Here is a 144179-nt window from a genome sequence, read left to right on the forward strand (position 1 = left end):
CATTTGTGGTAAGATTGATAGGAAGTTGGCACAGGCTGTTTCCACTTTTACTAAGAAAGGCTGCACTACTAAGCACGCGTCCCTGCTTTTGTCTTGTAGAAGGGTTGTTTACGAGCGTCCTTTTCCGTGCGGTCACCTCTATATGGGCCAAACTGGTCGCTGCCTGCACATTACATTGCCACAGCTTAGGCGCTCGCATAGTGGGTAACGCCTACTCCCATGTCGCGCGGCGTTTCACTGAACGTGGGTGCGCTCCAATCCATGGAGATACCACAATTATTTCTGCGCATAGCAGTCAATCTACGACGCAAATTATTGAGGTCTACCATATCGTGAAAAAATAAAGGAACGCGTTATGTAAGCGTGCCTTCGTTAACTTTGGATGAGAGTGAATTTGCATTTTTAAACAGCTTCACCGTATAACATTAGATTACAGGGTTTTGCTGTTTCATTGTGCACTGATATTGACACCATCGATGGGAGCACGTGGGTATAAGTGGTGGTACTCAGATGTGTGTATGCTTTCCAATGAAGTTAGTTGCGAGTTCAGCGCTGTCCTGCGTCTTTTCTGCTTTTTTGTCTTAGCCGTCTTGCGTTGCCCCTTCAAGATCTCCAAATCATCGTGAACCAGCTCAGGGTGCAAACGTCGGTGATGTCGTTTTTTGGGCTCCCTTTATGTGTCGTAAGTCAAGCATGCTCTAGTTAAGTCGAATCATCTTTAACAGCCAAAATATGCTCTATTTAAATGCACTTCAACCTCGGTCAAAGGGTTTCGCTAGCTAAAACACCATGTAACTAAAACACGTTATGATATTACCGCTTATATCTTTGCAATCGTACTAACCACATGCCTTACTTTGGTGTCGTTGTGAGAGGAAAGGAACCATTTCTCGATCATACATGTGACGCATGCAGAGATGGTGCCATTATCGGGCCATGCATGACGCAATTGTAGCTAAATTTAGCTTCTCTCTCGGCATTGAGAGAGGTACAGCTCGGCAGTACGCTTGTCGATGCGAACGGGAGTTGTGGTGTTTGAGAGAGCGGACTCGGCCATAGTAGATGAAATCTGTGAAGCTTGCGCTCATCAGTATTTATGATGCCTATATGTGCGCAGTCCTTTTACAGAAATTTCCCGCTTGTTCGGTTATGCCTCCCCCACCCGCCCGTTCTACACGTAGGGTGCAGAAATTGAGAGAAGAGAACCGGGCAGTAAGAAAGAGGGACGCCTATTCGCGCCCAACACATTTGACCCAGGCGGACTCATTACGAATTGTGAGCGAGCATGAGTGCGAAGTTATACCGCAGGACCTTCGCTAGCTGTTGCATGTAAGCTTTCTATTGCGTCAATAAATGCCATGCGCTTTACTGTGGTATCAATTAATGTTGCTATGCAGGCTCGTTGGTATCGCACCTCGGAGTACTACTGTAGCTCATATATATGACGAGGACGTAAGAGGGCGCATGAAAGACACAGACACGGCGCCAAGTGTTTATTTCATAGCCCCGTGTCTGTGTCTTTTATGCACCTTCTTGCGTCCTCGTCTGTATGCGCGACAACAGTATTCAAAGATTACTTTGGTATGGCTGTGTATAGGATAGAAGCCATTACTCGATCTTGTATGTGTCTCATGCGCAGATGTCGCCGGTGTAGCGCCACGCATGACCCAACCGGAGCTATATTTAGCCTCGCGAGCGGCCTTCAGAGAGGCGTAACTTGGCAGTACGTTTGTCCATCCAAGCAGGAATGGTCGCGGTTGAGAGCTCACTATTGTTGTGATCGACCGCTCGCCCCACGACAACCTCCGATCACGGCTAGCGCGATTATGGGGAACGGGCCGACGGCCTTGTCAAAATAGTTCTCAGAACGGATGACTTATAGCAGAGTCCTTCCATTTTTTTTTTTTTTTCTGGTCACGAAACTGCCGCCTCAGTTTCATATAGAGCCAGCGCCCGCCGCTAGAGGCGCAACCGTGCATGAGAGGGCATGCGAACGCCGCCCGCTGGGGTTGTGTGTGGGGCAGCCTCGGTATTCTAGCTTTCTCAACTTCCTCAACCGTCGGTTTAGTTTCACGTAACTATTTTTAACATTGAATATGTTTAAATTACTGCCTGAGCGCCTCTTCTGCCATTATATGAGCGCACGGGACGAAAAAAAAGCCGCTCATAACATGGAGCTTGCGGCGGCCTAAGACCAAAAAATAATTTTAAAAATCGGGGATGTTAAGAGCCAGAACCGCGATACGATGGTGAGGCACGCCGTAGTGGGGGCCTCAGGATTAATTTTGACCACCTGGGATCCTTTAAAATGCACCTAAATTTAAATAAATATCAATAAATATCTGAGATTTAGGTAGGATTATTGCAAGACAAACTTCGCTACTAAATGCCTTTAAATGCACCTAAAGGTGTGCAAAGCGATGCCATTTCTGAATGAGATTTAGGTAGGATTAATGCAAGATAAACTTCGGTACTAAATGTATTTAAAATGCACCTAAATTTAAATAAACGGGTGTTCTGCATTTCGCCCCCGTCGAAATGCGTCCGCTGTACACGGCCGGGCGGTCTCCGTCCAGATTTCTTCATCATCGCCGTTCGCCTCAACACTTCGGTGGGCTCCGCTTTTTAATATTAGCCTGAAATTAAACATCGCGCACCCGCCGTGGTTGCTCAGTGGCTATGGTGTTGGGCTGCTGAGCACGAGGTCGCGGGATCGAATCCCGGCCACGGCGGCCGTATTTTGATGGGGGCGAAATGCAAAAACACCCGTGTACTTAGATTTAGGTGCACGTTAAAGAATCCCAGGTGGTCAAAATTTTTGGAGTCCTCCACTACGGCGTGCCTCATAATCAGAAAGTGGTTTTGGCACGTAAAACCCCATAATTTCATTTAAACACCGCGCATTCGCAACAAAGCGCCAGTGGTCCCACTTATCACCAGATGCAAACATATGGGCTGTTGCACCCCCGCTTACCCGTAAGTAAGCGCCAACTCTCCGTTGCGCGTAGCGCCAGATTGTTCGCCGAGCACAGCTGTTCACTTTCTGTTAAACTGTGGCAGAGAAGGACTCTGACTGTGGGCAGCATCTTATAAGGAGATCGAAAGAATGAAATTATTATTGCAAAGGGCTGCTGCCGTAGAATACTTAATGACAAAGAAAAGGAAATTGAGCTGCTCCGTGCCCTTAAGATTTCTCTGCGAAGCGATGCCATTTCTGAATGAGATTCAGGTAGGATTAATGCAAGACAAACTTCGCTACTGAATGTCTTCGGTGCGCCTTTTAGCAACGGATTAAGGCGAACGTGAAGTGTTAGGACTTGCACAGTTGAAACTAGCTGTATTGTAATTAGGCAATTGCCGTAGCAAGCAGTCGTTTAGAAGAGTCAGGAAGCCCAGCACTTATTCACGCCGCTCGTGGTTCCGACGCAGAAACGACGAGACTAGGTATTTTGGTTCTTAATGGGCAACTTTTTACAATATGCTAAAAACTTTATAATCCGATTAAGAAAAGAAATAGAACGTGTTGGTGCAAAAACAACATACAAGCACGATAATTTATTTATCATGTAAATAAGCGGAGCGAAATACAGACAGCACGTCGGGTTACGAATGGTCCACCATTCACAATGCAAGAAGTTGGTCAAAAGCATGACACTGATATAATAAGCATAAAGAAATAACATCAAACATGAGATATATGCATTGGGGGGGGGGGCAGGAAACAAACACCAGCAAACGAATGGCAATAAATACAGAATGCATAATCGATTGTTTCTATAAACAAGAAAGTGTAAAGCATAAGCATTTCATAACACATGGCAAAACAACTCTCAAACGAACGCAAGTAGCCACATCACAAATACAGCAATTTTTTTTTAAAATGGCTTGTTAGAGATACCACCATTCTACTTCTTCAGCTGTTACCTGCAACACGTGTTCGGCTTCGTTGTCCCACCCCTCAACTTCAACTAAACAGCCCAGCACTCGAAAAATAGCGCAGCACATGCACAGAACGCACCCGAACACTCAGCTCGCCTCGCACTGCGCACGCGTTTCGGTACGCGAACGATGCCCTCTGTGGCACAGTGGCGCCGCGTCGCGGCACCTTTGGGCAGCATATGAACCTCTCCCATAGCGTGACGGCCGAGTTTCGTGACCAGAAAAACATGGAAGGACTCTGCTTATAGCCAGCACGGGAGCACCTCGGTCAGGAGAGGTTTGAGCAAATAGTGCAAGTCAATGGACAAGCGGAGTCAGTGGATAAGCGGAGTCAATGGACAAGCGGAGCCAGTGTACGATCGATCCCAATTCCCCTGTTTGTGCTCAGTGATGTGCATGCATTTCCGACAAAGCACCTTACGGAGGGAAAAGGCAACAGACTTCCGGATTGGTGGGGCCTGATGTCATCGGTCTCCTGACGCCGGATTGGGGGAATTGACTCAACAATGATCACGCAAGGCATGAAAGGAGTGGCGGACGCCTGCAGTGATGGGCTGCTACAACTTCATCATGAACTTTTTTGTAGTACTTGGAATTTCCCTGTAAATACGTAAATATAAACGTGTTTTTAAAACGTCCTGAATATCGAGCCTAGCCCCACGTTCCCTTATTCCTCCACGAGCAAAGTACATTCCACGTCTTCGGACCCCCAGTCGCAACACTATGCTGTCAGAGCGTAGCCAGAGTGCGCGCTTTATGCACTAGCGCTTGAGCGCCGCGTGGTAGGTTTTTCGGAAGCTGGTACATAGTCATTCGTCGGAGTCTGCACCGCCATATAGCACTCCTCCTCTTCTGTTTGACCTCGCTGACGCGTTCGGCCGCATCTGGGTCGTTCGGTGCGGGTAGGAGATGGATCGATGGCCGGGAATTCAGGAGCTATCTATTGCCTGATTCTCCCTCGCCAGCACGTGCGCGCCCTTGTTATCGATGCTGCCCGCGTATACCAGCACCCAGTCCACCCACACTTACAAATTATGGTTCCTGTGGAGTCTGCTGCCACGGATCTTCCAGTCCCTGAGTGTGGTCCCGACTCTCTGGATGCCCGCTAGTCGCTTCAGGGTGTCCCAAGCTGTTTCCGTGAAAGTGATCGCTTGGTCTCCTGGTTTCTGTATGCCCTTTAAGTCCTCTTCGCGAATCTTGTGGATAGCGGCAAGGACACTGCACAGTTCGAGCAGACTGCAGCTGGACGTTATTTGATCTTGCCGTAAAGTGCGGGAGTTGGCCGACGTTCAGATGGACTTTGAGAAGCGAAGGTTTATTTACATTATGTACAGGACTTAGAAACAAGTAAAATTTCAGTGAAAAGTAATCGACGGCCGGCAGCGAATCGTACGCTGCGGCCTGTGGCACGTCTCTCCCTTTCCGATGGTTCTCTGGCTTATAATCCCTTCAGTACGTCGGGGTCACGTCACTTTCAGCCAATCTCCGAACCCGTGCAGATGGCGTCATTTTCGTCCGTTAGGCGAACCCGCACAGGTGTCGTCATTTTCATCCAATCGTAAGGCCCGTGCAAGTGGCGTCATGTTCGGCCAATGTGGACACTCTCTGAACTCTACCCTCCGATGGCCGCATCTATCTGGCGTTGCCTCCTCGCCTGGTCGTCCTTGAATGACCTTCCTGTGCTTTACTTTTCTCGACACTAAGGTCAACTATACCTCGATACGCGTGTCGACCTCCATGCACACTTTCCGGAAGCGTCACATGGGAGAAGGAGGAGGATGAGGAGGGGGGGAGAGACAAAAGCTCCACGCGCTACACCCGAAGGCGGGTTAGCCATCCTGTCTGGCGGTTCCTGTAGATCGGTCGACGCGCACCGGCGCACCATAATTGGAAAGCGTCGGCAAAGGGTTGCGCTCGGAGAACTTGACCGATACTGATTAATGGTCCGTATCTAACAGCGTGTGGCCGACGCTGGGACATATACGAGTACATTCCTTACACTATTCACTTTTGTTTTCATTTTCACATCACGAGAAGCCTTACTCGTGGACACTAATTCCCTTCCCAACGCACGAAGTGGTAGCGCCTGCAATCCCCCCTTCTGTCATCGCTTCTGTCCATTTGCCTGCTACGGTTTTGTTGACTCGTCCGCCCCTCCCTTATTTCCTGGGTGATAGTAGGCTATTATATATACAAATCAGATGAATTAATAGAATGATTACTCGAATATGTTTCATCCTGTGCGACCGGCCCCAGCGACCCGACACAGTTTCGCGGCGAGCGTTGAGATGCGCAGTCTTCTGATAGGTTTAGTGTAAAAGAAAAATATATTAATTCTAGGTTCTTTCATAGCATACAAGTATAGAACACTTAACTTTTATACGCTCGTAATGCGGTGATTAATTATGAAAATTGCGGCCGGCCACATAGATAAGACAGCAATAATGTAGGAGGTCTTCCTAAACGGGGTCGTGACTGGCAAAAGGACAGGCAAGCGTTGACAGCGTGAAGCCAGTTTAATTGTGATACGACAAAGGATAATGAACGCTTTTTTCCCGCTAAACGCACATGTTTTTGTTGGCTTACCATGCAGATTTATCAGGTCTCTTGAGATACAGGATAGTATCTAAAGAAATCATCATATGTTGACACAAATACTGACATCGATTATTTATTTGTCTGCGTTTGGTACAGATACATTTTACATTTGTGATGCTCGTGATAAGTATCCGTATCTTCACATGTATCTTCAGTTCTGCAGCGCCCTATTAAGTGACACGAGGGTATCAGAAAGTGTCACCTGCCAGTATATCCTTCTTCGCGCGTTCGTACAGTGCCTACTAGCTGGGGGAGATTTGTCAGGGAGATTTGTGTTGTTCGCTCTTGCCTGAGCTAACAACACCGTCACAAACGCATGTTTCGCTTTTGCCCTTCAGGCAAGAGCGAACCATGCACTTCCTTTCTTTTTTTCACACATTATCATTTCAACTATACTAATAACGGACTCTCCTAGTCTCTAACTTACGTAGATGCAGGCGTCTGAATAGGTGGTCTCTCCCCATTTCACCCCTCTGGCAAGGTAGGACATGTAGCTTAGAAAAAAGAAAGATAGTGAGGGGCGGGTATATGTTGGAGGGATTCTACATTGTTCCATAGGCACTAAAACAGGTCCGCTATTGGCATTCAGAAATTGTACTTTTATTAAGCACTGCCCAACTGACAGCAGCAACAGATTTATGCAGCTTCGGTGTTGCAGTTTCTGCATGAAACGGACTTACATGCTTATATGTAATTCCATATTGAGGTTGTTTTCCTACCAAATTAGGGGGAAAAAAAAAATCTGGTAAATTTGTATAGCCTCCGAGCATGGCGTGCCGCAATCTTGAAGGCTATGCTTTTTGCATACTTCAAATACCGTCAATTTTGTTTTCTTGTTTCCAGATGGGATCGCCAGCGACGACTCCCTTGTAAATCTCATAGACTGTGCTGTGATGTGTTGCAAGCGCCAGAAACGATTATATGAGCCAAAGCCCCTCATGGCAGTCATGCTCAGAATATAAGAGTATTAAAACATAAGCTGAAGATTATGATTCGTTGTACTGCTGGCACCGAAAGCATGATAAAAAGAGCGGGAGAAAACGCTTCCTACATGTTTAAATGTAACAAGAAGCAATAAGAAACGTCATCACCACCATGTAGCGTGTACAAAAATTTTACCGAAACCGGAACGACACAAATGAAAATAGCAATTAAGCCACTGTCAGCCAGATCGCCAGACGAGCCAAGATGAAGCTGCAACGCGCTGGCGGCACTGGCGGTGGTGTCTCTCATGTTCGAACCCGCCGCCGTTCCGCGTTAAACTTTGTTTGATTAGTAACAACATAGTGCGCCGTGCCCCCGAGATACTCCGTCGGTTGATCAGATATCGGGGTATCAGTAGAATTTGCGCACGCGCACCTATAACGTCGAAAATGCGTGCGCGATGCTAGGCAGTTATGCTGGGTAACGCCATGCTGTTTGACTGGCTGCTTTCATTGGGTGCCTGGCAGCTTCAGCAGCTTCAGTGCTACTCGGGAGATTGAACGAAGCGTGTCATTTACCTGCATCCCATTGAGGCTGTGGCACTGACGGACTTCATCGGCTACAAGCTGCGCTTTAGGTACCGGCATGGACGGCGCGTTACGGTCTCTACAGCAAAGAATGGGATCGGGTGAACAGGGCCGTTACCCTTGGCGCTGGAGTCTTGAACGTTTGCTACGTGGCCTCAGCACAGAGCGCGCCTGCTCAGCAGACGCGTTCGCGGAATGCTGGCTCATCGAACACATAGCCTCATGGAACCAGGCTCTGCGGCCGGCGAGGCTTGTATTGACAGAGTTCGAGCCGGGGAAGCTATGCCTGCGTTCCTACGACGACCGAGACGGCTTCGGCGCAAGGTACCGTGGCGGCAGTGGTAACGAAAATGACGGTGCTTTCCTCATGGCATGGCTGCCCAGACAACACTTCTGCATCCACGAGGTCCGGGTGCATGACCGAATGCATGTGGAACGGCTCTCCTTCGTGGCTTCTTTCATCGTTGGGCCAGCCCCCAACCTGCACCGTGTGGTGTTGCGACCGCGCTACAGGCTCGAGCCTGAGAGCGGGTTCCTTGAAGCGTTTGGCCCGCCCCAGTGTCTCAGAGACTTGGACCTCTCGAACGTTCACATCAGTGACTCCATCGCTCCCAAAGTGGCCGAAGTTCTGCGCGGAAATTCGTCAACCCTGCACAGTGTCACCTTCGTGGGAAACCAACTGTCCCCTGAAGCCGCCGGCACCCTGCTTCTTGCACTTGTCTCGTGCGAGTGGCTCAGAGACTTGAGCCTTCAAGATAGCATGGACTCCTCAGCCTGTGACGCTATGGCAGAGCTGTTCAGGAGCAACAGGGCTATTCAGAAGCTTACGTTAGTGGGGCTCGGCAAAGCTGGCATGACCTGCAAGCACCTCGGATCCCTGGACAGACGCAGGGCTTGTGTGAACTGTCTAAAAGACCTGTTTGCTGCACTGGAGGGTATTCTGTGCTTTAAGGACCTGACATTGGTGTCGACCTCGGTCAAAGCCTTAATGGGAAGGGCACTGGCACACTTTTTAAAGAGGCATCACTCACTCGTCACATTGTCACTAGAAAGCTGTACTGTTGATTCTGAAGGCGCAGCGCAAATTGCCAAAGCACTGTCTGCCAACTGCACACTGGAGCAACTCAGCTTGCCAGACTGTACTCTTGAAGGTGACGTGGTGACCAAGTTATGCTCGACTGTGGCCGCCAACACAACCCTGAGGAGTCTCGTGCTGCCCGAGGTCTTCACTTCCACCCGTACCATAGAGTGAGTATGCTAGGTCTCATTTGGTTGGGTCAGACGTCTAGGTAGTAAGAATGAAGCCCTTGAGTCACAGTTGAAGGGCTTCATTGCACTCTTCTCTGAGGCCCATCATTACAGAGGTCATGCACTTGTCACTAATGGAGAAAAGTGCAGTATTTGCACATAATCTTTGTTTATATTCTATAGATGTAATTTGCTATGCTTCCATTGCAGGAACCTTGGAATGCTTTCTTCATAGACATGCCCATTGTAATTTACGTTTTTCTTTTGTGCGGAAATGAGAACTTTAACAGTCAATACTACAGTGACCTTGCCGGAAGTGTGAAAATACTCAATTATTATACTCATTATTTCAACCTTTCATAGTCTGACACTGGAATTTGCTTCACTGTAGCCTGATGTTGCACGTGTGGATCCAAGGATCTGCATAATATGTAGATTTGTTCAAAGTGCACTAAATTTTCATTTCACGAAGGAGCTACTGCAGCTTATCTACAGGCTTCAAGATGTTAGCAGAGGCTTTAGCTTTGTGTGCATAGGGGTGGCAACCCATGAAACACACAAAGAGCTAATGAACATCTAAAACACTTCTTTATAGTATAAGTGAAACATCTAAAGGACGTATCATTTTGAACTTTGTTTGGATGTACACTTCTTGTAAGCCACCTTTAACTGTGCTAATGTCACGCTATTAGAAGCCTAAAAAACTTCTTGGAGTATTTGGGAACTTGTCTTGACCTTTATCTCTACTTGCAAGTAAATTGGACATCAATAATCGCAAATAATTTATATCTGAACTATTGACAATAGCCATGTATCTGATCATAACTGGGCGATCATACGGTAATACATTGGGCTGAAAAAAAAAAGCTCGCTACTGTACAATTTGAACTTGCTACCTCGCATTTCCGAGTCAGTTGCGTTTAACCACTCCATTACATCTGCTCCATTGACTTGGCTGAATAGTAGGAGCATATGATGCAGCTCAGCTCAAGTAAGGATCACTACATATGCAGCAGGAATCTGGCATTGCATCTACTTGTGGACATATGCGACTGCAAAAGAACAGCTGCCCGATTCCTCATAGGATGACTAGACTTTAGACTAGACTGTGATGTTCTACTAACTGAGCTATGGCGACACTTATCCCATCATTAACTTCCTTGGGTATGTGTGTACATATACTACACACATACCCTTCTAGCCTTGGAAATCTTAACCAGTGTCGCTTGTCGCCATGGTGGCATGTACAACATCCCTTCAGCCGCATGTGGCACAGTTTATACACTCTAATTAAAAACATTTAATTTCCCTAGTGCTTTCTTTGGCTTCATTGTCTGTTAGCACGTTATGGTTGAATATGGCATAACTAGACGTGGCCATGAAAACTGCTGTTCTTGTCTGCTCTGTCCTTATAGTGGTGAAGGTCAAGCGAAAACACTTTAGTGACAGTTCAGAATGAAAGAATTTGCATGCTACTGGATGAGAAGTTGTACCCACTTTTGATGCATGTTGTCTTGCCTTCCCTGTGCTAACATGGGTCATTCATGCCAAGGTGTGCAAATCTGAATTTGAGCTCTTAACATATCGCTCTATAGCTGTGCTGTTTCTTTATTGTTTTTCAAAGTTCAAACTGCGTTTAAAGAGCCAGCAGGGTGTATTTCACAACAAGCAAGGCTTCAACAACGGCTTATCCTCATTTGCACTTATACCTAAGGGCACCTCGTCCCATCTGGACCCTGCAAACTAAGCTGGGTGCACAGATAATGTGTGTTGCATACTCCAGGGTAGCGTATCGTACTGCTGCCGAGTAGTAGCGGCGCCTGCCTATCGAAGCTCGACCAACATTACTTATTGGGTAGCGTGGCATTGTCGGCGGGCTGCAGGCATCCGGTAGACCATGGCGACCAAGCAAGGGCGAGACGATTTTCTAGTGCGAAACTTACACAGTTTATTCAAAGGTAGATGAAAGAAAATGAGAAGAGCATGAAGTGATCAAAAGTACATTTCGGAGCCCCTTAAATAGGCTCTCTACAATCGTGGGCGGGATCTTGCTTCCGTCTATGTCACGTGACCGGCACGGAAAGAGGGCCCCTCCTCCTTTGCTTATGCCGAGCCTGCTGAAGGAAGAAGTCGTCCTGCCTCCCGGAATTGTAGACGCCTGTCCGCCTCTTCTGCGCTTTGCGGGTTCGTGGAAGTTCTCTTCTAGGTCCAATTCGAGGAAAGGGCCTCTCTAAACTCGCACCCACACACACACACACAAAAGAAGCTGTACACTGCGGGGCTTCCCGCAGTCAGGCACACTCGAAACGGTCATGGCGAATTAGAAAGTCACTCTTCATTTCAACGAGGCCTGGTAAAAGGTCCGGTGAGAAAAAGTTCTTTCTGCATGTGGATCAGGACGCCCACAATAGCAGGCGAAGTCACGCCTCATTTCGATGAGGCCTGGTAAAAGGTCCGGTGAGAGAAAGTTCTTTGTGCACGCTGTGCAGGACGCCAACCATCGCCGGAGAAGTCACGCCTTATTACGGCGAAGATGGTCGGATGAAATTCTTTTTTGCCACGTGGTGTCAGACGCCAACCCTAACGTGTCACAGTTGTTTGTACAAGAGTATTACAACCAATGAACACAATGAATGCAGTGCAATTTCAAGTATGAGCCCAATTCATTTCTCCTAACGCTTTGAACAGCTGTCCTTTGTGTGGTGGCTCGTGAATGCCTCAGAAGTTTGCCATTTTGTCCCCGGATATGATGTCTAGATGACAATGTGTTTCAAATCAGGATGTAAAACACTGAATGTACCTAGAAGTTAACTTGTGAACTTTTTTTAATGAAACATTAGTGTCCTCATTCCAGGCACTTTGCACTAGGTAGGTAGGTTCCTTTCTTGCATCATTTTAGGCTTCTTTAATAAAATTGTAATGCGAATTTGATGATCAGATCAATCCTCAGTATCCCAGTAGAACAGCCCAATGCTTTATCTATTAGACCACATTTGCCCTGCATACTTGTCTCGTGCCATTGCCAACTATCTCTGAGACTGGCATGTACGTCACACCACATATTAACAGGTTGCTTATCAAAGCAGGAGTGTGCCATTTTTAACCCATTAGCACCCAGCGTACTTTTAAAAGTACAGTACCGTTTTTATTTGTACATAATTGCAGACAAAACAGTGTTCCTTGGTATGCCATTTTGCTAAGAAGTTCTATGAGGTGATCTTATGTCGACCTCAAATTGGACACAAGCATCTAACACACAATTTTCTACTGAGAAAAGAAAACCCACCAACTTGTGAGAAATGCCATGAATTGCTTACAGTAAACCGCAATATTATGTCATGTCCATATGCTGAAACACAAAGGCAGAAACATTTAAAACAATTTGTATTACTTGCATATACCTTTACACCCTGCCTTAATATTGTGAGATAAACTACTTGTGCCATTCGCTGACTTGTTTGAGTTTTTAGATGAAACTGGTTATTTACATCAACTTTAAAGTAACGCAGCTTTTGCTGCCTTAACATTGGATTTTGTACTGTCCAGTGACTGGCGCAGCATGGCCTTAGTTGCATTTGCTCCATTAAACTCGAATGAAAATTTTGCTAAGAAGGGTCCTGGGTAAATGACCGCATTGTTGTTTTTTGTCAGCTGCATGATGTGTTTGATCTATTCATTGCTAAACTTGGAAAAATGCTGAACATAGCAGGTGCTGCTTTACATGCAGCTTCTTCACTTTTTTGTTAAGCATATTAAATGCTTTGCAAAACTAAAGTTCTTGGGTAAGTTTTAGAAAAGAAGGGTGTAAACAATAGATGCATCACATTCCATATACCATACATATTTATACCATCGCAAGAAAATGAATCCAGGTGTATTTGTAAAGTACGCTGGGCCTGTGTGCATGCTAAAGGGGTGTGCTTGATCTCGAAGCATGCATGATGGTTTCTTTTTTTACCTGTATTTTGTCAAAATATATTTTGATGGCTACAGGAACTTCAGAGATTGTTGCAGGAAAGAAATGTATTTAGAATTACACCAACATTGTTATTATTCCTCCTTGTTCCTTTCTTGCAGCCGCAAAGACGACAGTGATATTGTCTTCTCAGTCAATAAAATAGTGAGCAGTGTTAGAGTAAATTTAGATAAATAGAAACTATTTAGATATCATACGAAGAATCTTTAAAAAGAAGGACGATTCTTGCATCCGTTATTATAAAATTGGAAAATGAGTGGGAGGGAACAGAAAACAAAAGACTGTATATTCCTATGCCAATCGAGATGAGTTATGCAATAAAAGTAGGGCAACTCAGATTGGTGAACCAGGCGTAGATCCCATCTCTTGAAATGACAGAAAATTATAACGAAAATGACACCTAGCAATCATTCAACAGGATTGTAATGCAAGAACAGACCGTCATTGGAGGAGATGTCACCAGTCTGTTGAATGTTTCAGTTACCGCTGAACCAAATGCTGAATGCTTTAGTTTTGAATGCCTGTATTTATCGCCAATTATCGGGTCTACATCTGCATCAATAATATATTTGCAACGCATGCACGACTGACAGCAACAGCAAAGGCCTCCCATGTTACTTGATGAAGTTGTGTTACACACTTGATAAGTAAATACACCTCCATAACAAACAATATTTCCCACTAAAATGCAAATTTTGCTACCAGAAGTTTATGTGGGCTTACGTAAAATTCCTTTGACTCTTTGCTGCAAGCCTTTTTGTTTTCGGAAACTCCAAGATATAGTATATACATATTGTGACCTACATCAGGTATTGCTCCCATAAAGGCCCAGCACACTTCATGAAGTACACTATTGTAGCATTTCAAAGAATAAAGCACCACTCACAAAACTTGCACAATGTATCTACAGTGAAAAGATCGTCTGACACAAGAAAATCTACAAATTGTAACTGGTAGATTTTTCTTGGGCCTTAATGGGTTAAATACACAAATTATCTTAGGTCTTCTGTCGGTAGCATTCTGACATTGTCCCTCTGTCCCAACTCTATTGTCAAAAAAGATATGCAAAAAAGCTTAGGATGAATGAAATGTTATATGGGAAGCATTGTTGCCATGTGGTAGAGTGGATTTTGTAATTGACCTGCTCTTCATACTGTGGTACACACGTGCTCAGAAGTATTTAAGAAAGGTTTCTGGTCATCAGCAACTATGCCCAACCAGCCAAAAAACAAAGGTACTGCTGTGTCTCTTGGCACACACGTAATCCGTAATTGGGCATCTACGCCAGCTATGTGTGTAAAGAATACAAGTGCAGGAGTGAGGAAGGATGCAATGTCAGCTCACGTTCTTGTATTGTTGTTTGCTGTTCTTTTAGTATAGCAGTGCAGCATACCAACATGTTCAAATATTTACCCTTTTCAGCCCTACTTAAAAGGCTCCTCATGCTATCAGTAATTTTTGTTGTACACAGGACACTTTAATGTGTGCTCAAGGAGCATTGTAGACCAAGAATGTATGGAAAGGGCTTGGAAAAATGCAGAAGCAAGGGAAACGTTAATGCACTGGTGCCAAGTTGTGAGCTGCTTTCCACACAGCAGAGGCTGCCTCTACCAACGCTTGTAACGGACATTCTTCCTTTGCCTTCTCCCATATTGAAGCTATGGGGTCGTGACGCTTACATCACTGGCCCCCAACCTACATGATGTGAAAATGAGTCATAGGTCATGACCCATGATCTCCTGTTTCTTTTTACGCTTCCTTCTTTTGTTGCTGCACAGTGCATTTCTAGAGATGTTTCTTGCATGTTCCATTCGTGGCGATCTCCAAGTTTTCTGCTGCTGGCTAGTTGTACTAACATTTATAGAATCAAGGTCAGTTGCAAAACTCCCCGTCCCCGCCTATCTTCTCAAACAGCATGCGGACCACTTCTGGTTATAATGCGCTGGTGCTATAATGGTCTCCCGCTAGTAGACGACACAGCATGAGCAATACCTGCAGCTCCAGCACTGTGGCAAGCAGGTATTCAGGAAAATGTGGGATTGCTTACTTCATGGACTGTAATGCTACAGGGGCTTCTCTTTGAGCTACTGTCACAAGATAAATTTGAGTAATATTTAGCGATTTAGCAGCAAGGGCTGAATGTGGCAAGGCCTGAGCATTGAAATGATGGCTTTCCACAGTGTGCACAAGAAATAGCAAAAGAGAAAAATGTTAAAGTTTCTGCATTGAACTATTAGTGCTCGTAGTTTACAGCGTCATGGCGTCATGGTAGCATCAGTGCGATCGCAAGCACGTGTTCAAGAAATGCAAGGCTGTTCATATTTTGCCTGTATTGTCATGATATTGGGATTTCAAGCTGCCGTCACTACATAAGTTTAAGTAATGTATAGCAATTTAGCTGCAAGAACTGGATGTGGGGGCAAGGCATCGTCACTGAAATGATTTTTCATATTGCTTGCAATAAATGAGGATGACCAGTGGCAAAAGAGAAAAATTTTGGTATTTCAGCGTGGAGCTATTAGTTAGTGCTCTAACTGTAGAGCTTATTCTCATGGCATCATGCACCACTTCTAGATCTCAGCTGAAGGTAAGAATCATCAACAACACTTACTTCTTAATTGCTGTGGTAGCCAAGTGGCTATGGGGTAGAGATGCTGTGCTTGAGATCGTGGGTTCAATCCTGGCCATGGCAGCCACATCTTGAAGAAAGTAAAATGTACAAACATTAGTGTACTTAGATTAGGTGCACATTAAAGTACCCCAGCTGGTCGAAATTTATAAGGGGGTACCCCTCTACAGCCTGCCATATAATCATGTGGTTTTGGCATGTAGAACCTTTAGTATTTATTTCATTCTACAAAGATTCTGCAGGCGCTGCTGGCTCTCACTAGTTATTTGCAATAATTATATTCCAACATTCCTAAACAGAAAGATAATGGCAGTCTACTTTTACTTCTGCAAGTAATGTAATTTTTCAAAAGTGTGTTAATGTCACATGTATTTAGGACCTAGAGAAACCAATTGACTTGGAATATTCTGCTCTTTTTAATACAAAGACAAGCACAATACCTTGTTCTCAACCTACATGTTTATTTTTCAGTCCTACACAGTAAAAAGAATGGCTGTATAATTCTACAAAAAACGTTATTCTAATAATGTTAACGTTATTCTAATAATGTTAACATTATAATAACATTATTCTTATAAAGTTATGTGACTTAATTTTCACATTTGTGTAAATTTTGTGTGCTCAAAGATGTATGTAAATTGCAGTTTATCTAGTCTACACATTACACATAATTGCAACACACATTACATGTGCCCAATTTGTCTGACAGTTTCTTTTCAAGGAGGGAAATTGCGCTATTCCGCACTGCATGAAGATCTGAGTCATGTGGAGCCGATGCCCTATAATCACTCATGCAGCCAGGTACAACACGTTGACATTTACTGCGTTGGTGTGCAAAGAGCGTGACAACTTTTTATGGACTGCCAAACCTGCATGTGGCAATATTCCATGTCGAATGACTAGCAAGGCGTAGAAGCATGTGGAGCCTGCTGTGACAGCTGCACCACAAATGTTGCCGACGGTGGCGGCGCCATGTAACATTGCTTACTTTGGCAGTTGACCTTGGTTCTATAAGTGTTGAGTTGTACTGCAGGTAGTATGTTATGTGGAGTAAATTGCGGACGGGTAGAGTGCGTCCTTTGGAAAGGGCACATGGCCTTTCATTTGAACTTTCAGTGGCTTTTACTGTATACATTGATGTAATACTTTGCAGAGACATCACCACATTATCAACATACTATGCTTGCCTGTTTTCATTGCCCGAACCTGTTGAGGGGCCCTTCAGCACACAAGTGTATTGGCATGAACTGTGGTGTGGCCAGAGACCTTGAGTGCTGCAGCCAGTCGTGAAGCCTCCACCTAAGCTTGACTTGGAAACTATCTGCTGCTAGGGGCAGATTTGCTTAACAGAAAGTGCACACCGTATAAATTCTTACAACTACAATTGTTGAGAACAGTCAGTTGTCCATTTTCTGCCTGCAACTTGCATAGATTTCTGGGATGTTCTGCAATTTAATCATTTTTTTCTTTGAATATAATATTTATGCAGTTGAATAATTAATAACTAATTAGGTTATTAAGGGAAATGTATAGCAATTTGCTCCAAAGGACAGCAGTCAATGTTACCTTGGTTCTGTTCAGCTACGTGGCACTAGTATTTTTAAATTTTGGTGCAAGTTATGCGAGACGCATGGCATAATCAGCTGCTTATGATGTTATTCAAATGAGTGGCAATTATATGGGAAATTTTGTGTTGCATATTTAGCTTGTACTGTAGTGGTCTTATTTCTTGACCAGCAGCACTGCTCATTCAAGCTTGTTTTTGAGAGGGCTATTAGTTCGCTGATCCAAGATTATCAGTCACCCTGACATAGGCTCTAACTGGTGCAAAGATCAGGTTCACCTTTCACATGGATTCATGCACTTTGTTTTTATTCTCTTACTTTTCCTTTAGTACTTGCAGTAGAAGCAAGATTTGCACTTCTGGTGTAATCTTGCTTTTATTTTTGTTAATGAACAGTGGCAAGCGTAAAGTCCAGAGAGCTGAGAGAACGAGTGGCGTAAGACTGAACAAGTCGGATAAGGAATCAATGAGTGTTTTTCATATAAGAATAGGGTGTGGCATTAAGTATACGAATTCACACTTTGTGGGAGACTAAACACTCATAGCTGTTGAAAAAAGATGCAGCAGCACCATGTAGTGTATCTGGTTTTTCTTGGTTTGAACCCTAGAGGCATTTATTTTTTTCGTCAGTGGCTGAATAACTGGTATTTTGTGGCTGAAAATTAGTCGGGAGTTAATTTTCTGGCTGCGGCTGTGTCATTCCGATGGTTTTGTGCAAGAATGACTATGATTTTAGTGCAGTTCAGAACATTTCATGTGGTCAGTCAACTAGAGCTTTCATTATGAACATCCCTCATAGGTAGGATCTAGATTTCTGAAAATGCCCACAATAGCATAGTAGACAAGGTATCACTCACCTTATACGCCGTAGTTATTAGTGCAACTGTAGATGCAGTGGAACATCCAAGATGTCATTCTGGTTCCAATCTAGAACTGTCCACTGCAAATGACCTTGGAAATTCATTGAGAGAGCTATGGCGGCCTGAAACTAGAAGTTTAGTTATGAAATGTCTTGCAGAATATCCTTTCTGAGGCTACAGTGAGTGCCTCGTGGCTAACCCAAGCTGAGTTGGTGTCATGGGTGCCACGGGCAAGGACCATTGCATGGACAGGTTTGTGATTCTGCAAGGTAGCTCATGTATTCCATGGCTTTCTTTACTCTTGTTGATGTGGCCCATTTTTTTATGTGACACGGTAGTTCTAGCAGAATATATATTAACCGAGGCTTTTTTAGTGCACGAAAAGGGACGAAAGACAGTGGCAAGACGCAGACACATTGCTATGCGGACACAGTGATAGCGCTGTGTCTGCGTCTTGCCACTGTCTTTCGTCCCTTTTCATGCGCTAAAAAACCTCGGTTATGGAACACCAACACACCCTAACCTACACTCTTTCAAGATATATTAACCCTTTCCCTACTGCAAAAAAATTTAAGATTACCAAATGTACCAGAATTTTTTCCGCTCAATTTATAGTTCTTTTTATTTCTGAATGAAATGGCACCATTTTTTTTTTCAATGGAGTTCCTTTATAGGCCTAGTGTTTTGCAAAAAAGCATTTTGCAGGGCTCGATACACTATGAAAAAAGAGAATACAAAGAAAAAATAACCTGAACGTTGCAATAACATGCATATGAATAGTGGCTACTTCTCCGCAGCTCCTAAAGCTGTTAGTAGGCCGTCTTCATATGGTAGACTTGGAAGCAAGCCGTGGCACAGCGGCCAATTCTGCACTATTCAGACTCCTCAGATGAGAACACATCACTTTCCCTGTCTGTGTAAAACTCTACAGAGCTGTCGTCTGATGAGGAGTCGTCAAAATACTTTCTCTTACGCAGGCTTTCAGCACCTCGTTTCGAGGAGTCAGCCATGTTTTATGCAGGAGTGTCAGAGGCAGCAATATAATGAAAGGTGGGACACAAATGGCACAACATCGATAAGTGTGTCCATCTAGTCTTGGGAAGCACTAGATGCAATAGTACGAGTATAGGTATCGTAGGCTCACTGTGTGACAAATTATTCTTTATGACGACTGCAGTCGTCATTGGTACGAAATTTCATGATGACTATACTTGTCAACGGGAAGTAAAGAGTTAGCCAGTTTTGGAAAGCTAGTGTGCTGGCATAAAAGTGTGTATACTTCCTTTTTGTTTACAGAGAAGCGGGCCCTACATTCGAGATGCTGAAGCAACGGTGCCCCGGACGCGTCTACTTTCCTCTATCTGTGCCTCTTCCATCGTTTGTGTCTCCGGCCCTGGCTGAGGGCCTTTCGTGTGCTTCCAAGCTGAAGATATGCCACTGGGGTATTGTAGGTGATGTGCTGTGCTCCATGTATGCCTCGCTGTCCCTGAACAATTCACTGCGCTGCCTCCACATCGACTATATGGGCGGTGGCAGCGTAGACAGCGGTGTTGCATCGGAATCTCTCCTCAGCTCTTTGTGCACTGCTCTCACAACTTGTGCACATTTCCACACTTTCCACCTGGACCTGCACAGGTCCTTCAATGACTTTGAGGAAGCGATTCCACTGGCTGAAATCTTCACTGCTCTAGAAAACAATCCACGCCTAAGGTATGTCACACCTGTTCTCTTAAGATTATACTGTAAAAAAAAAGAATTTGTCTCTAAAGTTTCAGACACAATGATTTAACTTGTTTTGAATTGAGTTCTGGGGTTTTATGTGCCAAAACCATGATTTAGCTATGAGGCATGCCATAGTGGAGGACTCAGGATTAATTTTGGCCACCAGGGAATCGTTAATGTGCCCCCAATGCACAGTACATGAGCGTTTTTGCATTTTGCCCCCATCGAAATGCAGCTGTTGCGACAGGGATTTGATCCTGCGACCTTGTGCTTAGCAGTGCAATATCATGGCTGCTAACTCACTGTGGTGGGTAATGGTTGAACTTGTGAAACGTGGCAACCTAACACCATTTTCAGTTAAGTCGCTTGGAGAAAAGTGTACTTGTGAGCGAACACAATGGAATGTTGAAATGTTGCACCTTCTGGCACAAAGGTACCATGTCGAGCAGAAGTTTGAAAATAGTGGTTGGCTGCACAGAGTGTCTACCAGTTGGGAAAACCGGGAATTTTCAAGGATATTGAATAGTCTAGAAATACTCAGGTTAAAATCGGGAAGTTTGGCTCAGGGTACTGCCACGTACCCCATAGAGTCAATGTTTAAAAATGTTTGAAATTTCGGATGCAAGAACCCTTCGCCGTCCCATTTTCCGGTCTTTTTGCCGTGACTGCAGGGCCGAAACGGCATTAATCAAAGCCACCATCGCCTCTGTTTTGATTACCACGCCGCCTCGAACCTGCGCTCTCGCACACAGACCCGCTGGCAGCTGTAGCCACCACCGTGGCAAACACTAGGCTCTCACAGCCTAGTGTTCTCCACATTTGCTGTTAAGGTTCTTACCTATCGATGCCGCGTTTTTCACTTAAAAAATTTGCCGCTGTCAGCAAAGGCACCGACACTGACATTGTGGTCCTTGCCATTGGCTTCGAAGCTCGGAAAGCACGGCGCATTGCATAATGCTGGTTCCCAAAAGTCAGCTTCGCCTTGATACAACAATCTTTCGCGGTGAAGCATACACGAAATTATTGCGGTGAAGCATAAGTGTGGGAAGGGGCATTTGTTGCGGGACACAGTATGTATTGCTTAATTATACACGAGTCCACCCGCCATCTCCTGTCACAGTACGAGAACTGACATGCCTAATAAGTGTACGGGCAGGCCTTTTCAGATGTGCCTGTGGCGGTTTCAGCTACAGGCACAGGCAGTAAAAGACATGCATTCATTTTTTCAAACTGTCAGATTTTTCAGACGTTTTTTTTTACCCTTAGGGAGTCCGAAAAATTGGACGTAGACTGTACAACTGACCAAGAGGATGCTTCAAATTGTCCATGGGGCGAACGCGTGGTGGAAGAAGGATGAGAACAGGAAGCACTTATGCATCGAGCAATGAATGGGAAAGGAAGCGTGCCACTGCTTCTTTCTATGGCTTGGGCTCAAAAGCAAAAGTGTTGGCTGAAGCCAAGATGCAGGTGTCCCTCACTGAGGCATTGTGCGCAGGCTGAGAATATGTCAGGACAGTTAATGTTGACACACCAGCTGTTGAGAGAGAACCTCACTTGTGACAAAGTTTGGGCCTCATACCAAGGTGCTTGCTATCAGTTCATATAAATAGCTCATATCCTCTTCAGTCACGGCATCCACGTTTGTGGAGGTGACCTATTTTTGCCATTTCTGTGCAGTGGTAGCAAGGAATAGAGCACCCACATTTAACTTAGTGTAAAGTGAACCTTCTGATAACCTAAATTACTTCCCTTTTACTCCTAAGTGATCTGTATCATTACAGAGTACAACTTTGGTGAAGGCACTACAGTGTTTTTTATATGATGTTTGATGTGGGGCATGTTGGTAGCAACCTTGAAATATTTTTTTCTTTCTTGGAATGGGGGGGGGGGGTAGGGGCTTGAGGCCAATGAATAACTTGTGCATGTAATTCGAGCAGGGGATATAATCCTTTTTATGAAAAAATGTAGCATGGCTGACTTTACAATATTCAAATATTTAATTAAGGGAAAATGAGACATCCACTCAATTGTAGCACATGCTACAAAGGAAACCCATATGGGTTCCTCAAAAGAAAAGTTTCACAGTTGAAGAAAAATTCGAACCTGGTCCGGGACTCGAACCCGGGACCATCGCCTTTCCGGGGCAGCCACTCTCCCATCTGAGCTAACCAGGCGGCTAGCAGTTGGCAGGTCAAAGTCGAATTTGTCAACAACTTGAAGCAAAGGCAAGAGTTTGACATAATAGTTCTGTGGAAACCCGCAAGGTGGAGTGAAGTAATTAAAGGAAAATGAGACATCCACTCAATCGTAGCAAAATGCTACAAAGGAAACCCAAATGAGTTCCCTGAAAAAAAAAAGCCTCGTAGTTGAAGAAAAATTCATCCTGCTCCTGGACTCTAACCCGGGACGACCACCATTCCGGGGCAGCCGCTCTTCCATCTGAGCTAACCAGGCAGCTAGCTTACTTCTCTCCATCTTACGAATTTCTGCAGAACTATTACTTTAAACTGTAATTATGATGACTCATCATAAAATGCTTAGTCATTCTACCACTTTGATTTGCTTTCAGTGGAGTCTGAAGCACTGTCTATAGTTCACACAGGTATCTACAGTTGGTAATAATTCATGACTCAAGGGAATATTCAAAAAAAATTTTTTATGCATCTTCTTTTTGTATTTGAGAATGTTGGACTGGGTTTGCAATGAGTTTTACCATTTGTTTTCAATTATATTTTATTCGGCATGCATTTTTCTAACCCTCCCTTACGATTTTTTTTAATAACGTAAATGCTACTCCTTACTATTCAAACTGCATTAAGTCACTGCATTAAGTGAAAGCACCGAGCGACATGGTGTCATCCCGTCTTGACTTAAAACAGCGTCCTGTGTCACTCAGGGAATTTTGTAAAGTCACTCGGGGGAAAACCTGAAAAATTCGGGGAATTTGAAAGTATCAACTTGGTAGACAGCCTGTTATCTTCAAGAAGCTTGATTTTCCTAAGTTTGTGGGTGTGCCTGAAATTAGTTTTAGTTTACCTTACACTATACCATTGGGTATGCTATACTATGGTGGGTCGTCACTGCGTATACGCAGAACGCTAAACGACCATAATGTTTACCGTACACGCTATTTCTCAGGTTTAGCATTAGCGTCTTTGCGTAGTTTACGTAAAACATGGCGGCGGTCCCGGTTGCCCACTTTGTATTGAATTTGGCATTGCTTTTGTAAAATTCGCTTCGTTCATAGCAAATGACTGCAAACGGCTTACCCTCAGTCTCAGGCCTCTTCGATGACAGAGTATTATAGATAACCTTGTGGAGTTTTTAAGATCGCTTCACACCCGCCGTGGTTGCTCAGTGGCTATGGTGTTGGGCTGCTGAGCACGAGGTCGCGGGATCGAATCCCGGCCACGGCGGCCGCATTTCGATGGGGGCGAAATGCGAAAACACCTGCGTGCTTACATTTAGGTGCACGTTAAAGAACCCCAGGTGGTCAAAATTTCCGGAGTCCTCCACTACGGCGTGCCTCATAATCAGGAAGTGGTTTTGGCACGTAAAACCCCAAATATTAAATTATTAAAAAAAGATCGCTTCTGTTTTCGAACGAGTCGAAGCCCAACAAAAGAAGCATTCGAGATGTCAGCGCCACCTATTGGTAAAGCCGGGAGATAGCTGCGATGGCAGCATATGGCCTCTGAAATCTGAAGATCTCGCAGGACAAATAAAACTGAAACAAACGTGCACTGCTTAGCGTACATTATACTATACGGTATAGCGTACGTTATACTATAGCATATAGCATACACTGTAGTTGGGTACACTATAACTGTCTTATAGGACTTGCATATTATTGCTGAAACATTTCCCAAACATGGCTGGCGATCGCCGAGTTTCAGAAGAATACATGCATCTTCTGAAACTTTGTGCAGCTTCTCCAATGCTACATTTTATCTTTTACTCGTTATTCTACTTCTATGCTTCTTGTACGAGGGTGTCTGCTTGTGTGCTTTTTTTTTCTCGGCTTCAAAGCTTTTTTTTTTTTACCCCTGCAACACCTTAGTGGCTATGTGATTGTGCTGCTGACCTTGAGGTCGTGGGTTTGATCCCAGCTGCGGTAGCCACATTTCCATGGAGGCGAAATGCAGAAGCACTCATGTACTTAGATTGAGGTGTACATTAAAGAATCCCAGGTGGTCAAACACTGTCCGTAGTCCTCCACTATGGCATGCCTCATAATCAGATAGTGGTTTTGGCATGTAAAACCCCAAAATGTTATTTTGATTTTGAAAGTTCAGCTTCTGCTGGTATCTCTTTTTGTGCTGTCGTCTGGTAGCTGACGTTCCAACTCGTGGTACCAGGCACACATCACGTAGCATCAGTAAGGCGATTCTGCGAGAGATCAAACATGCATGTCCGCTTGATATTTTTGTTTTGTCTAGCTTTTTTATGTCATATAAAAATATTCAAACTGCACGGAATCAAAAATTTTATTCCCAAAAAGCATTTCTAGCAAGTCAGAAAAATATTTGAAGGTGGCGGCACAAGCATCCTCCTATAGCTTACCACAATACTTTCAGATTTCACGAGCGAATTAAATGCAAACTAAAATGGTTTCGCAAAACTTCTCTACTCATTTTAATATGCTTCGCAGTAAACAACTTCCATGCATTCTTTTATGCTGTCCACAAACTAATGGAACGTAACAAAATTTCACACGTGGCCGAAATCAGAAAAATTTTGCAACTCTGATTTGTCTTGGTGCGTTTCTATTTCACACAGAATCTTGAAAAAAGTGCCAAATATAGAATGTTCTCTTTCCATCATTTATGCAAAATATTGTCTTCCTAAGTGAAACACAAGTGAAGCAGAAAAGAATAGTTAAATAAACAAACTCTATAAAAAAAGGCTGGTTCCAATTTTTGAAAAATTTTTGGACGAAGCCCGCATATGTCAGGCAAAATGTAGGTGCAGTAATGTTTCCTCATTTGCTTTATTCACAAAATATAGTGGGCTAAAGTGGCACATGTTGAGCGGGCTGGCTTCAGTACCTTAGCTGGTTGTTTCAGTTTGCATTGTATGCCAAGCTAATTTTAATTTGCTTGCTGCTTCAGAACTTCACTCTAGCACCTTGTTTTCAGCAAAAATGCATTGCCACATTTTATTTGAGCCTAGCATGTGCATTGGGGGGGGGGGGGGCTGCTGCCCCCTAAAGTGCTAGTGCGTACCGAGTTTGCAGCCTACAACCTCTGTGTGCATCGCAATCGCTCCTCTATTATTCACTTGTCAACACCATGCGAGACACCGCGAGCGCAAGTTGTGGCTGACTTTGCCAAAATCTGTCTGTTGCACACAGTAATTCATCTGTGAGCGGTGTCAAGGCAGGCTAATCTGTAGTGACAGAGCACTTCCATAATCAGCAGGTGTACTTCGCTGCCTGCTCCCCATCCCCCGGGTACAATGGAAACTGCAACCTTCTTCAGCACCTCCATCTGCGACTCGCACTGGGCCTTTCTGAAAACTTGTCGGAGTCTTTCCCAAAGCGTTTATTTAATTTCCTGTTATCACATGTTTCCTGCGTCGTTCACAGATGTCTTCCTGTTTTACCTCGACATTCACCTCTGCGTTTCAGCTGACCGAAAAAGTGCAGTGTGGCATGACTGAACCAAAGGCTGCTGAAGTTGCCTAATTTATGGTATTTTGTCACCACCTTGCTGACACACTTTCCCACACCGAGACCAGCAGAGGTCACTGGTGGCACCAGGTCTACAATGTCCTTTGATAACAAACGTGGCCTACACATTTTCTCAGTGAAAAGCTTTAGATGGCCTTGTTCTAGAACATGAAATCGTGAGACATTCTGGAGGCTGTCATGACAGCGGCACAGAAAAAGCAACAGAAAGAGTGCAATGCTGTTCAGGATAAACGTTTCAAGTTGGTCTAGCTGTTCACTACACACGATGCATGTGGCTCAAAGCTCAATCTGAGTATTCTTTGCCGATTATTTACGCATGTGAAAAAAAAAAAGATTGTTAAGAAAAAAATTTCCGTTGTGTAAACGTTTTGGATCTTGCCTCCCTGCGGAAGCCATAGGCTGAGGATATTTGTGACACCGAAGAGGTCCGCCAGCACTGCTTTATGCGCCTCAAGGAAATCCTGTCTTCATTTGGTGACATGTGCATTGAAGCAGATAAGGCATTCCTTCAGGAACACGCGATTGACAACTTGAACAGGTATGTCTACCTTTCTTCTGATGTTTCACCACTGAAGCCACCGTCTTCCATTCACAAATGCAGCAGATGATCTTACGGAAAGAGGAAGTGGGCTGAGATTTACAGTGTCGTGGTGACAAAGATACGTTCAACTTTAACGCTGCATACGCAAGTGTCAGTACACCTTAACCATCCGTGACAGAATGTCCTGCATGCAATGGCTGGTTAAATAGCTTGAAGCAAGTGTACAAGGCTTCAAGGTCCTATTGAGAGTGCCTCCGTCTCATTACCATCGTGCCACCAGAAGTTGAAAACAAATGCATTTAAGAGGCAGTCTCAGCTACCGCAACGTACATGCTCAGAAAAGCCCGAAATTGACGCGAGAAGCATGGAATATGGTCATATTTTGATTCATGCATGAGGTCAAGGTTAAGCCCATCGAATGTACAAGGTGTACTCAGCTACTGTCACGAACTTGGGTGCTCTCGTCAAAGCCCGAACAAGGAGGAGGTTGTCAGTCATCACAAACGGCGAGAGAGAGTGTCTCAAAGCGGTTTGACACGTTCTATCTGTGAGACGTTGCAGATGTTCTAAACAGCTCACCCCAAAAGTGCCATCGCCCTTGGGAAAGCAGTGACTTGATCAAGAACACGTCGTCTACAACCTTTTTTGTGAAAGAGCCTGGCAAACGGGTGATCAAATGGATTCCTCACTAATACATGTGCTGCTCTCAAGCTGCGGCTATTCATGAAGCAAAGAAGGGCGAGCAGCGGGGAAGCATTGTTCTGCATTTTGATTTTGTGGAAAACTGGCCTGTCCTTCTCTCAGATGAAACACAACCGTACCATTGGCATAAGAAAAAAGTCTCCATTTTCACCTGTGTCACCGTGACAAGGAAAGCAACACTCAGCTTTGCTGTGATAAGCAACGACATGCATCACGACGTAGTGCATACCTTCTATGTCCTAGGTAGAGTGCATGAGGTGTTAGGTGAAAAAGAATCCATTTACTGTCGTGTAACACACGTCAGCGATGGTGCAGCGAGCCATTTTTAAACTAGGTACCAAATCTATGAGTTGTGCCACTCCAAGTATACATCTGCAAGGTGGACGTTTTCTGCTACCGGGCATGGGTGGAATACCTGTGACAGTGTGAGTGGACTCGTTAAGCACCAAGCTTCCCTGCACAACCTGAGGTCTAGAGGCACCACCTCCATTCAATCGGCACCTGAGAAGGTCTCCCAACTCAGCGGCAACATCAAGAATGTAGCCCTGCTTCATGTGCCTGGTGCAGCCATCGAGGAGCATTGTCTGCAGAAGTCAGTGGAGCGGAAGCCAGTGCCGCGCATGCCAGGAATTCAGTCATGGTATGTGTGGATGTGTGTCTGTGATCAGTCAAGCGCATATGCACTGTTCACTGTAAGAACTGCGGCTAGCCAGCTGACAATGGTTAAACCCATTTAAATACTACCTGCAAAGGACGTGCAATAAGTTTGTTTGAACACCACAAGTAGTGTCAAGTTTGTTCTATCTTGCATCCCAGAAAACAGAGCAAAAAACACATTCTCTGTTCTTGCCGGAATAAGAAACCCAAGTAAACTTTCCTTCAGTCGTGGTAACCATTGCCTTCTCTCTTTTTATTTGAAAGAGAGTAAATGTTAAAGGGACACTAAAGGCAAATACTAAGTCAAACTAAAGCGATAGATTAGTGCTCGAGAATCTCTAAGGTGTCAGTATTATCGCGAACAGAGCATTAATAACCGAAAAATTAAGTTAAATGCTGGACATGATTAGAGACTTCCCCGGGACATTCAAGCTCTTGCTCGATGACGAAAGCACTCCTCAGTTAAATTCTGTCACTAGTGCTCAACTACTTGCTACAAACATCCTTGTGTTGTATTATAAGATGAAATAAAATGCTACTTGTCCATTTCTATTTCATCTTCAGAAAAAGAGAATTCATTGAAATTGCCATTGACAACAACGCAGGCAGTTGAATGGTTTTGTTTGCTCTCGACACTGTGCCGCCCACGCTTTTGCGTTTCGGTACTTTCCTGATCGCGTAGTGCTGTGCTGGTTTTGCTGGCTAGCGAAACTCGCACAAACTGGAAGTAGCAGAGAATTCAACTTCCATCTGATGTTGTGGGAAGTCCGAACGGTCTACGCCGCTTGACCAAAAGGCAGCTGCAGTGGCGAATCCACTACTCTGACTTGTCTCAGTACCGCCATCTGTCGGGCGCCATTTTACTCACCAGCGGCAGGCAACAAAGGATGGTGATGCATATGCAACGTCATAACTCCCCCGTTTGGGTTGCGAGAGATTTGAATTTTAGAAAAAGGCATTCGGACCCTTCAGATGCAATTTTCTCATAAACCAAGTTTTTTCTTGGCACGAAAGAAGCGTTGCGAGGTTCCTAGGATGGTATTTAAACAGTTCACGTCTACTTAGTATTTGATTTTAGTGACCCTTTAACTCTTTCTGGGTGTTTTTTTTTTTCTCCATATGCGACCGCCCAGGGACGATTTTTTTTATTGCAGATTCCAATTCTTCTGAGGAACCTATTTCGAAAAAAATTTACTGTAATTTTTCTAGGGTGACCATAAAGTGAGAAAAATATATTTGGTTTGGTATATATGTACTCTTTAAATATGAATAACAATAAAGAAAGCAAATAAACTTAGCCGAATAAAAAGTTTGATACATTGTTATAGTTCAAGGCTTAGAATATGCACGCACGAGAATATTTCGCAAGTCTCAAATGTTCCTGCTCTTACACTAATATTTACGTCCATAGCATAATTGAATTGCGTAGGTGAGCGCACTCAAGAAAACTGTGGTTGTGTGCCCATCAAAAAAGCAAAACGTTTGACAAACTCCCGCTAATTTTCATCTTATCGCCAACCAGAGGCAATTGGATATCGCGAGTCCCCCCCCCCCCCCCCCCCACAAAAGAAGAAAAAAGAAAAAATGAAGCACATGCTCGTTGGCATCCTTCCTATGCTCGCCCCTGTGAACACTAAATGAGCGAGAAACAGGCGGCTGCCCTTTGAGCGATTAGTAACAAGATAGCCATCAGTTTTACAAGCGCAAGAAGCCAAAACCGCCGCGTGCCCGTCCTCGCGCCAATGCACGAGCGGTAGTCTATAGACACACTGGAGCAAACTAGCTCTAAAACAAACCATGCAACGAAAACCAAGAGAGGGAGGCGCGAGAAAAAGATTCCCTGTATTCCCACATAGTGGCAGCACATGCCAGGAAAGAAAAAATTAGGAAATTGGTGCGCTTTTTAAGTGCATAGACAGCGTCGTAAATATAGGGCATCAACCATTTGGGACTTGTTTGCGGTGCCGTAAATTTTAGTCATTGACCCTGAAAGGGTTGACAAACTGGAACAAGTTGTAGGGCACTAAAGCCTGCATGCTCAACTTGGGTCACTTTGGCCTGTTATATTTTGTGAATAAAGCAAATGCGGGAACATATTATCTTGCTTAAGTTTTGCGTGACATAAGTAAACTTCAATCCAAAATTTTTTTCAGAAATTGGAACCGATGTTCTTTATTTTTTGAAAACGCATTAAAGAAAAGCTAGTTTAATAACTATATTTTCTTGTCGCATTTCATGTAGGAAGATATTTTGCATGGATGTTGCAAAGAGAACGTTCTTTGTGTGCTTTGTGTGGCACTTTTTCAAGTTTGTGGAAATAGAAAACGTGCCAAGGACGCATCGGAGTTGAAAAATTTTTGATTGTGGGCATGTTTGGAATTTTTCTACCTTTTTTTTAGTTTGTGGACAGCATAAAAATAATGCGTGGAAGTAGTTTACTGTGAAGTTTATTAAAAGTTGCAGGAAAGGTATTCTACACAACGTTTTTAGTTTGCATTTAATTTGGGCTTGAAATAGGAAAATATTGTGGTAAGCAATAGGAAGGCGCTCGCGCCATCTTCAAATATTTTTTTGGCTTGCTGGAAGCACTTTTCATGAATAAAATTTTAAGTTCTGTGCAGTTAGAATATTATTATGACATTAAAGAAGAGACAAAACAAAAATATGAAGTGGACATGCATGTTTGATCTCTCGTGGAATCACCCGGCAATATGTGCTATGTAAACATGGATCTTTTCCTCGTTCCTATACTACTACTGCTACACTTATCAGACCTCATTGCAACGAAGTTGCTTCTTACACAAAAATATCTTCATTACATGTGATATTATTGTAAGCATATATTCATAATATGCAGAGACTGTCAAAAGAACGTTTAAGATTTACATTACTGTATTCAGTATATTTTTATACCCACATTCGTTGTATTGACATTCGACTGTACTGCTGCTGTAACTACTACCATGTTAAAAAAAAATTGCCACTGCAGGCTTGTGTGCATGTGTGTGTGTCACTTGCTCCCCTGTTGAAGCAGTGCATGCGTCTTCTCAGGTTATCGGAGGAGTCATCTGCACAAAGTTCATTTAGCTCATTACAGTGAAATTTAATCTTCCAACCTATCCAGGAAGTTATCGCTGACTGTTCCTCGGCTGGACTACAAAGCTGCGCAGTTGCTATCCCTCTTCGTATCCCAGTGCAAAAGGAGTTTGGTCGAGCTTCGTATCAAGAGCTGTGATGCCATTCCAGAAGCTGCCTTTGGTGCACTTTATGCTATGGTTACAAAGAACATGTTCCTGTCAAAGCTGACCCTCAGGTGAGTTGCCATTGCCACGACATAAAGAAGTGCTAGTGTTTAGAAACTGGTCACTGAAGCTCTTTTGCAGTAAAGCCTGGCTAGCTGTGTAGCTATTTGTGTTTATGCCCACTTCAATGGTCATCTAAAAACTTGCAAGACACTTTGAAGTATTATGAATTTCTAATTGTAAGAAAGTATTTGTTTGTCGGGGACAGTGTTGGAACTTATGGTCAGGAATTTAATCAGGACAAAGGCAATCTTAATGTGCAGTGTCATTGTCACAGTAACTGCTTTACATATTTGCATTCTGAAAGATTGTAGGCAGCTGTTCTATCCCAGACAGATGATATCCAAATGGCAAAGTGCCTCTTAGGAGCAATAAATCAAGAGTGTGATACGACACCACAGTGATAGTGTTTGGTTGCCAAATTTGCTTTAATTAGCCATGCTCATGTTTTGTCTGCAGTGGTGTAGTACTCAGATAGCAGCATAACTGTCTAGAAGAGGGTACTGCTACATGACAGAGCTCGATAGTCTCACTGATAGCTGCTGTTTGCGACACCTTGCACTTGGCGTATATTCAGGAGATTATATTGGCATTCTTTTCATGTGTGGTAGTTTTGGCATCTTGTCAAGGTTGACATTTGTGGCCATTCTTCTCATTCTGTTGATTTGTTTTCACCTGGGTCTACTGTAGGAACTAAGCACCCAAGAGAACCTGCTAAGCACAGGACATATGCAAGGCAATTCTAGTCATTGCCTTGCCTCACATCTCCTGCCTACCAGTGTGTCTCACATTCCCATTGTTCTCCTGGTGTAGTTATCTGAGAGCTTCCGGGTCAGACTGCAGCAGTGTGAGCCCACTCGCACATGGCTGGCATTGACGGGAATAACTTGCCTGGTTGGTTGAGGATACCTAATGATAGAACACATGCATACCAATGCTATGCGTGAATACAATTGCTGTTTGTCACTGCTTGCAAAATACCAAACATTACTTATGTTTCAGAATATGGAGCTATTTCAGAATATGGAGCCCTTAACTTGGTCTCTGATCACACCTGCAGACAAGGCATACGCAATAATATCTCGTGGGACTATTTGGATCTATCAGACCATGGCGGTAAACATTGTAGACTGCTTCCTGACAACACTTGTTGAGCTAGTAGTATTTAACCACTAATTGCAGAAATTGTGCAATCGTTTTGAATTGGAGAAAAGCTTCAGCTTGTGCTCAACATTGATGAAAATGAACTAACAGTTTTAAAATAAATTCTTAAGCTAGTGACTGATGGTCATATAATCTCTAAGGCTGTCTTGAATACTTGATAAGGAATGGGAAGAATTGCAAAAAATGGAATTTAAATGGCAGTCTTGATCTGCTATGCAATATGCTAAAAATTTGGCTTCATGTACTTCACTAAGCTGATATTCTACGAAAGTTTGGCGAGACTTGTGTATCTGCGGTAACAAGTATGGAGCAACTACTGTAACGTGTTGAACTGCAGTATACAGTTCAGCATTTCTATTTTTCACATGTGTTATTGTGGAAATTATGTACAGACGCCCAAGGTGCACTCGTGCTGTCGCTGTTGGTACAGTCGTGCTGTCACAATAGTGATGTGCACATGTGGCCCACGTGTGGAGCATTAGCGCTCCAGAGATGCGCAGTGCATTTCCCTGCAAAAGCAACGAAGCCAAGTTAATGCACCGCACGCTTCGCGTACTCGGCTGAGCAGTGACAATAGGCCAGAATGCATGTACTCCTGTTACAGCGCATTCACCTATGCATTCTTGATCTGTTATTAGCTGTAATTGGGATTTCATGTGTTGCTTCACTTGTATAGGTGAAACGAGGCTGTCGCTTGCATGTGGTTACGTATGCTGAAGTCCGAGTGAACTGTGTTGCCAGAGTGTTTGACTAATTAGTGAATTGGTTGATTTAAGTTATCACCTTATGTCTTCCTTCTGTCGCTTCATGTTTCACTTTGTGCGGCTTCATGTTCATGCCTTATTGTTATCTCTTGCCTCAACAGCAGGGTTCTCCCTACGGTGGGCAGCAGCGGAAATGCTGCCCACAGCTCAGGTTTACCGCCCACCACTCTGTTTTAACCCCAGTTTTCTGAATCTACTGCACATTCTTGGGTTCACCGGTCAAAATTCTCTATTTTCCTTTTCATGATCCTTGGGTGTTCCTTCATCACGTGGGGAAATATTAGAAAAAAAAAGTGACATAGAAGTTGAGGAAGTACCCCTTTTCTGGTGCGCTGTTGACAAAAATTAGGTAGAAAATTGGGCTACTGGAGTTGCCATCGCACTACGCGACTACCAGAACTTTCCCTTGACGCAACACTGCTATTTCGGAACCATCGTAAAGAGGAGTGGTCTGAGCTTCAGACAGCCACAGCGTCGTATTTCGCCATCCAAAAACAAAAAAGAAAAAAGTGAGCGAAAAAGTGAATAAAACTAGCGTTGCAATTTGTTACTACTGCCACGCGGACACAGGAAGCGTTCCTACTGGCTGACACTGATTTGGATCGCCGGCACATGTTTAATGCGCATTTTGACAGTGACAAGCTGTGCATTAATTGTTTTGGCAAAGTTTGGCGATTGCAGTAGGATACATCACTTGCTCACATAGCATCATGAATGCATACAAAATGTAAAATTGGTGAACTTACAATCCATGGTTGCATTCGAAATAAAACATGGTCTTAGTTGCATGTTTAGCCCCCTCCAACTCTGTTGCAATAATTTCTGGGGGAAACCCTGCCCCACATCAATATGCAGTGAAACCTCGTTACTACAAACACCACTTTAAGAAACTTTCAGAAATCTCCTGCTGTCTTCCTATAGTTTAAGTGTAAAATTATTTCAGTACCATGGACTTCACAATACTGAACTTTTCAGAGTAACGAACATAATCAGTTGCCGTGTTATGTTAAGAATGCCTCAGAACCACAAATTCATTTTCTGGAATCAGCTGATGCTTAGATTTCTGTGTATCTTTCATGGCAGCTGGAGCAGTAGGCTAGCAGACGAAAAGGTGCACAAAGCAGACTCTGCAGCGCATGGGTTCGGAAAACCTGAGACATCACACAAGGAGAAAAATGGGGGAGAGGATTTTTTCCCTCTTTTTTTCCCTTTTTTTCTTCCTTTTTTTTCTATTCTGGAGGCGACAACGCATCAGGTTTTGAGGCAACATGGAGGTTCTTGCACAGCCTGCAAGAACTCCAGCACCCCACATATTTGTCCACAAGAGCTGTAGCAAGCAACCAATACTTGAGTTACTAGCTGCTAACTGGCTGGTACTGGTACCAGCTTGTTCCAGTGGGCTAGCGGGTATGAAGCTGAAGCTGGATGTAGTGAAAACGAGAAGACAACGATGACAAAAGTTCTCTCACTTCCTTCTGTTGTCCTAGTTGTCTTGTTCATGGTACACTCAGCTATACACTGTTGTTAAAAAACATCGCTAATGTCCTTGCTCTCCAGTGAGCCAGTAGCTTTGTTGACACTGTGAATCTTGTGAAGCTGCTGCGCATCATTCACTGCTGCCACGTGTTGCGCAGATGCACTGCGTGGGATGATGTGGTGCGGGCGAATGCAGCCTTGGACGACGCCTTGGAACGCAACCTGGGCCTGCTCAACAAGGCGGCACGGTTTGTAATGAGCATGGATGGCGGAGGAGGGCCAGGGGTACTGTCCAACGAGCACAGATGCGCCGCTGCTTTTGACGAGCTGTGTGGCACAGCGTCGCTCCTGGAGCATCTGGTGATGCTGTCTGGAGAGTGCGAGTCCCACGTGTTGCAAAGCATTACGAGGGCCAGGTGCTACATGCAGGAGAATTACATGGTCTATGCAGGCGTCGTGCAGGCAGCAGTTGTTTGTGAAGCTGTTGATGGGAGTACGCAGCTAGACGCACTCAACGTTGATTGCTGGCGTGCCATAGTGCAGTACCTCAAACTCAGCGATGTCAAAACATAGTTGCTTTGAGTGAGGATGTGAGGGGAACAGTTGTTTGGATAAGCTTGTTGCATAACAAGATTCCTGCTGCTAGAATGAATACGAGAGTACATATTTTTGTTTAGTCTCATTTGTAGCAAGTACATATCAGTGTGCCAGTGAGGGGTGAGTAGAAGGAACTTATTTAGCCTTGTTTAGAGACCAGTGCATATCATGATGAGTTGAGAATGTCTTTGTTGGGACATTGGCTGATGTTTGTGCTGGCGAATATCAAATGTTTGGAAAGCCATGGCACTTATTGGTGTTTGCAACTTGTCAGCGAATGCTTGCCGTATTGTGCTGCACTTTATGCAGTGTTTAGTTGTTGATCGTAATGAACTGATTTGTTTGATGTGATAGTTTCTATTCGTGTGAATGTAAGGTAATACAAATTACTCCAGAATAATATGAAGCCAATTTAGTGAGCAGTGTAGCAAAGCTGGCATAGCTACAGTGCAGGGCTTTTGACACAGGAATCATATGGAAAGACTTGCGCATTTGGGGAATACTTTAGGGTATTTTGCGTTGTATGTAGCAGCAATCAGCATGTATAAATTCTGCAAAAGTATATGCAGAAACTTGCTGTAAGTCTGCATTGCATTTAGTGGCTTTGTCTCCCGTGTGATCAGCTGACATTAGTGGTTAATAGGACATGCTCCTTGAAAAAAAACATCTTTAATATTCGTACTAAAGATTCGAAAATCCATCAACTTATAGAGCATTTCAAGCATATTTCAAATATGTACTTTCTGTGTAGCTGCTACAGTTAAGTCCTACACAATGGCAAAATAGTGATTTTGCAGGCACTGTATTGTGTAATAAATTTTTGCAAAACACTTTGTGCTGTAACTCATTTAGCTCTTTGTAGACCACAAACTGCCGATATCTATTCAAACAGCGTGTACAATTACTGGAACTATGAAAAATGAAGTAGGAAAACTTCAACTAATTTTTTTCACAATCGCATAAAAATAACCTTGTACACTTACAATTGCCTTATAGTAACGAAATTTGGCACACATACTTTTGAAGATATGCACAGTGCTAATGTGTACTTGAAATTGCAATATCTCGAAGCAGTAAGTTGCAAAAGTACATGGTTACATTTCAGAGAATTGAGAAAAAAAAATTAGTTGAAATGTTCAAATTTTTCGCATAGTTTCAGTAATTGTACACACTGTTCGGCTACATATCGGCACTTTGCAATCTACAAAGAGCTAAACAAGCTACAGCACGATGCTTTTTGTGAAAATTTATTATATAAAGAAGTGCCTACAAAGGTGACGATATTTTGGCATTGTGCATCACATAACTCTAAAGCTATAACAGCTAAACAAGAAGTAGTGCCATATTTGAAATCTGCATAGAAAACTCTATACTTGACTGAATTTTGAAACCTCTAATACAAGTAATAAAAAAAGTTGCTTCGAGGAGCGTCTCCCCTTAATTTAAAATGTTCTTTTCGTTTAATTTTACAAAAGTAGACTTAACATAGTTTTCAATTTTGTGTTGAGCAATGTCCATTGCTTTCAATGAGCTCTGCATAATAGTTGATTGGTAAATATATTTTGGTCTTGGGCTTCTGATCTCATCATTGTTTAGCACTTTTGCAAGTTTTTGTGTAGACTGGGCATGCAGTTGCCATATTCATTCTCTGTTACAGTATATTATGAAGACCAATAATCTACTGCGTGAGCTCTGTTTTAAGTACGTGTCGGCTGTTGGACAGTTTTCCAAAACTAACATCTGTATTGCAAGCTTGAAATAAAGGCACCACCAAAAAGGCAGGCAAACCTCTAAATACTTGCCTAGGATCGTTAAGGACTAAATAAAAACATGAAGCAAGCTGATTTTCTGGAAATTAAATTGAGGATGCTACCCTAGTTACAGTGGACGTGTTCGCGGTTGCAGATGAGCGTAAGCACACTGCTTCATAACTTTTATGTGGGGTATTCAGTGGCATAATTTTGCTCTTCAATGCAGTTCACTTCTATTAGACCTCCAGCTAACTATCGTTTATTTCATTTTTGATCTTTGTCTGAACATCGCTGTAATTGGCAATGAATCTGTTGGCCAAGGCTTTTCTGACCAGTGATGTAAGCGTTACACCGGTGTGCACAAAGTGCAATTTCTTAAAGAATTAAAGGCAATAAAATGGGGAACCTCTTGCACCTGTCAGACATTTCATGATTGAACCAGAACTGAGTGTGTCGGCGGTATCGAAACATAATTCAATGGTGTATTTTGGCATTTAGCGAACCCTCTGAAGATTCGTACCCTTAGTGTATGCATGCAGTGGGAACAGTGTAGAATGTCTTAACTTTTAATCAGTCAAAGCTGTTTAAGTACCAATTCATCACATTGCCATGACTCTGTGCCTGCCGCACTTCCACCATTATGATATGCTTCCAAATAGGGAGCATATTGCACTTCCTGACAGAGTGCATACAGATATGCTCCCTATTTGGTAGCATGTGGTGATGCTTTGACGATAATCCAAAAGCATCATGTTATCAGCTCAAGATTGCTGCCATTGCTATTTATGGTTTTGAAGTCTTTTTATTTCTCTCTCTACACTCAGGGTTCGGTGGGGGGTATCTACACCCTTAGCACTGGCACAGCTGTCATTGTGCTGTCCCAGTATCGATGGTTCACAAGTGGCCCTCATCTGAAGGGTTGTCTGCAGAGATGTGATAGACACAGTGAATTTGCATGCAAAAATGAGCCAAGTGGACACACCCTCACAATCAACTCAGTCTGCTCTGAAGTGGAGCCAGGGCAGTGTTCTGCCTTTTGCTATGAGCATGGTGCAAACAAATACCCATGTTCTTGTTGTGTACATATTGCACCATGGTGTCTACAGGGATCCTAGCGGAACAGACAGAACACTTCAAGCTATACAACATGCCGATGGTTTTCCTTCTGTCTAGTCTTGTACACCATTGAGGTTCGCATGCCTCACGAAAAAAGTAAACTTTTTCTTCTTGGGGAAACACAGGTTGAGTGAGGGAAACAGACAAATTTGCATTGTTGAATGAAATAAGTACAGTCGCCAATTGTTTTTTTTTTTCTTACGTGGAAAGGAGCTGTAAAATTTTCCAAATTATCGTTCTATCAAAGAAAGCAAATTCCGATGAGAAAATAACCAACCTTTCCTCTACCGGAAAATAGGAGTAAGCTAAGCTTGTCCTGCATGGAGCTGACCGTCATTACGGTCAAGTAACCCACAGGTAACAGTACCAGATTGCTTCGGCCTCCCACTCCCTCAGCTTGGGATCTTCTTATCGTTGCTATCAGATTGCCTAGGCTCGGGCGGCTCTAATGGCTGGAAAGGCACACCAACGGCGAGCCCTTTCACGAGCGAGTTCTCGTCGCCGCTCGTAGAAGCCAGCGTGTTCCTTGGGGGAACACGCAACGTATGGCTGTCCCATTCGTTTTCAGAGACTGAACTGAACGGAATGGAAACAAAGCCGGTGCAGTGCATGCGAAACCCTTTCTTACCATTTTCCTGCCCGGCAGCAGCAAAACAGCTCTGACGAGTGTGTTTTGATGAGTTACGCGCATGGCGTGATCGCGCGCCTATGCAGTTGAAATCCTTGCAAATGATTCATGCTCCAGTGAAGCTGTCAGCTCGTCAAACCACCCTTTCCCGCAGCTGCTCTGCTCTGCTCTAGGAGCAACTGTTCTTTCTTTTTGCATAACCACATCATCATCGTCATCGTCATCAGCCTGGTTATGCCCACTGCAGGGCAAAGGTCTCTCCCATATTTCTCCAACTACCGCGGTCATGTACTAATTGTGGCCATGTTGTCCCTGCAAACTTCTTAATCTCATGCACGCACCTAACTTTATGCCGCCCCCTGCTACGCTTCCCTTCCCTTGGAATCCAGTCCGTAAGCCTTAATGACCATCGGTTATCTTCCCTCCTCATTACATGCCCTGCCCATGCGCATTTCTTTTTCTGGATTTCAACAAAGGTGCCATTGACTCTCATTTGTTCCCTCACCCAATCTGCTCTTTTCTTATCCCTTAACGTTACACCCATCATTTTTCTTTCCATAGCTCGTTGCGTCGTCCTCAATTTAAGTAGAACCCTCTTCGTAAGCCTACAGGTTTCTGCCCCGTACGGGAGTACTGGTAAGACGCAGCTGGTTATACACTTTTCTCTTGAGGGATAATGGCAACCTGCTGTCCATGATTTGAGAATGCCTGCCAAATGCACCCCAGCCCATTCTTATTCTTCTGATTTTTTCGGTCTCATGATCCGGATCCGCAGTCGCTACCTGCCCTAAGTAGATGTGTTCCCTTACCACTTCCAGTGCCTCACTACCTATCATAAACTGCTGTTCTCTTCCGAGGCTGTTAAACATTACTTTAGTTTTCTGCAGATTAATTTTTAGACACGCCCTTCTGCTTTGCCTCTCCAGGTCAGTGAGCATGCCTTGCAATTGGTCCCCTGAGTTACTAAGCATAACTACACCGCCACTGAAATTTGTGACGCAATACAAGCTTCACTTGAAAAGCAGCTAGTGGCATAATTTATTTAGGAGTGCACCGAATGTTGACAGATGCAGTCGCAAAGAAAACTACCATATTTAGTCTAATCTATGCCGGCCCCGGTTCTAAGCCGACCCCCCAATGTCTGAAGCGCGAAAAAATAGAAAGCTTACCTTGAATATAGGCCGAACAAGAATGTGAGGACAGCATTCACAAAATGAAAACGGTACTTATTTAATATGAACATGCCAAGCTCGCTCTGTTATCATTGAGCCTGTAGGCATCAGTGTGCTGGTGCACGCGCAGATCGTGGGGCTTGGCTCGCATGCATCGAAACGCGGCGCGATCTCGGTGAACAGCTCCTCTGTTATCGCGCGCTTATTTTCCTCATCGCTGTCATCACATTGCAGGGGCACACGGATGCCCCCCCCCCCCCTCCCGGTTACCCCTCAAACGACGCATGTTTTTCCCATCGATGCCAAAGGCCCGCCCGGCTTGAACATTTGACAATGCCTCTACGGCTAGCACAACTTTTTATTTGAAAGCGGCATCGCCTGTTTGATGCCATTATGATAATGTCACGCTACGGGTCACGCTGCATGCCGATATGACAGACATCAAAATAACGGCGTCGCTCGCGTACTTCAGTTGGCTAATGGCACAGCAGATAGCGGCTGCGATACTGACTTTTCTAGGTAACGCTAGTTATGGACCAAATTCATCATTTTCAATTACAAACTGGCGCATTTTTAAATTGTCGAATCTAAGTTGACCCTAGAGTTTGGTTTATGATTATTTGAAAGAAACTATCGGCCTAGATTCGAATAAATTCGGTAAGTATAAACTAAACATAACTTGCAAGACCTGAAGCACAGCAGCATTGAACAGCTAGCTATTTCTATGAAATTACCATACTGGCAAATTTTTCTTTAAGTATTATCAGCACAAATCTAGAAAGAAGTGTCAGTAATGTAGCTCTTGCCCCCTACAGTCCACTAGCCTCCCGCTTAGCCCTGTTGGTAAATCTCCTGCCTAGGGAAAGGCGGTGGTTCTGGAGTTCATCTCGAAAGCAGGACTAATCATACTTCAAGTGACTCCTTTTTTCTGAGGAGCCCTTATAGGTTTCATTTGTAGTTTCATGCTACTTTCAGGCAGATGCCAGTTTCTGCTTTCACATTTAGTTACTCATGTGTATGAGACTTGAATCTATGTAAGGCAGCTCTGTACCCAATAAACTGTACAAATTAATTTTTGCAATGATAAACAATGACTGGGGCTTGTCTTGCATAGCTTTTTCTAGAATAAAACTGTTCTAGAAAAGCAGATAATGAAATGGAGGATCATGCTTTGCATCTGATGTTTTTACCTACACCCATGTTTTTCTTGAAGTGAGAATATAGTTCAAACCAGAGCTGGTCAGATGATTTGTTTTGAGATGAGTTGCAGAGTTCAGGTTTGTTTATATGCTATTGCTAAGTCCTGTAGCATCTTGTAGCCTAGTACTGTTTGCAAGACATTGGCCATTGATGATATCCAGAGATGAGAGAGCGAAAGGAAAGAGCCTTGTACGCCATGGCACATAGTAAAAAAAACAATGTTTACAGTGTGAATCGCACTTGTCTAGATTGGCCAGTCAGCTGATTTGGTTGCACTCTTTTTCAAACAAAAAGGGGCACAGGCCGATGTCACCATGAGACCATGCATGGTCTAGCCACATGCTAGGTCTATGCGCTATAAGACACACAAATGGAAACTTGTAGCTTGAACCTTGTAGCCAGCCACTTGGCCACTGTAGGCAAGTGCATTTCCAACCAGTGATGGAAGGGGTGTGCCAATTATGCTAAGCTGCGCCGTGAAGGAAATCCTGCTGCATGTTGCACGAAATGGTAGCTTATTGCAGGTATTGTGCCAGGCCTGCGTTGACATGTATCTGCTCTGAATTCAGAATATTTGGTGCATGTGAGAAAACGTTGTGCATCAAACAACCATCTTTCGTGACTCATCCTCGTGCGCTTTCCATCACAGCTACAGCATATACAGCATGAAGCTGCCATCTTACTGCATTTGGACGTTATATGTAACCTCATGGCGACGCTGGCACGACAAAAACAGCGGAAACTCGCCTGCAGTGTCCAATAATAATCTCAATGATAATTATGTAATTATGGTGATGCACGATTGTGAGGGCACAGCTGCTCGATGTACCGTTCTCGCAGTCGCTTAGTGGGGGGGTTTTATTGAAATACAGAACTGACTGTGAATTAGGATTAAGTTTGCACTTATGTTCATTTTCTTTAATAATAACAATAAAATAGAACAGCAAGTTAAAGAAAGAATACTTGCATCTTAGTATAATACATATTGAACGCAATGTTTCTGGAAACACTTATACAGAGCTTCCTCTTTACACCAGAGCAGTAGGTTACTGCTCCAAAAGCATATATTTCTCCTCCAAACTGTTATTTTTGCTGCTCCGAAAGCTGCTACAAAAGACTAAGTGCTGCTTCGATCGCTGCGACTGTACTAACACCATCTGTGGTTATGTGCATCAGTTAAAAGCAAGACCTGACAGTGATTCACATTGGAAATGCATAGCGCATTGTTACTTGTTGCTTCAGCAGATAAGCCTCCTAATTTCATGCTTGATGCTCTTGCGTAGTCGGTCTTCTGTGCTGTAGGGAACGTAGGCGATTGCTTTCTTTGAGAACCACCGATATGGGGGAGAGGGGTGATTTCTCCTGTGGTTATTGCAGGGAGCCCATCAACATATTTTTCTGCGTGTGTGTGTGTCTGTTTGCTATGTGCACACATTGCTAGGAATGCTGTCAGCTATATGGTGCGACAAATCCGGTGCAGAGTAACGTAGAATCTTGTAGTGATCGATTGAGAATACTGCTAACGTGTGCTTGCTATTCGTGGCCAATGAAGCACAAATGGCAACGACAGTGTGCCGCTTTTGTTGTGAAAGTTCATTAAGAAAAATTTTTTATTCAGTGAAAGTCTATTTTGGCACGTCTTTTCTTTATTACATACGTGACGGGCATGTTGGATCACCTTTTTAACAGTCAGGCCTGCGTTACATTTAGATACATTTTTATTTTGTCATGTTACACCTGCGAAAGTGGGGTGCACGTCCCCAAATGCGAGATTCGGGGGTGCATTAGAATCGGGTAAATACAGTACCCAAAGAAATTCTTTTCTCTAGCGCAGTACCATTTACTTCTTGGTGTGTCATACATCATTCATATTTACATACACAAAGCACCGGAGAAATAAGCTTTGTCCTTTTCTCATCACTGTACTGCCATGGTATCAATATGCATGCAGTTACCGATGTTTCTATTCCAACAAATTCACAAGAAAAGTTTATGCTTGCTGCTGCTTTGCTTTCACTTAAATTTTCCAACACGAGTGCAGTTTTTTTCTTTTTCACATCATTTGGTAGGACACATGGCATCATTGTTTGCCTGGTTTCACTGCACTTTGTTCCCAACAGGCTGCGAATCTGGTATATCTGTCTGCAGCAGCTTAATTCTGCTGCGGCGAGGTTAAATTTTTTCTAACCAGGCCGACAACCAGTCCAAGTATTTTATCGAACGCTGCCAGCCATGAAATCTCAAACATTTGAGAGCGGGAACAAAACAATGGTGAGTGCAGAACATTGCTCTGAAGTTGTTAGAAGGAAAGTGCAGGGGAAATAACATGCCCCCCCCCCCCCCCCCCCCCTTACGGTTGATGTGTCCACTAGAAGACACCGCCAATGGTTGGCAGGGTCCCCTGCTGGAATTCGAAATCAAGCTAGTTGAACCTCTTTTTAAGAACACCTGTAGGGCTGCTTAATTTCGATGCACACAACTCAGATGAAACTACTTTTTGAATGCTTCATTTACTTGTGGCATTCTTGTTGATCCTGTGTACTAATTATGTGTAAGTAGTGACCCTAACAATGATCAGACCTTTCGTGACAGATATAGTAGAACCCTGTAGCCACTGTCCATTTCATAACAATTTCCTTGTTATATGTTGCGGTGCATGGTTCCCGTAAGATCAGCCTATCTTATTGTTTCTGTTTATACACTCTCCTGTCTTTGTGAACAGTTTTTGGCAAGATCGCACAAGAAGTTTGTGTTGGGTTCTGCTGTATTTACCTAAAACATTTCCTGTTCTATATGCAGTCAACTTTCATGAATTCGATCATGATGAGACCGATACAACCAGTCAAACTGTCCGGTGGATCAAATTCAAGAAACGTCAAGAAAAGTTGCAATTTCACCCAAAAAGTAAAGCATCGATTGCGATAGCAATTAAGCAGACAGCTATATGAAGTAAGGATAGTAGCTTTATCGGCTGTATAAGCTTCGAAACATTGGCGTACTGACTGAATTAACATTGATGGTGTTGGCGCGCACAAGCAAACCTGAGCACATCACACGCTACAAGTGCGGCCACTCGCTGTCAAAACGCTGGTGTGAGCAAGCATGACAGCAGGAGTAAGGAAAGTAACTTTCGTATGGTCTATCACTTCAGCGTGAGAGTGGCGAGAAAACAATGCGCACAAAGGTACGAGCCGTCTGCACATCCCTTTCAAGATATGGCGCGCGCGACCATGCAAAGTACGCCCTTGTTGGCAGAGTCGAAGCCGCCACTGCTCCTCCTCCCGCTTTCCCTCATATATGTCGCGCAAGATTGAGCCTCGATTGTCAGTTCCCCTTGCGCCCGGCCGTGAAATGCGCAGTTGCTGCGTTGCTGCCGGAGCACAATGCACCCACCACCCTCTCCCCTCTCTGGTGTACTGGAATGGGGCAGTGTGTTGTCCGCACAGCTAAACAATGGGATAACCGGGGATGCGTCTGCATTGATGCCACCAGACAGGCGCTGCGAGTGCGTAACGTGTGAAATTCAAACGTGCAAAATTTTCTGCATTTATAAACTAGAACACTTTCTAAACACAATTGAAATTATTATGATTTGTGAAAAATAAATAATACGAACTGTTAGGATATATCAGTAACACCACCTAAGCTTGCACGTTTCCAACCGCAGATCATTCAGTGCTCCTGATTGTCTGGTCAGGGTTTTGGTTGCAGAAGACAAATAAACGCTCGTCTGGTCGTTACATTTGCTATCATGCATAGGCTTTTAGTATTTCGAAACACGATGATGAAACGCCCAGAAGGAGGCACAAAGCAACCACCAGGCACAGTGCAACTCACTGTGGCTGGCGGGTTGCGCAGGATTCCTTTCATGTTGCATCAGCCAGAAAAGCAGCCGCCAGGTTTCACTGAAGAAAAACAAATACTGCTCTTTGACGAATGCAGCTGCCAACGTTTAGATATTTAGCTCCGTAAAAGGGAACCGAAGGAAAAGAATACAGCCGATGTTCTCAATGTGCCCGATCTGAAGCAGTCTGGAGTTCTGATCGTTATGCAGGAACCTCAGTGCATGCCCGCACACAGACATTTGTAAACCCAGCACTTGCCGTGCACATAAAGGATGGGCTAATGCGGCAGGAAAAACCACAGCAAGCAATCGGCGAGCTCCGTACGTACATGCATCACCTCCGCAACAACCATTGCTGCTAATCCTGGAGGCCCTGTGTTGCACCATTATTTTTCCTCTTGCCATCAATGACTCCAGGCTGAAGTGACAGATGGCGCTGTAGTAGACAGACGTGCTCCAGCACATCCGGCTGTCATGGCAAAAAAGGCATGTTTTCACCGCTGGACGACACACTGCTGTATTCCAGTACACCAAGCCCCCTCTTATCCTCTCATGGCGTGACGGACGGCTGCGTGTTTGCTCTCTGCTTTCTTCCATCGTGTGCACCAGATTGAGCTGTGATCGCCGGCTCACCCTCGCACGCTTTCACTCAAAACACGGCATGTGGCGCATGGGGTCGAAGTTATCGCCATTCACGATATTGTTAGACGAAGGCTAATTTTGAGATCAAAATAATGGAGGTTTAGGCTCATAGAACTGTATGGGCACCAACCAGGACTTTCGGTTGGATTGAATTAACGAAAGTCTACTGTATTTTTTTCCTTTTATTGCAACTTGCATATATTAGAATGAACAGTAATAGTGGCATGTGTTTAAATATTTCTAGCAGCAGGAATGTCTACTAGGCTTATATATTTATTCTCAACTTCAACCAGCCATTTCAGGACAGTCTAAATTTTTTTTTTCAAGATGGAGGGCTTCACTTATGTAATGCTAGTTCTTTACATGTAGCTGTGCCCAACTTTGAGTGCTGTTAGCTTTTTTTTATATCCAAGTGGTTGAGAGCAAGTATTGCTTGAATGACTTTTATTTATTCATTTCATAACATAAAGGTTGCACTCGCTGAGTGGATTCATAGCCCTCGGCTAGTTTGGTAGTCACTTAAATGTTTCCCCTCGGGCTTAGTGTGCCAGTGGCAATGTAAAGGGGTGAGGTTTCACATAAACAAGCAGCTGTTTGAATCTGAGCTGATGTGGTCGAGCTTTGTTCAGTTTTCATGCACACCTTCAACTAATTCCTGCAGATGTGACCCAGGCTGACTTTGCACTTTAGAAGGGAATTAGCGGTGTTAATGTTGATTACCTGCTGGGGTAGCCCAGGGACTGTGGCATTACTCTACTGAGCTTGCGGCCGTGGGTTTGATCCTGGCTACTATGGCCACACATTGATAGAGGCAAAATGCGAGAACACTCTTGCTCTTCAATTTATGTGCACGTCAAAGGGCCCCAGGTGGTCAAAATTAATTCAGAGTCCCCGACTATGGCGTGCCTCTAATCAGGTTCTGGTTTTGGCTCTTCAGACACCAGAATTTAATTGTTTTTAATGCCTGTGGCTACGGTGACAGCATTGACAAATACACACAGTCCTAGCTGGATGTGATGCCATGGTTTCAAATTGACTGCTGATGGCGAGTGCTATCGTGCATTTGTCTATTCAGGGTTTTCATAACATATTTTATCCATCTTAAAAAAAAGTATAAACAATATTTCTGAGTGCAGTGAATGCTTCTAATGTATCTGTGACAGGTAGCAATGATGAAAGCACATTGTGAAAGCTGAATGTGGTACAAAATTGCTGGCAAGAAGTTCTAAATGGTAGAAACTTTTTTCAGTTTAAAGTACAGGTATTTCCTCAATGAGAAAAAGGTAGGGCATGGTGTGAATAAACCGAGCAGCAAAGATCAGGGTCCTTGTGCAGCTCCATTATCAGTGTGAGCACGACAGGAACTTCTCACATGTGCCTCCTTCAGCTCAGATTTGGGATTGAGAAAAGATCTGCTAACTTTGAGTTGTGGGGATTAGAGCTATCACTCGGAGATACCAGAGGTTTGTTCTAATATGTAGCACAGATTATCTGTAAACATTTATTTCAATGAGCTTGAAACTGACTTTGTCAGGCCACAGTTCCTATCCCCATATCGTCTTTGTGAAGTGTTTCGGGTCACCCTTTCACCGAAACTGTTTGTCATACTTCTATGTTCATGTAGGTGTTGCCCTACATGTCACCATTGTCTACCTTTGCTTGTTTTTATCTTGTGTGTCTTTGTTATGCAATGGCAGGATTTATTTGGAGTACCACCTCTGTCATTTCCAGCTTCTGTGTCTTTCTTTGTCTGTGTGAAGTATTCTACATATTGAAGTGCATGTTAAAAGTGTTGTTGACATTGATGCGATTAGAATTGAAGCAATATAGCAACACGGCCTATTTCCTCTGCCGAAATGTGTCTTGTATGAGGCATGTAATGCAGCTGGGCTCCTTTGTGCATCCTGTAGTGGCACATGTCTGAACATTTGTTCAGACGAGAGTGTCTCTATATTATATGTGACATGTGTTCGATTCTGCGCAGCACCAGAGAAATTTTAGTTCCTTTTTTTTTTTTGTAGAGGAGCAGATACCAAGTTTTGGCATCAGATTCATTGAAGAGCGGCACATACCCTGTGGTACATCTCCTGCGGAACACGCCCACTGAGTATCTTAAAAGTGTCTTAAAAATGCTGATCATATTAGAAGGTCTTGGTGCTTGTCGCCCAAGACACTGGTAGCATTTCTTAGCTAATCAAAAGTATTAGTGATAAGTCTTAGTGCGAAGAGGAAATTAAAGGTAAAATGACTGAAAATGAAATGCTATACTCATGAAGCTACTTCAAAGAGGCACAATTTCTCGTTCCGCTCACAGTAATGTGCAACATAAAATTCTGAGGTAAACATTAGAAGGGAAAGACGACAATATTTGGAAACACCATTCTACATGTCGTTTCAAGAGAAGAACAAAGATTGTGAAGGAGTAGGAAGCTACTGCATTGAGACAACGATGGAGACTTGAGCTAAGAAAGAATAACACATGGGCAACATACTAGATCACATTATTAATTTTTGTTTCCTCTTGTGCGATTGAGTGGATAACTATAAATGAGCCGTGCGAGAACTGTGCGGACTTTAAGGGTGCTGACAACTGATTTAAGGTACCTGTTTACATATTTTTTAATTGAAATGCAAAGCATGCTGTACAGAGTTCCCAGTCCTAAAGTAGTTATGCAGAAAATAATGGAAACTTTTGCTTCCGTCTGTAGTCGCAATGAGCAGTTTTGTGCTGGAAATGGCTATACGTAAGCGTGACAGCAATGCTATGCCACCATGGGAGAGAACCCATCGGCATGTGTGGTGCCAGCTGGAATCAATTCATCTTTTGTTTATCAAGGCCGTCATCACGTGGCTGATGCTTTCAAAAATGAGATTTATTTCGGCAATGTATATTCTGTTTTTGTGTGTATTTTCTATTTGCATTGTCTTTTATACTTCGGTCATTTTTGAGCCAAGCCAAATTCTTTCTGCAAGGCTTGTCTGGCAAGGTTAGCACAGCTTTATGCAGAATCTTTACCGCAAAGCGACTTCAAGGGAATTTGCATCTTACAGGAAGGCCACAAAACACCACATGGAACACTCGGGGACTTGCAGGCTTGTGCGTGTACAAGAGTACCTAGAGACATCGCCGTTTCACTCATTGCCATGGCTGCAGAGTCTCGTGTCAACATGAACTTTCTTTAAATCGTAAAGGGCACTGAAGAGTCCATAAAAATATAAAATATACAGCAAAAGCATTTTTTAACAAAAGGCACAGTTCACTTTGACAGCTAACTTGCATACACAGAATTGTGATCACAAGCGGTGGCTTAACCTCTCTGAGTGTCACTGCGTCCAGTTTTGCACTACTTTGTGTGCCCACATAATATTAAAATATAGCCTCATTCAATTGCAAATGTCCTGTTGCATTGTTACACGAAAATTTTTTCATTTACACCATGATCTTGAGACACCTTTGGTCAGATGTCGGTCTCTTTAAAGTTGCACAGTCCATTTGCAGACCAAAGCATCTGTTAGTGGTGGTGCATGCTGAAGATTGATCATTCTGTTCGAATCTCATTAGTGCATTTAGTTCATGGCATATTGTCTCGCTTTGTGTTTGGCCATATGTGCTTGGGTGGAGAAAGATTGAATGTGGACTCTGGTATGAGAGAACTGTTGAATCTTGGAGTTGTACCTTGTGGTGTACATTTTCGGCGCAAAGATTGAGGGAAGTGGCCTGCATGTGGAGAATTCTGGTTATTTGCTCTAAAAATGGTATAGGTGTTGGTTTCTGTATTTTTACTTAGTATGTACCCATTTCCCAGGAATAAATTGCAATAATGTACCAGTGTTTGATTTTATGCTCCTTTAACAAGTTGGCTGATGTGTTGAGTAATCTGCGAGTGAAGACACAAGGAAAGTCGGTGCTCATGTAGGATGGACGCTACTGGCTGCTTGATGTACTTTTGAGATTAGGCAAGCCTTTCCACACCTGTGAAAACATACCCGCCAACTCTTCCAAATTTTTCATGAAATGTACGAATTTCGAGCAGTCTTATGATTTTACGAATCTTGCTTGAAATTTTATGGAAAACATCTTATTTGCGAAAAAACAACACATGAAAATGTAGTAAAACTACGCCCTGGTACCCTGTACTGCCATGAGAGGGCAATACGTATGCGTGGTATCGTCATCAGCAGCTGCAAGGTTGTAGTGACTTCTGTCGCCTACTGGGTGGTCGCGAATCCATATCCAAAGCTCGATAGCGCCTCTGCAAACCTGTTGCCACGCTGTTGCCTTTGTTCGCGTGGGCACGCGGGTTTGGACTTCAGTCAGCTTCAGTCACTGCAGTGTTGGCCTCGCCTTTTGTGTGATTAGCTGCCGTGTCGGACGCAGTGCCGCTCCGGCCTGTAGCGACTTCGCAGTGCAATGGCGAGCTCGCAGCCCTGACAGTACTTCGAAGTGTTTTTGAAATTGCACATGGCAGAATTTTCATCCTTCATGCCGTCGAAGAAAGGGGAGAAGTTTAGATTTTGCACCATGTGTGCCTGTGACGTGAACATCTCGCATGGGGGCAAATATGACATCATGGTCTACATCGCTTTGAAAAAACATCAGGGATATGTGCGAATCGCAGACAGCCAGCCAAGCCTAGCAAGCTTTGTACAGAGCGACAACAACCTCTGTGTGATTCGTGCAGAATGCCTCTTCACGGTGTTTCTAGTTGAACACAACATCCTGCTGAGTGTCAGCGACCATGCCGGACCGCTTTTCCAGAAGGTGTTCCCCAAGTTCGAAGAAGCGAAACGCTACACCTGTAGACGAACAGACGTCAATTGTTCGGGAAATGGCCGCCAACGCGGAGACTCCTTTGCAGGATGCCCTAAAACAGCAAGTATTTTCGATAACTGTGGATGGCAGTAACAATAGGGATACGCAGCTTTACCCTATTGTTGTGACATATTTCGTTAAAAAAACAAGTAGAGTCGAAAGCCGCCGCCTTTTGCCTCAGGACAATGCAACGAAAAGCGACGGGTCACAAGATTGCAAATTTGGTTCTGGACGAGATGAAGTTTCGGAATTTGCCTGTTCGAAACCTGTTGGCTGCGTGTTCGGACAATGCCAATGTCATGATCTGCAAGAAAAACTTCGTTTTTACTGTATCGAGAGAGGCTCAACTAGGTTTGATAGGGATTGGTTGCCCGTGCCAGCTCATCAACTTGACCGCCCAAAAAGTAGCTTCACGTCTTCTTGTAAAGGTTGATGAGACTTCGGTAGACATATTTTTTTACCTTGAGAAAAGCTCGAAATGGAAAGATCGACTTAAAGAGTTTCATAAAATGTTTTACGTCGAGGTCGGAAAGATGGTGAAACATTTGCCGACACGTTGGCTGTCGTTGGGAAAGTGTTTGAAGAGACTGCTCGACCAGTGGAAACCACTACTCAACTTTTTTTTATCTGAAACAAAGCAGTGCAACAAGCAGAGCTTGTTTTTGGAGTCGTACCAAATTCTGAAGACTTCCTCGCGAAGCCCCAAAAACCCTGCACTGACCCCAAAGTCTGCTACACATCTTCACATGACTGCTGCAGGCCTTGGGGAAAAAAAAAGCACCTACGGCGATGAACTCTTGCTAAAGAGTAAAGGAGCTCATTCTGGACCTCAAGCAAAAAAAACTGGGACTTCATACCAAGGATTCTGGGGAAGCCAGCCACGTGACCTGTGAGGAGCGCCTGTTTTATTATTTGTCACCAGAGCTAAACAGGGCATGCTGTCTTTTTCTCTAAAATGTTATTCCACTTTTTGAGAAGGCAAACTGCCTTCTTCAGGCACAGGCTCCTCAGATTCATATACTGAGGGGCCTCTTTAACTGCCTTTTCGAGGATCTCCTGACTAGATTTGTCTGCCCAGGTGTTGTCAAGGCATCTCATTCATTGTTGGAAGTTGACTATGGAGAACCAGAAAGGTGATGAAGACAGTCATTGGCAGCACAACCTACTCTGTGGTTGAGACACTGAGCTGCATTCAGAGAGAGCAGTTCTCTGCTGTACGTCTATACTTAATGGCAGCATGCGATTACATTTGCCACATATTCCCGCTAGAAGACGTCAATCTCAAGATGGCTAAAGTTGCACAAGTACAAGCTCTGGAAATTGCTTCATTCAACAGCGTACATAATTTTATCATGGCGTTCCCTGCTATCCTACCCCAGCACAGTGGCGAATCAAAAGAAGCAATTGACGGGCTTGAAGTCGAGTTTGCCAACTTGCAAGCACGTCAGGTTCCAGCCGACATATTGAATGAGCCAAGGAGCGACGTGCCGTGGTCGTAATTGGGAAGCGTTCGAAGTGTTGACTGATTGCTCAGGTTCCACAGAATTTCAATTGTTATGCTGGGTATTCTCTCTATTCCCACAGCATTGCTGAATGTAGGAGAATATTCAGCACTGTGAACAAAACTTGGAGTTTCGCTCATCTGTGTGTAAGAAAACACTCGAAAGTCTGCTACACGGAGAAGTTTCCGAAGCAGGCAAAGTCTGCAACAGCAATATCACTGCAAAAATAAATTGTGCCCCAGTGTAATTTTCACTCTTTACTCTCCAAGAAACGAATTTGACTTGTGCTTGTGAAAACGTCAGTAGGCTTGGCGCAAAAGGTAAATCCCCTAAAAAAGAAAGTGTTGCCGCACGCCTCCCTCCCCCCTGCCGCAGTATGTTTACGAATTTCCAAATTTTCAGGTTGGCAGGTATGCTAAAAGAGGTTGCAGGTGGTATTAAAAGTGAGGGGTGATGGGCAGTTGACACCCCGTTTCTAGTTTCTCAATTTAATCCACTGGAGACACATGTCTGCATTACAGTGGCAAGCAAATTGCCGTGGCCCTGCCATTTTCTGCACTGCAGAAAAGAATAATCTGATTGACTTCAACCATTTTTCCTTAACAATGTTGATGCAATGCTGAGTGGAGCGCTCAAAGTGAAAAGGTCAAATCTTCAGGTTGGCAAGCTAGAGAGATACTGATATATATTTATAACACTTGACATGGCGATTTATTTAGCATGCCACTGCTGTCAGGACAGTCACTTTTAAGCACAAGATTATTAATTACAATTAAAAACTGCATGAATAGTGCCCTAACATCTTAAGAAGCTGGTCAAACACTATTTCCAAGACTCAATGGCATGCTGTGCACAATGGAACTTTACGAAAACGCTAAATAAGTGGTTGCCAGCAACAACAACAAAAAAAAAGCTGCCAGAAGTTGCGTAAAAAAGAAAACTGCTCAAGCACTTCTGTGTTGTAAACAGCTACGATCATCACGTAATATGTAATATACTACATGACCAGACTGCTTAAACGCTAAATGACAGACTACAAGCAAAACTCAATAGTCGCATAAGCTTCTGACTTCAGTCGTCCTGTATTTGATAATTTGCAATAACTTTATTTTAGTAGATCAGAACAGTAATAAGACAGCAGCTTGAAAATTTTTAATAATTATTTAGCAGATGAAAGCAGTGAGAAAACATTATCACTCTGTTGCAAAGATATTTTGTTAGCTTCAAATAATAGCAAATACCAAATAGTTACTTTTTGAATACGAGTAGTTTGTGCATATTATTTTATTTATTCAAATATTGGCCCACCTCTAGTGTTTATGGCCATTGCTTTCGTGCCATTGCATTTATATTAAATTTGCTGCATATATGTCTGCCAATGACTGTGTCAATCATTTCAAAGGGCAAGTTCACATGACCAGTAAAGAAAAGGTTATGCTACCTGAATTCATTTTTGTGGCAAGCTGCATGTTTTTTGTGATTGGCTAGGTCTTTATTGCATGATAATTTTTTTGGAGAAGATGAACTGAAACAATGTTTGCAAGAAGACCAACTGAAACAACACCTAAACTTTGCAGCACAGGTGAGATGAAAGGAAGCGAAAAACTGCAACACTGTGATCGTTTCCTATGAAGGGGGGGCAAACAGATCATAAATGACTGCCCATTTGAACTTATGCAGGCAGGTTTGGTGTTGCCAAGCCAAGCCATGATGTAGTTAAGTTCATCCTGATCACCAGAAGTCTGTGGCAGATCTAGCCATGAACCACTGCTTGGTGGAAGGCACTCTCCAACGTCTGATAAAGATTCCACATCTTGTTCTTAGTGTCAGTCCCAGACTCGAGTCTAGCAGAACATTCACAAATGTTCTTGGACCCAGTCCACATCCATCGATGACTCCGAAAGCTACTCGTGAACTACTGAAATTTTTGAGGAACACTAGCATCGTTCACCAATTGTACTAGAGCTGTGTGTCCTGCTGTATGTGTGCAAGACTCGTTCTATCTTTTGTTCCTTATTTTCCTCTTTCTGTTCCCCCTTTTCCTTACCCCCATTGCAGGGCATCAAACTGGACGCTCGTCTGGTTGACCTCCTGTCTTTCCTCTTTGTTTTCTTTCCCTCTTTGTCTAGGCCTGCTCATAGAGTGTTTGCAGACTCAAACTACATTAATTTAGCTGTCGCTTGCTGTCTCCCATCACCGCAACTTGTCTTCGGTGGTCTTGTGGCCTGTCAGCCGCTCGGTATAGTTTATCTCATTCTGCGTTTGGGACCCATCTGAAACGGTTTAAACCTGCTTTCTTCCACCGCCTATGGTGCGTGCCGTTGTAGCTCCGACAAATCCTGACAGAGGCAGCTTCAAGGTTTATCATATTGCTATTTTTAAGCTGATAGAGAAAGTGAAACTGTGTTCACATAAATGAATCTTGCGGTTTCTTTTGTAGTTTTTTTTGTGCGGCCATTGGGCGGGAAAAAGAAACTTCTTACACACTCCTAGGAGGCTGGAAAGTGAAATAAACTAATAACGATGCTGCTACTGTCATAGACCTCCTGTATTTTTGAACTTTATAAGATCGCCAGATCAAATCGGCAGTGAAGTATCACTGACGCATTCCACCTTATCATTTCTCAGTAATTGTGTCTCTTTGAGCCTTCTCTTTTGGACACTGCCATAGGGATGCTTGTTCAACCGTAGATGATTTTTATGCATAAGCATGCTTTGGCAAGTACCCTGGAGAAACTGGGTCTGTCCCATAGCACTTTGCAACTGGGAAATGCGTGCGTAATTAGTCAAGACATTTCATCATTATAATAGTGTAACTGTGGACGATTGGTACTGTCATAATCAATAAAAAAGATAAAAAGAAATTAATCTGTAAAACATAGTAAATTTGAAATGAAAAAACATTGGTGATGGTGAGTTTTGAACTAGGACCCCATGCTCAGAAGCCCAGTGTCTTACCCACTAGGTTTAACACTCACTTTTCTTTAATACATGGAAAACAAAACTGAAGATATAGAGTGGACAAAGCTACGCACTCAAAACTCAGGCAAACACACACATACTTCCAACAAGTGCATCCAGTCAAGTGTAGATTCCTGTGCAGCTTGCACACTTTTTAAATAAGCAGAACTCTTGCAAAAGAAGCACCTTTAGGTTGCGGGCTTTCGGCATGATGATCACACAATTTTCATCTAAACCAAGTGCTATGAACATGTAGGGAGGACCGCCCGTAACGGTAGAAACCAAATTGTGTATGGAGTGATGTCAACGTCTTTTCGAAGAGTCTGTTGGAGAATGTAAAAAAACAAAAAAAAAACAAAGCATCCCTACAATCTATGAAACAGTGATCTATGATCTCAGCACGTGGACAGAGTTGACAATTTGATGACCACGGCACAAAGCAGCCCCTCGAATTTTACCAAGTTCTAATAGGGAGTGTTTCCAGTTGTAATTTTAAAAAATGTTTTTACTTCAGAAGATACACACATTTTTCGGACCCGCTTAACCCTTTCAGATGCCACTTTATCACGTTGATTGAAAACTTGCTTTCACCACATCTCTTACATCTTCAGAATCGTACAAAGTGTACAGCTGCATGAAAGATTAAGAATTGTCAATTCAGCGAGTTTTGTCAAGTTTACAAAATTTCGACTCCATGCAAGAACTCTCTACGTGAACAACAAATATGAGAACATATACTATTTTGTGATTTTAAGAGCTTGAAAAGCACTTATCCAGCCACTTGAAAATTATGCCTGGTGCACGACATTCTGAAAAGCAATGAAAGCCGTGTACCCGCTACATACAACATGCTGAAACAGTAAGAACACCCGGCCGTCCACCTTCCCGCTCATTTTGCTAAAGCATTCTGCACATTATTCAAAATTGCAGCACAGTTCCTATAATAAGTGTTTCAAGAAGTATGAAACACATTTTAAATACCATTACTTTCATCAGTGCTTTTGCTATTGATGCACTCTGCTGCTGTGCACAATTGTGTAGACAGCGTCTCAAAGGGTTAAGTACATCCTGATGAGGTCGGCTTAAATAAGGTGCACAATACAAAGGATCCGAGAAAATCGAGTACACCAGTGCCAAAGAAATTGTTTTTCCACTCGCAGTGAACATGTACTCCAGGCGGAATCTTGACTTTCAAGAAATGTGAGAACGACCTCCTTGAGAAAGCCCCAAGCAGCCTGTGGGAGATCTTTGGCATTTAATGACACTACTACATTAGGAAGATTAATGATGTAATCGGAGTTGCAACATTTCATGAAAAAAAGCGGATAGTCACGGTCTCAAAAGAAAAACGGGCAAGAAACAATTTGCCTGACGAAGAGATAACCAATCCTAGAGCTCTACATTCAAGGGGGATTGTTGCGCCACGTCGATTCACAACTCGAACTTCAAATAAATGTTGCAGATATGCGATGCAGTGCCTGAATGCGAATTCGTTAGTGGTGCAGTACTTGCAGCACATAAGACTGGGATCTAAGAACATGTTGCACACTTCAGCACGTCTGAATATTGACGAATTCTGCCCTTGCCATGAATTCACTTTAGGTTGAATTTTTCCAACTTCTCCCAACTAATGAGTGTTGCTACTTCTATACCGTGGGAGCGGTACACCTAAATGGTACACATCTTTTTCCACTGAATGCCTGCATAATCTTATGGCATTGTGGCCCATAATTTAAACCAAAAGCCTGAGCTTTTTTTCAAAGTTAATGCTTGCACCAGAAGCCGCATGAAAATCTCTTGTAATTGCAAGAGCAGTGTTTGCACTTTCTTTATCAGTACCAAAAAATGCCGCATCGTCTGCATATGCAAGAACACAAATCTCATTAGTCGGAAATTTAAACCCTTGGAAATTTTGTTCTTTCAGAATGCTCATACAAAGTGGCTTGGAATACAAGCAGAACAGAAGCAGTGACAAAGGGCATCCTTGTCTTATTGATGATAAAAGTCTAATTGGATCGTAGAACCCGCCGTGGTTGCTCAGTGGCTATGGTGTTGGGCTGCTGAGCACGAGGTCGCAGGATCGAATCCCGGCCACGGCAGCCGCATTTCGATGGGGGCGAAATGTGAAAACACCCGTGTGCTTAGATTTAGGTGCACGTTAAAGAACCCCAGGTGGTCAAAATTTCCGGAGTCCTCCACTACGGCGTGCCTCATAATCAGAAAGTGGTTTTGGCACGTAAAACCCCAAATATTATTATTATTATTATGGATCGTAGAGAGAACCATTCATTATCAGCCTCGTTGAGCCATTAGCATAAAATATTCCGACACCTCTAAGGAGCAGGGATCCAATATTTACATGCGCTAGTACAGCAAACAGGAACGAGTGATTCACCCTGTCGAACGTGTTAGCCAGATCTAGCTGTACCATTGCTACCTGCCAAATCCCCTCAGCTACATACTTTAACATCGATCTCGCAACATGAATGTCGGTCTGAATGAACCGGTTCCTGATGCCACAAGTTTGATGGTCACCGACCACATATCTTATTACAACTTGCAAACGGTTTGCTAATGCCTCCGCAAACATCTTAAAATCGACGTAGCATAAGGAAATAGGCTGGTATCCGTCCACTTTTTGCAATTTAGTCTCATCATCGCTTTTGGCTAAGAGGACAGTGTGCCCTTCGTACATTGTAGCAAGTAGGTACCCTACTTCCGAGGCCTCGCTGTACACCTGAAGTAATAATAAAAGGGAACGAAAACGGTAATAAAATTCAGCAGTAAGGCCATCCGGTTCGGGCATCTTGCGTTTTGCTAACGAATCTATGCATGCAGTTACCTCATCGATATGAATGTTTTCATTTGTATAATCATAATCATCTTGATTTAACTAGGGTAGCAACGATACAGATTTGATGGCAGCGTCTGTATCCAATGGCTTATGGCCTCGAAATAGGTTTTGATAATGTTTGAAAGACGCTTTACTTATTGAAGGTTGGCTCATTAACATTGATTCCACCATACTCTACATCTAGTATTTGTTTAGACAGCGTGTGTCAGTGCTCATCACCTAGGGACCTACTGCAAAGCAGTTCTTTCCAAAAACACTGCTCTCGCGCGTGCACTAGTACACTTCTGTATTTTTCTGTGCCTTCGTACTATGAATATCATCAATATATTGACCCGGATGTAGACGTTGAAGCTCATGAAATTCACTCAGAAGTCTATACAATGCTTTGTAATTATTCTTTTTTTCAAAAGCATTAGGAAGCATTCACGCAAAAGTAATTGGTCATTAAACTTCCAGAACTCCCAGCACATATGCCGACTTTGGTACCGACGGCTACCAAACGATGCTGAGATTAAATGGTCGCTGGGCTTAACACCCACGCTTGCAAAAGATGAATATATCTGAACCGTATGAATATATTGTACCGGTGCTACAAAACAGATGTCACGATCAAAGAAAACGAAACGAAATGGAGCCCGTTGGCTCTATAAGAAAATTATGGTGCCATATCGCACCATTAAGTGTGGTCTGGCACCTATACAAGTCCGGTCTGGCACCTCCCCTCTGTGTCCTCCTACCTGCCAGGAACTTGCAAACATTGACCACTTTCTACTAGCATGTCGTCGATTTGGAAATAGGATGAAGAACTTTGGAATTTTCATTCTAAAAATTTTTTCTTTAACTACTCAAAATTGTTATCTTTGGGGCTTCTTCATTGGGCTTTAGCCACAGGAGCATCTGCATGGGTATTTGAAACTACCTCTGTGACACAAAAAAGGTTACCATGTTAATTCTCGAAATGATTAATTTAATAGTTCATTAAATATTAAATCGCTGATTATGCTCGAAATTATTCTATCACCACACAAAAAAGAAACCCACCAGATTTGCTGTTTATGTATTATGACATTTATTTTTACTTCTCTATCTGCCAGGTTTCCTAATGTTTCCTAATTATCATAAATGTTATACCTCACCCTGATTTCGTTTTTTGCTTAGATTTTTCTCTCCTCCCCTTCCCTTTAGCCTTGAACCGCTGGCTTCTTGGCCAATCCCCCGTAGTGGGTAATCGCCACAAGTGAGGAACAAGCAAGAAAGCAAGCAAGCCTGCGCAGAGCGTCGCGACGGAAGGAACAAGAAAGCAGGCAAGAAGCGCCGATATGCAGGAAACGATAGGTCACTACCAACTGCCCTCTACGGGGCAGGCGGTCTCGTCATCTTCGGCTCAGCGTGGTAACCTCGTACCGCTTCTACGGCGTCCGCCTCCTCCGACCAGCGACAGTGGCCGGCTGCGAAGCGGTTCTTCGCAGCCGTCCGCTGCACCGGCCATGCTCCTTATACGGCCCGTTCAGTTGTCGCGCTCCTCCGCGATGATGGCCGTGAACAAACTGCCGCCGGACAGAGTGGTCCGGACGGCTGTCCTCCAGCTGGCCAACCCGACGCGCGAGCCTTTCTTCCGAGCAGAAGGGAACCAGCTGCCGCCTTTGGCCGATGCCTTCTTCCCGTCGGACGAAGAAGGGTCGCAGGTACGCACACGAAGTTCATAAGAGTGGCCTGTTGGACGTGTCGGTACGTGCTACTACGGGAAGGAAACCAGAAAAATAGCACGAGGGAGACAAAGGAACAGGAAGTATACCTTCCGGTCCCTTTGCGCCTTGCTTACACATGTTATTTCCGCCTCCTCCCCTGTGATCAGCCGAACGGGATCACTGCTATATTTGGTTCCATTCGCGGCCATTTTATGCTTGCAGGGCGAGTGGGGACAACAGTCAGGTGGCCGCGGCAAAGCGAAAGGCCTTAGCTGGCTGCAGTGGTTGCTGGCCAACCTGCTTATCCTGCTTGTGGCGGCCACCGTGGTTTTGGCCGTTTTCGGACAGCGCATGTTCGCCGCCTCCGGGGGCCAAGCGGCGGTGAGAACCACTGCGGGATTCGTGTTGCGGCCAGACGCCGGCCTCCGGAAGCCGCCGCCCTTCGCCCCGCCTCCGCCGACGCACCGCGAAGGGGAGGACGCTGGTCGCAAGCGGAACCTGCCGCCTATACTGAGCGGCGGATCTACGCGACGAAGGACCATCCACAGTTTCAAGAAAGTCACCAGGAGCCGCAAAGGAACATCGACCTCGGCTGAACTGGCTAAGAGGGCGACCGATGACTGACATGGTCCGCAGTATATCGAGACACTGGGATACATCACGAGCTGTACCTGCCGTGGTGATTGTCCTCGAGCAGGTTGCAGTTATGTAAACGTTTTGCAGAGTTCAAGAACGCAGCAGTTTCCCAGACGATTAGGCGGCAGCTCAGCCGTGTGTGTACGCTTGCGCTGACCTGTTCTTCATATCCGTGAGACCTGCGCGCTCTCTCTCTTCCCTTCTGCCACACCCTTTGTGTTTAGGCACTTGTGTGAATGCTACCATATTATTAAAGAAATAAAAAAAAATGTTCGCTGAGCTCTTCCTGGTACATTTATGTTCAATAAAAACTTTTTTTATGAAAGCAGCAGGTTTTTGAACGAAGAGTTATATAGAAATTTGTACTGACTTCATCGGTACGGTGTCCGTGTAATGTGCCGGTATAGAAGCGAGGCAACAGAAAGCCCCTGCATATTCTACAGACGAGGATCGACAATTTTATGAGTCGTTCAATAACATATGTCTAAAAAAAGACTTCCAGTGAGCCGGAATATGGCGAGTTATAGCAGCACTTGTACACTCTGTTCTCGTTTTATGGACGCAACGTGTTAGAAATATCATTGCGATAGTGAAACAAAAATCTAGTTTCTTAAGTTAAAGGTTAACTAAACGTTCGTTTTTGAAGGGAATGCTCAGGCGAACAGCCTTTTTGCGTTCACAACTTTCGGAGGCAAACCGCTTCTTGCATAAGGTATTGCACTCGGATAAGTGTGAACCAACGCAGGTTCCCCGGCGCGTAAATCAATTTCTCGAAGTACACGTACACCGTTGATCACTTATGAAGTCTGGCCACGAAGCATGTCGTACGGCGTTCTGTACGTGGATTGAGTTTATCAGCCTTTTTTTTCCTGGATGTAAAAAAAAAGGACTCGCGACGCCGCTCGCGTGTGGCAGGTTCTAGCCTCTTATGAAGAGCGAATCCACCACGAGGCGTTGCACTAATGCACCCGAACTGCTGAAAAACAAAACACAACTTGAACGATCTAGAGATAGCTTTTCCAGCGCAAGAAACGACACTGACGACGAAGCAGCTCACACAGGCATGCGGCGTCCGTCTGTGCTGCTTCTGTCCGTGCATGCGGCGTCACGGACATAAAAAACACGCAACTTGGTCTTTCGACGTCACCGTTGTGTCCATGTGACGTCAATTGAAGTCCATGTCTCCGACAGTGGTTGAATTCTCGAAACAGGGTCTGCTGTCCCTGTTTATCCCCGTTATGCCGTTGTCCGTATACCACTTCCCTATCCTCTGCGTCACTCGCACCTTACGATGGAGGAGGACAGTACTTTATTTTAACGCCACTGGGTGTAGACTTGATATGCCGTGCGGCATTTGCAAGTTGACAACCGCTTGCCCTAACCACTGAGCTGTCGATAATTTATTCTACTTTCTTTCATGGTACTTATTACAATGAGTAAAATGGTGCATAGATAGGAACTTTCTAAATATTGCTAGCGCCAGATGATCATAACAGGAAAGCTAGCAGTTCGTACTAAGAGAACTAACCTTAACAAATTGAAGCAACACTGTATCACATTGAAAACTAGAACAGAGACGCTGAACATCTAATGGAAAATGGAAAGCAATCTGGTTGGCAATCATTTTAATTTTAAATAAAGATGTCATTTTGTTCTGAGAAGTTCTCCAAAGAAGGTTGCAGAGAGAGTTAAAAATTCTCGCAGCATCCCATATCTTGTTCCACCGTATGATGACTTACTGTTTGACGCGTTTTTTACTTATGGGGCAGTCTAGTTTGTGGAAAATTCGCACGCAGAATTGAACTGCGGGAACAATAGTTTCCTCAGAAGACCTTCACTCATTTAGATCAAAAGCGTGGCAATTTGGGCGAGTTGGTATGTCATGACTTTTTTAATCTTGTAGCATAGCTCAGAAAAAGCAAACCAAGTCTCTTTCTGAGCTGCGCTGCAAGCCTAAAAAAAAACTAATTTCGATGATTATGCAGTTGAGCTATCAGCAACATTCGCGCTTGGAAATTTGTGCGGGGTTTCGTGCGTCACGCAGACACCAAGAGCGGCGGCGCTCTCCTATAGCATTTCGTAATACACGGACACTAGTATTTCGGAGGCTAAAGCAGGCAATATGCTGTGGTGGACAACTACTTTGTTGTGCGCACCGCAACGAAGTCGTTCTTGAGGAGGTGGCGGTGTCCGATGTTACCTGCTGCTTTCGCAGAGGATAAATGGAAGGCTATCGGGAGTCGCTAAAGTCTTCTGATTTTTACTGCTAAGTCCCCAGCATGCAAATGCCGTTGTCACGGCATATATGCACACGCACAGTAAGGAAATTACCAACAGCTCGGAAACACGCCTATCCACTTCAGAATTCCGTCCTTTAGGCTCGAAGCTCTGTAGGTGCTCTAATGCGGATTGTATGGGAAAGACGTGACGTACTTACTAGTACGGCACCTCATACGTGAAAGCGCTTCACTCGTACAGTGTCTGTCGTGTACTCGTCCTTTTTCGCGCTCTGTGGGTTCTGAAACCAACGTACTCGGGTTGCTGTACTACTGCTTTGTCTGCAGTGGCTGGTATACCGAAGTTTACCCATGGCTTGCAGAGTTCGGCTGTCAAGGCAACCGATGTCATGTGGTGTTCATCGAGGTCCATGTCTAAAGATTCGTGAGGCCTCGCATTATCACACGTGGACGGGCAGAATGCGCATGATAACGACGAGTATTGAGCTGTATATTTTTCCACCTTTAATTTCTTTCACAGCAGGGACTGTTGAAAGTTTCCAGGTGATGGCGATAATCCTTTGCCGTCGGACGCTCTTCTTGACAGGAACTGCGAGAGGGGCGTGTACGAGATAATGTGCTATTAGCTGTAACGTTTAATGTGAAAAACGAAAGCGAAACTACACCTTATATTTCTATATTTGACAATGAAGTTATTATTCATAATGTCACAATTTGAGCAACATATATGGACTCACATAAAAAAGTTAAGAGAGTTATCCTATGTCTCAGCGTTATCCGCATTCACCGGCGCCGATCAGTAAGATAGTAATGTGACCACCGAGGCAATGAACAATGACGGATGGCACTTGCTGAAGCCCAATTTTGTGAATACGAAGCGGAATTATATGGGTGAAATTAAAGCAATACATAGCCCCCTTTTACAGGAATGACATACGTTCCTAGAAAAAAAAAAAAAAAGAGTTCGTTACAGCAAAATTGAGCTGACGTTATTTCCGCTCAGGAATGTCTTGTGCACTCACATTCCGCATAGAATGCGCCTATATGTTGCAAATGTGCAGAAACTGCGCTTATAGAAGGCTAACTTGGCAGTCAGCGCTGTGGTTTGGTGTGTACATGTGGCGATCGCCACGCGTACACACCTGTATGAACCGAGATGACAAAGCACAACCGAAAGTGACTGCAATGAGAAACTAAAAGAGCAAATGGGCGCTATATAATTCTGCACAGAAGAGATACTCGCTTGATACGGACACCGGAATCCGGAATGCTGGTAGCGTGGAAGACAGCTCAGGGATAACACCGCACGAGAGAAGGAAGGACACAATGTGTTGCTTGTGTACTGTATGTTCCTTCTTATCTCGCTAACGCTGGCCTGTTGTGTCCTTTTCTCTCGTACGGTGTTTTCCTTGCGCGGATTTCCTCGATGTCACCATGCCAATTTGCCCAACTTACCACCCTTGAAGACACGGTATTGGTTGGTTAAGAGAAATAATGCAAGCAAATGAAACAAATTCTGCATACACGCAACAAACTGGCAGGAAACCATAATCTGTTTACAAATGCTATTGTAAACCTTTGCTGAATTAAAGTGTGCTACTTGTAACTAGCGTTCAACCCTTACGGGAAATATTTTTTTTGTCACAGGCATAAGGCTGTATTTCTGATTTCTGCACACAAATGAACTCACAGTGATGGTTGAGTTGGCGAAGGACATACGACGCCATTCCTTTCTGACGCACGGAGTCTGCGACAGCGCTTTGCGAAGAGTTGCAAGAACCTTTTGAGAAGATAAGGGTAAAAACTCGTAATGAATTCACATGTGTGAGAAAGCTCCTGGGCTACGTTTCACGCATATTTACTTAGTTTTCCTTTATGGCATCGAAAGTCGAGCAAATAAATAAATAAATAAATAAAGAAGCGGAAAATGAAAAAAAAAAATATTAGTAGGCGTTCATGAGGTTAAGTATCCCAATTGCAATACATGAAACCGGCTCAATGAGGACCATTTATACATAAGGAAGACATACAAATTAAGTTAGAAATATGTCACGAGATTATGCAGCAAGTTCATTTCTGCACTAAAAGGTGCGTTGAAAGGTGTATCCTAATATTCTCTTTACACTTCGAGACTTCAACGGGTTATGCGAAAATCAAAACTTGCTATCTCTGCATGACTAAGTTTGTGGAACGGCGCAAGGTACGTCAAGGCACATGACCTGAAACAGGCCGTTGCGATAATATCTTGTTCATAAGCATACTTTATGCAATTTCTGCTACTTCAATAACACCAAGAAGGGCTTTATGAGATCTATATCATATAAAATTAATATCGCGAAAGCGTCTCTGGAGTGACAAATGTTATGCGAACACCGAAAGCTCTGCACGCAATGTACTTTAGCGATCTTATAGTTGACGTTGCCTGCGAGAGAGCGAGAAAGAGCGAGAAGAATAGAATCGCATTACTGCCACCTTTGCCTTCTGTACAAATCACAGTCGCGGCAAGAACTGTTTTCTACAGACACCGAGTAACGATTATATCTTGATTTTTCATGCCGTCTGTATATGCTAATATGGGCTGTGCTATATGTTTCATCTTGATGTCGCGTTTAGAGCAATGCACGGGCCCGGGCCTGGGCCTGCTGCATTCGGAAATGGGCCGGGCTGGGGCTTGAAGCCACGAGCCCGTTCACTGATGAGCCTATAGGTCGGACCTTTGAACACACGTGGACACTGTAATTGATCGAACGTATTCTATGCAAAGCTAAAGAGACAAATTAGAAAAAGAAACTGGCTATAAATTACCTTAGCAAACAAAAGAGAAAAGAGTTGTAATTCTTTTTGTTTGATTTCCTGTGTAAAAAACGAGTTCCTAAATATTTTTGTTGCCTTGGTGATAAAACACCCAAGCTTTGTTCTCGCGAAAGAAAAAGGTACACTACTAAATGCTTTTGATACTGCCTGGCTGTTACCGCCTTTTGAAGTTACTCTATTTCATCGCTCTCGATACGAACGTGTTACTGAAATTTTGTCGTTTCACCACTTCTTTATTTATTGTACCACATTGACTAGTGCTTTATGATAATCACAGTGCGCATAGATATCTTCCGCCTTAACAATATTCGCAGTGTCCTCCATGAACATTAAATTTATGCATGAGAATGGTTTCATCTGGGGCTCGTTGGGTTGATATGGCATGACACTTACCACCTTAACTTTTTTTTTGTGTGTGTGCCCAAGTCAAAATATGTGCGTTTGAACATTCAGCTGCTTTTGCACGTAATAAATTTAAGGTTTTTTTCTTTGTGGAAGAACTATTTACAAAAGCCACTTTATTGCTATAATAATTACGACGCTCGCGCCGCCGCCATCTTACTGTGACGGTATTGACGCGCGTGCGTAGCCTGGGCATGGAGGGTTGCGTTTGGTTGCAAAAAAAAAAAAAAAGGAAGCTAAGTCACTCTCACGCCGGGTACGAGACCAAGCCAGCTAGTGCTCCATTTTCTTCCACGCTATGCAACAAAATGAATCACACTCACGCTCCACCTAATCGGCTCCGCCGTAGCCAGGGCATCGTTCTGGCTTCTACAGCTGCGGTGAGCGCTGTGCGCTCGCACATTATCCTTCCCACCGAGAAGTTGCGTGCTTACCTGCTGCATACACTGGTTTGGGCGAAAGGAAGAGTAAGCCTCACGCTAAATTTAGCGCTGCCAAACACAAAAATCTTTGCCAATTCCCGCCTGTCTCATTTTGTGCACAGTCTATAGGTCCGACGCCAGTAACGCTGTTGCCAACACTCCTCACGCTACAACGTTGCCACACGGCAGGTACCTGTCGGGGCGATGCTCCTGCTGCGCAGCAGCAGTGGTCTCGTGCGCTGCTTAGTGCCGGGTCGCTTTCCTTCGCGTGTTGTTAGAACAGCGTGCGAGGAGCAACAGCGCAACGCTGTAGCTCCTCGTCTTTGCCAATGCTTCGCCTTCTGCCGAAACTGTTCGTGCACTTGTGTACAGTGAGCGGCCTCGCCAGGAATTTGAAACCCAGGTTATGCTTCCGTCGGCCTTTTCGCGTTATCTGTACGCGTGCTTCGCAGGAAAAATTTCGCAACGTTTTACTGTCACTGCATGTAGTTATATTGTAACGTCTTCGGACACACCGCCGAAACAATTACAATTTTAAGGCTTGTACACACTCAGTTCCTCCAGCGACTCCGGGCCTGGCCTTGGCTTGCAGCCACGGACCCGAGTTGGGCCTGAGCCGGAAAATTCATCCCGGGTAGTGCTCTAAGTTTCGTCCACAGATACCATCTTGACGATTCGCAGGACATTTTTATGGTCTTGCTCCTGTGCTTCAGCAAGAATACTAAGCGGCATCTTAAGCTTAGCCTTGAGATGCTGGTGGCGCCTGGTTCACGTGTTTTCGCTTCGGCAGGAAGGCAGCCAGCCGTTCGTATTCCTTGCACGCAGCCCCGCCACGAGCGCTATATAGGATTCCAGCGCGGTTTCGGCCACCTGTTCGTTTAATATACAGAAAGACGCTAACATGTGTAATGACAGAGAGGAAATGCACGCGGCAGGCGGCCCTTTGAGACCTTCAATGTGATTGTATGTCTGCGCCGGTGTCACGTTTGCCACAACACATCAGCTATATATCCAAAAAATAAGTTGCTTGCTGCACGCAGAGTGTCACCTGAAGCTGCATGGGCTACCCAGTCAATCTTTGCGCTCTTCATTGCTGCACATAAATAAGAAAAAAATTGCTGTTTCCTATAGGTACGACTCAGTTTACCTGTCTTGTCTCGCTCTTTTCGGGGTATTTTTTTTTTCTGTGTCCGTTCTCTTGTCAAATTCCTGCTACTTGCGTGATCGCCCCAGTGGTCGACACACACCACTGATACTCTCCGCCTATGCCACGCGTCGCAGTATTCCTGTGCAGTTTTTGTGGCCATTATCGCAGTTGGACAAACCACAGGTTCTATAGCATTGGAACAAAGACATAATGCCAGCTAGCGCCAGTGAGAAGATTGTGACTGCCGCCCCATTATTTGTGCCGGGCTAACTGCTTTTTAAAAATTTGGTTAAATCACGTACAGTACTTACCTCTTCATTAAAGAAACAATACAGGAGTGCGACACAAAGACCCTGGAACAAAGTAGAGAAAAAGGAAATCACGTGTTGAAACTTTCGGCTATACATAATTAAGCAACAAGTTTCTTAAGTTATGGCCTGTAGAGGACAATGAACAAAATCTAACCAAAATGACACACAACGTCGCTGTACCCTACTTCTTCGATTTTGTTATTGTTTACATCGTTTTTTTAAACATGCAAAATTTTATGTGCTCTTTGTTAGCCGCGTGCTTTCCAATGCGGATATAAACTTTAAGCAGCATAGCCCTGGCAGATGAGTTCGCCGAGGAAAAACAAAAAGTTGTTTTGCCTTGGCTCTACCAAAGGATATACGTTTCGTGATGTTTACAAATATAAGAAACGTGTCTGGCAACGAGAAGAGGTATGTACCATTGTTGTGTGTTTTAGAGCGAAGTTGCTACGCAATACATTTGCTATACAGAGATAATGGGCTGTTATTCTCTGCCTTGCTCCATGAATTTAGTTTGCTTATTTCACAAGGCGAAACTTTCAGGAAACCTTGGCTGTCAATAGCGAGAAGGAAGTAGATTGAACACCCTAATTACACTTTTGCACGTTGTATATCTTCTAGTTCCCACCCATATATGTTACAAATGTTGTTTTTATGAAGCGAACGGGGAAATTGCAAACGAAATTTCTTTTTTTTTTTCTAGATGTCATTCGTCGTATCCCGGTCACCTCACATCACATGAAAGCCTCGGAACCAACAAGTGCCAGCCAAAAAGGCAGCCACTGGCCACAACATTTCGGAGAGAGGAAGGCTGCGCACTTGCAAGGATGTGACGAGGGCCGAGATGATCTCGTACGTGAGGCAGATGCGATCCCTCTCCGGGCGGAATGGCGTCACAACGTAGTGAAGGCCGAGGAGGGGCAGGAGAATCAGTGTGGCCCGCACAGCCTTCCTGGAGAGCATAGGGGGGAGGGGGGACATAAAGCGGATTTGAATGCCTAACGGGTGATCGAGTTGCAACTTGCTTTTTCGTCCTTACTGCAAGCGTTGCGAAACGAACGAATGACAATGGCGAAAAAAATAACCGAAGGAATGAGTGAGAAAGAAATGTAGGTAGGTATAGTGAACTCTCTCGCTGGAGGCACTCCTGAGGGTGAGCTCAACAAATTTCGCCATTCACTACTTGGCCCTACAGGTAACTTGCTGTAACTGGACACCCTGGGAAGGGAAATGGTGGGGGTAGAGTTGACGTTGTCGATTGGCGGGAAATATTTAGACGGAGTGGCGAGATTAACGAATTTGCAGGGAAGAAATATTAGGTTGACGAAGCACAGGTGCAAGTGTACATATCATCTGCGAGTTGCCACTATCGTACAGAAAGTTCAATAAGATCGGTTATCATACTAATGGCGAAGCCGTGTTGCTAATTGCTTAGTTTTAAACAAAACTGATAATTTCACACTTATTGACCGTCCACAGCAACAACATAGAATAGTTTCCTAAATCTTTGGAAGCTATCTGATGCAAGGAACGTAAAATAACGACAGACAATTTGTATCCCGAGATCTTACACGAGAACTCTCATAAAAAGGACATTTCATTTATATGTGTACAGTTCAGTGAATATAACAAGCAAAAAAAAAGAACATTAGACACAAGCAGCAGCCCTCCAAACCATGGCCTTGCTTCAACTGTAAAACTATTTCACTTACCTAGCACTCTCCCGGTCCCGAGAATTGACAGCTCTTAGTTTTGATACCAAAACCCTCAGGATGTTCACGAGGAAGGCAAAGCTGAGCTGCACAAATCGAGCAGACATTGCAAAGGGTTAAATAAACAGATCTGATGCCCAACGTAAGGTAAATCACAGCTATCACTCGTGGGTCAGCATCACATTATAATGAAGTACCCACGCGCCGCTGCGTTCGATAATCGACCGTCGCGTAGTATAATATTGTTGTTAGGATCTGCAATGGTCCACCGCTTTACATTATTATAAATTGAAGTAAGTGCATGATGACAGGCCAAAAATGTCTGGCAAGCTGTGCAAGCGTGCAGGAACCGAACACAGAATAGAAGTAGATGACTTAGAAGATTCGTGTTCTTCATAACGATTTCCTCGTACTTTAACATTGCTTTCGCAGAAGTAATGACACTGTTCATGGGTATATCCTTACGAGTTTATTATAAGGCAGTGCTAGCCCTTTACATTTTATTTTTTACCAGCGAACGGTTTTGCACGCGTTTGGAAAGCTGCACCTAAAGGTCACTTTAGTATTTTCACTTCACACTTACGCAGTGCAACAAGTTTAGACGCGTGCATCGCCTTACCAGCATTGAAAAGCACACAGGGACACTCAGTATGTAAGTGTACCACACGTCATGCTCCACCCAGCACCTAGAAAGAAAGAAAAAAACAACAACGAATAAACATGGATTGGGTGCAGAGTGGAAGACACCACTATACGAGCGAAGGAAAACTGGCGAACTTCACTCAGTGAAATAAACTAAAAGTTGTTTGGTTGGCAGTCAACGTTAGCCCGGTTGTGTATGTTTCTTTTCTTCGACCCATTCACGCTGCTTTATTATACCTTTAAGATGAACCAACTCGCGAGGATGAAATAGTCGCTATCAGTTCGGCGTAATTGGAAGACATTGCATGGCAGCCCCTATGCATTGAGTTAAAATGTGGTACCGTAGGGATCTTTGCTTAGCGAAAATAACTTGCCTCTTTCTTGTGCCTGCATTCTTATGCAGGAGTGTCGTTTTTTTTTTAAAGCGGCAACAATTACTGGTGAAAGGCCGCTTAACATAAAGCTACATGTCTTTAAAAGACAATGCGCCTCATAACCTATACCCTTTAAGAGAGCATACATGAACGTATGCCATTGCTGCGGGACTTGTTATATTTTACACTCGTCATCCGCTTAAAGTACTAAACCACCATTCTTATGACGGCGTAAGTTTTATAACTCATTATTTGAACTGCAAAAATAAAAGTCACTGTAACAACCTGACGCGCCAAGATAGGGAGCAAGATACATTAAAGTGTTATTTCACTCACATTCTCGAAGCGTCTGAATCTGAGCCACGTGCAACGGCGTAGGCGATAGTTGGAAGTAGGGGAAAACCTGCAAGGGAGGGGAGGTGTTTAGCATGACAAAAATGACAAAGCGCCTAATTGCGCGCCACTTATAAACCAATAACCCAACCCGGCAGGACGGAGCGAAATAGTGCATAGGATAATGCTTGCTTTTATGCTTGAATTCGTTTATTAATGTACCCACCGTTTGTACTTTTAATTCCGTGTTGACTATTCATTATGCGCTCTCATGACAAGAGAAATAACGGGAGCTATTGGAATAGCCATCCGAATAAGAATGACTTAATAAATCACCAACGCGAATGCAGGTAATTGCAGCTGAGAGTCTTAAATGGACGCCACAAGTTTTCTACCCTGTTTGTCCCTTTTCCACACGCCTTGTTGTCCGAAGCTAGAAGCACGTACCCCAGCCTATGAGCACGAACCACTTGATGGCCTTGTCTTCGTCGACGAACGCAAGTACCAACAGCGTGTGCAGGTACAGACCCTCGCAGAACATCCACAAGTAGTTGCAGAGCAGGAAGTATTGCGTCACCACGTGCAGGGCCTGGCACCAGTTCTGCCGTAGGTAACCGAAGGGGCAAATGACGTGTGTTCTCTCTTGACCAGGTTACATTTACTGTTGGCCTGTTCTATTCAAGAATGTGTCTTTGATGTCCTCTCACCGGGTTCTGTTCGATTACATGTGTTCCTGCGACGACTTGAATGTACCAAAGTACCCAGCAGAAGTTGCTGACAATGAACGACGTGAACAAGTTTTTGTGGATAGTTATTCGCCTGCAACGAAGTGAACTGCAAGAAAAAAAATATATGAATAAAAAAAGTGTGCTTCGCAATGCTATTAAAGCGCCTTCGCGCTAATAAATTAGAGGAAGATGATTATCACTGCAGCAGTTGAAGCAGCAAAAGCTTGGTTATTTAGATTATTCTGACATCGGCAATAATGAAAAAACAACATTACCTTCTGAACGCTTACTTTAACTGGACAGAGCGCTGATCATATGATATTGATCTGGAGTTTGGGATACCTGTTAATTATTGTATTCCAGGGAGTCTTTAATTAGCACACAATTTGCATTCTTTTTTGCCTCATTTAGCATAATTGCCTTCTTAGGCACCTTTCTCCAAGTTATACGACCGACTTTCTTCATTTATGAGAGGAACAGAGTGAAACGTCTTTTACTTGCGCATAATTGGAATCAACGATGTGCATTAGTATATGCTCACATTGCTTGAAACTTGTAAGACAAAGTATATAATGTTAACTTTTGGTACTACTGCTATACCGCACAAAGGTGGCCAAAATGCACAAGGTCACCACGATACATAAATGTGCTCACCTGAAAGAAAAAAATATGATGAGTGACAAAGACAGAGCCACCAATGATACTGCATATCCAACGACGTACAGCGAGTTCACCAAGTTGCCGTTCTGTGAAGTGAAGCAGCAAAGGTTTACTTAAAGCACAGATTCACCCCGAATTGTGATGCATGCAGTGGAATGAAACAAAGCACAGCATGAACTTCCAAGATGAAGGGAGAATCTCCAGCGTGTCTTTCGCGTCACATTATTACGAATAACTGCACTTTCTTTAAACCATGTCATTTCAGCACATATTTTCTTTGTGATATCTTAAATATGTATTGCTCTTGCTCCGGTCCAGGTCAGATCGAAGAATGCTTTACAGCTGTTCACTTTCGCTGAATTCTGCGTAAATTTTAATCTTTTATTAGGCAGTTACGTGTAGCGTACTCGTGTTGTTTTTAATGCCGTGTTCTAACGTCGTTCTGCGTGCATCAAGTGTTTTTCTGCTCTTTTTCCTACAACACTACGTGAATGAAGTACACAAAGCTATATTTTAAGTTTACCACCTGTTCAAAAAAATGGGAAGAGCAATAATTTGAAGTATCCATAACACGGACCTGCAGATCGTGGGTGTCGATGCAAGCCGTGTAGTTGGACCAGACCTGGCCAGTGACGGGATGACGAAACCAAGTTCCGTTAGAAGTGCACGCCTTGTGCGCCTGTCCTTTCGCATGTGAATGAAATAAAGGTGTACTCAGATCAGTGGCACTCGAGGTATACGGCTAGGCCTATTAGTATAGTGACTGCTGATGTAATCGTGCGTAATTCCTATGCTAGGGAGATGACAAAAGTTTGATGTCGCATGACAGGGATGGAAATGACAGAGAAGAAAGCAACGTAGCAAAGTGTAGGCAAGTTGGGATGGCTAAGCAAATTTTGTTTTACACTAAATGTCATGGACAACAAAGGTAAGGCGATTATTAAGGGCCACTTGAGTGCCTGCGCGGACACTAAGCTGTTTTCTATATTCTCTATGGCGCAAATTTGACTAGGACAACGTATAGTGACGATCTTGTCACACATCTGTGAAACACAACCATGAAAGCCAACAGGCAACGAAGCCAAGGAAAGCATAGGAGTAATTAGATGTGGTCAAAATATATATGAAGAAAATAATAAGAAAAACATAAAAATAAAGTGGACGAGAAGATATGTCGTCGTCGATGGGAGGCTAACCCGCGTTCTCCGCATTACGCGCGCGTTGGACTAGCAATTGTGCTGTGGCGACGGCCATCAATCCGCCTACTATCTTGGGTATTTATGTGCTCTAAGTTGAATTATGGGATTAATTAGGGGTAATTAGCTGTTGTGGAAATCTCGTCTTCCGGCTGCGACAAGATATTTTTTTCATCCGCGTTTACTTTCCATTTTCTTCATTATTTTCTCAATTTCAATTACAATCACAGCTAATTACCCCTATGCGTTCCTTGGCTTTATATCCTGTTGGCTTTCATGGTCGCGAATAACAAAAATCAAGCCCCCTGTTTCCCTTCTACATGTGTGAAGTATGCGTTTCAAGCACAGTTCGAAAATGTCCTCATACAGGGTGTGCTGAGCCCGCAAGTCACACTATTTCTGCGTCCTAGGTCATCTTGAAGCGTCCTAAGTGCAAGGACCCTACGCAGTACTATAGCTTAGCACATGTGTACACTTTTCTCCTTAAAATAAACAGAAATACTGCTCAAGCGTGCTTTTTTGAAGGATTAAATGTAGACATAATGATAAATCATGCTGCACTGAAATATTGAAAACTCCAGAAGCCTCAAGAAATCACAGACTGAAGCATGACTTGTGAAGACGTCACTGGCTGGAAGCACTGCTTGGAAACGTATGGTGAAAAAAGTTGCTACCTCGCCTTCGAGTAAGCGCTGCAGCATTGAAAGCTAATGTAGCTCTTTCAAATACTACAGCGAAACTACTCTGACAATCCTTCCCGACGCCATTCCATTGTTTCTATTGTAGGGGCTGTAGCATGATTGAACCAATGCAGCAATCGTGCTTTCAGTCATTATTTTACTGGTAAATGTCTGAGCTGTTATAAAAATGGCTGAGAGTTTCGGAACACGCTTACATTATACATAACACATATACTAAAACAGCTTCTGTAAACTGACTTTGCTGCTGCATACAGTTGCGAACTAGGAAATGGGCCGGTACTGCATTGCAACTTCAAACTGAGCATTTTTACTATGCCACGCGTCCTTCAGAATTCTTTATTACGTCGAAATAACGCCAGAGACATGCGGAAGATGTATTTTTACCACAGCTGCATACAAACAACAGGAACTATACACAAATTAAAAAGCTGGCAGATCCCATGCCCTGTGGGAATCGATGTTATGCAAAGCAGTGTTCAGGAAGCCTACCAAGTTAACGAAACGACCACGACAACCCCAAGACGTAGGCAGCTGTTTCACGACCTACAGGACACGCATGTCGTGACATTCATGTCATGGCCTATCATTTATGTTCTTCATGCACTCTTGTTATACTATGCCAATTTTGGTACATACCAGGTTAACTAAACGACCATGAGAGCACCAAGACGTAGGCGGCTAGACAGAGATATAGATACTGTCAACGTTCCAATTGTTCGCCAGGAAGTTTCTCGCAATTCAAACGGAAACTCAGAACTCGGACAAAGAAGCGCAAGCGCCTAGCACGGCAACAACCCTGGCAGAGGTGTTGGTAACGATCCCTCCGCACTCGAGCAGCCACTTCTCAGCACGGGTGAGTTGATCATGCGGCTCCTCCATAATGAATTCAGTCTCACTTATGTTTGCGTGAGTAAAATTCGCATTGGGTGCTGATAAGCGTTGGCTGTCTTCGTGCGCAACTCGTGCACCATACCACTGCACCCAGCCGTCCGCAGCCAGGCGTTGTGCGTTGATCGAGACGCGGCGATTTGATCTCCTTTTTTTTCCTCTATAGCAGTGGGTGCGCACACGATGTCAGAATGACCGATAATCCCATGGTGCTCAATATATATGAACCACATCACCGAGGGTCCGCAACTCGGGAGGGGCCTCGCATATCTTGCTTGCTTGCGAACAGATGGAGCTGCGGACAGAATGTTTCTAGAGTAGTGCTCCTGTCATCAGTATATCATGCTTTTCAGATAACTCTTTCAGTCTCTTGTGTAAATTTGGGGCATTGATAGCAGAACCTCACTTTATAGTCAGCGGTTGTCATTGTCTTGTCTACGTACACGTTTAATCTCCGCGCTGTGCGTTCACGAGAATGCATCACCAACTAGCCAACTCAGCCACGCTATGTTTCTTGAGGAATCCTAAGCGTTTTTATCAGTGCGTGCAATCTGTGCTTCCTCAGACTGCCAGGAAACCTGCTCACATTGTTTATGAGGGGCGCCGAAATATTATGGCGGCTTAGTTCATTTAAAGTTTGGTAGGAGTATAGAATTTTTTTCTCAAGATGGCGTGAGATTCTTTATTCGTATACATGCTCCGGAGCTCATAAGTTCGGTTCGTAGTCAAGTTAATTATCCAGAAAAGTATCTCAGTATCTAGATACCTTCAGCTAAGTGACAAAATAATGGCATGAAACGACGACGTTTGTGGATAGGGCTTATTTCAAATGAAACGAATACCAATAGCGACTGGCATGGTCTAGAATGGCGCCAGAGCGTTTCGTGAGCGCCTCTCACAGATTGCCTTGAAATCGGAGTGATGCTTTCTCGGCTGCGTTATTTGACCAAAGCATTTAGTCATGAACTGCCAGACACCAGTGGGCATAGCAAGTAGATTAAGCACGGCGGGTTAGGCACTGCAGATCAATTCCTGCACATTGCCTTGTACTCAAAGTGACGTTTCCTTGGTTGCGTTATTTGACCAATGCACTTAGTCATGAACTGCTATAGACCAGTGGACATAGCAAGCAGATAGCAAGAGATTCCTATTTATGACGCGATATAACTGAAGTGACGCACTCACTGTACGGTACAAATCCGGCCACGAATTGAGGGCAAGGTGCGTACGCTGTGTTACCAGGAAGCGTATCGTTCCAGCAGCTCCAGCCGTCCCACGTCCTGGGACAGATGGACTCGTTGAAAACTGCAAAGTGCGAGGTTCACGTCTACAATCGACTGATAACCGCAGTTTATAGGCACCGAGTATGACATTCAATATAATTGCATGAATGTGTGCACGTTCGTACCTGAATGAGGAGGCGGTTTTAGGAGGACATTCTCGAGGCAATGCTTGAAGCTTCCAATCTTCTCTTCTACGATACCGTCCTCACCGCTGTGCAGGTTGCGTTCCCAAGGCATGTCGTCGCCTAAATCTTCGGCAATGCGCTGCAAGAGCATCACATCGGATGCCTGAAATGAAAACGATAATACGGCTATGCACAGTCGCTTCTGCGGCTGTTTTACAAAACGAATTACAATGTTTTTAAATGAATCGTTCGTATGAGCAAATAGAGACTGAAAATAGAACATTTCTCTTAGGCTATCCGCGAACGCTATGCAATCTCCACCAGCCCTGATGTGAGCGAGCTTACTTTGTCGATATGAGTTACTAACAAAGTAAGCTCGCCCTACAAATGCCTCGAGTGAATTTCGTTAACTCTTAAAAAAAGTATCGAACTGAACAGCAAATGTTTTAGAGCTTTCAACAAGCTTTTATAAAAGTAAGTGGCGTTTTCTTGAGTAACATTATACTGCAAAGCAATCCCATGCATATGGCATAATATAAGTTCTGTTGCGTTTCTCTTGGCTTTCTGGTGTGATCTACATACTTTTCTGTTGAAATGCAAGAGAATGGCGTGACAGAATCGTACATATGATATATGTCCAAAAAGTTTACAAGGAAAACAGAAGACGCCCCAACTTTGCGTGAGACTGATTATGAATATAATTACATGTTGGACTTCTAAGTAAACACTTAAATGTTAGACTATACCTATAGGGCTCGGAAGAATTTCGTGATGCGTAGCTTACTTCAGTGGGTGAGTTGGTGCATGATGTGTAGTCAGCAGCATCGCCATCCCATGAACCATTGAAGTGGCAGTCATACTTCGCTGCCGCTAGTTCCACGAGAATAATGAAAGAACGTAAATGAAACACGTGTCACACGAAAAAAAATAGATACGTGTTCAATGTTCCCTATACAAACTCGGGAAGCCTAATTTTTTTCAGCTGCCTCCAATAAATTGCTTTTTTTATTGTAAAGATGCAGCCATACGTTTAGGCGACACATGTACAATCTTAAGAAAATGTCTTATTGTAGTTACGACTTAGTTGTCACATCATTTCTACTTCCGTATAACTGCAGTTGGTAACGGTAAAGTTAGTTACATTACTGACTAAAACGAAGTAATCATTGTTACTATGACTCATTGGTCTCAGTTATCAATTCCAAACGCAGCTGCCACCCCGGGATACAAAGTTTCCAGGCTATAACGTTTATCGAATCCACCATGAAAAATGACACAGCTGGCCTGATATATACGTCGTAGGCTGCAAACTTCGTATACCGTGGTGCTAACTGCATTTGCAATTGATATGTGAGACCTAGAGCTAACAGTGACTACCTGTATTAGTCAGTAATCTTACTAACTCTGCCTTTGAATTGAATTGAATTTGGGGTTTTATGTGCCAGAACTACAATTTGATTATGAAGCATGCCGTAGTGGGAGGCTCCTGACTAATTTTGGCCACCAGGGGACCTTTAACTAGCCCCCAATGCACGAGACACGGGTGTTTTTGCATTTTGCCCCCAACGAAATGCGGCCGCCGTCGCCGGGATTTGATCCCGCGACCTCGTGCTTAGCAGCGCAACACTGTAGCAGCTAAGCCACCGCGGCGGATTCTAACATTATCAAATGCAGTTATACCAAGGTAGTAAATAGTGTGACAAATAAGTAGTAACTAGAACGACCTTTCTTTTTTAGAGCGCAGCTCTTTGGCGTCCGTTCCTGGGTTTCGCGTCGTCGTCGGCGTTGTCGTCGGCCTCGTAACCAGCTCCGCCCCCCTTTCATCCCCCCAGCGCTAGCAGCGACCGACTGATACCGCTGGATGCCGCTGACGCCGCTAGAGAGTCAAGATAACGTGACTGCATAGAACACCGTCGCCGCCATGCAGAAAGAGGAGGAAAGGGTCCCCCCCCCCCCCTGTTCTTGTGTGGCGGATAGGGTGCTCTTCAGTTGCCGACGCGCCGGTTATTTCACGTAGGCCCCGGCACGTCGACGAATACGTGACCACCTTCCCACGGCTAGACCTGGTTCTTAGCGTTCTTAGCGCTGCGGAAGCGAGGGTATCATATTGTTTGTGTCGGCATCGGCGGCGTTGTCCCTGAAACCAACTCCGCAGCTGGGGTTGACTCACTATCGGCGTCAGCGGCATCAGTCAGTCGCTGCTATCTCTTCCCTCCTCCCTTTATCGTGTTGTCCGCTTGCTGCGCGCGCTTCTGCCCCCATCGTTTGCCGCTGGGTGTACACGCCGCCCCCCTCCCCCCTCTTCCTGCGAGTCTCCGGTTGTCAAAGCGCCGGCTCGAACTTAATTCCTTTCTTCGCTCCTCCTCCAATGCAACCCCTGTGCGGTGGCAATCAGAGAGCCAGATCGGTGGCGGCGGATCTGTATATGTGCACCGCCCGAGCCGAAATTGCCGCTGCCGTTCGCCACTGCGAAATTATCTGCCAGTTCTTTCTGAGCCATGAGCGAGACGACCGATGGAAGTCCTCCGTCTGCTGCTGCTGCTGCTGCTGCTGCTAAACGAGCTGCCAGAGCAGAGGCCCAGCGCCGTCGCCGTCAGAATCCAGAGGTGCGTGCCGCCGAAGCAGAAGCTTACCTAGTGGAGTCTTTGTTAAAGGAATACGTGTGAAAAATAAAAAAAAAAATTCTGTGATAGCGCATACATGTGTTGCTCGATTTCTTTGCCTCAATCTATCGAAAAGGTGAAACAGCTTATTTGCTGCGCTCAAATTTCGCATTAGGAAGTAACGTAATCGTCGGTAATTTTAGAGCGCAGCTCTTTGGCGTCCGTTCCTGGGTTTCGCGTCGTCGTCGGCGTCGTCGTCGTCGTCGGCGTCGTCGTCGTCGTCGGCGTCGTCGTCGGCCTCGTAACCAGCTCCGCCCCCCTTTCATCCCCCCAGCGCTAGCAGCGACCGACTGATACCGCTGGATGCCGCTGACGCCGCTAGAGAGTCAAGATAACGTGACTGCATAGAACACCGTCGCCGCCATGCAGAAAGAGGAGGAAAGGGTCCCCCCCCCCCTGTTCTTGTGTGGCGGATAGCTGGGGTTGACTCACTATCGCCGTCAGCGGCATCAGTCAGTCGCTGCTATCTCTTCCCTCCTCCCTTTATCGTGTTGTCCGCTTGCTGCGCGCGCTTCTGCCCCCATCGTTTGCCGCTGGGTGTACACGCCGCCCCCCTCCGCTTCCGCTTACTGCTGGTTGCTCTCGACGGCGGCGATGAGCCTCCGCTTCGGCGGCGCGAACTGCAGGGTCTTCTCGGCGGCGGCGATGAGCTTCTGCTTCAGCCTCGCTTACTGCTGGTTGCTCTCGACGGCGGCGATGAGCCTCCGCTTCGGCGGCGCGAACGGCAGGGTCTTCTCGGCGGCGGCGCTTAGCCTCTGCTTCCCCCACGGCTGTGACAACCTCGCGAGGCACTTGTATAGATCTCGTCTTTGAGAATCAAGCATTGGTGTACCAAGTCGAACATATATCAGTCTATTTCTCCGACCACAAAGCTTCCTTCATGACTGTCAAAAACTGTTAGTGGAGTCTTTGTTAAAGGAATACGTGTGAAAAATAAAAAAAAATTATGTGATAGCGCATACATGTGTTGCTCGATTTCTTTGCCTCAATCTATCCAAAAGGTGAAACAGCTTATTTGCTGCGCTCACATTTCGCATTAGGAAGTAACGTAATCGTCGGTAATTTTTTTTTAAGAGTGTGCGCTGCGATTGCCAATTGGCGGCTCATTAACGAAAATGTCGACGACGACCTCCGCTCTTTAGAGCTAGTTGAGTGTGCAAGGGCTTGCCAGTACGCGACTTTCACATCATACAGTGGCAGTACTTTGTTACATGTCGATTATCACATGTAGTAGCGAGAAATCAAATGCTCTCGTGGACTACCGGACTAGGCGGCCCACCCACATGTTCTACGAATATTCGGCAAGTAAAGATGTTTTTAGTCAATCAATCAATCTCGCTGCTAGCTGGGAATAATGATGATTGCACTAAATCAGGGTTGCGGCACATCTTAAAGAATAATGCAGTTGTTTATTTTTCCATAAAAGCTTTCTGAAAGGATAGAAACGCCAGAAAAGACATGAGGAACTCTAGAACGGAAATGCTGTCATATGTCCCAGCCATGTGTTAAACAGCAAAACCTATTGAGCCCTCGTCGTTTGTGTTCTTGCTTGAGCCATTCTCCACACTGCTTATCCTTCCACTATAGCATCTCTGTCGACATCAGACCGGCCGCATGCCACACACACAAAAAAAAGCTCGTTGATGTCAATTCAATGCTTGCACTAAAGGAGGAGTGGAAGAATAAAAACGGAAGAAGGCATCTCACGATGACTGTCGACGGTAATGCGTTAGCATCGAATTAATATAGTGACAAAACGTATTGCTACCATAGAAGCGCATTATGTATTACTCGTGTACTGCAGCGGGACTCCTATTTCGCGCTTCCCCAAGAACACTTGGCGTCATCTAGCGGCGCCGCCGTGAAGCCTGTACGTGCCCTCCGAAATGCAGGACGCGCCGGTGTGTGCGAACGCTGAGAAACGCTTCATACGGCGACCAGGACCTGCCGTGGTTGCTCAGTGGCTATGGCGTTGGACTGCTGAGCACGAGGTCGCGGGATCGAATCCCGGCCATGGCTGGCGGCCGCATTTCGATGGAGGCGAAATACGAAAACACCCGTGTACTTAGATTTAGGTGCACGGTAAATATCACCAGGTGGTCGAAATTTCCGGAGTCCTCCACTACGGCGTGCCTCATAATCAGAAAGTGGTTTTGGCATGCAAAACCCCATAATTTAATTTTTTTACGGCGACCGGGCTCCTCTCTCGCTCTCCGTTCTGGCCACGCTGCGCCATCTAGTGGGACTGACTAGAAGTTCGCGCGTGGCCTCCGAGACGAGAAGCGCGGCGCGCCGGTACCTGAGAACGCTGAGAATTGTTCCCTCGCTTGCCGCACACTCAGTAGCACATACTCAGCAACCCAAGTTGACGAGAAGTTAACTGAAGAGCGGCATATACCCAGTTCATTTGTGGCGCAGCATGCTAATACGTCAGGTTGCGATTCGACTCCGCTCAGCATCGGAGAAATTAACGGTATTCTTTAATGGCGTTAGCATTCTTAGGGTATTTAACGCACTCCCCAGGGCTATCTATCTATCTATCTATCTATCTATCTATCTATCTATCTATCTATCTATCTATCTATCTATCTATCTATCTATCTATCTATCTATCTATCTATCTATCTATCTATCTATGTTTGTATCTAACCCTTTTCCAGCTTGCCTGAGTCACTGGGCTGTCCGTGCATGGTGGTTCGAATGGTTAATAGTTAGCGCATCGAGCTGCTGTGATGAGGTAACAGGGTTTGAAACCAACCATCGGACCAACTTGTGCGACTGATTATGTGGCAATATGTGCATACGTGCCGCTTCTCAACGAATCTCCCACGCCGACATGGGTTACTGTAGATGAGACATTGGGTAGGCACTGCTGTTCGAAGAAACATTTTGACGCCAACTTAGAGCACTGAGTATGTGCCACTCGGTCTACGCTCCTCTTCAATGAACCGTTTTGATGCCAACAATGTGCCAGTAGATGTGTTCCACTCTTAAATGAACCTGTGTGATGCCAACTTGGGTAACTACGTATGTGCCACTGGGGATGTGACTCCAGGTAGGAAGGATAGATAGATAGATAGATAGATAGATAGATAGATAGATAGATAGATAGATAGATAGATAGATAGATAGATAGATAGATAGATAGATAGATAGATAGATAGATAGATAGCGACCGAAAAGCGTGTGAAGTATCCTATGATTGCCAACGGGCATTAAAAAATCTGCATTGCATCAGCGGCCAAAGTAATGGATACATTTGAGCCCTACGCATTCGCTGGTGAGAAATGAGGCTTTCTGCTGCCAGCAAGGTATCTACACTGAGTGGAAGGCGCTGCCAACCGTGGCTTCTGAGGCGTCGCTTGGGCAACGCAGAAAGTCTACGCTGAAAACAGTGCGAATAACCCGCTGCTATGAATTTGCCCGTCGTCGCAGGTTGCGAAAAACTAGGGGACGCTTCGCTTGACCACTTACAAGTACTCCGATCAACATCGATCTAAAAGCAACGCTGCCCGCTTGTCCATGTAGCTGCTCGTAGATTTCTGCAAGGAGGTCACGAAGATGAGCTGGGCTTTCTGGATGCAAGCCGAAGCCTACAGATAACTAACCAGAAAAATTCACTTTTCCAGGAAGGAAGTCCGGACACGGCGCCCGGGCTGTGGATCCCGCTGGTGACGGCGGCCAGCAGTGCCAACCGTCGAACGTCCTGTTGCACCTGGCTCCTGTAATTTGGTTGAAGAACATTCAGAAAACACTGAAGTATCGGAAGTGCTTCTAGAACATAGAACGCCGCATTACGAAGCCAATTTCTGCTCATTTTTCATCCATGTTAACTGTATTAACTACGCATTTCCGGACTATAGCTATAGTCGCTGTAGACTGCATCCATAAAGTTGTGTTTGTCACTCAAAGCTTGCGATTGTGATACTTCATGCTTGTTCAGACCAGAAATCAAGGCTTTCGTGACACATTTATCTCTACGAGGTGGTTGCGCACGACACGGTGCATGGTGTCAGTTAATATCCACTGTGCTCGTTTTTTCTTTCCGATCTTGAGTAATATTCGTCAAGCATATGTCGGTCATTGAAGCTCATATCATCTGACAGTCCTTTTTAGATCTTTCTTTTTGTTCTGAATGAAACTGGAGTTCAACTATTGGTTCGCATAGATAAAAAGAGGTAAACGTGGAAATTTCGCACCTTTTCATGGCTTCTGAGCTGTTGGTGCAGCATGAATGGAAAGCAGACATTTTATCGTCTACAGTCACTCTAGTGCAATCACAATTGCAACCTGCTGATATGAACAAAGCCGTCAATGCTCTACCGCAGAGTTGCAACGCATGCACCATTACGCATGCCGTTTTTGCGAAAGTCTCGCAACATTGAATTATAAAGGGCCAACACTTTTTGTTTATTTTAGTAGGAATAATTGTATACTTCGATATCCAGGATTTTCAAACGTTCGCTTACCAGTGTCATTGTGACCGGCTTCAAAGAGTGCCAGCTTGGTGCAATCGTAGAGTGCTCTCAGCTTGGCAAATACCTTCTCCGTGCGAGGGCTATGCGTCGTTCCAGAGTGACACCGGGGCAGCATGCATACACAGGCCAGCTGCGTGCACGAGGTTAAGGCAAAAGAAAAGTTCAAGGTTCAGTTGTATTTAAGATATTTAGTAAAACAGCCATATAACAATAACAGTTGTTGCCATGAGCATAAGTATTCGCACACGAGTGTTCCCTTCTCCACGCGCAAAACCGTGATTTTATGGTCGTGGTACATTAACCACACAAACAAGAGAAAGCCTCGTTTCAAAACCATGGAATCCGACTGAGCTATGAAATGGAGCAAACCGACATAGTATTCACCTGACGTGCACATATTTAAAGCTGCCTTGATTATGTATCTCTGCCTTTGATCTCTTATGCATTTTTGAAGCTCACGATATATATATATATTTTTCGCGTTATAAAACATATCCCATTTAGCAACATATCCGCATCAGAATTTGTGGCGAGGACTTTGCCGCTCATTCGATGGTCCAAAATCTGAGCCTCGGGCGTCACCAAGTGGCATATCGCCTTCAGCTTCATTCATTTACGAAGGACGTGTGGAGACTCGCTAAAATGTCTGTACTGGACATTTGCCCATGTCGTACTTTGGCACGGTTTATTTTAATGCTTTATTTGTTCTGTTGAATGCGTCACGAGGGGTGCAAACGGTCAGCGACATCCTGATTTAGCCGCAAATCTGCGCATACCGCGCAATGTTATCTGCAGTCTGTGCACTCCCGAAATATATTGACACTGACGAGATCCGTATGCGTACTCCTCCCCGTCGAGAAACTAAGCATGACAGAATTCTGGGGAACGCGGCAAAAATGCAACACACAATAGCAACGTGTATCAATATACAATACAGATAAACCAATACAATGCAACAAAATGATGCAGACTCTTCTTTTCCAGGGCGAACTGTCATTTTCTTCCCCAAAGAGGGTGGTAAATCCAATCAGAAGCACTCAGAAATGTTATACGCCTGTTTTCACAATTTATTTAAACAATATAGAGCACTCAGGAAGTTTATATATTGGTGAAATGGAGGAGAAATGGTTTTGGGGGAAATGTTCGGGGAAACGCGCGAGACAAATTTTGAAGTGAGTGTGTCAATTGGGCGTTTAATGAAATTTGCAAAATCCTCGCTTTTGGTCCGTGTATATAGGCTTTATATGAAACGTTCGTGAAATTTTACCGCTCCCCTAAGAGGCTCGAATACATAAAAAAATTTACGAGAAATCATGACCGCTCTTTTCGTGATGTGTATTGAACGTTTGAATGTGTATATTAATTATGTGTTCTGCAAGTAATTACTGAATAAACGTATTCTTCTAGTTTTAGTGCGTTACACGACTCATGCAGTTTAGTTTCCCCGGTTTTCTCGGTGAACAACGTGAGCCATATTGTTTGTATTTCGTTGAAGTAGTAAGTATGTCGTGATCGAAGAACGATAAACGTTTAGACTGTGTAGCTTGAATACGCTAGCCTTTAGAGAAAGTTACTCATTGAAGCGTTCCAGTGTGTCGTATACTGCGATTATCCGCAATATTGCTCACTACTAAAATGACTGCACAAGGCCATAACTTCAAAGTCGGCGGACATAGGTGTAATGCTAAGTGTAATGTTAAGTATAACGTGTGGAAATACTCTCACGTTCCTGGCTTAATTAGAAATGTTGCAAATAATTCTCGAACCCTCGTTTTTTTCTGTATCTTTCTGTATCATATGAGGTCCGTATTGGTTTTTACGGTGTCCTCGGTGAAATAAACGAGACACCTCATCTATATTTGGCGAAATGAAAGGGGCACATTAGGGGTAATGCGTAAGCAAAGTTCTATGCATGTGTGCTAATTGAGGTTATTGCAGTAAGCTACCTACGCAAGTGGGCCGGACTGCTATTAGTGTGCTTTACGAATGGTGCAAAATTTAGCCCGCTACCACAGAATAACTACAAAGACTAGCGAAATCAAAGTTAGCGAACATGGGGGGAATCCTGTAGAAAATGTACGTGCTAATTTAACTGAATGTGGGTTAAATACAGCATTTGTTAAACATTCCTTTATAAAGCGCTCCAGAACGTTATATGGGCCTTTTACGCTATGTTTCTCAGTGTACAGAGGGGGGAATCAACCGTTCCCTCGTCCCTTATTAAAAGGGGCGCGGCCAAGACTTTGGGAGGAGCCGGGATACAATTGTGTGAACTTGATTTGATCGTCCCCAATATCTGCCGTTCCCCGACCCAGGGAACTAGGGAAAGGATAAGTTGTTTAAACGCAGGTTTTAGACCGAGCTAGGCAGTCTGGAAGCTGAACTGTCTAGAACCTGGCGTCGAGGGGGATAGTGGCGTCCAGTATCGCCTGGGCCGCCTAGCCGCGTCTGAACTCCGAGTGGCTAGCTGACGCAACAGAAGACACGCCAACGTCTGCACCGAATCTCACGGTGGTTCCCCTCAAGTCAGCTCAATCTGCTCGAAGGACGTCGTCAGATCTAGACCCCCGGAAACCCAGTACAGCAGTCGCATTCACAGCAACGAGATCGGCTCGCCAGCGTTCTTGGGAAAGTTCTGCCGTCGGCTTCACGCTTTGTGGACTTGCTGCTGCTGCCCGGCCATGCGTATGCCATCATTTGTTTTCTTTTGAACTCTGTTTAGTGGACAACCGTTAGGTGTATTCTTGCGTAGCATTAGTTTTTATATTCAGTGTTAATTGTTCGTTGTATTTCTTTTGTCGTCGTCATTGATAGACATTAAGTGCATGTGTGTTAGTGTTTTCGCTGTTTTAATTTGTGTATCGTTGTCAGTCGACAAATGAATTTTTTCTTTTTTCTACCAACTCTGACCTCTTCACTGTGTTCGCTTGAGTACGGAACGACCAACCGGCTTGTATAGACCGTTTCATCGGGCAAGGAGGATAGGGCGCGCGGAGAGCCTTTCCTCCTCTCTGGCTTGGGCGATCCGGCGCGGCGCTGCTTGAAAGTATTGCTGTCGCGTGCTGCGGAACGATTTCGAGATGCTTTAGATCGTACTCTGTGAAATTTACGCAATGTCCGTTCATATAAGGTCGTCAGGGAAGCCTTTCGGTGCATAGGTAACTACAGTAGGCGGAAATATCTCTTGGGGGCGCAAAAATGTGACGCGCTTTATCAGCCGCGGTGTACGCACATGATTATCAGTTGCGGTGTGTGTATGTGTTGTGAACTATTTTGCTTATATCGGTTTTAATATAACAAAGAAAACCGGTGTCTCTGTATTAGCAGCATGAAATCGTAAATCTGCTCACTATCTGATCGCTTGGCGTACGGAGTAAAACATAAGGGTAAGCGCGCATGCTCGTGCACGGCCAACCTAAGGCAACCCCGAAACATGTAAGCGGCAGGAGCTATCACAGATTTGTGATGCACCGGCATCGTTCTCGCGCATTTCAAGTCTAGTAGGCTTCAAATTGCCATATGTCTACGCTAGCCTTCCTGCATGAGGCCGATGGCGCTGCTCAACACAGCGATCACTGCGGTTGGTGAACCAGCACGATACATATGTAAGCTGTGCGCTTCGGCATTGCCTTTTTGGTCTGTATACAGCCATAAAATATGGGAGGGATCGCATAGAAATAATGCGATGGTTATTTCTGAGGAAAATATTTTCGTAATACCTGTGAGTGCGTCGTAGAGAACGGAACGAACAGATCCGAAAAAAGATTCGGTTATCATCCTCTTTCTCGAAAAAGCAAGAGAAAACGGGCTAACGCCGCAATGCTACCTGGCATAGTCACACCGCACAACGTTTATAAATATATAACCCTGATGCCGTATGCTTGGACTATGCGGTATATAGAACAAAGATATCTGTAATCCAGCACCTACCACTGCGTAGGACGCTCGCGCAGTTCGTAAAGAGTCCTTTTGCTGGACAAGCTTAATTCAGACTGTCAGGTACGCTACTATTGCTTGCCAAAACTATTCTATTCAGGGGCGGAAACCTCGTCCATCGAACCAAGTAGTCACGCAATGTAACCTGCAGAGACCAGTTTTAACGCTTGTCAAAGTATAACATGACAGCTCCTATCGTAGCAGAACGGTACCCACGCTGTTACGATCGTCGTGTATGTTTCATGGCTCCTAAACCACAGCTTAGAAATTGAGGATAATACTGCAATAAGGTGACATTAGTGATTGGAACATTCAGAAATACACAATTGATCTCTGAGGCTGATTGTAGGCTCAAATATGTGCGCACACATCGCGCTGCGTGTTCGGTCCACCTTAACGCCAGCAGAAATTCCGGCCATGACGCATTAAACCGGTTCAGCACGTCTCACAGAACCGTTTACCACGTAGAAGACGCACGTCATACTAAACAGACCACACGACCGCGAAAACAAACGCCAGAACCTACCGCCGAGTGTATACCTGCCATGCAAGCCATGCAAGAGACTGCTTTCACACAAGCCAGTATGGCGCTGCTCATAGGCGCCGCCACTGCGTTCACCATATGGCGGCGCCTACGAAAAAACGGTCTATACCCCGTCGCCGACTTCGCGTCGACGGCGAACGGGTGACATGCCGTGACAATGGCCAATATACGCTATACTTTTCCCAGCATCCAGAGAAAACTGTACGTTACTCAATGTTTATATTTGTCGAAAGTAAATTAAACAGTATGGGTTATGGGAAGGCAAAAATTAAGTATTTACGTTAACTATACAACCTCTGGAATGAATTACGCTTTGAAGCGCTCCAGTGCTTATAATGATTGAGTTTCACGAGAAGCGCAAGATATCGCAAACAATTCCAAGCGAACAAGTCCTACACGGGCAGTGTTTTAATGTATGCGATATAATTTCACGCAACGAAAGTTCTTCTTGCAACTTCCCCAAGGAAGCGGGTCCGCTGGAAATGGAATTGTGACTGCGAGGATGCACAAGTCAGTGTCATGTTTTTTTTTTCTATTCGAGTATCGTGAAGTAAACCGTGTTAAAATATGAATATGCATAAACAGAACAAAATTGCATACAAGATGCTAAACGTGTTCATGTTTTAATCAAAGAAAGACATCCTGGAGGAAAACAAGACTTGAGGTTACAGGGCTTTCGCAAGACGTGACATTTATGCATTTCTTAATAAGGCCTCGCGTTAACGCCTGTCGAGCGTGTCCGCGAGCTCACTTTGTATGCCGTGTCGCCTGCTTGAGAAGTGTTAAAGATGTGCCACCATGTAGGCAAAGAATAAAAGAAGTCGTTCAACGTGACACCTTTAATTGCCGTGTTTACCATTACAGGCGCACTCGAACGTGTCAAGACGACCGTGTACGCAAGCGCTAACGGCTGTACAGCTGTAGCGAGTGCAGGTCAACGTGCCCCGTGAAGGAATTTCAAATAGAGTCGTTTTCCGAAAGTGCCATACCGGCTCTGCAGAAACCTTGAAGAAACGCTGTGCTCAATAATCCGTTGGCCATCGCTTCGTCTCTACTCGTGATGCATTAGAAACGAGAAGAAATACTGGAGTGAATGACTTCACTGGAAATGATATATCTTTTTGTGCTCTTCTCCTGTATGGTAAATATGATTGGATTGGATTGGAGCAAACTTTATTTAAATACGCTTCACTAACAGCAAAAGTGACACCATGGGAAGAGGTGCCGACGAGAGAGAGAGAGAGAGAAACAAACAAAAAACGAGGGAAAAGCTTTGCACGTGAAGGAGCACCCGAGAACTTGTCTGTTTATTGTGTCAAGTTAAGGAAAGACTGAGATCGTCTGTGCAGCTGTCACTTTTGTACTTGACGAGAAAAAAAAAAAGCAGCACTCACGAAATTTATTGTGTAGGTGGCAGTACCCTATTCGCTAATTTTGCCTTTAGGTTGCGTCGTGGCGTGTTCTTGAGTCGCAACGCTTTTCAGTGCTTTTCTAACGACGCAAAATCCTTCGTTTTGACTGCGTAGAAAATAAATTATACGACGACCTGAGTGCTGTATGGTATCTTGCAAACGTGTATACATGACCAAATTTACTCGCGTAAGTTCCATAAGATTGCAACAGAACTGCTTGCTGGCCTAGTTGGTGCTTGCTAAAACACATGTTTTTTTGCCGCTATTGAACACTCACAAAAGGAAGACACATAAAGACAACAGCCACCTGTGTTGTCTTTATGTGTCTTCCTTTTGTGAGTGTTCAATTGCGGCAAAAAACATGTCTTTTAGTTCCATAAGAAGAGCAATTAGTTGCTCGGAATATGACGTAATTTGATTTTGTATATGGCTTTTCCCCCAGGCATCTGAATATAGTATCGGAAATTCGCCATGCAGAACAGAAACTTCGCAAGAGAACGCTATTTTCATATCTTACCAATGTGAGGCGTATGCGCTTGGTTGTAGTCATTTTGTTCACAGTTCTGCAGAATAGAAAAAAATGCAGATCACAGAATTAGGAATGAGAATTTAGCTCCTTGAACACGGAAATAAATTATATCGTAGTAGCTTAACCTACGCACTGTGATGAAGCAAAAATGAAACGTTAGCACTGGGTTGCCAACGTTCTGGGAACTGATCACGACACCCACTAAATAACCATATTTGTTGGTTGAATTACTTTTAAGTGTCATGCTGCTTCCTCTGTGACCATTGTAGCTGTGCATATCTTGAACGGGGTTACTTAAGTGAATCATCCGGCTTGACTCTCAACACTTCGCGCTTTCAAGTGTCTTTCTAGTTTTCCTACATCCAAGAAAATTGACAATTCTTTTCAGCCATCAACCTTTTTAACAAAAATTATTCCTTGAAATGTTTTCAATTACTTTGAAGCTTTAATATTGCTAGATTATCATGCTTCCCTACATCCGAAACACGACTGGTTAACCCAGCTGCTGTATCTCAGTGGGTATGGCGTTATGCTAGCGAACACGAGGTCGCCTGTTTCTATTCAGGCTCCTGTTAAAGAATCCGAGGTGGTGAAAATTAATCCGGAGCACTCCGGTACCGAACTTGTCATCACCGTTGTGTTTGTTTTGGAAACTAGGTCCCGTCAAGCATCTTTTTGCCTCTCCAAATCACAAACGCCTTCAAAGCATGTTATTTTTACCACAAGGGTACCTTACTGAGTCCCTGTCAATCGAGGACACCGACCTGCAATATGTAGAACTGAAGAGCACGTCTATAGAGTATAACATGACAAAGCAAGTTGAACATATGGTAGGAAAACTTGGTGTGAAGCGTCAGACGTCGACAGAATAGGCGACACCTGTGGCAGCCTATGACGTCACGCGTTATATTTCTGACGGGGCAAGAGGGCGGGGGGGCTTTTAAGAAGACACAGCATGTTTAAGCTTTGAATAGGTTATAAACGTGTGATATTTTCTCGCTTTATTGTTGGTGGAAGACCCTTTTAAAGAAGTAAAGACGTCTCGCTTTCGGCTACCATTTTGGTTAAGATCTCGCCTGTTTAATTACTAACTGTGAATCGCAGTTCGGAACATACCAACGCGAGGAGAAACACAAGCATAGATCGCATTTATCGACGTCATGTTGATTTTATTAAGTCCCCCAACTATAGTGCAATCAACAGCGGAGCACTGAGATAGAGTGAAACCGCTTTTCTCAAGATGTCTGCTGCGACGCAAGCTGGAAACAAATTTGAACGCACCAGGTTTTAGGCATAGCACGCCAGTGCACACTGGTACCAGTATTTTACTGAAATTAAATTCCCCACCATAGCTGGAAAAATTATTGCAATCCTCCCTTACCATGAGTCAGTCAATTGTGACGCCACATTGATCACATCGCTTCCTAAAAATTAATACCCAAATTACTACTTGGAAAAGCCGAGGCAATGAAGGAAAAAAAAAGGGGGGGGGGGAATGTTCTGATAATCCACGTGGTATTTCATCATCACAAAAACAATGTTTTTGTTTAGAGCGAGAATATGCTACTAAAATAGCAATGCCTAAGAACGATCCTAGCTGTTGTTGTTTGACGAAGTCTTATGTAACCAATGAAAACAGCAACGATATCAAATCAATATCAAATGTTACCAGTAACAACACGACGATGGAGGTTCCTTAGTGAGCTTGGGGCTGAAGAAACAATGGAAGCAGACCGCTTGGCTCGCCTCAGAACACTCGCGCACTCAGCACCTCAGGAACGTCGGCTGACGCGACGTAACCACGCACCCGAGCCAGCATAATGGCGAAAACAAAATCCCGTGACGAGGTCGCGCTCGGCAATGTGCGACGGCGGCCATCGCCTCGTGCTTAAGTAGTCCGAGCATCAAGTTGGTCGTGAAGGCGCTGTCGTCACGGACGAGGTGTTAATTATTGCTCCATCAATCAAAACCACCCCGCAGATTTCTGATTTCCCCAGCACCGCGTCTTCGCGGCACGCATAGCACGTGAAGCATCGTCGTGCCATATCTGCGTTTGTGTGGCTTACCGTCTGTCTCGGGCATTTGGGGATTTGCGAGAAGGCTTTGGGGGTAAGCCCCGTCTACGTAAAGGAATGCTTCCGACCACTCCGTGCAGGCCGAAAATCGAGATAGAGACGCGACCGCGAACGTGAGCAGCCTCGCTCGTCGCTGAGAGAGCAGACCGAGCGAGAGAAGCCGTCACGTGATGAAGGCACGCGACGCCTGCTGCTTACTGCGCGGTTACCGTGCCGGGAACAGGTTTGCCGGCTCAAATTCAAGGTAAGTTAAACATGCGCAGGCGTCAGAACCCAGTTATTCTTTGTGTTATCGGTGTTTACCGTTCTTGTACGAGCGCCTTGACCATGTCGAGGTGGATTAAAGATATCTAGGCAGAAGCGCTTCAGTGCACTCAATGCTAGCTGCCCTACACTGAACGCTGCATTATGCTTTAGAAGCCAAATGTCATTAGAAGAGAATATGAAAACAAAGCTTGGGGGCGGCTGAAATAGTCGCCAGAATCCACAACGACTTAATATTAGGTACAAAACTGATTATGGGACTTAACCTGTGTTCGATGACACAAAAATATAGCCTCTACTTGTGTATGCGAATTGTGTTTTCCACTTATTCAAGATCTTTTCGTTGCTTCAAAACAACGCATGCACTGCTCAATTCCCGTAGGATTCTGTGGGGTTACCTGACGCAGACAACAGTTGAGCTTTGAGAAGCTCTTAGTCATGTCATCGTTTGGTATTTTGATGCTTTGGATTTGACTTATAAATTTTCGTCAGATAGTCTGCGTTAACAGTACAACCGTGCGGCCACTAGAACTGCCATCTTTATAATGGCTGCCAGACAAGCGTGCTCCTAGCTCAATAGGCTAAACTGTCGCTTATAATATAAATGGGCAGTTGTGAGTGCTTCTAAAGGATCCAGAGTCAGAATGGGTTATGCTTTGTATGCATTTTATAATAATTTCTACATAACCATACTGCCTACAGAAACATTTACAGGAATGGAGAAGAGAACAGTGCATTTAGAGCCTACGATGGTTCCTTGCCAGTTATTTCTTCACACTTCCATGACTGTCCTGTGCTTAAATGGTTGCCACAAATAATAATAAAAGACAAGAAGGAAATCACAAATCTGACTCCATAGAGGCACAACTAGAGTTAGAAAACGCAGCAAGGTATACATAATTCTTAATGAATATGATGCTAACCGCTATAGTCGTTCGTGGCAATTTACTAAAGTCAAAGCCTACGTCTAGGCAAGCGCTAGCTACGTTTGTAGTTAAGAAGGACACGTTTTAATATTGACATGGTTAGCGGTTAAGCCTTGTTTCTGTGATATTTTTATAGGTGTATAGTACGTGACCGCCAGACGAGCAGAAAAGACGCAACTCAACCGCTCCTGATGCATGTGGAGTAGAATCTCGTTAAGCGGAGCCCCAAGAAACCGCAGAAATATATTCCGATTAACAGGAGTTCCGTTTACTGAGAGACATCTGCACGGGTGGTGTATTGTATGCCATGCGCCGTCTTAACGCTGTTCGAGATATTAGGCATCAAGAAGTGAATGTAGCAGCTGCGTTTCTCCCGTGGTTTGCGCGTGATTCGCGACTTCTGGATTGACGAGGCTTCTATAGTTTCAGTAATGAGAAGGCACCGGTGACGTATGAAGGCAAGGATATCGCTGTTATTGCTCGACTCGGTGGCTCAATTAACGCGAGGTTGTCCCCCTTTGATATAGAGTACAGTTAGCGAACGGCGTGCTGTAAGGCGTCAGAAATTTTCGTCGATCTTATTTCGGCCATCTGTGTTGCAGTGGTGGTGCAGCCAAGCTGTCGTTATTGACACATGCTGTGTATTAAAAATTTATAAAAGTTTTGCTTGCTTGAGTATTGGCCACCGATATTTAAGAACATTTTGCATAGTAGACAGTTGTCAAAAAAAAAAAAAATCAGATTTTGGCGCTTTCTGAAGAAAAGAAAAATACTTTAGAGCTTGCTTCTCTGGTTCCGTTTGCAGAGACTTGCAAAATTTTGGTTACGATTAAGGAATGCTGTTTTGCATTGTGCAAATACAAAACTAACCAATTTGTAGGATGTTATTCTGTTTAACCAGAAATTCAGTTTTAGCGCTTTCATTTAATCGAGGTTCTACTCTACGGTCTGTTTGCGGCACCCCAGCAGAGGGGTATGAAAGTGGGTATACGGTGCGAAGTAGACAGGACGGACAGAGGCGCTGTATTCGCAGTCACAAATATCTAACAAGCCCAAATTCCTGCACTTTCGGGTACGAATCGCAAGCACATCCACGAACTGAACATTCAGTTAAACGGGCCGTGAACCACTTTTTATCGGAATGGCGAAATGCAATTGAAGTTAAAACAGGCGGTTTCTAATATACTTTGCCGCAAAAAGTACTTCAATGCGTTCAAGAGAAGCGGAGTTACTGGCAGTCAAACACTCCCTTCAGGGGACTTCCGCTCTCATTCTTCAATACCTTGGACTGCTAAAGGCTCACTCGCACTAGGCCGACCCGAAACCGATTTCGGTCTGCCGACTGTCGGCAACAGCGTCTTATCCTTCGTGTTGGCGCCTCTGTCACACTCTACCGACGCCGGCAATCTGCCGACGGTCGGCGGAGAACTCGGCGCCGGTACAGTGTGACAGAGGCGGCGACACGAAGGTAAAAAAACGATGTCGCCAACGGCCGGCAAGCAGACCGAAATCGGTGTCGGGTCGGCCTAGTGTGAGTGAGCCTTAAGGCTACGGTGGGGCGGGACGTGCCCACAACGCTTCGCCTGCTGAACGCCACCGTGGCGTGCAGCTCAAATTTGATATTGGATATTCGCGTAGACTCCACTACTTACGATTTTGGTGCCTGCGACGCGCCAAACGCGACTGTCCTCAGCGAACCGCAGTGCGCTCAGTCAGCGGACTCGTCGCGGCACCCAGCGGCGACCGCGGTATCTACGCTACCTAGCAGACGGCAGCTACGTGCAACTGTAGTGCGTATGCGTAGCGTTTGCTTTGTGCACGACGGGGCTTGAGTGCGCGCTCGCGCTCGTATACGCACCAGTGTGGCCATGCTACGTGGTGCGGACCGACTTTGTCCTGCTCCAGCTTGGCCGACGGATAGTAGCCACATCCAAGTTGCGCATTTTGAAGCGCTGTCAATAGCTCAATACGAAGCAAAGTCTGCCAAGGCGTCTAACGAGGAGCGGCCAGGAGCGAGTACGCGCGGGCAAGCGTGCGTGTGGTCTGTTTCTTAAGTTTGGCGTGGTTCGTGGCTGGTTGAGCGTTCAAAATTACAGCAGAAATTAGCGAGAACCGACTTGCTGCGACACCGACAAGCAGGGTGGCCGAAGTTTAATTCCTACGCGGGCGGCTTCTTCCGGGAAGTACGTAATTATTATCGAAATTCGAAAGCATTTTTTTTTTTTGCTTTCGAATTTCGAAGTCATTCGAAATAGCAGTAGGAAGAAGCGCATTTATCCAAACACCCTTCTTGATGTATGTCCTTTCATTGCTTCCTTTTCATCCTCCTCCATCCTTGATCGATGTCAGCTATTGACCAATAGCAACCGCTCATGGGAATTCGCTATACTAGGAAATAAAGTGTCCAGAAAAGAGCGAGGAGCAAGCTTCTGCTGAAAACAAAAGAGCATTTGAGCAAAAAAAAAGTGACTTCGCGCTCCGCTTGCAAGCTCTCCGCATCGCGCACGACTGCAAAACTTGGCTGAGATGTCAACAGCAGCGTATGCTATCCGCGGACTGTTTCATCACCAAGCTCGAGGGGTGGTTTTAAACTCCTTTAAATATTTGCTGCCTTCACTAAGAGGCCCATAGTTAACGTACTAGTTATATTAAGGAGGGCTGCTGTAGTTGTGGCACCTGTAGTTGCGCACCTTTGGCTGCAAGGTCAATTTCCATGCATATTAATTAGTTTGCGCTCAATATAAAGGTTATTTCTGCATGCACGAAAGTTTTGGATGCGTGGTTTAAACCAAAAGGAAATGTCATACATCACAACCTAATAACAGAAACCATACCGGAGAATTACGAAGAAAGAATATAACAGGGGTAAGGACATTTCATTCGTGCACGGAAACGTTTCACAAATGTTTGTGAGTAATATCCTTCCTGTACTCACCGAGACAAGAGAAGTGCGAAGAGGGCATCTAAATTGAAAGCATTTATCGAGCCTTCGAGTAATTCACTTTTTCACGTGTAGACGATGTCGAAACTGCCTCCGTTAAATTTAGTGACAGCGCAGAAGCGTGATGCTGGGGGGGGGGGGGAGGGGGGCGCATATAGGCACGTAAGTGCTTTTTGTTCGGCTATGCGTGGACAAAATGTGCGGCAGCTGGAAACACACACACACACACACGCACACGCGCGTACACACACACACACACACACACACACACACACACACACACACACACACACACACACACACACACACACACACACACACACACACACACACACACACACACACACACACACACACACACACACGCACGCACGCACGCGCGCACGCACGCACACGCACACGCGTACGCGCACACACGCAAACACACGCACACGTACACACACACACGCACGCACACGCGCACACACGCACACGCACACACACGCACGCACGCACGCACGCACGCAAATGCACGCACACGCACGCACACACACACACACACACAAAAAGTAAGGCTCTATCAAATAATATGACTCCCGCTGGCGCAGCTCGACTCCCCATGCATGTTTCCAGCTGTTCTCTAACCGGAATCGTGAGTCACAGTTGTGGTTGTACAGAGAGATTTCTGTTCTTACACTCGCAACACGGATGCTGCCGTTTTGCAAATATGCCTTGCATTTGTCGCGCTTTTTTTTGTCGTTCTTTAAATCGTAGGCAATACAAAATACCTCTGATGGAGTGGCGACAGTTGCTGCGCCCAGATGAGCGTGCTGCACGTGTGCTTTGAGTCATTAAAAGGAATAAAACGACGTTCTTTCGTTACACGTAAAGGATAGCACTAAGCGAGCTGTCGAATTTAAGGAAAGTGACTACTTACGCTTGAATAAACTCGCTTGCATAAATATCCACATTACAGAGCGCTTGGATGCGCGTGTGCGTGCACTAAACGTGCGAAGGAAAAAAATTACGCACATTTGCTATGTCTTAAGATGTTGGGCATGTCAGTAATGCTAACGTTCTGTGAATTCTTCCCTACGTCACTATGATGCCAGAATTTTTCTGAATGAGAATGGCCATATTTTTTGTATGAGCGGAAAATGAAAAGGGTTTGCAGAGCGCTTGTTTTAGTTCACCCCTACGGAACATTGACGGACGATTAGCTGGCATCCACTCTGATTAAACAGGTAACATCCACTTAAATTAATGCTTTTCTTTGACTTGACACATTACATCTCCACCGCAGCATGACCGGACTTTGTCTGTTTCACAAGCTATACTTCGATTTCAGGCATCTGCATGAGAAACATCTACTTCCGCCTAGATACTGCGGCCTTTTCAACACTCGCAGTGTACAGGGTCTACGTGGATCGATCAATATCTTCAATCAATCATTTTTACCGTTAGCTATTGCAGAATAGAATAACCGACCAGAAGTAGTAGTCAACGAAGGAAACCCCCTAAAATTCAAGGAAATGCTGACGCATCATCTTTGAAAATAATACTCAGTTTTTTTCTCGATATACTATGTCTTTCTTTGCTTTTTTCAAATGTCTTGTGAAATCTCTTGATGTTTTACTATTTACGTAAGTATTGTATACCCCCCTCCCCCGTTATTTTCTGTGATTCCCCGAAAGTGGCCTTTAAAGGTAAAATAAATGAAGGTGAGTGATGATGACCCGTTAGTATAATTTGCCAACCATATGCCAAGCAGCAAGTTATGCTATTCTATGACGGGTCATGCTACATTACAATTTCATGTTGTCTACAGCTTTGCACCCGTATACGTTTTGATAGATCAATTCTTAAGAGTGAAAAAAAAATACTATAAAATGTGAGAATCTACTTTAATCTGTGAACAAAATCACTTTCCGGCGGGGTGGTTCAGTGAACATACAAAATGGTCGTGTACACGCAAAATGGTTGCCAGCCGGGCTGGCCAATTGGTATGACGACGTAATACGGCAAACAGCGCAATAGAGACCTTGGTATTCCGGCAAGCGTGGGCGGTTTGCCGGTTTATCGGGGGCGTGAACATGAGCGGCCAGATTGGTGGCGCCAGCTTGTGGCGTAAGGTTCAACCACACAAACACAAAGCTAATTACTATATTATGCTTAGCTGCTGGTGTAAATTTTTTATAATGGCGTAATCGTGTTCACAATTACGCCGCTGCCAAAAATTTGCACCAGTAGCGAAGCAGGATATAGTGGGTTACTGCAGTTTTAGCTCTGTGTCTGTCTGGTTCAACTCTACGCTACCAGGCGGCTGCACCGCTCTGGCCGCTCACATTTACGGCCCCGCAAATCCGGCAATACGCCCAAACCGCTCCCGTTTACCGGAATAGCGTACGGGCTAAAAGTCTCTAATATCTCGACTAAGACTAGGAAAAGCGCCCGTGTTGACTGCTTCTTCAGTCCCTCTTTGACGCTGTTTGCCGCACAATGTCAGCAAACATGCCGTTCTGCTACTAAGAAAGAGGTCGCCGGCTGGAACCTTGGCAGCAGCAACCGCATATCTATGGGGCGGGCTGAAATGCACAAACGCTTGTATCTTTAGAACAATGTAAAGGAGGTTGCAAGGTTGTTTGGTTGAACCCAGCCGCTTTATAAAAACAACAATTTGTTGACGTAGAATTGGCTCAGCCTTTACGAAATTATTCTTGTACAAGAAAGGAAAGATTGGCAGTGCTGTATGCTCTTGTGAAGAGGCTGAGGAAGATATAGAATATCCTCTATTATACACCAGAAAAAATGTGCTACTCACCGTAAGAGGCTTTTCGCGAAGGGGCACGCTCTGGATAGAAGGTCAATATTGCTAGATAAAATCGTGGGTGCATGGCCATAAGAAAACTTGTAACAGTTCAGAGCGCGTATTATTGCAGTTTCTTTACCAATGGACGATATCTAAAAGTTACTAAATCTTATCATTGTAAGTTCCATGCCGACGTCTTTTTGTTTTCGGACATAATTCTTTCTTTTTCTACATTTGAACACTTCCCGTTTCCGTATTCGCTTTTGTTACCGTGCCCCGTAGCTTTTGTGCATGTGTTCGTGAGCGCTGTGTTTTGCACCAACGAAAGACCTGACCATAAGCATTGACACCTTGTGAACTGCCTAGCAATATTTAGTTTCGTGTATTTGTGTTGCACGTGAACTTTAGAACTGTTGTCATTATAGTCTTTCTCTATTCCTTGTTTGAAAGTTTAAAATAAATATATGGATCAGGAGAAAAGAGCTAGTAGCCAGCTAGTCTGGCACGCATCACCGTCTCCTTGAAAGCAAATAACAATACAAAATTTGTGAGGCATCCCGGGTTGTCAGGTTGATATAAAGCCTTACACTATGGCTACTGTTATAGACACAATGTTGCTGTGAAAGGCTAAACGCCACGAATTAATGAATCAGACAACATCACTGTTAATTCTCCTAAACACCAGCTTTGGTGCTTAACAAGCTGTTACGGTGGAAAAAAAGGCATCTGCTAGTGAAAAGTCAACATGAATTTAAGAAATCACAAAGCACAACTACGCTGCTCGCAATCTCTTCTGACTTTGTTAACTGAAGAATTGATCATAATGAAGTAGCACTCACGCTGTTTTTATTATTCGATGCAAATTTAAAGTCTGGGATTTCGCGGCCCATTTGCGAAGTGGGTTCAAAACTGCTTTGCAAACCATAAGCAAATATACAACTGTCAATGTAAACCGCTTGAATATGTCCAAAATACAAGGTACTTATGCATAGAATTTGACAGCACTGTGTCTTTGCACAAGAAACCTATGACGTCGCTTACACGCAGCCGAAATGGCAGATAAAAAAAAAAAGCTTCTTGCTGTTTCTTGTAAAGCCACATCAATTCGCAGCTGCACAGTATGCGGCTTGATTTGTTTCCTCTATGCTAATAAAAGGCCCAGGAGCAATAAAATCGCGCGCCTACCAGAGTACGTGGTAGGTAATAGTTGGCTTTGAGAACCTGTATGGCGACATGGCCTGGAGAAGGTCTATAGCCCATGCCTAATATACTAATGCAGCTTAACGTATCATTCCGCTTTATGGTTTACTTAAAAGCTACCATCATCAGCCTAGCCCCTTTCCAGGGGATATATACCCAAATATAAGCTGAACATTCTACCATGTCGTCATATAGAGATAAACGAAATTGATTTGCGTCCCCTTCTAACAGGGTAAAAAAAACTAACGCCGAAGTAGCATTACAGCGACACCGCGACGAATACTTTATACCACACGACGAACCAAGTGGAATAGCCGACAAGTGTTAACACATGTTTCTGAACTCGCCCTTTCTGGTTCATCCTTTACGGCAACATATGAAAAACGAGTCTCCGCGTACGGCGGTTTCGTTGGCTGCCAGCCAAAGAAAACAGACGGGGATATTTTCCTTCTCACGTTTGTGCGTCTTTCACATTTACGCTGGAAGACAGGTGACAGATGCGGCGCGCGATAATCCGCCTGATTAATGACGAGAAGCACACGCGACTGCCATTGGGCGATTTCACTTGAACTTCGAGAGAAATTTCTGCACTGGCGGCCGTCTCGTATTCGCATCCATATTCCCAGCCGCCCTCCTCCTCGCCAACTCTCCTGGCTGAAAAAAAAAGGCAGCTTCGTCCGAAGGGCCAGTCATTGACAGTGAGCGCAAGGTTTAGCGTTGCGCTTGGACTATTTTGTTTGGGCCCTCTACTCTGGGATTCAGACAGAGAGGTGTTTGCTCCGCAGTCCGGGAATTTCACAGAAAGTCCAACCGAATGGCCCTGTTAAGCGTATCTTTTCCTTTTGTTTCTGTGCTTTTAAATGAATGGTTATTGAATCTTCCTACTATTACTGCTTTCATTTTAACATGTGATCTTACCTTTCAACGGCACATTATAGCAGTCCAGAAAGTTTGTTTGTGGGTTTAACTTGGAATGATCCACCGATTCCTTGGATAATCCCCCGTAGTGAGCATGAGCCACTAGTTGAACTGGCAAAAATAACAATATTGGCAGCAACGATTACTACTACCAGTTGTTTGGTTTGGTTGGGTTTGGTGCCTATCGGTATGGCTCAACCCACTACGGGGGTATCGACCATGAATCGGGCTCCAGTAGGTAAAAAGGGAAGAATACTTTAAGAGAATTTTGTAATTTAGGAGTGAGATAATAAATGAATACTAATCGTTAGTATGAATTTTCAAGCTATATTATTTTAAAATTTGAAGTTAATATTTTTGTTTTTGTGTTGGGGGAAAATAAAACGGTGAAGTTAACATGGTCGTCTACTTGTTTCATTTACAAAATTAAATCTGACATAACATGCATTCTCATTGCAGTATCCTAGTGCGAACGTCTCAAGAGACAGTATCACAGGAAGCGTAAGGACCAATCCAAGCTGACGAAGAGGACCTTCGCCACCTACGACACGCTATAAAAATTTTTCGTTAGTTTCAGGCTCGTTGCAATAAAAAAACATTCAGGGGAAGGTGCCAAATCAGACCTGTGAGAATAAAAATTAAGCATTGGTATTCGGCAACGCCTTCTTGTGTGCCAAGGGGCTTCTAAGAGGCAGAAAATAGATTTTATTTATTATATATGATTTGGAATTATTTTCTTATTTTGCAGCAGTGATGCATGCCGATGGTCTTAGGGCATTCAGTACCGGGCCTTTAAGATTTGCAGCCTCTAGTCCGTCTGCTGACTCACTTAAAGCGAGCCCCATGTGCCTTGGTAACCATACAAAACGGATGAGGCGTAAATGTTGGGGGATAGATGAATAAAATTCTTGGAGAATGGTAGATGAAGTTGTCACTTAAAATCAGAACTAACGGACAAGGAGTTGGCTATGATTACGGCTGAAAAAATAGATATGAGAAGTTTTAGTACACCTAGAATGATCGCCATTAACGCTGCCTGGAATACTGGTGTAAAGTCGGGTGGTCGAAGAGAGTAAGATCAATTTAAGGATAGCGGAAAAATGTCCACTCCTAACTTCTCTTCACTGACAGAAGGATCTGTGTTTCTTACTGTATTTATGTCGATGTTCTCAAGGTGGCAATCTAACAAACCTTTGATAGGCGGAAGCTTAGCGTTGTTAGGAACTCATAGAATGCAACGCTTACTGTCGCAGCATGTACACTTGAGAATACCACATCACGGATCAGTACTTCTAATAGTTCTAATAGTTTCTGCACAAAATTACCTGGGGACAACGCAGTCGCGACCATTGATTCTCACAGAATGCAGTCGGCTCTCGAATGAGCACATAGTAGGAGTGGCTCAGGGGAGAAGCACAGATGTTTAGTAATGTTTGGACTGTCAGCATCCGGAACCGAGTTTGAAGAGAAGGCAGGCGAGTTTCACGATAAAGAATATTATTCGCTACAAATTTTAGAAGGTCAAGATAGACGTAATGATTCGCGTTCTAAAAGAACAAGAGGGCGTAATTTATAGGTAAGACCTGCAGAAAATAACATGGAGTCGAACGCTAAAATGGGGCGCACATAAATAAAATGAGGAATTAGCGGAGTCTCCCTGCGCATTCCGGAACGACTGCGAACTGAATATCCGTAATAAACGAACAGCACCTGCTCCTTTAGATACGTTGTACTCTGTTTATGTTGGCCAATTAAACTTTTTACAGCAAGGCCGTTTATGGCTAAGGTTCAGTGTAATTTTCATGAATGCGAGTAAAACTATCATCATCAGCAATGGCTTGTGCCACTGCTCGTGCGCTCGTTGTCGTTGTCTTATTCGACAGCTGGCTCCGATGGCGCTCATCATGCCAGTGTTTCCATACCGCCCCTCCCTCTGCGAAGGCCCCTCATGGCACCGGCCCACTGCCAGTCGGCGCGAGGATTTCGACCTCAAGTTCTTTGCCTCAATATATCGCGAAATGAAAACACGAATGTATATAACGAATGTGTGTAACGAATGTATAGCACGGATGAATGCAAATGTATAGAATTAAATGTGTGTGCGTACCTTTCGTCACCATGACCACCCTGGTACCTTTGTTCAAAATTCTGTGACCTCTTTGTCCTGCGCTGCACAGCTTCGCTGGTCATTCACCTTCACATAGTGGAATGGCTCTTGATTCTCGGGTATTTTAATGATTGTACCCGTGCAATTGTCTCCTGACCATACGTCAGTGTTATTCTTATAGGAAAAGTTAAGGGAAAAACAATGACTGCACTTTTGTTCATCTTTGGCGACATTTGTAACCCTTTCAATCTGATTGAAATAAGGCTGCAAAGTTTAATACAGGCCACGTCTGTCTTTTGACACCGTTAAAATGCGATATCGTCAACGTATGCGTATACGTGCCCATCATGGTGTGTTGGAATATGACCAAGTAAAATATTAAATCATGCGGGGGAGAGTTGTTCGCCTTGAGGAACACCCCTTGTCCGTTTGTGACTTTTAGAATAAACACCATTGCGATCGCAATAAAGTGTACGTCCGCTTCGGAAATTCTCAATCTATGCAATTATATACAGTGGGAGATTCACACTTTCAAGTCTGTTGATCAAGTTGGTGCGCTGGACATAGGCACACGCCTTTACAGTATCTAATGTACTAAAAGCTACGTACTGTTTGTTGCGGCGAGCGAGTTGAATTCGACTTTCCAAGCCAACACGAGCACACCTAGATTGAGTACCCAGGCCTGGAATCCTATTGGATAGTCATTCAATATTTGGTTCTCGCCTACCCATTTTTTGATATGAACATACCAAGCTCTCTCGATTAACTTTACATGATTTGAAGCCAGAAAAATAGGTATAATGGTATCTATTGTATATCCATCGCCCCGCTTTTTAAGTAGCGGAATTGCTTCGGTAATTTTTTTCAATCTGGATGAATTCATGCACCATTTAATGAAAACTTTATAAGGTTAAGGAAATCCTGGGGAGACAATCCAAATATTATTTTTATCATTGCTCAACTTATGCCATCAGAACTGAAGCTGGCAGCGACTTTACTACTTTCATTAACGACAAAAATAAATAAATTAATTAACTGTTCTAATGTGATTGCCATGAATTAATTAGATTGCTCATGCGTCGATATCTGATAGGGTAGACATGATGTTAACTTGCCTTCTAAGCCTTTCGCAACCTCCTCTAGTGGCTACGAATTCAGTGGAAGTTAAAACTAAAGGATTCTACAGTTATTGACATCGAAACAGTCTTTTTAGCCTGTATAAACCTAAACAGTTCTTTTTCATTAATAGACTGTGATAGATAACTGTAATGTTAGGCGCTATAATATTATTTCACTTTGTCAACTGTCTGCCTGACTGTAGCTCCAACGTATATATAGTAATTCCAATTAATGATGATGATGACTGGCGTTCATTGGTGCAAGGGCCAGAAGTGGCCAAAGAGCGCCAAGGCTATGATAACAAACTGCCATTGCTAAACGAATGATGATGATTGAGAAGTGACTGAAACACAGCTGCATAGACGCCTGAAAAATATATATTCTTTAGAAAGCGCGTAAATATATTCTTAATAAAACTGGACAATGATACGTGACATATGCTATGGAAGAACGATGTACTGTGAAAGGGTGAGCAGCATTCCAATTACGTGGACATTGGCTATACAATAATATTCTACAGGCTGCTTTTCTTCTTTATTCGCGGTCTGTTGCGTTTCGCCTGCGACACGTGGTTTTGCCGGCGCGACTGCGGCGGGGCGGCAGACATTTTGGCCCGATCGTCGTCGCCGCAACGCTCCCCGCCAGGTGTTTCCAGGCGCGACTGCGGCGATGCGACCGCAAAGGATCACCCTCTCATTACAGTCATTGTGCCCGACCGGCAGCGCTACGACAGTGTGCTACGACATTGTGCTACGACATTGTGCTACGACAGCGCTACGACAGTGTGCTACGACATTGTGCTACGACATTGTGCTACGACAGCGCTACGACATTGTACGTTCACGTGCTCGTCTATTGAGGGGTTCCTTCTTGCCCTCAACTGCGAGAGTATAAAGACAGCTGCCCCCGGACGCCAAAAAGAGGGCTCCGATTTCTTCTGCTGAGTAAAGTGCTCTCCCGTCTCTCTACTTCGGTCAACCTGACCGCCAACTCTTTGCGATGTTAAAATAAACAAGTTGTTTTGTTGTTACCAGTCGACTCATGCTTTGCCGGGACCTTCGGATGCTTCCAGTTGTACCCCAGGCCGCCAGGCCAACGCTACCCTTGGGGCTTGCGACCCAGGTACAACCACGGGCGTCAGCGCCGAGTTCCCAACAACCGATGCCATCGGTGGGACTTCAAACATCTGGTTGGCAGCGGTGAGATCGCCTCCGACTTCAAACATCTGTCTGCCAGCGGTGAGATCGCGACAACGGAGGCCAGCAGCGAAGAGATGCAGTTGACTGTATGCTGAGCAGCTCAACGACGATCCGGGAGCAGTGCAACGAGCCCTGTGTGACGACTGGTTGCCTGCAGCGGAACGACTGCGCGGAATTCCTGCCTGCGAGGTTTGGTGAGTGCGGGACTTCCTTCTTCTGAGCTTTGCCAGGCTTTTGTTAGTGTCAGAAACAGAGCTGGTAATTGTGGTTGTCGTTGCTGCCGGGTTAGTTTGCGGCAAGACAATAGTAAGCAGTAGAGAAAGCAGCATTCAGAGCAGCCATGGATTTGAAGTCGTTGCGCAAACCGAAATTGTTGGAGCTTGCAAGAGAGTTGGGTCTGGATGTCTCGGACAAACTCAGAAAACCAGAACTGCTAAAGGCTATTCTTGAGTTAGAGGCTGAGGATGACGAGCTGTCGGAATGCCTTGAGACCATTGAAGAGAGGGAGACTGCAAAAGAAAAAGAAGAGCGTGAACGTAAAGAACAGAAAGAGCGAGAGCAACAAGAGCGTGACCGTCAACACGCTTTGGAAATGAAGCGTCTTGAGGTAGAGATGGAACGCGCTCGTAATGGAAGTCAGGCACACGGTGCAGGAGAACGCGTATTGTTCAAAATGACTGACCTGATGCGGCCGTTTAAGCTTGGAGAGGACATTGGTTTGTTCCTGGTTAACTTTGAGCGAACGTGCGAGAAGCAGGGGTTCTCTCGGGAAACGCGGCCACAGCGCTTGCTCACTTTGTTACCCGGCGAGGCGGCCGACGTAGTCGCTCGCTTGGATAGAGAGGAGGCAGAGGATTTCGACAAAGTAAAATCGAGTCTGCTAAAAAAGTACCGGCTGTCTGCGGAGGCGTTCCGTCGGAAGTTTCGGGAAAATGAGAAAGGCAGAAGTGAGTCATATACAGAGTTTGCGTATAGGCTTATGTCGAACATGCAGGAGTGGCTCAAAGAAGAGAAAGCGTTTGGTGACCACGATAAAGTTCTGCAGTGTTTCGGGCTAGAACAGTTTTATAGTCGGTTACCGGAGAACGTGCGATACTGGGTCTTGGATAGGCCAGACGTTTGTACGGTGGCTAAAGCCGCTGAGCTAGCCGAGGAGTTTGTGACGCGTCGGGCTCGCGGAGCTAAGGACGGTCAAAAGGGTGAATTTGGCTCGAAGTTTGAAAGGCCGAAGTTCACACCCATGAGAGCAAAAAGGGACACGCGTAGTGAGGATGCGAGTGAAAGCAGTCCGACCAAACGTAAAGAGACGGCGGCAGCCAAACGCAGAAAGCGGTTCGAGATGAGGCGAGCGCGCGTTTGTTACACGTGCCAGAAGCCGGGTCACTTTTCGGCGCAGTGTCCGGAAACAACACCAAAAGTTGTGTTTTTTTCAATAGGCAGCACTGACGAGAACATGAAGCTTCTCGAGCCTTACATGCGAGACCTCCTCGTGAACGGGAAAGAGTGCCGAGTGCTTCGCGATTCCGCAGCTACGATGGATGTAGTTCACCCGTCTTATGTAGAACCCCATATGTTCACGGGCGAGTGCGCATGGATCAAGCAAGCCGTGGAAGCTCATAGCGTGTGTCTGCCAGTAGCAAAGGTGCTTATTGAAGGACCTTTCGGAGCGCTTGAGACGGAGGCGGCAGTGTCATCTATGCTGCCACCCCAGTACCCGTACCTATTTTCAAACAGGTCCGATCACCTCCTGCGCGAGAAGGGGCTTTTGTTTGGTGAAGCTAGTGTTCAGGCCTTAACCAGATCGAAGGTTCGGGAGCTCGCTGCAAAGGCGGTAGTTGCGGGGCCGACGTTATCAAACAACGAAAAAGGGTCAGAGGCGCAGCAAGCTGATATTCAGAGCACGCCCGAACTGAATAAACTTGAGTCTGTAACGTTAAAGGCGCCAGATACTGGGGAGGAAATGCCCGATAAGGGAAAGTTAGAAGAGCTATCTACAGATTTGCTCATCGCGCCTACGTCAGACGGACTTGATAGGTTGCTAAAAGTCAGCCGGTCGGCTTTGATAGCCGAGCAAAAGAAGGATGGTAGCCTAGAAAACATACGCTGCAATGTCAAAGAAGGTATCGCCAGGAAAACTGCGCGTTTTGTGGAAAGAGGTGGAGTCCTGTACCGGAAGTATCTAGACCGCAGAGGAGTGGAGTTCGATCAGCTGATCGTGCCTCAATGCTATCGTCAAGATCTGTTGCGCTTGTCACACGGGGGTTCGTGGTCCGGACACCTAGGAGTTAAGAAAACTAAGGACCGTCTCTTGCAAGAGTACTATTGGCCAGGGTGTTTTCGGGACGCAGACCATTTCGTGAGGACATGTGACACTTGTCAGCGGGTGGGCAAACCAGGGGACAAATCAAGGGCGCCGTTGAAATTGGTACCTATCATAACGGAGCCTTTTAGACGGCTCGTTATTGATACAGTGGGACCTCTGCCGGTAACAGCCACGGGGTACAGACACATTTTGACTGTGATCTGCCCAGCGACAAAGTTCCCTGAAGCAGTGCCGCTTAAAGAACTCAGCTCAGTTGAGATAGTTAATGCACTACTGTCCATATTTGCGCGAGTTGGTTTCCCTGCGGAAATCCAATCAGATCAGGGCACAGTGTTTACTAGCGCTTTGACGACAACTTTTCTCGAAAGGTGTGGGGTAAAGCTGTTACACAGCTCAGTGTACCACCCACAGTCGAATTCCGTTGAGAAGCTCCACTCCGTCATGAAGCGCGTGTTGAGAGCATTGTGTTTTGAACATCGAACTGACTGGGAGCTGTGTCTGCCTGGGGTGATGTTTGCTTTAAGGACCGCGCCGCATGCAGCTACGGGGTTTTCGCCAGCTGAACTGGTGTACGGTCGCTCGCTTCGATCTCCGCTTCGCATGCTTCGAGAATCATGGGAAGGCAGGAGCGACGACCCAGTCGTGGTGGAGTACGTACTTAAGCTCCTCGAACGCTTAAGAAGGGCACAGGAGTTGTCAGGTGAAGCAATGACAAAGGCCCAGCAGAGGGCCAAGGTTTATTATGATCGGACGGCCAGGGCCCGTCGTTTTGAGGTGGGCGATGAGGTCATGATATTGCGCACATCGCTAAACAACAAACTAGACGTGCAGTGGGAGGGCCCAGCACGAATTGTTCAGAAACTGTCGGACGTTAACTACGTGGTAAGTCTGCCAGGAAAGCGGAAAGCACAGCAAGTTTACCACTGTAATCTGCTCAAACCTTATAGACAAAGGGAAGCAGTGGTGTGCATGATGGTAAACGTTCCTGAAGAGCTTCCGGTCGAGCTTCCGGGACTAGGCTCAGTGACGAACAGGGAAGACACCGGTCAAGTCATTAGTGACCTTATCAGTAAAGCACCGCTGTCGCCCGAGCAGAAAACCGAACTACACCAGCTATTACAAGAGTTTCAAGGTCTGTTCTCTGAGAGGCCTGGTAGGACTTCTGTACTTACTCATGATATAGAACTTACCTCCCCAGAGCCAGTACGATCCAAGGCGTATCGGGTGTCACCCCGCCAGAGCGATATTATGGAGGCTGAGGTAAAGAAAATGCTACAGCTCGGTGTTATTGAGGCAGGTGAGAGTGATTATACCTCCCCTTTGATTTTAGTTGAGGTACCGGGCAAGGAACCTCGTCCTTGCGTCGACTACCGCAGGCTTAATTCCATCACTAAGGATCAAATTTATCCGATCCCTAACATCGAGGAGCGCCTTGAGAAAGTTAGTAGCGCTCAGTTTATTTCCACCCTAGATCTTGTCAGGGGTTATTGGCAGGTTCCACTTACAGAAGAGGCTAGTAGGTATGCGGCGTTCATTTCACCAATGGGAACATTCCGTCCTAAAGTGTTGAGTTTTGGTTTGAAGAACGCGCCATACTGTTTTTCAAGCCTCATGGATAAAGTGTTGCGGCGACAGCAAGAATTCGCTTTACCGTATCTAGACGACGTAGCGATATTCTCCGCATCCTGGTCTGAGCATATGACACACTTGCGGGCAGTGCTAACCCGCCTGCGCGAAGCGGGCTTGACAGTAAAGGCTCCTAAGTGCCAGTTAGCACAGGCCGAGGTTGTCTACCTCGGTCACGTGATTGGTCAGGGTCGTCGCCGCCCCTCTGAAATAAAAGTGGCCGCTGTGCGAGACTTTCCGCAACCGCGCACAAAGACCGATATTCGGTCGTTCTTAGGTGTCGCCGGCTACTATCAGAGGTACATCCCTAGGTACTCTGATATCGCGGCTCCCCTGACGGATGCTCTAAGAAAGACAGAGCCTCAAACAGTCGTCTGGGACGAGACAAAGGAAAGAGCTTTTTGCGCCCTAAAGAGTGCCCTAACAAGCCAGCCTGTGCTACGATCGCCAGACTATACAACAGGGTTCATTGTTCAGTGCGATGCTAGTGAGCGAGGCATGGGCGTTGTACTGTGCCAACGGGAAAATGGAGAAGTAGAACACCCCGTCCTGTATGCTAGTCGTAAGCTGACCAGTCGTGAGCAGGCGTATAGCGCCACCGAGAAAGAGTGTGCGTGTCTCGTGTGGGCCGTTCAGAAATTGTCATGCTATCTAGCCGGCTCGAGGTTTATCATTGAGACGGATCACTGCCCTCTCCAATGGCTGCAGACCATCTCTCCCAAAAATGGCCGCCTCCTGCTCTGGAGCCTCGCTTTACAACAATATTCCTTTGAGGTGCGTTACAAAAAGGGGAGTCTCAACGGTAACGCCGATGGCTTAAGTCGAAGCCCCTAACGTGGGAATCAGCCTCAAAATTGTTGGTTACTGATGTTTTTCTTCCTGAGGCAGGATTTTTTTTAACATATTGCTTTTGTTTAGTGTTTCAAAGTGATGATATGCTTTCTAGTGCAATTTTCCAATTTGTGGACGCGTTCTGAGTGATGCTAGACTACTGTAAGGAACTAGGCAGTGGTATAAAAAGGGGAAAGAGCCTGGCAGGGCTTAGTGAGGGTTGTGCCGTGCTTGCTGACTGAGCGGTTGAGTTTCAGCGTAGTTCTAACGCTTGCCGGGAACGAGAACAAAAATGTGAACTCTCCCGAAGTCACTTTGCAGTGTCCCGTGCGAACCTGAACGAGAGAACGAGGCCTTCTCTGTGCGCTGCGCTCAAGAAACGTCGAGGGACGCCCGACTTCGGTTATGAGCATCATCGAGCGACATCCCTCCGGACAGCGGATGCAGTCCCCTGTCCATCGGGATCTCCTTTCCCCGGCGGGGCGGTCTGTTGCGTTTCGCCTGCGACACGTGGTTTTGCCGGCGCGACTGCGGCGGGGCGGCAGACATTTTGGCCCGATCGTCGTCGCCGCAACGCTCCCCGCCAGGTGTTTCCAGGCGCGACTGCGGCGATGCGACCGCAAAGGATCACCCTCTCATTACAGTCATTGTGCCCGACCGGCAGCGCTACGACAGTGTGCTACGACATTGTGCTACGACAGCGCTACGACAGTGTGCTACGACATTGTGCTACGACATTGTGCTACGACAGCGCTACGACATTGTACGTTCACGTGCTCGTCTATTGAGGGGTTCCTTCTTGCCCTCAACTGCGAGAGTATAAAGACAGCTGCCCCCGGACGCCAAAAAGAGGGCTCCGATTTCTTCTGCTGAGTAAAGTGCTCTCCCGTCTCTCTACTTCGGTCAACCTGACCGCCAACTCTTTGCGATGTTAAAATAAACAAGTTGTTTTGTTGTTACCAGTCGACTCATGCTTTGCCGGGACCTTCGGATGCTTCCAGTTGTACCCCAGGCCGCCAGGCCAACGCTACCCTTGGGGCTTGCGACCCAGGTACAACCACCGGCGTCAGCGCCGAGTTCCCAACAACCGATGCCATCGGTGGGACTTCAAACAGTTCACAGTCAGCATTCCAACAGGGCGGATAAGTACCACCTTTAGTTGACTATATCCTGAATCTGGATTTTTATAGCTGTCGCTTATCACATGACACAAGTTAGTGAGTGAGAGAGTGAATAAACTTTTATTTGGTCCAGCAAAACGCGATAAAACGGGCACCCGGCTAATCCCACGACGGGACTGACAGATCTAGTCTGCCGGCCCAATCACGGGCGCGCTGGACGGCCAGGATTTGATCCTCAAAGACGGGACTTATTAAGTGCGCTTACTTCATCACTTAGTCTTACCTGGTTATTTGAAACTGAGCGCAATGAATCTTGAAATTTGTTGTAGTTAACATAGATGCGGACATGTTTACTCATCAAATTAATTGGGCACGCGATTTCAAAAATTGTTGGAAGATGGTCGCTGTTCGTGGCCGAGGTGACAGTAGAGCAGAACAACATGGCATAACCAGAACATTAAAAAAATTAGGTCCAGCAACGAACGCGATTTGCCGGATACATAAGTTGGGGTTCGCGAATTTACACAGTTAACGTTATTTGACGGAGCCCAATATAACCAGCGTTTACCACAAGAATCAGACCGACAGTCGCGTGATACGTGGTGAGAATTGAAATCACCAGCTATGATTATATTCTTTCTGTTTGAGGGAACCACGGTATCAAGAGTATCTGTATTCAGAACGCCTGTAGGGAAGGAAATAGAAATATTGACTGTTGAAAATGGGGCACATCCAGGAAGAATTACATCTGTTGCTAGAACCTGGTTTTATGCAGAGAATGGCTAGTTAGTAATCTCGCGACACTGTCTGGCTTCACATCTGTAGTTACCGCCACATCACTTAGTGTTCACGGTGACGGTGCTGGGAATAGGTTTTCAAGACGTACTAAACACGTACATGAGCTTGCGATCGCACCATTGTGAGCACGTTTACCTGTATTAAATGGCACAAGTCGAATTTATAAGGATTACGAGTGAGTTTGTAGTTACTTCCCTTTAAAGATAGCATAAACGCTTCTGCATTTATTGGACTGGAAGCGCAAAGCTTCAGAATAAGCACGGCTATTCACCTGCGGATTCCTGCTTACTTGAAACGGCCGCCTCGATGAACGCGTCTGACACCGTTCACTTGAGCAACAACTCATATCGAAACTGCCTTTTTATTGGTGTGTGAGACTCCACTCATCTATTAGCGATACAATCGCACTCAGTAGTACCGGAGCGGGAGGGGCGCAGCATGCGGCTGAGGTCAACAAGATCGGCCGATCGTTTATAATCCTTCCGAGTTCATTTATAACCTTTGCGTGTTCATTTATTACCGTCCTTATAAGCCCGTCGGAGTCCTTGATATTCCTGGGTCCAGCGATGCTGCATGGTTGATACTCAATGCTACCAGTAAACAGAGTTTTCTTTTACTCTGTCCTTTTGTTTTCGTGAAGAAAAGCCGGCTGAATATGCTAGTGAAAGAAACAGCCATTGTCGAGAGCCCACACTTGTGATATTGTGCACTTCCAATAAGTACGAAATATTTCTTACTATCATATTAAGGAGGTTGAGTGGGCATGGAGTGAATACAAGCAGCAGACATTACGAATCCCGTTCCAACTGCCAAGAATTCAGCGAATGGCAACTGTTCACCCAACGAATAGGAGTGGCAGCAGCAACAGAACGTATGTAATCTGATAGCTTGGGTGCGACCTCTATACTCACTCCAGATAGGCTACACGTGTGGACAAATGACCAACGCTCGATGTATGAATTACCAGCACGCTGCTGACGTGAGCGCAGCGATCTTTAGCAGAACGTTTTTACTATGTCTTGGTGTAGACCGACAGGTGTCGCGTGAGTATGCGAGTCGCAGCAGTTGTTACTGCGCAGCTTTCACGTGACTAATGGGAATCCCCAATGCTTACCTAAGAGAGAGAGAGAGAGACAGAGAGAGATGCAAATGAGAGAAAGGCGGGAAGGTTAACTAGAGTTGAAACCTCCGGTTTGCTACCTTGCTCTAGAGGAAGGGAAAGGGGAAGTAAAGACGGAAAGAAGAGCGCGACAAAAATAAAAGCGTGAAAAAAAATGAAAAGGGACGGAATGGGATCATTATAGTCTAATAGGCTACTGCCATGTAAAAAGGTCAACAAAGCCTTGATGGACTTTCGGTACGACGACAGTTCATGTCGGCATTCCAAGGCAAAACGTGTCAATGAGGGAAGGGGCTGCGCAGGATACACTCGTGGATGTACGTGTTTTGAAAATACGTCTCGGAGGCGACAGTAAATTCTAAGCGCATCGTCGAGACACGTGGCATTACTGGCGCCTTTGTTGTAAAGCCGCAATCACTTAGAATTATGGATCGAGCAAGAAACCTTGTGGCGCAATCTGCGTAGCGTCCTCAGGGAAAATACAACCCAAAGGGTGTCATTTTGTTTTAGAGTGTACACTCTAAGTTTAAACCCTTTGAGTCGTATCTTGCCGCACAACAACAATTGTCATCAGCCCGGCACTTCCCAGTAACGAACGGCATGCGCGTTGTCAGCATGGCATAGCATTGCCGTCAGGAAAGTAGCGGGCGCAGCGTTTTCAAGAAAGGAAACGCAAGAAAGACAGATTACGATTATTGTTGTGTGGCAGCTATACACCCAAAGGGTGCAAACTTTCTTTAGAGTTTAGTGATTCAGCCTTTTTAACTGGTTATGCTACGGCTACTTATCCGCACTCCCCATTTACACTGGCAGCTTAGCTATAGCTTGCGCAAAACTGGGAGTTAAGTAGTGCGGTAGCCGTAATGCGAAAAAACATCATTCTAGTTTCTCGGAGCAACCACGACGGGTAAAAATGTCAAGAATAGCACATATACAGTTCCTGATGGGTCTTGACAGATTCGTCGACCACGTATGATGTGTACAATCTCGCATAGTACCGCTTATATCGGACACAATAGCGTGCTAGCTGTCATGGTGTAAAAAAAAAGTGCAGATAAGGTTCCTCACCTACTGAGCCACAAAAATCATGCCCTGAAGTGGATGTTTTGGACCAGTGCCATCACATGGTTGAAAAAGCCGTTGCACGCAGCTTGCCAAGCTTGCGGCGCGGGTGAGATTCTGTAAATGTGCCCTGAGGCCGCAGGGGAAGCGGGAAGCAGCGAATAGTTTATCAGGAGGTCGCGACGCTCTGGCACAAGCTGTGACGGCGATAACCACTGAACAGGAAGGAAAGGGGCGCAGTATAGACTTGCGAAAGTCGATCAATTGTGTCACCGTGACGAAGGAGACGCTGGCGACGATTGCACTGCAGCTCGAAACCCCTGCGACGGTCGCTACGGCCAGTACAGCAACGCCTGAGTGCAAGATGGGAGACGCGGTGTGTGAACTGGTTTCCTATGTAGGCTCAAAAAGAATAACCTGATACAACGAATGACTTGAAAAATTGGAAAAAGAACAACGCACTCACACTATGTAAAGATGTAATTACACTGCTCAGCCATGTAGATAAATAATTTATTGTGACAGTTGCGGGCACTCACAACGTACCAGGCACGTTTTTATTTTTCAAGGGGACCAGAGGTGGGGGGGGGGGGAGCTGACTTTTAGATGGTGATTGAGATGGTTTTCTTACGTGCTGGCGGTTTTCTTCAATAATCATTAAACTTTTCTTTACTCTCCAGAACTAAAGAGCAGTAACAGATGGGAAAAAGGGCTTATAAGAGTTTGTCACGTACCGTACGCTGGCTCTACGAACACAAATTTTGAGGGGGAGGAGGGGGGCTCAGGACATTCGGACATCTCTACTAGATCCGCGCGGGCAATCGATCTCTACAATTTCTCAACAACGACTTCTTTGCGAAGAGCACGACGTCGTCTTCATCCGCTGTGCGGTTGAATGGTTTCCGAAATGCATGCACAAAAGCCACAACTCTCGTTGTCGGCGTGATACATAAAATTCCCCACTACTTACAACTTACGATATCTCAGTGGTTAGCGCGCATGGCTCTCACAAGCACATAGCCGCAGGGGTATGCATTCGGTCCCCTATGGCGACATCCCAGCAGTTACAGCTGCAGAGATCGAATTAAATCAGAGTTTTCAATTCCAGTGTTAAGGCGAACAACGCACTTGACACTAATGATACTACATACAGGCTTCCGCAAAAAACCTTCACACATTGTTAGCGTCGTACACAAGTGCTTAGGTCGCTGTCATGTAGTGTTTCAAAAGTACGATTACCCGCAAGCTCATGTAAGGTCCAAGTCGGCTTTCCTTTTGGGTGGCATATGCCTCGACCTTGCTGACACCGCATTTGCCGCAGCACATGCTTAGATATGCAGGCGAAACAGAGCCTCCTACTCAGGGCTACCAGGCGGAAAAAACTGAACTAATGCAGCGTACAGGGGGAGCCCCACTAAAATGGTGGACCCCCACGAGATCTTCAGTGCAAAAACCTAGCATGCAGGAGCACGTCGTAGCGTACACGTGCCAGTGATTAGCATCATAGCGAACTCCGAGCTAATGTGTGGTTCTACTCTGGTTTTCGAAACAAGCACGCCGCAGGGAACACCTTAGGCTCGGGTGTCGGCGAGGGGCGACACTGCGGATTCCGAGCCAGATATGCGCGTGTCGAGCCGGGACTCATGACGGCCGGCGCACAGGAGCAGCACGGAGGCACCCTGGCTGCCGGTGACTAGCGCCACCATGGTACCCAGCTGAAACCATGGTCGCTTCGAGAGACGCGGCTACTGCAGGAGCACCAGGCTTGGCACCCGGGTGACGGTGATTGGCCACACCGCGGACTCTATGCCAGATTCGGTGGTCTTGTGTCTAGATTCGATACGACGCCGCCCACCTTAGGTGAAAGCGCCCAAGGTGTAGGTGATTGGCGCCACCGTGGTTACTCCAGCCAGACGAAGTGCGTTTCGCTGCCAGATTGGAAATGGCGGTCCGCAGGAGCACTCCGGTCAACCGTCATTGGGTGTCGGTGATCTTTGGTACCACCATTTGACGAGTCAAAAGCAAACACCGCACCAACTTGGGTCACTGAGTATGTGGCATTGCATGTGTACATACGGGCACCTGTAGAGTCGTCCAAAGAAGTTGTAGTTTCTCCCGTAATGCGAATGATTGCGATAGCAAATTAGTAGACAGCTATGGAAACATTCGCTTACTAACTGAATTAACAAGCATGGTGTCAGTGCGCACAAGTAAACATCAACAGATCACACTCGACGAGCGCGGACACTCGCTGTCAAAACGCTGGTGTGAGCAAGTGCGGTAGCAGGGCGAAGTGACCTTCTTGCTGTCTATCGCTTCAACGCAAGAGCGGCGAAAACACAGCACGCCGTCACAGATCCGTTTCAGGATACACTTATGCACTTGTTGGCGGAGTCGAAGCCGTCCAGGCCTCTCTCCCGCGCTTCGTACCCGCTTTCTTTCGCGCGCGAATTTGAGCCGCGATCGTCGGTTCCCCTTGCGCCCGGTGGCGAAATACGCAATTGGTGCCGGATTACAACACCGCCCCTGGCCCCTCCCTGCCATCCCCCACGACTTTTCGCGCGACGGAAGACGGCGGCGCGTTTACTCTCAGCTTTCTGGCTCGCGCGCCATATTGAGCCGCGATCATCGGCTTCCATCGCGTGCTTTTACTCGCACATACAGCATACGACGCGCGGCGACGGTGTTATCGCCCTTGGATTTTATACGGAACGTCACGGCGATGGTGACGCCGATGGCAAGAATACGCCTGGAGTGTCCATATAATTGCTATAGCAATGAACGATAACAGATAAGTGATGTTACAAAAGAATCAACGAAGAGAAAGAGGGAGAAAGAGGAAAGGAGAATACAGCACTGCTTAAACTCTGTCTCTAAGACCAGTTCTCCGCAAGAAGCACAAGAACGCTTTCAAACCCTATGTGCTGAGGGCGGTCTCGGGAGCTCTTTGCTAGGCGCAGTGAAGCGGGGACACTCACAGAGAAGGTGGGCGGAACCCCAGAAGAAAGGGCACGGGAGCGACATTTCCACGTTCTCCAAGACATGGTAAGTTTGTTGAGCGTAAAGCGCGCACATAATTAAGCGCCCAATTTAGTGCGACGGCTTGGGAGGATACACACACATCGGTACTCCCGTACGCGTACGCTAGCTGCCAATCCAGCGCACGCATATAGACGATCATTGCTGCCATATAGCTAGTGCCTTGTCAGTTATAGGTCTTTTGTGCTGCCAATGACGCAGACTAACTTTTTTATAGGCTGTTTAAATGACAAGAAAAAGCTATCCGGCTTGTTCGTTGCACGTGTTAACAATAAAGTCGATTGTATTATGATTTCTTTCTTTCAGTTGTCTTTTAGGCTTAAAGATAGGTTATTATGCCGGTAACTCACCAATTAAACAACTAACTGAATTACTAACTAACGAACTCATGTAAGATGCTTACACGGTCTTTAAACAGTTGAAGAGGGCGCCCGTGTTGTCTCCTTTCCTGTGCGTGTGGTCCAGGCGCAGAACTCCTTTATTATGTCGAATAACCAACTAGCCCAGCAGTTCACTCCGCTAACTAATTAACTAATTTAATAAACAATCTCGAACATAGGGATTCTTAATATTGCTTTGGTAATATGTCATAAATAAATGCGGCAGCATAAAACCGCATTTCTCATGCAGTGAACACATGCACGCTGAATGCAGCGGCAGGTAATCTTGCGACATGAACATCATTATACAAAAGAGAGTTTCTCTACATCATGTTACCATCTTGCAATCTCTGAATAATTTATAGTTTGTGGGGATGTCGTCTGCAAAGTATATTTACCAATGTTTCTAGGTACGCACCGACCCACCGGACGACCGACCGACCGACCGACCGGCTGGCCAGCCAGACGCCCGTGATAGTGAGGTCATGTGTGGACGCTATGGTGGCCTAACAATTGGAGCGCCTTATCGTAACGCGAAACTCAACGTTCCCCGCTAAAGGCTTTAGATGTGAGCGTAATATATTCGATCACGTAAAACAATGCGGAATGATGCATGAAAAGCGGTTGTGAGGACACAGTATGCTTTGCAAAGTGAATTGAAGCGCTGTGCTTACCGGACGGTCTTCCCTTAATTGTGGTGAGCCTCTTCGATTCACATCGTTGACAGCGAGAAGATCCGTGGTCTTCCTGGGAACACCAGTCTGTTGGTACGATGCACGGCGCGCCGGCGCAGAACACAGCAAGGGTCTGAGCAAACATCAATTCCCATTTTCCGGTAGTCAAAGGGAACCTGCAGCACTAGCAAGAACGGAACCAGTAGTTATTGCGCATTTTTATCCAGACACATGAAGGCATTAGTTTTAACGTTTCAATGTTGAAAGGACATTATAAATTATCGAGAAAAACAAATGGAGGCACAGTAGGTCTGATGAAGATTTCCTGCAAAACAAACACTGCCGCTCTGGCGTAGCGCCTCGAACAGGATGCTAGTCCGCGAGTCGCACCTGTGCCGAGAGTGAGGGGCGAAATGATCGGGGAACAACACGCTTGAAGTATATACGTGCCGGAGATCTCGCTACGAATAGATTTGTTTTATTTCTAGCATACGAGCAATGTGGCGGTGCATGTGGCGGTTTAGGGGACTACGAACACGTTGGCAAGTGTTCTATCTTCCGAACAGAGACGTGCTTTTTCGAGTCCTTTGTTCCGGCATGCCAGCGGGCAGCCTCAAAACACACTCCGACATTATCGTAGCGGGCACGCCCATTTAAACGAGTGGCATCCGGTTACACGTGCGCATTGGTGTTCGCTCGTTTATGACCGCCACTCGATAACCACAACACGCGTGACATATCGCGATGTGAACACAACAGCAAGTACAGTTTAAAGCGTGGTAACAGATGTTGCCAGCAGTGGCAAGCGATTGGCCTGAACACATACATACAGTCTGAAAAAGTTTACACCGTTTGGGGCTTATCTTGTCCCCAAACGATAATCGTCGCCTGCCTTGCTTGCCTTTTCTCTCTTGAAAACTCCGCGCTGGCTACTTTCCTGTCGAGAATGCTGTGTCAAGCTGATAACGCGCAAGCCGTTCGTGACTGGGAAGATACCGGGCTCGCAGCGTTAAAGAGAGGAAATGCGGGCAAGACAGATCACGATTATGGTTTGGCGCCCAAATACAACCCATTTGGTGTAAATTTTCTTTAGAGTGTAGTGCTCAATGTGCCGAGCCTCCGTGTACCTATAGATAAAGGAGCTCAAATTTTTATGATGAGTGAGTTATTGTTTTTTGGTGATCAGTGACCTCGAGGCGCATGCTCTACCACTAGGCCACTGCTGCGGTTCATTTTGGTCTATATCAGGTTACACAAAGTGCATGAAAAAAAAAAGATGGCAAAGAAAGTCTCGAAGCAACAACTGTCGGGGCGACTTCCTATAAAAATTCGGCGACACCTAAGCACTCCCATGAGTTGTGAATGCGGAAGCATTAATGTCCAAGAGAACGGCGCTGAGCGGCTCTTTCAAGTTTTGAGCTGCGAGTAATGTACCATAGCGGTGTGTGCTGCCCGAGCCAGCAAGCAGCAGCAGCGTGCGATGCCAACGCCGCATGCCACCGACACGGTGGTGCCCTCTCCCGTCACGCAACACATAACGCACTAGCGCCACAGCAGGTGTTCCCTTTCGCCAGCTGTGCCAACGGCTCTTCTCCGTCGGGGAGAGCTCGTGCTGAAAGTGAGAGTGAAGGTGACGTGGCGTCGCGGCGATGCCCTCTCCCCTCACGCAACACCTGGTGCGCTAACACATCAGCAGGTCTACTACCCTTTCGCCCGCTGTGCTCCGTCGAGGCGTAGCTCGCGACGTCGCGACGTGGCGTCGCAGCCACTGGCAATGCGAGTTTAGGTGCCGCTTTGCTGCTACAGAGGACAGACGCCGGCTTTTAAATGCGAAGCATTTCTTGGCAAGCATTTGCCACTTTGAGAGCACCTAGATCTATCTATCTATCTATCTATCTATCTATCTATCTATCTATCTATCTATCTATCTATCTATCTATCTATCTATCTATCTACCTATCTATCCATCCATCCATCCATCCATCCATCCATCCATCCATCCATCCATCCATCCATCCATCCATCCGCCTACGTCTTGGTGCTCTCATGGCCGTTTCGTTAACTTGGTATGCACCAAAATTGGCATAGTATGACAAGACTGCACAACTTCCTTAAAATATCGATTATGGCATGAATATGATGACATGTGAGTCATGTAGGCCATGAAACAGCCGCCTACGTCTTGGTGCTCTCATGGTCGTTTCTTTAACTTGGTATGTACCAAAACTGGCATAGTATGAGAAGACTGCACAACTTCCTTAAAATATCGATTATGACATGAATATGATGACATGTGAGTCATGTAGGCCATGAAACAGCCGCCTACGTCTTGGTGCTCTCATGGTCGTTTCTTTAACTTGGTATGTACCAAAACTGGCATAGTATATGACAAGAGTGTATGACCAACAGAAATGATAGGTCATGACTTGAATGTCATGACATGCGTGCCATGTAGGCCATGAAACAGCTGCCTGCATCTTGGTGCTCTCATGGTCGTTTCGTTAACTTGGTAAGCTGCCCGCTGTTGCGCTCTCCAGGGTAGCGTATCCGATCGCTGCCGAGTTGTTGCGACGCCCGTTTATCGAAGCTCGACCGACGTCATTATTGTGTAGCGGGGCGTTGTCGGCGGGCTGCAGGCATCCGGTAGACCGTGGCGACCAGGCAAGGACGAGACGACTTCTAGTGCGAAACTTGCACGGTTTATCCAATGGTTGGTGAAAGATAAGAAGATGAGAATGAAGTGAAAAAGTAAATTGCGGGGCCCTTTAAATATGCCCACTAAAGTCGTAGGTGGGATCTTGCTCACCTCAACATCACGTAACAGGCACTGAGTCTGGTTGTGAACGGGCAGCTGATCACTCCTCCCCGATGAGCCTGCACGGCCCCGCCTCAGCAGGTAGAAACCCAGGTGCCTGGTCGGGGATGGAGCTGCTGATCCATGCTCCCAGGTATGGTGGTACGGGCTTGCTTCCGCAGGGGGCAACCCGCAGGTCTGGTAGGGGATGGGGCTGCTGATCCATGCTCCCAGGTATGGTGGTACGGGCTTGCTTCCGCAGGGGGCAACCCGCAGGTCTGGTAGGGGATGGGGCTGCTGATCCATGCTCCCAGGTATGGTGGTACGGGCTTGCTTCCGCAGGGGGCAACCCGCAGGTCTGGTAGGGGATGGGGCTGCTGATTCATGCTCCCATATGAGGTGTACGGGCTTGCTTCCTCTGGCCGCAACCCGCTGGGCCTGTTCGGTTCGCGGAAAGTGTTGACAGTTCGTGGAAAGGGTGTCTGGTTGTGGATGGGCGATTGATCCATTCTCCCAGTTGACGTTGTAAGTCCTCGTCGTGGCTTGATACTTTCTTCTAGGCGACGTTGGTTCGCGGAAGTTCTCCTGTAGAGCTTGACAATTCGAGGAAAAGGTCCCTCTCAAGTTGCACACACACAAAGGGGCCTGTAAGCACTGCGAGGTGCCAGCCAGACCGGCAACCCCTCGAGACAACCACAATACATTGGGAATTCACCCTTCGTTTAGATGAGGCATGGTGGTCGAGCATGTTTTGCACGGGGTGCTACATGCCAACCGTAACACCGCACACTGCTTCACGTAACATCAATTCCCGCAGGGCGTGGGATCTGCAGGTAATTTTTCGTACGATGGGCCATTGGACGCTTTCGCATAAAAAATATGGAATAGAATATTGGCCGCTAACGTATCCGACGTCATGGAAGCTGTTGAGCATACCGTTCTTAGGCAAGAAGCTGTAAACATTGATGGTAGTAAGAGAAAAATACTAGGGACGCGGCATTACTTAACCGAAGGCCGACCTGCCCGATTCTTGGCCAATCCACCAGAGTGGGTACGTGCAAGTAGATCACAATTATCCACAACACATACCCACACTTGTCTCGTCTACACGCAATCTACCCAGACAGTTATACGTCCCGAACATGTCCCTGGTGTAGCAACCACACAGCGACACTCGCGCACATAACACACGAATGCACCGACCGTCCGGGCGACGCAATTTCGCCACGAGTCACAACACACACACTCACTACGTGGTCTTGGGAGGCGAGACTCTCCGAACTGGACCTGGGAAGCCAACTGGCGACCCTCGACCAGGCCCGGCGAGCCGCGATCGCCAGTGGAGCCCTGTCAGAGGGAACCACCCAGGAATAAACCGCGCAACGGTTTCTGCAATAATAAAGTTTCTCCTCCTCCTCCTCCTCCTCCTCCTCCTCCTCCTCCTCCTCCTCCTCCTCCTCCACATCTACATCTACAATCGGCGGAATCAGGCTTTGGCCTGATTGCTCGGGCTCAGCGAAAATATAATTTGTAGGCGCCAGCGCCTGTCTGGTTTTTCTTCACCCCCAAATTGATGACTGCGGACTTCCCGTCACCGATCTCAGCTCCGGGTGCCTCAGCCGCTTCGCTGGGCCTACCGCCGCAAGGCGCTCGAGCCCCACTGTCTTCGCAGTCCGGCTTCTGTCCAGTCATCCATGGCCTTGGATTCTCCCGATCAAGTATTGCCATCAAGTATTGCCATAAAGACCACCATGCATTCGTTCATTGTGAACAAGGCACCCGTATTGGGCGCCGAAACGTCAATCTCTGCTTTGGATTTTTTCAGTTGGCGAGTGTACCTTTATTCAGCCATGTTCTTTCCTCGCGAGACGAGTTTTCGTCAAACCCTAGACTTCATTGCCATTAGTGCCACTACTCCGCGATCCCGAGGCCTCCGCTCTCAAGCTTCCGGAGTTATGGTTATCGGACTCTGAACTTTGGTTAATTACCATCGAATAATTGTTCTGTCGCCACCGTCTCGATTCGCAGTTGACCATGTTCCAACCCGTCGTTGGAGCGCGTCCACCTACTACGGCTACGATTGTTCGCGATGTTCTACGCTCCCCGTCCGTCGACCTCCCCTATGACAACCTTAAGGCGACGCTCATCCAGCGCACCATTCAAACGGAGCAGCATCGATTACAGCAACTTCTTGCATTGGAGGAGCTCGGCGACCGCCAACGTACCAAATTATTGCGTCACATGCAAGCCATGGCTGGAAATCTGGCTCCTACAACTGACAGTGCAGTTCTCCGGGAACTTTTCCTGCAGCGCCTTCCACCGCAGGTGCACATGATCCTGACAGCGTCTTCCTTCTTGACGTTCGAATCTCTGGCCCAGTTGGCCGACAAGATTATGGATGTCGGTTTTCCCTCCGAGGCCACAGTTCATTGCACTTCCGACCCTCCGTCCCACGACGCAGCCGCTGGCGATAGCTATGTGCTTCTCCTCGAAGCTACCGAGGAGCTCACACGGCAAGTAGCCCGACTGACAACTGAGGTCGCTGCCATCGGAACACGCCGGCCGCGTTCGTCACAACTGCACCATCGCAGCCCCGGTCCTTCTGAACGCCGTTCTCTTCCTTCCGTTACGCTTTGCTGGTACCACCATCGCCATGGCTCTCGCGCAAACCAGTGCCGCCTGCTCCTACGCGGGAAATGGTTGGGCCGAACACTGACGGCGACCGGTCACTGACGGCAACCGGACTGTTCGTGGCCCCAGATCCAGTCGCCTTTTCCACGTCACCCACTGCCTCACCAAAGTCCGCTATCTTGTCGACATTAGCGCCGAGATTTGCGTCCTTGCTTCTACGTTCGCTGAGTGCCGCCTTCCTCCCGACTCGCCTCCTCTCACCGCGGTCAACAGATAGACCATCCGGACCTACGGACAAAAGTCGGTGACTCTTGACATCAGCCTCAGACATACATTTCGCTGGATTTTTGTCATGGTGGCAGTGCGCAAGCCTATCATCTAAGCCGACTTTCTTTGGCCCTACAAGATCGTCAACTCTGAGATGAGCTTAGACTCCGAGATGAGCTTAACCGTCCAAGGAGTTTCCTGTCGCACCCGACCGCTTCGGCTTCTCAAGGTGCACATGGTCATTCTCGACGCTTGGTCATCCGTCCTTGCCGAGTTTCCGGACGTCTTCCGACCCCCCTCCTCTCAGTCCTCGGTTGCTCACAGCGTGACACATCATATTGTCACGACTGGCCCTCCCGTGTTTGCTCGGGCTTATCGCCTCGCGCCAGATCGTATAGCTGTCCCCAAAGAGGAGTTTAAACACTTGCCTGACCTTGGTTTCATTAGTCCCTCCTCCAGTCTTTGGGGCTCACCACTCCATATGGTGCCCTATAATACCGATGACTGGAGCCTTTGCGGTGATTACCGTGGACAAAGCCACTGTCCCGGACCGGTGCCCAATAACTCACATTCAGGACTTTACGTCAGCATTGCACGGCTTCACTATTTTTAGCAAGGTCGACCTGGTGACAGCCTACCACCAGATTCCTTTGTAACCCTCAGATATTCCCAAGACCGCCATTATAGCACCCTTCGGTCTGTTCGAATGTCTGCGCATGCCTTTCGGTCTTCGTAATGGGGCCTGGACCTTTCAGCATTTCATCGACCAGGTATTACGCGGCTTGACGTGCTGCTTTGCCTATCTTGAAGACATCCTTGTCTACAGGACCACCGCCGAAGCTCACAAGCTCCATCTACGTCAAGTGCTCGCAAGACTCAGCATGTTTGGTCTTGTTAACGATTCGAAGAGGGAGTTCGGCGTTGCGGAGTTGGATTTCCACGGCCATCGCGTCAACACACATGGCATTTGTCACTTCCGACCTACGTCACAGTCATCTGTGAGTATTCTGAGCCATTCACCACCAGGCGACTGCGCGAATTTCTTCACCTCGAAAACTATTAGCGCTTCTTCATTTCTCGCTGCCCCAAAATACTGCAGCCTTTACACGACCTTCACTCGGGCTACAAGACACCGAATGCTCCCGTGGCCTGGAATGTCACCGTTGGCCACGCGTTTAGAGGCATCAAAGAAGCCCTTGCCGGCGCGATGCTCCTCGTCCACCCCAAGTGCGACGCCCCAACATCTGTCATGGTTTACGCATCGGACACCGTCATCGGTGCAGTATTGCAGCCATTTGTTGATGGTGACTGGCAGCCCATCGCCTTCTTTTCCTAGAAGCTGGCGACCCCTGAGCGCCGCTACAGCACGTTGGTCTGAGAGCTGCTCGCCATTCATTTGGCTGTGAAGCACTTTCGACATTTTTTCGAGAGACGCTCCTTCAATGTCCTTAGTTACCATAAACCACTGACTTCCGCCCTAGCGTTCCTACGCTTCCCGCGAAATCAGACAGCTCGCCTACATTTCTGAATTCCGCAGCGACATTCGCCACGTCAGCGGAAAATTCAACGCCGCTGCCGACGCACTTTCTCGCGCCGACATCCATGCAATGGACCACGGCTGGCCGGTCATCGACTTCACGGCCATGGCTACCGCCCAGAGTGTCGACGCCGAACTCCAGTTGTTTCGCACAAGCGGTACCTCTGGCGTTTGAAGATATATTGCTTCCTCACGGCGACGCGCCCCTCGTTTGTGATACGTCCACCGCACGTCCTCGTCCTTACGTGCCTATTGCTACCTGTTAACCTGCATTGAGCGGTTCACCAAATGGCCTGAAGCGATGCTCCTCCTGGACATAACGGCGGAGTCAACAGCTCTAGCACTCATCACACTTTGGATTAGCCACTACGGTGTCCTTGAAGCCATTACGACTGACCGTGGTCGTCAGTTCGACTCAACATTGTTCGCCAACCTATCTCGGCTACTCGGCGTCAATCACATCAAGGCTACCTTTTATCACCCGATATCCAATGGGATCATCGAACGTTTTCACCGCCAAGTGAAGGCTTCACTCATGCCTTCGACTTTTCATTCATCATGGATCGAGCGCCTTCCTTTCGTTAAGCTTAGCATCCGCACTGCTGTTCGCAGTGACTCTTCCACCAGCGCCGCCAAGCTTACGGTTGGCGCACTACTCTTGGCGAATTCCTTGGCGAATGCTTCGACGACGCGCCCACTGTACCTGCTGACGGTTCCGACTACGCCTACCGCCTACACAATGCTATGCCTACTGTCGTTCCCCACCGACAACGATGCTTTCCCGGACCTGTATACGTCAACCTTGGCCTTGAGAACTGCACACGTCTTTCTGCGCCACGACTCTGTGCGTCCTCCCTTATGGCCCCCATGTGATAGTCCTTTCAAAGTACTCAAGCGTGCACCTAAAAACTTTTTTTTTGCTCATCAACAGCCGGGAAGATAAGGTTTCCGTCGACCGTCTGAAGCCTGTCTACTTTGACGCTTTAGCCACTTCTGCTGTCACATTCCCTCCCGACCAGGCCAGTTCTACTAGCCGCGTGCATTTCGCACCACCGCCATCGGCGCTTCGCCGTTCGTCGAGCTCACGGCTCCTTCGCTAGAAGGGGGGCCCTGTAGCGCGCTGCTACGTGCCACAATGGTCCAGTCACAAAAGATGGCGACGACCGGACCAGCACGCTGATGGTGCGTGGGCAGTGGAATCGACGGAATCAGGCTTTAGCCTGATTGAGCGGGCTCGGCTAAAATGTAATTTGTGGACAGCAGGCACCAGCGTCTGTCTGGTTTTTCTTCACCGCCAGGGCCTTTGTTGCCGTTGCCATTTCTCATGCGTGTAGCATCGCAACCGCTTCAGACTGAACTAGTGGTCGCGCAACGACTAAGCACCTGCTCGTATGCGGGTAGCACAAATGCATGCAGTTAGGAGTCGATGGCCGGCGGGCCAGCAGTTGCCTCGACGGGAACGACCTCGAATGCTGGTTTATATCCGGGTAGCAGCATTACCAGCTCAGAGTCGACGATTCGTCGACCTAATCACAGCCACTGGGTCGATGGATTAAGCACTTAGTCTCCAGTATACGTTCATATCGTAGTAGGATTATTGAAGCGAAGCTTTCTTTGCCTCCTCCTTCGACTGTGGCGCTGCTGCTACCGCAGCTGTTGTCTTGCACGCCTCGCCGGAAGGCAGGAGCATGGCAGAGAGGAAAGTCGACACGAGAAACCCGTTATACCGTTCCATTGCGTGGTATGTGCACAATGCCCTCAGCTCCCTAGATGTCACATTAGCCTCCTGACAGCTGCAATTATCCGTGACCTCCCTCAAAAGCATTGCAGAAACTGCTAACTTACCTTTCTGCTAACGCGCAAGTCCAGAGATAATGTAGAGAGGAATAGGGAGAGGAGGCAGATAACGGAAAGAACCGAAGCACTCGCTGAACGAGTAACAGCCTTCCCACTCTCGCAGTTTCCGTACAGGAGGAGAGAGCGGTAGAGAGAAATGATTACCTGAAAAGGCCAGGAAATAGCGGTTGCGGGCAAACTTGAGGTACAGCACGTTACGCTACTGCTAGTTCTAAAAAATAAACACCATTGCTGATTTCTGAAGCGGACAACTGACGCAAGGCGTGGTGAGCAAAGCTACATTAAAACACCGTAGGGTCTAGGCGACACTAGTAAATTGGTCGCACGTCAAATCAACACTTGTGTGCCTGCCGCGGTAGCTTGACGGCTATGACGGATAAGAACGCTAACATAATCCTAATGCATAAGAAAGGGGACGCTAAAGACTTGATAAATTATAGACCGATCAGCTTACTGTCCGTTGCCTACAAAGTATTTACTAAGGTAATCGCAAATAGAGTCAGGAACACCTTAAACTTCTGTCAACCAAAGGACCAGGCAGGATTCCGTAAAGGCTACTCAACAATAGACCATATTCACACTATGAATCAGGTGATAGAAAAATGTGCGGAATATAACCAACCCTTATATATAGCTTTCATTGATTACGAGGAAGCGTTTGATTCTGTCGAAACCTCAGCAGTCATGGAGGCATTGCGAAATCAGGGTGTAGACGAGCCGTATGTAAAAATACTGAAAGATATCTATAGCGGCTCCACAGCCACCGTAGCCCTCCATAAAGAAAGCAACAAAATCACAATAAACAAAGGCGTCAGGCAGGGAGATACGATATCTCCAATGCTATTCACAGCGTGTTTACAGGAGGTATTCAGAGACCTGGGTTGGGTAGAATTGGGGATAAGAGTAAATGGAGAATACGTTAGTAACTTGCGATTCGCTGATGATATTGCCCTGCTTAGTAACTCGGGGGACCAACTGCAATGCATGCTCACTGACCTGGAGAGGCAAAGCAGAAGAGTGTGTCTAAAAATTAATCTGCAGAAAACTAAACTAATCTTTAACAGTCTTGGAAGAGAACTGCAGTTTACGATAGGTAGCGAGGCACTGGAAGTGGTGAGGGATTACATCTACTTAGGGCAGGTAGTGACCGCGGATCCGGATCATGAGACTGAAATAATCAGAAGAATAATAATGGGCTGGGGTGCGTTTGGCAGGCATTCTCAGATCATGAACAGCAGGTTGCCATTATCCCTGAAAAGAAAAGTGTATAACAGCTGTGTCTTACCAGTACTCACGGGGCAGAAGCCTGGAGGCTTACGAAAAGGGTTGAGGACGACGAAACGAGTTATGGAAAGAAGAATGATAGGTGTAATGTTAAGGGATAAGAAAAAGAGCAGATTGGGTTAGGGGACAAACGCGAGTTAATGACATCTTAGTTGAAATCAAGAAAATGAAATGGGGCATGGCACATCAAGTCAGCCAGTGCACGACTCAGGAGGTAGTCATGAGACAGCTCGCGGACAAATATCTCCCGCTCGAACAACCGGGCGATAGCGACGAACGCGTGGAGTACATGGGAGGACCGTGCGAGGAAATGGACCGCGATTTCACCGAGGGTGAGGTACGGGCCGCCCTCCATGGTCTATCTAGTAGACCGGCAGCCGGACCCGACGGTATTACCAATAAACTCTTAATGAATCTAGACGACGAGTCGATCACTTTCCTGATGGATCATTTCACCGAGTTGTGGAGAAAGGGAGACTATCCGGAGGAATGGAAGATAGCTAACACCATCCTCATACCAAAACCGGGCAAACGACTCCATCTGGATAACCTACGTCCAATCTCGCTTACATCTTGCATAGGTAAAGCTATGGAACATGTTATTCTTAACAGACTCACTAGATACGTCGAGCAAAATGACATACTCCCGTATAACGTGATCGGTTTCCGCCCCGGACTATCGACTCAGGACGCCATGCTCCTGATCAAACACCAGCTCATACACGTTGGCCCGGTGCACGCGAGAGCGATTCTGGGTCTAGACGTCGAAAAAGCTTTTGATCGCATAGAGCACAAGGCCATCCTCGAGGTCCTGTCCGAGCTGGGCTTGGGCGAGAGGCTATACAGTGTAGTCAAGGCGTTTCTGGGCGGTAGGCAAGCGAGCCTCACGCTAGGTGAACTAAAATCGAAGGTGATGAACCTGGGAAACAGGGGCACCCCGCAAGGGGCCGTACTTTCGCCCATGCTATTTAATCTAGCAATGACCAGAGTCGCGAGGAAACTGGAGAGTATAGAAGGTATACACTTTGCAATATACGCCGATGACATAACCATATGGAGCGCTAACGGTAACGTAGGCCAAAAGGAGACCAGACTGCAGGAGAGCATACACGCCGTGGAAAGCACGCTAGGCGAGATGGGACTCAACTGTTCGGCGGCAAAGTCGGAGCTTTTGGTCCTAAAACATCGACGCAGGGGTCGAAGACCCAGGGGCTACGTCCCCGGGGAGGAACCCAAGATTATGTTACGCTGTCACGACGGATCCGCGATCAGGCAGGTGGAAAAGATTAAAGTTTTAGGCTTCCACATAGCAGCGGGAGGTACCAACCTGAATGCCATTCAACACATTTCAAACAAGACGGACCAAGTCATCAGGTTACTAAGGAGAATCAGCAACAGACACAGAGGTCTGGGTGAGGACAGCGCTCTAAGGCTAGTGCATGCCTTCGCTCTATGTCACTTCACCTACGTGGCAGGTCTATTTAAATGGTCGCAGGCCGAGCTGAACAAGCTAAACACTCTGATCAGAAAGTTAGTGAAGGCTACCCTAGGTATACCCATCAGCACCTCGAACGTGAAGCTCATGAACCTAGGCGTGCACAATACGATAGAAGAGATCGCGGAAGCGCAACAGATGGCGCAGCAGGAAAGACTGACGAAAACGCGAGCGGGCAGGCTTATACTCAAAGCGATAGGGACAGACCCAAATAGATCGATGAACCCGAAGGAATCCGAGGTAGAATTGAGCGCGAAACTTAGAGACGCGATCAGAACCACCCCCCTCCAGAGAAATATGCACCCGGAACACAATGTTAGCAGGAGAAAAGCGAGAGCGAAAGCTTTGTTGAAAGAAATTGAACAGCTAGGACAACAGGCGGCCCTTGTAGACGCTGCCTGGGTCAAAGGCAAAGAGGCCTACACCGCCATGGTGGTCGACAGCCGGGGCGAGGTACGGGACGCCGTCACCATCTTCACTAAGGATTCCACGGTGGCGGAGCAAGTCGCGATTGCTCTAGCCATCAGGAGCCGTAAATGGTCTTTCATCTATAGCGATTCCAAAGCAGCAATTAAGAGCTTTGACAAAGGCTATGTAGCTGGGACTGCGGCTAAAATTATCGACAAGGTCGAAACTATCAAAACTGAAATCCGCTGGTTTCCTGCAAATATGGGACAAGTGGACGAGACTCGGCCCAACCTCAGCGAGGTGACGAACGACCTGGCACGAGGACTTGCTTGCCGTGCCGGTCAGAACCGAACCGACGCCCACTACCATTCCGGGGAGCATAAAGATCAGTTACTAACTTACAACGACATCACTAAATATTACTACTTGGGGAGTAGGCAATTCTCTCTGCCACACGTAAAATTGAACAGGGCTCAGGCAGTGACGCTACGTTTACTGCAAACCGGGACGTACCCCACTCCGTATTTCATAAATAAAATTCACCCCGAAACAGAAATTAGGAAAGAATGTAACGTGTGCAATGGCATCATTGACATCAGACACATGCTGGCGGGCTGTCCCGCGACTCTCGCCGACCCCGAAGAAAAATGGCTTTACTGGCATAAGTTGATAACAAGCTCTTCATATCAGGATCAGCTACGGGCTGTCCAGAGGGTCCACGATGACGCCATAAGGCTCGGCCTGGCGGTGCCGACGTGGACGCGGCCCGCCTCGGTCTGAAAAGACCGGGCTTCAGGACACTAATATATTAAAGTTTTGTGAATGAATGAATGGGCAGGACATGTAATGAGGCGGGAAGGTAACCGATGTTCATTAAGGGTTATGGACTGGATTCCAAGGGAAGAGAAGCGTAGCAGGGGACGGCAGAAAGTTAGGTGGGCGGACGAGATTAGGAAGTTTGCAGGGACAACATGGCCACAATTAGTACATGACCGGTGTAGTTGGTGAAGTATGGGAGAGGCCTTTGTCCTGCAGTGGGCGTAACCAGGCTGATGATGATGATGATTTCTTATGCGACTTTAATGGAAACATACACTCACATTTCACAAGTTGCCACCACATGCGAGATCACACACAATGTATTCTAGTGATTCTGTAGCTAAGCGTCACGATCTATTCGTTGGAAGGACCGATGTCATGTTGATCAAATTTTCTTTAAAAGATCTTCGCGTTAAGCATTAATTTTAGTGTGTTTTTGGTCAATGAAGTGAAACAGAATTTTCGGCATTTTTCTCCATTGTGCAATAGTAGTGTTGAAGTTCAAGTGGTCTTAATACAAATTAGCTGTTTTGTGTCAAGTTCGGGCTAACCTGTACAAGCGTACACAAAACAGATCTCTCAGTCTGCGCCATGCACACTTCATGAGTCTACAAAAAAAAAAAAAAAATTGTACACCTGACAGTTCAGCGCGTCCAACCCCCAAATGCACACAATATGCCATTGGTTTGAAACGCTGTTGTCCAATATATTTTCATGCAATTATTCTTATGGAAACTGTTATATCTCGTAAGAGCCGATTATGAGCTGCCTCTAAAGAACGCATGATTTTTTTCAGTCGTTGTTGACAGGGCTGCGCATAGTCCCGCATGAAAGGAAAGGCACTGTTTGGCAACAATAAATACCGGTGGCTCGCTTCCTTCTGAGCGGGGCCCAGCTTCCAAATGTATAAAAATGGTCGCCAGTACCACATTCCTAGAAACTTTCGTGCGTTAGCTATAGTTCATCATCCTGTGTATTAACGTAAAAGATAAGGTGGCAGGAGCAGGAATGCTCGTTGATGTTTCACCGGTTCCTGGGACTGTTGATATTTTCCACGGAGACTAATGTCACGGCGGAATTTCTGCTAGAACATGACGCTGAAATTTTTTTCTGGAAGTGAGCCATGACTCGCGCGATCGAGATCGCTGCCAAAGGATGTTTGTGGCGTAAGGTTACGTGTTGTAATCTATTTCGGAGTTGTTCGTGCGAACTGGCAGCCAACGTACTTTCCGGGAAGTTCCAGTTGGAGCTAAAGACTGTGCTTCATAAGATCGGACATCGTAGGCCAGCGTCGACTCCACGGCTGCCACCTAGACAAATAAGGTGGATCGATGTGTCACTGCTACCAAATAGGGGTCCTGTGAAAGGACTCAGAACAACCAATCCAGGTGCATTCGCAACGCCATTCAAAGGTCGATTTCTTCAGAGCCTTGTTATGACCGCTGTCATGCCATGTTACAAGGTGCATTGCAAATCCAAGCGTCATTGTTCACACTGACTCGGATCGACCTGCTTGAACATGCCTTTTTTCACGTTCGCCAATGAGTTACTGTATCGATTACTACCGCCGCTGAGATGCACTAATAGATGCAGCAGCCCTATTAGTGTCTGCTGTTTTCGACAGTTGACAATTCAAGCAGTCTGTTGGTTTCGGCAGGAACACTGCCCGCAGCGGACGCTTTCTGTCTCATTTATTGCGGTTATGTACCCATAGCTATTGCTCAGGCTTCCACCACTGAAGCAATTGATACTTGACTGACTAAGCGAAGTTTAATACCTCCACGCATGTGTAAGTGGGTGAGCTCACTCATTGCGAGGAATTAGAACCAAGAAGAGTTCGAGTGAGCGCAAATATCACACCCTTCATCTGCAAATGCTAGAAATATATCGGCTCTTCATCGTGCTGTCCATTGCTTGCTGCCCAACTGCGGGAGGCAGGCCTGCACCACAACCTGTGGAGCTGCCTCGACTCGCAAACGACCTGTCGACGTCTTCTTATCCGTGTGGGTATTCAATCTAACCGACCTTCAGACCTTCACGGCTGGATTCGCGAACCTAATGTGTCGTTTCGGCTTGTTAATACTACTGCTGTAACAATATGCTGCAACTAGGGTGCTCATATTGAGGCATACCCGAGGCATAGCCATCGAGGCATAGCCATCGAGGCATACCCGACGTCATCTATAATGCTATGCTATATTGGCCCACATCTTATACAAAAAAAGAAAATTAGAGACGTTCTTCTTCCACTACTCGGTTCTACCCTTATTGCCCCCGTTCTAGGCGCTTATGCGGTAGAAATGGCTTCAAAATCATCTTTAATTCACGTTCATATGTGTAAGGGAAAATTAACGCAAGAAAAATATGCTGGCGATGATAATGGTGGCCCAGGAAGCTAAAAACGACAAAGTACGACATATTGCACGAGGAGGCGTACGGTCAAAGAAGAAGAAATTTGCTGCGCTTCACGTGCTCTCTGAAGCGTTCCGGAAGGCTTGGTCGGACGTGAAATACCCGAATGCCACCGACGCAGCCTACTCAAGTTAAACAAGGTGAGTTGCAGGCGAAGGTTGCGACGAGCGTCGTCCCTAAAGCGGCCAGACGCCTGGGATTTTGCGGGAGAAATCTCGATTTCGCGATCGTGCTCCCGTTGTCCTGACGACGCTATGCATCGTCCCGCTTGCGTGAACTTGTCGGTCACCAAGGTCGAATCAAGCTAGCCAGATTCTAGCAAGATACGTAGGCCTGTATTTGCACTGCTGAACAGCCACGGCGCGGACAAGCAACGGCTCGGAGACATGGTCAACTTCGTTCCGCTGAAATGCGAATGATGAGCCCTTCGCAATTCGATTGCATTGCAGACATCGAGTAAGCATGCAAAGCAGCCAATGTAGAGGAGGGAGCTAGCAATCGGTTCCGCCAGCCTCTCATTATTCCTGCAACGAACGTTTGATAAGGCACACGAAACAAAAATGCTGGTGTGCCACGCATTTCATAACACGTGTAAACAATACTTATATTTCTTTGACCATGTAGAATACAGTGAAGTGGGGGGGGGGGGCTGCGGTGCCTTTCAGTTTAAGTAGTCGCGACGCTTAATGGTTACGCGCTCCGATGTTGCGCAGCTCCTGATATCGGAGAACATTCGTTAACGCTCGTGGGCGATTCCTGCGCTGAAAGGAGCTTGAGAAACACGCCTCATGGTTGTTTGACAACGCTTAGATTTATAGTTTCTTGCTTTCTTTTCGTTTCACATACTGCTATATTTGTTCAATCTATGTTAATTACCTGTTAATTGTATATGGCTCTCTAATTGGGACGATTTGCCCAATCAATATTTTGTTTATTATTGTACTAATATAAGTAACATGGATTCAGAACCCCTACTTGCCACAGGCTCTGTGTCTAAACACATTTTGTTTATTTTCTTCGATCGAAAATGAGATGATTAATAGCTATGCAATACAAATGGCAGGGCTCATAACAATAATCACTGCTGATAAACTGGCAAGAATCGTCACTGAGACGTCCATAAAGCAGGAGCGCTTTCCTTCCTTCACAGAAGAAAAGCGAGTCTGTGAACATCACGCTCCCTTTTCCTCGTCCACCTTTCATTCATCGATGTTTTGCTCTTCGCACTGCGTGACCAATGCGTGGCAGGATCCACGTGTCTGCGCACGTCATTATCATCAGCTCAGATTTGCGGCAGTGTTAACGTAGAGGAATGTTTAGGAACAATAATGATATGCCTCGAAGGCAGTGATTCTGAAACGTTCGACCAATTGCTCCCATTTTTTGTTGCATCGACGCGCGTCGACTGTGAAACACACCACCACCGACTTGTATGCAGCCACTGCGGCCGCCGTGACAAAGGTCGCCGTGGACGACTCGTCCGCGGAGCGTCCTGCGCCGTCGCCGCTCCTGCAGCTGTTGATGGTGTTATGGAAGAACGTGTACGTGACGCGGCTCTGTCGCCGCTACACGACCACGCTGCTCGAGATCGTTCTAATGGTGGTGCTGCTGCTGGGGATCCAAGACGAGGCCGTGGTGCGCGAGCCTCTGATACGAAAGGGGGACACCATCTTTCGGCCCATTCGCCCCAGCACCTTCTGGAACACGCAGCCCAGCATGGTCCAAGTCAAGCAGGTTCGCCGCCGTTACGTAACGATGAAAATTTCGATGACAGACTGCAGCATGATTTGGGGGGTATGGACGATGTTTGGTGTTGGTGAACCAAGATCAGAGTGCGAACTGTTTCGTTGTACGCTTAAACGCGCTGTGTACTTCCTTTCATTTGTAGTCGGAAAAGGCAATCAGATAAGTGATAATATATGAACGCGACGGCGACACGCTCAAGATACCAATTAGACTGAAAGTATTGCAGCCCGCTTTATTACGGGGAAAAACACCGCGAAATGAACCCTTCTAACACGCAACTATCCCACGCTTTTTCCTTCGAGATCTGTCGCTTTTAGTATTGATATTGGCCCTTTCTAAGCGATTGCTGGGTATAGAGGTTATGGGGCATGCTTTTCTTTTTAATGCGAAAGCATTATACGCCCCATTACGCGAAAATCCTCCGGCGTGACCGCGAAAGATTGTATACCAAAAATGCCCGACGCCGCGAAGAGTAAGAACACGTCACAATATGCTCAGCCTGGCGTCACATTTCTCACGGAGGTTCCTGTAAACAAAGTAAATTACTGCATTTGAAGAGAAAATTTGTTAAAATTTCGGTCTGGGTGGGAATAGAGTCCGGACATCCGGGGTGCGAGACGGGCATGCATCCCCGAAGCTACGGCAGCTCCCCGTTTGTGGTTGACTAAAGGCATGCCTAGTGCGTGTGCCATTGCCCACCTCACGTCGCACACGGGCAAACGAGCTCTCTGAGACGCTTGGCGCGCTTTGATTTGGCCTTACCGAGGCGCAGTTAGAACGCAGGCGAGAGCATGCGTGATCAAGGAACGCGCAAAAAAGAAAAAAAAAATTAACTAAAGGGAATCTAATGCTTTCGCATTCCCACGCGTAAGCAGTCTTGAGTGTCTCTGCCGATTCTTTTTTTAAGATGTATGTGCTTTAACTCGTAACCTACGTTTGAATACGCGCACCATACAATATGTGCTAACCAGCTAACTTTGACAACAGAATGTGTATCCTTCAACCTCTCAAGAGACACCATGCCTTGACCCTAAGCGTTAAATGCTCCGTAGGTACTTTTTGCGCCGGCCACCAATAAGTACGTTTCCCGGCTGACACGTGAATCCATGAAGGCGCTGGGAGTGCAGAACGTTCTGGGAGTGACATCGAGTAAGGAACTCGTGGATGCCATGCTGCTGCAGAACCAAACGCCCGTGCACGTGGTAGGGCTGCTCTACAGCTTCGTGGAGGCCGGCGACGACAACAGCGTGCCGGTTAGCCTGCGCATAACTTTCCTCGGGAGCCGCCTGCCTTTGGACGTGCTGGTGAGGAAGGCTTTGCTTGCCATAAGAATTACGCAATGACTAAAGAAGTTCGAGGCGAAGAAAACGGCAGGCACTGGTGAGGCTGTGAGATCTAACATGCGTTTTCCCATTGTCACTTTATTATTTAAAGGGGCACTAAAGAGAAGAACAAGTTTAGCTGCATTTGTAGATGGTACTTCTGCAATACTAAGGAAAGCCCTTCTCACAGCGAATGGAGGCCTGATGAGCCGGGTAAAACGTAAAAAAAACAGGGCAGGTGGCGACGCTACATTGAAGTTTCCGCACCAGCTCGTCATGACGTCATGAATTTTGACTCCGTCTTTTAAGGCCTAGTTGATTTTTTAATGGTAAACATGGGCAACACTTTGGTCTAAAGCAACAAAGCATTGAATTAACCAAGTTTCAACAACTTGACGAGATCTCCCCACACAGTCCCAAATGATAAAAAAAGGACCTTGAAATGCGTGGCGTCACTCTGAAGTACTACCTGTGAAGTTACAGCGCAAAATTAAAACAAATGCAAATTTTGCCTTCATTTTCTTTCCTAATAATCGACGTATTACCGCGATAGTAGCGCAAATAGACTCTTAAAATTTTTTCAGCTCATTTATTTTTTCTCTTTAGTGTTCCCCTAAGAAAGCGATAGAGACAAATGTTCTGTGCCACTAAGACAGCAAAGTGTTTGGAATATTCTTAGAGGCTTCTTTTGCTTCCGACATTCCTTGACTGCTATAAGCGCAAGGGGAGGCATATTAGAAAAAACTCGAGGGGCCTTCTTTTTTCTCATTAGTTACAGCTGCGTAAAGCCAACATGCAATAAAGGCAAGGAGTGCATAGGAGAAATTAAGTGTTGTTTTAAGTGAAATGCAGAAATGACAAGAAATGAAGAAATTAACTTCAACTTCAACAACAACAACAACAAAAAACCTGCCGCTGTTAGGAGCCGCACCCGTATCTCGCGTTTACGTGTGCGGTGATCTGCCAAATCAGCCGTTCTCGTGTCCACGTTATTTGGCATTTATGTGCGCGCAATAAGTTGTAGACCTGTAAGTGTTAGCCAGAGCCACCACTAACGGCCATGGTGGCTGACGTAGTGCACGCTTTCCCTCCACTGCGACCGAAAGTCGTCCACGAGGATAGCGATAACGCCTTCTTAGGTGGCAGATCCTTCGGTATCGTACCAAGTCTTAACCGAATCTCAAGGCATCACCATTGTACTTGCATCGTCGCCGTTGTCGTCGTCTTGCTGCTGTCGGCACACAAATGCTCGCATCACACACGCAGTTGCTCTCATTACAAAAACAGGTTGGTCCATCTGGTGACGCTCTGCATAAACTACGTGTACTTGCAAAATGTTTCGCATAACATCGAATCCCACAGTGCGTGGGATCAGCATAATCGTTTACCGAAGAGGTCCGGAACGAGGCGAGACAGAAACCTACCTAATGTTTCTGGACTAAAGCAAGGAATGCTTCGTAATACAAAAGAAAAATCTAGCAATCACAGTCTATGATATGCGGTTATAGTCCAACTGTATACTGAGGTGTTGCCAATAAAGAGTGTGGCTGATATACAGTTCCTTGATAACTGTTGCGGGTTGATAAGCAAGGCATCTGCCGCGATTTTAAGCGCGCAACTGGCGGATACAGTATTTGTAAATAACCGAGGGAACTATGGATTTACTAGAACAACTGAGACGCGTGAGCATGCGAGATGTGTAAAGTAGAACTAGGATTTGCGGGCACGTTTGAGCGCTAATGCGGAGACGCACAGGAGGACGAGGAAGACGAAAGGCAGAGGCAGGCTGGAACTGAGGAAACAGCGTGGTAAATAAGGTAGGGTACTATGTTCGGTGAGTTGGTGCATAGCTAATAGAGATATTGCGGCGCAATGTAAGATAACCTACGGAAGAAGAAAGGAGACGACAGAAAGAGCGCCAGAATATTCCAAACATCTTCGCGCTTTCTATGTCGCCCCTATTTTCTTCCATGTGTTATTTTACATCGCGCCACCAGACCTTTAATAAATGAAATCTAAAATAAATAAAAGGCTATCTGCGATTCGATGGTGTCACAGTAACTCGGTAATACGGTAATATAGAAAACAATAATACGTATAAAATTAGGCTACGTAAAAATGCTTGCACTAAACAGGTCTGGGGATCTGCAGCGCACACACCTCGATTGTTGTTTGACTTGTTTATAAGCAATGTTTAAGCAAGAGCCTTTCTAAGAGTTGACAGTCACTTTAGCATGCGCTAAGGAGGATGAAGACAAAAGCTTGCCCACTCACGATACATTCATTACATTACCTGACGTTTTCATTCGAATGCGTCGTCACTTCCTATTACTTGTTTTCTGCCACAAAAGGCAGTGAGTTCGAGTGTCTCAATTAACTATACTCTAATGAAATGTGCCTTAATTACCGTCGCCCTAATTAAAATTAAAAGCGAAGGTTTGACTCCCACCAAAGGTAGTGGGTTCGTCTCTCATCCGTCTCGATGTCATTGGAATCTAACTTGGAGATCTCGCCGGTTCGCACATATCTTCAAGTGGGTTCGACTCCCACCAAAGATCGTGGGTTCGAGTGCCGTAACTAACACTATCTTAATTAACTGTACCTTAAATCACTTCGCCTTAGTTAACACCGCCGGTCGTGCTGGCACTAATTCTTCGCCTCGGCTTCACGCTTTGTTATAAAGAAATTGATGGCGTAATTCTCCCTAATTAACACCAAATTTCGTGGGTTCGACTCCCGCCAAAGGTTGAGGGCTGGACTCCATATGAATTTTGGTGCCATAACGCCGGGCGGCGCAGTTCTGGACATCGGATTTTTCGTCCCATGAGCCATCTAAGGCTTTAGCCTTATTAACGCATAAAGAAATTGGTGACGCCTACACAAGAATGCGTTTTTTTCGAACACGGCTCTCTTTGGCCAGGAAAGTATCCTTCACTTGTGCTGTCTATATGATTTTTCGCACTAGTGGCAGTTCATTTCCACTGCGTTGATAAATGTTCATTATATTCCCATAGCATAACTACAGCTCGTGTGTATAGCCATCCTCTAAAACTACTCACAAAAGGATTAAGAAGCATTGCGTGGTGAAAAACAAGAAAGAAGTCCAACGAATGAGAAAGCGGTCCATCTTAGTAAAGTTTATTATAAGTGTTCGTCCTGTGAAATCTCTTCGTCTCTAGTTTTAATCGGACTACCACAGTATCCCGAAAGGCCACGTAAGGGCCTAAATTTATACATAGGAAAAAAAAAAGAACTCAAATGGGCAATTGACTTCTTGGTAATTGCGCGAAGAGCTGCACAAAACTAGAAAAAACACAAGCGCAAACATGAACGCTTACATGCTGCGTCATGATGTTTACAGGTCCAGTACCCCGAGCGGATTCTGTCTCAGCCGGAGGGCCCTGCGGCTGAAGAACGCTTTCCGGAGATGAACACCTTGCTTCCCATCATGAGTGTGCTACAGCAGCGACACCTGGAAATGCAGGCGGCCCGGTTCAACGGTCCTCGGCAGTGGTTGCATCCAGTGTGGCTGCAGCGCTTCCCCTATCCGAGCCACATCGAGCACAAGGACACCAAGAACTATGCCCTCGTGCTCACCCGTTTCTGCATCGGCATGCTGATCCCGTTCGCCGTCTTCGTCGCCAGGCTGAGCGATGAGAGGGTCACTGGTGCGCGCAAGATTATGCCACCGTTTGTCTTCCGACTCCTCGATATTGAAACATGAGGCGCGACATGACGCCGACCACTAACTTATGAGCGGATTGGCGCATGCTTGTCATTGTTTTGTTATTTACGAAATTTTTATGTTGGGTACATTTGAAATAAATAGTGCTCAGTGCAATACAGCCACTCCACGGAAGAACTAGCTTTTTGCAACCCGAAGCTTTTTGTTGCGCTACATGTCAGAGGTCTGTATACCTGTGGATGTTTAGCAGGCAGGCTAAACTGCCGTGCGCGTCCCTATACTGCAGGCAGTCGTGAGTTAGGTTATCTTTGGCGTTTGGCGCCTGCCACTAAGAAAAAAGAGAGCGAGAGAAGCGCGGCTTACTGGATGGTTTTCGTAATGAGTGAGTCGCTCGGGAAGGAGTCTGGGCCTTTAATGCCCTTATGAAGCCTCGTGAGCGCAAACTTGACACGTGATTGAGTCAAGGGAATCTGCAGATAGCAGCGCGGCATAGAATCGCTCTGACCATACCTGAAGCGAAAGGCATGCGGCGTTCTTCCGCAGGTATGAAGGAGATGCTCCGGGTAGTAGGCATGAGCGACTGGGTGTACTGGCTGAGCCACTACCTCAGCGCCTTCTTCATGCACCTGATTACAGTGACGCTCATGATGCTGTTCGTGTGTGTCAAGAGGAATGCCGAAGGACGAGCCTTCATCCAGTCCAGTGACCCTCTGCTGCTCTTCTGCATCCTAATGTGCTTCTGCAGCTCGTGCATCATGCACGCTACTCTGCTGTCCATGTTCTTCGCCAGTCGTGAGCCTTGCCTACCCTCGCACTATAGCCAGAAACACACGTAGATGAATTCATCTAATGGCTGATAGCACAGACGCTAGCACAGGCGAAGCGGGGTTGGTAGAAAACCGCGAGATATAGACCACATATAAACCATCTATAGGCAACAACACCGCTACATTGCATACGTTGTAATCATTCCATGTTGAATTCTAGGTGGAATTTGTTCCTTCTGTATTTTTTTGTCTCATTATTGTCCTAAAACCTCATAAGAAGGACTAATTTCAAGAACTCATCGGTAGTGGTTGTAGTATTGGCGGAATGTGCGTACCTGTAGAATTCTTAAGGTTCGCATTTTTGCATAATAGTGCCGTTTTATCGGTTTCTGTTTATGCATATAAACACGTTAGTACGCACAATACAGATATCACTGCTTCTACTTACGGCTCATTTTTTGTGTGCAGTAAATAAATATACCACACGCATTTGTTGTCCCTGGTTGCCAGTTATAGGGGCGGCCATTTTGTCAGACTGGTCAGCACAGTAGCATTTCATATTGATGCTTCTATATTTCAACAAAGAAAATAACTTCCTTTGACCTGATTTCAGGAACCTTTGACAGTGGTGCCATTGTGGAATTGCAACAGCGTTGGCTCCACGGCTCAGGCTGACTTGAACAATGGCGATTGTGCTGCTTTGAGCACATTTGACATTCAGCAAACATGCTGTATTTTCTGCAGGATGAAATTAGGGCGGGTTGGTATAGCTTTATGGTTGCAACATCCCGACTGGACACGGACATGATCTTCACCCAGCCCCTCGACATAATAAAAGATAACTGTCCGAAACACAACCTTCATGTTAAAAATCCGCTACTTACGGAGGTGCCGCGCGCGTCAGAAAGAGGAAAAATTCGAGAATAAACGACAAGAACTGAAGATCACGTGATTGTTTAGCTTTGCATATTACATATTTTCTTGAAATAAACTTCAGTTTATAGTCAGCGCCGTGGGGTGGCCCCCTCCTTTTACTCAGTCTGCGTCCAGTCGCGCTGTATGTTGCAACCATGAAAATATATGTTGTTTTAAATGTTAGGAAGTTGTGGCGTTAAACAACTTTTTGCATTGTAAAAGAGGAGTAAAAGTGAGAATATGGTGGGAACAAGAGAGAGAGAGTGGCCATCGACTGACGGTTCGATGGCCGACGGCTGTTTCGCCGTCGAGCAGCTCACACGGCCGTGGCCGGAGCCATGCTCTACTGGACGCTATGCTGCATCATGCCGTTCCTCGCGCTGGAGAACGCCGGCGGTCAGGGCTACCAGTTCATCAGCCGCGAGCAGAAACTCGCCACGTCCGTCTTCCCCGCCATGAGCCTGCACTGGAGCTTCCGCGTGCTGGAGCGCTTCGAGAAGTTTGGTGAGTGCACCATGCATATGTAAGTCAGGCTTTCACCCTTTTAATCTGGTGTATAGCGATAGACAAAACAGTTAACGCAGATCTTTGGTGTGCCGCGAAATTTTTGAGTGTCGTGAACAGCCAAGAGTTTCGGAAAATATAACTTTGAACCTGGTTGAAGCTACTGAAATCTGACGAATAGTTCAGTAGTTTGATAAGTTAGTATAGCGCGGAATTTTCTCTCGGCAATATTGGAAACAGCACGTGCGTCCAGAAGTTACTAACTAGACAAGACTCCTTATATTTAATTATTGTAATGCCATTACCGATGTTCTTTTGCTGAAGACGAATAGCTACTTGTTGTTTACTTGCTGGAAACCTCCGGTTTAGTAAAGGCAAATGAAGCGCCAACGCTCAGCAAGTGGCAACAATGGGAAAACTCTCGCGTAATTGTATGAGACGACGTTTAAGAATGCTAATGGCGTTGCCGACACCTTATCGCAAGAACCATGCTCGATTGTCGCCTCGCAGTGGATTATGGCGCCAACTGGGGCAACTTCTCCGACCGTAGCCTCACTCCGGACAACGTGACACTGGCCGAGATCGTGTTCATAGGCTTCACGTGCGATTGCATCATAGCGATCGCCGTCTGGTATCTAGACAACGTGATGCCCGTTGGACCAGGGATCGCCAGGCCTTGGCTTTACCCATTCCAGGTGCTCCTAAACACCATACTGCTGTCACCTACGGGAAACGGAATTCCGCTTCCTTAGCGAGCCCCCGGCATTTATCGCTAAAACATGTATTGACGACGATACCGTGGGAGCTGCCATGTATGGTCACGTGATGACGCGTCCATTGCTTGCCTCAGCTGAATCCGCCGGCTGTGTTTACAATGGATGTACATGACGCCAATGTGGCTATGCAAACCTCCGTTTCGGCGGATATCGTAGACAGTGACTAAATGGACGACACGCGAAGCTTTGACTGCAGCTTCAAAGAAAATGTAAGCGTTTTAGGAGCTCATTGCGCTTTGTGCAAACCACGCGAGCAGCGTATACCGAGCTTGTAATAAAGGCAGAGCTAAAAATGTACTCCAAGCTATCCTAACTTTCCGCTTATGAATTGAATCAGCATCGGTATGTCTAGCTATGCATCCTTTAATTAGCAAATACTTTTAAGTGGCGGGTCATCACGTTTCTGACTCAGTAAAGTTCATCGTGTTGTCACTATCTCCTTGTTTAATTTCTGCCTGATCGCTCGCGGGTATGCTCAATTGCGATAGATTTGTGCATGCTGCGCACAAGCCTAGTAACGTAGATGTCCTGTACGTTCTAATAGCGTTCAGCTTCGAACATTACATAGTTTGCTGTCGCTGTAGTAGCCACGGCCCATGCTCATTGATTCAAGTTTGCGCCCATTCACTCATTCTTGATACGTTGGCGAAAGAGCTGGCGTAAGTTAGCAACGTGAGTTGAGGTGTATGTGTGCAGATAACGTGCTAGAAACTTGCTATATGCCAAGGAGCGGCGCTACTCTTTTGTCAAAGTAAAACGAGCGGCCCTCACTCGTGCAAACGTTCCGGGGTTGAAGTCCTTTCCTTGGAGGTTAGCGCTAGAACGTTGGCGGATGAGTGTATCGAGGCTGAAGCCGTGCATCGGAAGAGCCGACAACACAGGCAGTCCTTATGTAGCAGTTGTCCGGGAACTTGGACACACTGATTGATTCCATTCCCTAATATGCAAGTCACAATTTTTGCAGCCAACTAGTGCACACGTCTTCACTCCACCGCTTCATATTTTGCAGCATGAAATGAGCAAATTGCGTAAGCGAAAACCCAGTTGCATTTCCGACAGCTGATCGCACAGTAGCAGGCCAGAAGAGGAAATGGTTTCCTATTCGTGCGCTTTCGCTGAGGCAACGCGCGTTGCGCTGCCGAAAGCGCCATCTCGTTTCTCTA

The 144179-nt window shown here is 45.8% G+C and overlaps 4 protein-coding genes across 8 annotated transcripts; 3 read left to right on the forward strand and 1 right to left on the reverse strand.

Annotated features, from left to right (window-relative positions):
* The first annotated feature begins 7710 nt into the window (after positions 1 to 7710).
* On the forward strand, positions 7711 to 58725 carry LOC142572852 (uncharacterized). 3 transcript variants are annotated; one of them, XM_075682255.1, is made up of 5 exons: positions 7711 to 9296; positions 19622 to 20035; positions 30764 to 30952; positions 34504 to 34593; positions 58611 to 58725. In XM_075682255.1, the coding sequence occupies exons 1-5, from the start codon at positions 8107 to 8109 to the stop codon at positions 58651 to 58653; spliced, it is 1926 nt and encodes a 641-aa protein (XP_075538370.1). In that variant the 5' UTR covers positions 7711 to 8106; the 3' UTR covers positions 58654 to 58725. The 3 variants fall into 3 exon arrangements, with proteins under 3 accessions (XP_075538370.1, XP_075538369.1, XP_075538368.1); XM_075682254.1 differs by lacking the exon at positions 58611 to 58725 and adding an exon at positions 57882 to 57982; XM_075682253.1 differs by lacking the exon at positions 58611 to 58725 and having other exon boundaries at positions 34504 to 49121.
* A 19-nt stretch (positions 58726 to 58744) lies between these two features.
* LOC142572853 (uncharacterized) lies at positions 58745 to 60033 on the forward strand. The gene is made up of 2 exons (XM_075682256.1): positions 58745 to 59110; positions 59336 to 60033. The coding sequence occupies exons 1-2, from the start codon at positions 58745 to 58747 to the stop codon at positions 59735 to 59737; spliced, it is 768 nt and encodes a 255-aa protein (XP_075538371.1). The 3' UTR covers positions 59738 to 60033.
* Positions 60034 to 62484: 2451 nt separating this feature from the next.
* LOC142572854 (calcitonin gene-related peptide type 1 receptor-like) lies at positions 62485 to 118191 on the reverse strand. Of its 3 annotated transcripts, none has more exons than XM_075682257.1 (18): positions 117798 to 118191; positions 89275 to 89320; positions 82857 to 82995; positions 81996 to 82109; positions 76509 to 76594; positions 75725 to 75887; positions 75502 to 75621; positions 72109 to 72215; positions 71526 to 71617; positions 70851 to 70977; positions 70591 to 70744; positions 70147 to 70213; positions 69414 to 69480; positions 68795 to 68880; positions 67902 to 68034; positions 67083 to 67124; positions 63677 to 63766; positions 62485 to 62575 (listed from the first exon to the last, which is right to left on the reverse strand). In XM_075682257.1, the coding sequence occupies exons 2-18, from the start codon at positions 89305 to 89307 to the stop codon at positions 62501 to 62503; spliced, it is 1695 nt and encodes a 564-aa protein (XP_075538372.1). In that variant the 5' UTR covers positions 89308 to 89320; positions 117798 to 118191; the 3' UTR covers positions 62485 to 62500. The 3 variants fall into 3 exon arrangements, with proteins under 3 accessions (XP_075538372.1, XP_075538373.1, XP_075538374.1); XM_075682258.1 differs by lacking the exon at positions 117798 to 118191 and adding an exon at positions 90956 to 91101; XM_075682259.1 differs by lacking the exon at positions 89275 to 89320.
* Positions 118192 to 133344: 15153 nt separating this feature from the next.
* Positions 133345 to 141353, forward strand: LOC142571026 (uncharacterized). Its single transcript, XM_075679326.1, has 4 exons — positions 133345 to 133441; positions 134740 to 135035; positions 136100 to 136351; positions 139731 to 141353. Exons 1-4 carry the CDS (start codon positions 133408 to 133410, stop codon positions 140091 to 140093), a joined length of 945 nt encoding a protein of 314 aa, XP_075535441.1. The 5' UTR covers positions 133345 to 133407; the 3' UTR covers positions 140094 to 141353.
* Positions 141354 to 144179: the final 2826 nt, after the last annotated feature.

The sequence above is a fragment of the Dermacentor variabilis genome, chromosome 2 (assembly GCF_050947875.1).
Source record: "Dermacentor variabilis isolate Ectoservices chromosome 2, ASM5094787v1, whole genome shotgun sequence".
Taxonomy (NCBI): Eukaryota; Metazoa; Arthropoda; class Arachnida; order Ixodida; family Ixodidae; genus Dermacentor; species Dermacentor variabilis.

Bases quoted from the DNA above. Each gene is read 5' to 3' on its own strand.
- LOC142572853 (XM_075682256.1), top strand. From the start codon at position 58,745: ATGCAGGAAACGATAGGTCACTACCAACTGCCCTCTACGGGGCAGGCG. The intron at 59,111-59,335 runs GTACGCACACGA...TTATGCTTGCAG, and splicing joins CGGACGAAGAAGGGTCGCAG to GGCGAGTGGGGACAACAGTC.
- LOC142572854 (XM_075682257.1), bottom strand. From the start codon at position 89,307: ATGACTACAACCAAGCGCATACGCCTCACATTG. The intron at 70,745-70,850 runs GTGAGAGGACAT...TACCTACGGCAG, and splicing joins ATGTAATCGAACAGAACCCG to AACTGGTGCCAGGCCCTGCA. The intron at 63,767-67,082 runs GTAAGTACTGTA...TCTTCTCAAAAG, and splicing joins ATTGTTTCTTTAATGAAGAG to GTTCTTGCAACTCTTCGCAA.
- LOC142572852 (XM_075682253.1), top strand. From the start codon at position 8,107: ATGGACGGCGCGTTACGGTCTCTACAGCAAAGAATGGGATCGGGTGAA. The intron at 9,297-19,621 runs GTGAGTATGCTA...TTTTGTTTACAG, and splicing joins ACTTCCACCCGTACCATAGA to AGAAGCGGGCCCTACATTCG. The intron at 30,953-34,503 runs GTGAGTTGCCAT...CGTGTTGCGCAG, and splicing joins CTGTCAAAGCTGACCCTCAG to ATGCACTGCGTGGGATGATG.
- LOC142571026 (XM_075679326.1), top strand. From the start codon at position 133,408: ATGCCACCGACGCAGCCTACTCAAGTTAAACAAG. The intron at 133,442-134,739 runs GTGAGTTGCAGG...ACTTGTATGCAG, and splicing joins GCCTACTCAAGTTAAACAAG to CCACTGCGGCCGCCGTGACA. The intron at 135,036-136,099 runs GTTCGCCGCCGT...AATGCTCCGTAG, and splicing joins GCATGGTCCAAGTCAAGCAG to GTACTTTTTGCGCCGGCCAC.